The sequence below is a fragment of the Manacus candei genome, unplaced genomic scaffold (assembly GCF_025592945.1).
Source record: "Manacus candei isolate 608988 ecotype Guabito, Panama unplaced genomic scaffold, ASM2559294v1 h1tg000013l, whole genome shotgun sequence".
In the NCBI taxonomy this organism is placed as follows: Eukaryota; Metazoa; Chordata; class Aves; order Passeriformes; family Pipridae; genus Manacus; species Manacus candei.
The window spans coordinates 8,418,103-8,562,281 of record NW_026138061.1 but is presented as its reverse complement, the minus strand read 5'-3'; the positions used below and the strand labels follow the sequence as shown (position 1 = coordinate 8,562,281).

Below are 144,179 nucleotides of genomic sequence, written 5' to 3'. Positions count from 1 at the left end.
CACTTAGGTCCTACCATGAAGTGCTTTGAGGAAAACAGAGAAGTGTGCAAACAGAACAAGTGACATTTAATCTCTACTTCTGTGCTTTTTAACTGAGAAGCTTGACAATATACCGTGATTGGATAATGATTCAGGGAGAACTATTGGAGGGAGAAAGTGCAAAGAAATATGTGAAAATCAAAAAAACACCCAAAGAAACAGCTGAGATCCAACCTAGATATCCATTAGGCTAATTTTAAAAGGAGCTGGGAAGGAAAATTTTAGACTGTTATGAGACAGCCACAAAGGAACAGCTGAGTTTCTGCATCATGAGGAAAACTGATAATACTGAATTAAAGTCATGAGGTGAAAATGTTATTTCTATGTAGATATTGCAACATTTAACAGGAAAAAATTCATACAAAGGCCAGAGAAGGCTTACATTCAGAAAGCATTTTAGATTTGCACAGAATCATGGAAAATCCCAAGTTAAAATGGACCCACAAGGACCATTGAGTCCAACTCCTGGCCCTACACAGGACAACCCCAAATTGCACACGATGCACCTGAGAACATGGTCCAAACACATCCTAAACTCTGACAGGCTTGGTGCTGTGACTGCTTCCCTGGGGAGCCCAACCAACCTCTGGATAAAGAATCTTTTCTTAATACGCAAAATAAACCTCCCCTGATGCAGCTTCATGCCATTCCCTTGGGTCCCGTCACTGGGCACCTGAGAGAAGAGACCAGCACCTGTTACGTACCTGTTATGTACATTTGTACCTGCCCTCAGAACCAGGACCAGGCTGCACTAAAGCAGTTCCAGTGTACAATGCACAGTGCTTAGTGAATGCCAGACACAGCCCTGCCTGATATTCCATCCAAGTCCTAACCACAGGATGTGACTCAAAGCACTAACCATTGTGCTGGATTTCTTTAATTTAACTATATTAGATCCTCTCACATAAGTTCTAATCTTGTCTTCCTATATCTGAATTTGTCATATGTGTTATTGTCCTCTTATCTCTGCAGTTTGGTCTCTTTTAGCTAACCCTTATTCCTCCTTTTCTTCCCTCACTTGCACTCACCACTGACTTTGGAACATGGATTTGAGATAAATGAGGACTGAACAGAGATCAGAATCTATTGTACTCATTAAAGAAACTTTCTGTCTGCTTTACTCTTCAAATAAATAGTGAATAACAAGTCATCTGCCAAGAGATGAAAATCTGGGATAATAGAAGACCCTGTACTGTTGTGAGAACAGTCAGCAAGATGATGAGTCATTGTTTTAGCATTATACCAAGAGACACATAGTTTAATCTTAGTCCTTATGTCACAAATCACAAAAGCTCATGGCTTTCCCCAGGCTGATCCTTAGAATAGAGTAAGAGCCAAATTATATCCTTCTTAAGGAAAGATGTGATAACCTGGCGTAGTAATTAATCCCAAGTTATTCTCCCTTGTGAATGTATCAGGATCCATTCTGATTGTATTTTGGTTTCATGGTCCTAAATAACCCCAATAGCAGATCACTGTAGAAGGAAACCTGGGTGTTTGAGGCTCAGACTTCCTCTCCTTTACACATATCCTGTATGCTTTAGCTGGGAAGGTCTGGGATGACTGTAGGATTCCTGTGCTTTCTTCTCTAGAGCTACCCGAGCATTCCTTAAAAACAGCCCCTTGCTATGTCCCACTCGAGCTTTCTAGCAAAGAGGTATGGAGAGGGGGAGTCAGGAAGAGAGGGAAATAGGTTAAATATTACCAGGCAAATAATTGCTGTAGTCTTCCTGGAGATGACATGGCCTGACTTGAGTCTGAAGGGAGAAGGAGAAAGAAAAATTTGGGGAACATCAGAGCATATCTGGATCTTCTTTTCAAATGCCACCTGCTTTTTGTCATCCATTTAATACCAAAATGTACTGAGAACTGAGTCACCATCTTGATGAAAATACTTTGTTCCCAATAATTTCACTGTGGAATTGTTCATCCAGTTCAGAAGAATTTCTCTCCAAGTCTGAGAAGTATTGCCTTTACAAAGCAAATCCCATGCCAAAGGCATACCATGCCAAACTGCCTCAGAATCTTTTCTCTCCATAGCCTTTGACAGATCTTCTAGTGCTTAAAAAATATTTCCACAAATTTTATTTAGACACATCTCAATTTATAATTTGACATTGATGGAAACATTCTCTTCTAGGCAGATATGTCCAAAGCTCAACTTCAGCCCAGCTGGAACATTTAGTTTTTCCTCACTGAGTTATATGATCTTTTTAATGGAAATGTCATCTCCACCTTAATTATTGCAGTACAAGGAGAAGATGTTATAATATTCATGACAGCAAGTAAAAAAATAACTAGATGGGAATATCTATTTTCTGAGATTATTGATCTCTGTAGTAGAGGCTCTTGGCAACATTCAGTTCTGGAATTTTTTAATAGTGAATTTCAAAGAAAAATAAATGGAGAGGAGAAGTCTTATTTATGCACCTGGTTTTGGTGAACTCAATCAAAGATGACATTGTGTCTTAGTATTGCTCAGAACTGGGTACCTAAACTCTGTAATCTTTTCCTTGTGCCTTGAACACAATTTTTATAAGTTCTTCCTTTTACTCCATTGTATATCCATAGAGAATAAAGATCTACTTTTACCCATTTAAGAGCCTAAATTCTGTCTCTTTTTGTTTGTTATGCCCTGTTTCCCTTAAAGACAATGGTAGAAAATATTATTTATTTTATAGTAATACTTATTTTATAGTAATTTTGCATCCTTTGAACATTACTGATTTTTTCCCTAATGCCTGACATAATTATTTTCCTTCCAGCACTTCAAGTCCCGTGTTTCTAAACCCATCCTTTCTCTTTTCAGATTCTAACATTGTAATTATTCCTCCCTTCAGTCCTATATAGACATAAGAGTACCGGTTCACTTAGTCCCTGCTCGTGGACCATTCTTTCCAAACCTCATGAAAAATCAGCCTGAAGCAGCTAACAAAATTTCCCCTTAATGAAACTGCCCCACAAAATTGCTCTAGAATAAGCTACACAGTCTTAGGAGGATTCAAGCTTTATGAGTGTTTTGTGTTAAATTTATTTTTAATGTGAGCATTTAAATAAATCATTAAAAAGAGGGTAGTGTATGGAAAGGAAAGTGGAAGCTCCATAAAGGTTTTGCACTAATAGAGTCATCCTACCACAGTACAAGAAAATCTGTTCCTACTTTTTGTGCAACCTTATTAATCAGTTATTTGAGTAAGCTGCATCGGGAACAGCATATGGAATCTTTTAGGGAAAAGGTACCACAGAGAAGCATGTTACATTAACTGACATAGAAGATAAACAAATATTAAAATCCAATGGAGATGAAATACTACTTCTCACATATGTATAGTGTATTCTTATTTATCTTCAGTATAAAAGCTCTGAACACAGAAGAGTAAGTTTTGACTGGACGTGGTCTACATGGATAGTTTCCAGTTTACTCCTTCAGTTTTCCTAACTGGTAATTTTTGAGACCTTTTCCATTTCAGGAAAACAACCATGATTCCCTCTGGAGAATCCTTAAGAGTGACTTTAAACTTGTAAACTGTGTGTTGACTTCTCTTAGTCACTTTTCATGACAGCTATTTGAGTAGCCTATCAAACCATCAGGTTACTCAGGTCACATGTTTAAGTCTGGATGCAAACACAGTCTAATGAAAAAGCTCATCAAATCTAGATAGTAGTTCATACGTGGTTGAAAATAAGACATTAATACGAAAATGTTAGTAAGGGCTTTTTTTTTTAATTTTTTTATGCGTGTCACCTAAAATCCGACCTTACACAAGGAAGCAAGAAAGTAAGATATCCTTCCTGTTTTCCTGTTTGTTTTGTGCTTTTAACAACACTTCACTGTGTGTTTGCAGTGTGAAGGCATAACAGGTCACCACTCTTATCACCTAGTGTGTTGAGCAAAAAAGGAAAAAAATTAAACTCTACCCCAGATTTAGCACAGGTACAACACAAAGTGCACCAAGTACATGGTCTGTAAAGACAAAGTAGGCAACACAAGCGATGGTAGAACTGAATACTGGTGAATAATCTCTACCCTGTACTGTCTGATGGCAATTTGATTCCCCCTCTTGTCTGTGCAGGTCTTCCAGTATTGCTGAAGAATAAGAAAATATGATCACAAAAACCTACAGAAGTTGACTACAGATTTTACTGAAACCCTGTCAAAGCCTAAAATACACTAACAGAGTATAGGTCATCTACATAAATATGAATATAAAAGACCACGTACACATTTACACAGGATTCCCAGAGCATCCTACAGCCATGTGCACACCATTGCTATAGCAATGTGTGTATTTAGCAGAGAGAGTAACACAACAGATAAAAAAAGTTCTCATAGAAAAGTATTTCAGTAGTCTCTGTCTCTGCAGCCCCAATTTTTCATGCAATGCACTTAAAGTTGTACAGCTACCTCCGAGTCATCATGTGCTTTTTTGTGTGTATTTAACTGGTGTGACACACAGACACACTCTTTTGTCTGTTCTTATACCCCTTGGACTGGAATATCAGACCTGCATGTTTCTGCTTGAAATGCTGACAAATTGAATCATTATGAGCCACCCTCAGGAATTTCATTGCCTGAGTCCTGACAACTGCTGGTGACATTCTAGCATTAACTCTAGCAAAAGGTGCTTAAATGGCTTTAAACGCCTGGTTCTCCCTCCTTCTCACTTGAAATATAAATGGTCAGCTGAACTTTAGTGTAGGCACAATCAATAGGAAGCAAGCAGAAGGAGGAGGCCATGGCAGAGTGGATGGATACTTCAGGAGAAGCCATGTCAGTATGCCTATCTTTTCCTCACACCACTCAAAGACCAATCTCCCTCATGGATAACAGAGTATTCTCCATCATGAATTAGTGTCTCTGAAAGTGTGGCTCAGCACCTTTCTGCTAATGGTGTGATGGTGTTTGCAGTCATGCTTGTTTAGCCTTTAGAAGTCAGGAGCATGTACGTGCTCTGTAACACTCAGTGTTTCCTGAAAATATTCAGTCGAAGCATCAGGCACTCGCTGCAAATAGAAATCTCCAAAACTGTGGACAGTTTTGAGGAGCTTGGACTGAATAAAAACTCCAGATGAGCCAGTCTTGCTTTTTAGTTGCCAAAGTGGCATATTTCTTGGGTGTACAATTTCTCCTTTTAGGTCTCTATATTTATTTCTACCCTTCCAAATCACTTTCCTACTGTACAAAGATATTAATCTGTGAGAACTATTAACATGAAGATTTTCTCCCATGTTCCAGTATGACTTTCACCGAGCATGAGGCATGTTTGCCATATGTACAGAGGCAAGAAAAAGTACCCTTCAGTAGTTTCTGCAGGGCAAAGGTGTTTCTGCAGGGCAAAGGTGTTTCTGCACTGAAGGCATTAGCCAAAGCAGCTCACCTGTACATTAGGATGCACAAAAATGATGTAGACCAAAATAGAAAATTGACAGCTTTGCTATGTCTAGGATTGCAGATCCTCTTTTCTCATCTTCTACCTGTCCAGGCAGAACATTTTTATTGAAAATTCATTCCTGTTCCTGTGGGAGCAGACTACAGGTACTCTTAGCTTTCCAAATGCTGCTGAAATATGAGTTATCCTTACATTTCTCCCTTCTGTGGCCCCCAGAACATTCTGCAAGACAAAGATAAAATAAGTTAAATAAGACCCATATCCAACCTGAATTTATCTACACATTAATTACAGATTTTCTTTCCTAGTGCCACAGCTGAAAGGAGAATAGAAGCATTCCTTACCTTGCTTTGTGTTTGGATGTGTTTGGACAAATTATACCTGACTCTACTATTCTGCTTTTCCTTGGGAGTTCAGATATGCACTATCAACCCTTTATACAGGGAATGGAAAATATAGGACAGAGGAAAATCAGAGGTATGACCTACAAAAGAAAGAGTTGTACAGCCATCAAAATCATATTCTTAGTAGTAGTTGGTAGAATACAAAGTGTTAGAGGAACAGGGGAAATAATGGCCTCCAGTTTTGCCCCAGCATGGTTATCTAGTGCTTTTTAGTCATGCTGTAGATGTTCTACCATAACTGGCTGGACAAGGAGTGAAATTCACAAAATTGCCAATGAAAATAAAATTTGGTTTCCCTATCCTCTTAAGGTTTTACTCTTCTTCCTCTTCAATGAATTCCTCCTCTAGAAACTAATAATTCTGTTTTCCTAGATAGTATCTCCTGTCTATTTCTTGTATCCCCTGTCAGAAAATTCTTCAAAGTATTCATATTACTCTTGCTCTTTTTAATATCTTTGTGTAGGAAGAAAGTTTATAATTTAATTCTTTCTTTGTGAATCAAGGCATCTTTGGAAAATTATCCAACCCTTCCTAGTGAATCACATTGGTACACTTTTCCCCTGTGATATGTAGGTGACTGTATTAGGAAAAGAATAAATAAGGTCACTCTGAGGGGAGAGACCCCCCAGGACACAATTGGCCCTCCTGGTTGCTGGGGTACTGCTCATTCATATTCAACTTGCCAGGTCCCTTTCCTGGCACTGCTTTCCAGTACCTCATTCCCCAGCCTGTACAAACATCTGGGGTTGCCCATCCCAGGTGCAAAATCTGGCACTTTCCCTTGTTGAACTTCAAATGGTTGGTGATTTCCCAGTACTCTGAGTTGTTGAGGTCTCTCTGCAGGGCCTCCTTCCCTCAGGGGAAGTCAACAGCTCCTCTCAGTTTTGTGTCATCTGCAAACCAGTCCTGTGCCCAAGTCTTTTATGAAGACATTGAAGAGCACAGGGCCCAAGATGGAGCCCTGTGGAACCCCACTAGTGACAGGTCATCAGTCTGATGTGACCCCAGTCACTGCTACCTTCTGTGCTCAACCTGTGAGCCAATTGTTCACCCACCTCATGATGTGTTTATCCAGCTGTGGGCTGGATAGTTTGTCCAGAAGGATCCTGTGAGACATATGGAAACATGGAAAGCTTTACTGAAATCCAAAAAGGTTATGCCAACTGGCTTCCCTTGCTCAGCTAGGCTGGGAAAGAGCTGAGTCTGGGGCAGACACTGGTGCATGGGTGGGGTATATGGGGTGTCTGTGCTTGGGTGATGGGGCTGTGGCAGGACAGAGGCTGGGTCTGCCCAGTGCTGGACACAGCCAGTCCCAGTTTGTCCCAGCTGGCTCCAGTTCTCCACCACAGGGGATAGCTGAGCCCCTCAGCTGAGCTGGGGGTGCAGGGAGGAGCAGCCCAGAGGCTGACATTCTCAGGCTGGACCACAGTGGGGGCTTTGCACCCATGGGCAGGGATGTGAGACACACCAGCTGGGGCAGGTCAGGGCCAGCATGTCCTGGAAGTGCCCTCAGAACCAGGACACATGTCTTCCAATTTAATTTCATTTGGAAGAACCCAACTCATACCCTCTAAGACCTCTGCACAATGCAAACCAAAGGGCACTAAGTGGAAAGAATGAGGAGGTTTGCTTTGAGAGCATACTCTATCTGTAAACATGGTAATGCCTGCACTCCAAGATGTTTGGATATGACCTCATCCATCCATCCAAGTGCAACCACAGCATTTCCTGGCTGGTCTGATCAGAGTTGTGCAGTTTACCACTACCTCATTACTCAAGGCTATATCTATCAAGCATCTCCATGCTCCAGAGGTGTCCAAATCCATTCAAAAAACCGAGCATGTTCCCTTAATCTTACCTTCCATAAAAAAAGTGCAACAACATAGTTCTTCAAAATAAATAAAACAAACCAGTAGTAGCAACAAAATCATCAAATACCAGAACCAACAAAAAAAAACAAACAAACAAAAAAAACCAAACAACCAAACAAAAAAACCCCACAAACACCCAAAACAGGAATATAACACAACACAAAACATTCCACCAAACACCACCCTGAGAGGGAGGATAAGCAAATAAAGAACACATGAAAGCTATTGCTTCTGTTTCCTAGTGCATTTCTGGAAGACAGTCGTGCAACAGGGAGAATGGTCTGAGTGCTGTGGTTCACATGCCTGCTCCCAGCAGAGGAAAAGTGAGATGTTAATAATCCCTACTGATGCATAGGCAGGGGACATGAGCTGACAAACAGTGTGATTCATGATCCTTGTGTTTGAGGGGAATGACAAATGATTGATAATATATTTCCACATTGTTTCTGACAGGTGGCTTGTGGAAGGAAAGATCAATCCCAGCTTCTGAAATGCGAAAAGATCTCAGCACAAGGTAAGAAGGCAGCAGCTAACACATGAATTATACTCTACACAGTTTGAGATTGTCTAAGCAGCAGCTATGCTTCCCTTTGGGCATTTTAGACAGTAAACACTCTATTTTCCAAGGCATTCAGCACCCCCTGCTTTTTCCCAATGCTCCTGTGTGTTCAGGGTATTGAATATCACACCAGAATGGACCTTCAGTAGACCATACATTTTTTAGTAGGGATTTTCAATAATTGACAGGATCAGGCCCTAAATATGCATGGTATTAGGCAAGAAATTTTCAAGTCTCTTTACCGTGCAAAGAGCCTCTGCTTTCTGTGTAGTAGCAGTGTTTCAATATCCCAGCCATATAAAATGCTTGGCTAATTGGACTGGTAGAGGAAAGGGGGATTTTCGTGTTTGATAAATTAATCAGTGAGCACTGCTGTACATTTCCCATTAAAATCCTTAATTAGACATAAAATGCCAAAGAATGGGATCCTTTCTTTAGTTTTTAATTGAAGGGATGACTTTTGATCCTCCATTAGTGAGGAAAGAAGAAAGCCTTTCAAATGGAAGCAGCACCCCGGCTGTTGCTTGGTCTCTGAGAGGTTCAGCACTGCTCTTCCACGAATCCCAGGAGCCTATTGATACTTAGCATAAACATACTAAAAGGATCAAATTGACATTCACACAAACCAGAGTCCACGAAATCACAAAAGCTTTTAATCCAAGCCTCTATGTAAAAGGATACCTTCTAATTACCAGTCTAGACTCATCATCAATGTTTACCTTATAAAAAATGAAGCTATCAATAAAGAAAGTAAAGTTTAAAATGTTGGTAGAGTCCAGATATAAGCTTTATGACCATTTAGTCATTCACTGCATCATTCCTTTCTTGCTCAGTTTTTCAACACTTCCAGAGCCTTTGTAACCAATAAAGACAAATCTCTGAGGCTTCATTGGTTACAGATTTTACACACACACACACACACACACACACACACACACAAAGGCAACCAGGGCAAGAACCAGGGTAATCAAGGATATCCTGCAAGAATTCTCTATAGGTCTTTACTCCTGCCTTGTACTGTTCAGACGGAGCTAACACTTGGCTGGACCCTTAGGCAATGTTATAGGGCAGCTGCAAGTCAAGGTGAAATGCCACTTCTATTCTTTCATTAACCCTCCCGGGCCTGTCATTAAATATGGCAGGCTTAGCATTTTTCACTTCAGATGGAAAAGTGTTGCCAATCCCAGGAGGCAGAATTTTTTCGATGCCTAAATTGATGAACAAGACAAGGTCAGCAATTTTCAGTTTATTGACAGAACTCTATTTATCTTTAGAAGTATTGAAATGGTATTTCAGGTGCCCTGGAGCAGAACTGGGGCCAAACCAAAAAGGAAAAGTTTATGAGAACCACTGCCACTATACTGCCTGAAGTACTGTGAGTACTTTTGTTTAAGTTGCTAAAGCAGGATGAGATATTTTCTGATTAAATAACATTTTCATAAGAAAAGAACTTTAATAAATGTGACAGCTCACAATAGATAGAGACAAACACAGAGAAGCAGAATAATAGAGAAAGAGCAGAAACTGCAGCCAACCACCCATTTAAAGTTAAATATAGGTTCTGAAGCAAAAAATGTGTGTGGATTTTGTTTGAGGTTTGTTCGTTTGCTTAGGAATGATTATCACTAACAGGCTGACTAGCTGATCTAGATTTCCCTGAGAGAAACAGAACTGACCATTTGAAATCTGTCCATCATTGTAGCAATTCACTCATGACAGTTACTGAAAGGCATAGCTGAGCTCTACTTTTGTTTGTAAAGCTAAATAACCTCAGTTTATTCACAATGAAGAATAATAATAAGTAATCCCATATTACTACAGGAGCAGTTCATAGGAACTGGATTTTCTCCTTTAACCTTGCTGGAAGGGGTTTTCACTGAAAAGCCCTGCCTTCAGGGAGACAAATAGTGTCTTTTTTAAATTATTTTTTTCAAACAAAGGCAAATTGTCTAAAAGTAGGCCAAAAAAGAAATGAAGAGAAGGTAGTAAATGTTGCTAATAAAGACTAGAAAGTCTAATTAAAATCCGGAGCCTACTGAATTTAGTTCAACTCACTAAATCAATGGTAGACAGCTCTGACCTGAAGAGGGAATCTGCAGCCAAGGTGTTGTGACTGCATCTCTGCCGCTTAGGGTGCTCGGTGAACAAACACTCAACCTTTGTTAAAACTGCTAATGAAACTGTTACCTGCTTAGGTTTTACTGCAAGTGAACTAATTTCTGCTAGTTCAAATGAGTGAAGAACACAGCTTTGTCCCCGAGGAAGATGGATTTTAAGGACTCAACACCTTTTGCTTTACACAAACTATATATATATATATATTGGGCCAAAACAAGCTGAAATCCCGCAGTATCACTAAGCCATCTTCCTTGGCTGAGGCTTCATTTTTTGGAGAGGTTGTACTGCAGGCACCCCACCTTTCCTAACAGAAATGGTCTGGTTACTAAGCCCTTGAAGCAGGCAGCATCTCTGCATTCTGATTAAGTCTTGACATTAGGATGTCTGGAAAAGAAAATTCTCCTGGGTGCCAGCAAAGAAAGCAACACCAAAAGTGTGTGGAAAAGTGGTTGGGTTTCAATCTGTCAAGGTTGAAGCATTCTTCCAGGGCTGCATCTCTGCTTCTCTCGGTGATCAGCTACCTTAACTGGGGCTTGAAATGAGTGTGGCAGCAGGCCTGCATCTTCAACAAGTATTCTTAAAGGTGCTGAGGACATTTAGAGAGAAGGATATCTACCCTGAAGGGTCTGATGAACTTCTGTGGAATCTAAGCTGCTAAGAACCAGCAATTTAGACTTGCATAGAGGCAGGAATTTCTTTTTAAAAATGTAGACACTAACAGGCATTAAGCACTCAGGGAGCCAGAGAACCTGATGGGATTGCACTTTTCCCCAGTTTGCCCTTCAAAGACCCCAGATGGTGCTGAGTAGATGTGTATGCACGGAAAGTGCCAGTTGGCAATTAATCTCAGAGACACTTCTGAGTAGGAAAACAATAGTTTCGTCTTAGAAGACCAAGGATATAAATGATGCAAACTTAATTTCTGGATAATCTTTCCAAGTAAAATTCTTATGGTTCATCAAGACTAGATCTGTGATTTTTAGAAAGTGGTCAAGGGATCAGTACCTGATTTATATGGTTTGAGCAGGGAGTAAGTAGGATTCTGTTGATGACATCCAAGTTTCCTAATGAGAGTTTTCTTTATGTCCATGATTCAGGTCAAGCTCAACAAAATTCTCATTCCATTTAGCCTAAAGTATATCTGTGGGCTTAGCAAGTCCATGTTTTTTTCATCATATCTTTCACACATGTATTTACCAGTCTACTCTCATCTGGCTTCAAATTTAACTTGGCACTGCAACTGTTAGCCACCAAGTGACGTTCTCATAGACACCAGGAAATATGATCAGCCTCCCTCCTACTTCCTTAGTCACCTCTTCCTGATGTGTCAGCCTTCAGTCCCCATTCCGACTAGCTGTGCCCTTGGCAGGGAATGCAGAAGGTTGCTACAGTGGCACCTTTGGGCACAACTTCTATGCACAAGGATAGCAGATGAAAGACACAGTATCTCTCAGTTTTATTGATGTAGTCAAACCATCAGCCCCCAAGTCAGCCACAGACCCTCATCTTCCACCTCCACACAGTCACTGTCACCTTCACCACAGCTTCCAGATGTCTCACCCGCCTCACCTCTTCAGGCATGTTGGAGTGGCTCCATGCTGTTCTATACAAATTGCTTATGGGATGCAAATCAATGCATTAAATAACTAACATGAAATGACACATACGGAGATGTGCATAACTTGGCAGCTATAAATCTGGAACTGTTCCACTGACGTCACTGCAGACAGGCTCCAGCATGGAAGGTGTTGAAATCTGGCCCTGTGATATTTTCAGTCAGCTTCTAAACACAAACTCAGGGATTAATGATTCCACAGGTGTAATTATTATTAGTGCCTTGTGGTTGTTGTTATTCTTCAGGTTTGTGCAACTAAACATACACCCAAAGTGAGTTGCAGAACATACTTAATTTCAACTAGGCTGACATTGAAGAACACCTGTGGTTTATCACATCTTCAGGCAGTTGAAAACTGATCCACTTTGTTCCTAATGGCATAATAGTTTGTCTTTTAAAATAGCCAGGGCAGATAATGCAGGATTTATGCCAAAAAAAGTCTTCAGAGGCAGATGTACACCCTAAAGTGTTTCAAATCAATATAGAATGGGGAATGAGTATAGATCAGTTCAGTGTTACATGCCATGTATTTTTGATCTGGGACTGGGTGCCTGGGAGCATATGTACTGTCTTGTGTTACCACCCCCTGACAAGGATCTGCTGTTATTGTGTGCAGGGAAAGCAGAACATGGTAAAGGTTAATGCTGCACATGGCAGAACCACAGCACTGAGCAGGGCCCTGGGTGCTGACTGCTCCAAGAGCTGTATAGTCATTTACACATTTGCAAATGTCGTTTTCACATGGCAGAATTTCCACCCACTTTTACCTGAATGTAAATGACTTCAGGAGATGCCAGGCATTAAGTGTTCTCACAACTGCCCCCAGCATCCCACTGCTCAAAAGTGATGCTTCAAGACACTCCTAGAAAATCCTGTAAGACTTTCAAAATAAATCCGTTTGTGTTTCTGAGCCTTCTTGGTCACTAGTGGGGTTTGGTTCAGATTTACCAGGATACTGAGCTACAAGACATGTGAAACAATGACAAGAAGATACAGCAAAGCCTGATAACGAGAGACTTTGGAAGAGTCAAGCTCTGCTCCTGCTGTCTATTTGATCTGTTCAACTTACCTTAAATTCTGTTGCAAACTGCATGTGTAAAAAGCTACAGGATGTTTGTATGATATGAAGAATGTTCCAGATTCCCTATTAGTCAACTGAATTAGCATCAGAGATTATGTATATAAATGTAGAAGCAATCTAAACTGTGGAAATGTCAGTGTCTATTTGTACATACAATTTGACATTTGTCAAATGTGTATAACATTTGTATCGGTATTTCCTTTCTTTTGGTTGTTTGGTGGTTTTTTTTGGTTGGTTGTTGGTTCTTGTTTTTGTTGGGTTTTTCTTCTTTTTTGTTGACATTATAATCATTATATCTGTATGTTTCTGTTACTTCAACAAACTTCTACTTCAACTGACAAAATTAGAAACTCTTATTATAGCCATTACTTTGGGAATGTTTTTTAGTTTGTTTAGGTTTTTCTTTTCTAATCTTAACAGTCTCCCTGCAGACCTGAACTGACATCAATTTACCAGTGTCTTGACATCTTAAAGTTGTTTCTTATAAAATTTGCATTGGTGTCATTTTGTTTCAAGCTGATATTGTGACAATGTCTCCCTGGATTTATGCTGACAATTTATTTTTATTTTGACATAATGTCATCCCTATAGCCCTTCACTAGCTTCTATCGTTAAGTCTGTGGATTTAAATGAAAAGTGGTTTCTTTCTGTGAACTACAGTAACTAACTAAACTTTCTCAGTAGCTACTTTTCTGACCTCAATATCTAGCTATTGATTGCACTTAGTTTTTTATAGAAATGTCAAAAGTTCCTGCCTAGTGCTTTAGGCAGCTCTTCCATATGTACCAAATAAGGAAATTAAACCAAAGCTCCCCCTGAAACTAAAAAACAATTGCCTCTAAAAAGGGGTGATTGCATGTTTATAACAGAAGCATCAAACAAACAACTGAGCACTGATGGTGACATGACCTGGAGAGCCTCTGATCCCCTTTATCTGAAGTCGTAGGGGCATCTTTTTGGGACTGAACATTCAGGATGTTTCCAGGCATTTCCTTGGAAAACATAAAATCCTCAATATCTGTATATTATGCTGTTGCTACTTCATTTAAATACCAAAAATGACATTAGGTAAGCTCTGGTAGGGGCTAGGGTGAAGGCAGGTTTCAGAAAAGTTCCTGTGTGACAGGTGTAGGTTTGAACCTGGTTTATTTTTTTCAACTCTTTCATTTTTAAATTCAAAGCGGTAAGTAGAATAGTGAGCAATGTCACAAATGCCTTGTGACCCTTCTGGAAGTAGATTCATTGTGTAGCATAGTTATAATTCCCAAGGGCATATTTGTAAATTATAAAGCAAATTCCTGCCAGTGATTTTTGAGTATTCCTAGGATTATCCATGATCCTGGGAGAGTGACTTGTGTATGTAATTTTGCAAAAGCTGTTATTCATCAGAATACATGTATGGCTTAATGAGATCTTTGCAGTAACATAATTTCTTTGTTCTGGTATAAATGGTTCAGCTCCCATACAATATCATACCTGGTAAATCGCAGTATGGGTGCAGAGAAAGGGAGTCTTCAGCAGCAAAATTTGCTCATTTTTATTGAATCAGACCATCAATACTGAGTGACAGTTATGATGACTTGCCTTCAGTGAAGTCTCACCAGCAGTGCCGAGGCAGAAGCCATACCACTCATGGTTTAACCAAAATGAAGAACTCAGAACTGAAATTTCTGTGTATGTGGGATGTTATTTTTTTCTACCCTACTTCACAAAGAACATTGAAATTCGATTTTTTTAATGGGGCAGTCATGCATCATTTGAAAAGACTTCCAGCTCATGTTCCAAAAGCACCCAGGTCTCCCAGAGGTCCTGTGTGATACCTGTCAGCCTCATTTAGATGTTTAGATATCACAGCAGGAGATCTCTTACCTCCAGGCAATGAGATCAAGACCTACCCATAAGAAGATCAAGACAAAATACATTTTAACACAGTGGAAATAAAGAGAGATCTGAGAAGTGGGTGTGAGAAGCTGGTTGAAAAAGTTTATTCAGAAACTCTTCAAACCAAAAATTATGACTTCAAATAAATTTAACTGACACTTTGAAATTTAGACAGGAATTACTTTTAACTTTACCTCCAAAATTCAAAGGAGAACCTAGGGCTTGAAACTACACAGGCAGAAACTGAACACAAGACTTGTACTAGATGTGGATAAAATATTAGATCTCTATATGAGCAATGTCAATTCCCATAGAGGATTCAGACAAGGAAAAAGCATACTGTATAAACCTACCAGTGAAGTTTCATATAAATCCTTAACTGTTTATTAGGTATTCTCTTTGCACCCTTTCAATATTGTTATATGCTGCTGCTGTTATTAGAATTAACTCAGTATATTTCTGTTACCTGTATAAACACCCAGTCTGCCTTTGACTTCAGTAGTTTCATATCTAATTAAATGTTGTCTATCAGATTGGAATGTCTCTGTCAGTAATTCTTGTTGGAAAGAGAAAGACCACCACTGGAAATAACACTCTCTGCATTAACATGGCAATGAGAACTCTTATTAATCTTGCATTTTAACTATTCCAAGCACTTCTTATCTGATCTTAAAGCTGGTCTTACTAAGAATTAACTTATGATTTTTGGTGCCTGTCATTGTATGCCTGTTTTTCACATATGTCATTCACTCATGAATGATTCTAGCTCTAAACACAGTTTGGGAACTTCAACATAATGTGCAGGGTGTCCAAAAATATCTGACCCTTTTTGAAAATTTAGCTTTATTCAGCCGATGTTGAGCTTTCTGTCTGTGGACTGTGCACATTAAAACTAATGTGATTGCAAAGGAAGCTCTGTAATACTCTGCATCTTGCTAAAACCTGTATCTGCAACAGAAATGCTAAGAAATTTCTGCTAGCAAAACCAGGGATTAAAAAGATTGCAAAGTGACTCAAAAGGTATGACTACCTGAAACTTGTTTTTTCACAGCACTGATCAATTTTCACATTCAACCTCACCCTACCAAGGCAGTTCTGTGGGTTCAGAACTGGTTAACATGGGGCCACAGAATGTTAATACTCCCAGTTCTGAGGTTCATATCTGTGTGGATAGATACAGGTGAGGGCTGGTCTTGTTATACTTCCCACAGAAGTTTATCCAGGATTAGGGTTTATTATCCCCAACATATTACAGCTGTAGAGATTGCAGTTAACTATTAATCAACTGCTCTGAACTGGGAGTCTCTCTTGCTGGGATAAAAGAGCTGACACTGGGTTTGCATTTCCTCTCAGTAGAGGATAAAGTCTCTTTATAGAAATTCCATGGTGTCCTGTGAAGTGAGACACTTGGAGTTTCTGCTGATCCCCACGTTTGGACAAGTTTGACTACAGATTTCTGCTTCACTGGGCGTGAAGGATCAGTCAGCTATTAAACCAAGGGCTGTAATACCACTGGCTGTGGAGACCTGCTTGATGACTGTGGTTTATAATGCTTGGATAAGAACTGAAGTGTTGCTGTTCTTTCCAGCATGAAGAATCAAGACTTGTACAAATACAAGCATGTGTATACACACTGTGTTTCTGATGGTCATGTGATAGGAAAAAATCAACTGTGAAAGAAAATGAGATAGGGTGAGTTTATTTGGATGTGCCGGCAGCGCTGTGAAGAATATATTGAAATCTTACATTTTAATTTCAATATGCCACAGTAACAAAGGAAAGTTCATGAGGACCCTTTGAAGACCTAATATTATTTAAAAGTCAATCACATATTTCAACAATTATTTATTACATTTTTAGTGTGCATTTGGTGGTTTCAGCCTGTTTTTCTTTCATTGATGTCTGAGTACAATCAGCATCTAAGTCTCAAGGATCTGCATATTGTAGTCCACAAGTTTTAACTTTGTTAAATTCCTTTTTAAAATGTGAGCAAACATTCCAGATGATGTGGAGGAAGAAGGGGAGTGTAATCCAATTCTACACAAAATATCACTTCAGCTTCTCCTTATCCCATTACTTAAAAACTCTGCATCAATTAAGTGTTAAGAAAATATAAATGTCTTGGTCAAGAAGAACAAAATCAACAGTAATTAATTGCTTCAACATTTCTCACAGCCATTCCCCCTCCATAGGAAATTAATTTTCATTCATGCTACAGAAAAGATACAAAGATGGAAGGGGAGAAAATTAATTTGATTGATGATATTCTGTAGTTTAATCCCAACTTTAATATCTTTTGTGCAGTGACTGGGAATGATATCTGGATTCAAAACTAATTCTGTGAAATTTGAGGCTTTGCAGAATTGATATTGTTCTGGGAATGAAGATGTTGCAATCTTCCATTTGCAAAAGCCAGTAAAAGCAGAGAATCAAATAGAACTTAAAATTCCTGTTCCTCTCTCTGAAATACACAGCTGTCATCATCTCCCACTCCCCTTTTGTAATGATCAGACAGACTTGCCAAGATAATCACATCTACAATTGTCTGTGTTTTGATGGATGAGCCCTCAAAAAAAAAAAAAATTGAAATATACCTGAAGGCAAAGAAGTGAATGACTGTGTCTTTGTGTAGAACTTGCACTGGACCCTAGATTAGGGGAAATTCTGACCAGAAGAGAACTTCAGAGCTATCTGAAATATTTTTCTACCCAGAGAGGGAATCAGGAAAGCGATACGTTTGGGTTCCTGCCTGCATCCCAGTCCAAAGGTGTTTCCTTAGGAAGTGCATTCTCGTACTGCTGAGTAGTACTTGGAGGCAGCCCAGTGATGGCCTGATTGACAGTCACTGGGGCTTGGACCCTGAGAGTGACAGAATTCATCTACAACAACACCATGCTGGCACACTGCTCTCTGCCGACGTGAGGTTGGGGCAGCCCAAATCCCAGAGGAGAAATGTGCTTTCAGTTTCAATGTCTAATAATTTTAAATATCCCACCACTGAGATCACCAGAAGTTTCATACTGTGAATTTGATGCAAACTGATGAGGCTTTCTTTTCCTGACTCTGAAGAGAGCCTAAACTCCGACTGGAGTCTGATTTCAATTCCATTTATTATAAAGGCTACTATTTGAAGGGTAACTCTAAAGGGACTTCTCTTGTATTTGCTGAAGAGATTGGTATGTCTGCTTCTGACATCCTGATTTAAAAAATCATCCTTGGACCCAGTGTATCTATTTCTGTGTTCCTTTTATGGAACATTATGGAGAATAATTGTTTAGTGAAAAGCATTCTCATTTACATTATTGTATGTTATTCGACCTTCCTCAAGAGCACTGGGACACCTCCAAGCACACCACTCAGCTTTGAATATTGGCACTTGTGAGCCTGTTCTTACACCCTGGTAAGATGATTAATGTACCTTGGAAATTACCTAATGGCTTGATACACTTTCTATGCAGCCTCTTGTAGGAGAAAAGCAGGATAATGTGAGATGCAATTTATGGGTATGAAATAGAGAAGTTGAAATAGAGAAACTCATTTAGAAGTATTTACAGGATATCTGTAGTGCTGGAGATCTACAAAGCAAAATTTAAAAGCATGTGTGAAATAGAGTGCTATTGGAAGACATCCCAAACAGATGAAGACACCTGGCTGACAAGGACATTCCCTCTTTAGAGACTGGTTGAAGGAACATGGAGAGATTTATCTAGTCAAAATAATGATATGGAATTTTGTCTTTTGTTAGAAGATGTTAAGTACTGGATGTATAAGACACTGAAATGTCTTAGATTAAGTTGATTGACCACCTGTAAGGAACTCATGGGTCAAATGTTTGGATCTTTAATTCCTGCTTTTTGGACACTGGACTCATTTGTAGAAAGGAAGGATGTTAACTGGCCCACACTGATTAACAGTGTGAGAGAATGGCTAGAAAGCTGTTAATACAGCCGGAGAGTGTTTGTCTGTATTTCATTTTTATGCTGAGGTTCACAATCTCAATGTTATTCTTTATTGACATTTATTAATTTGGGTGGTTCTAATTCTTTATGTTTATAATGGTAATATTAAAACATCTGTTCTAAGTAATGGCATATTTCTGTGATTCATTTTTTAATATTAGGACTTGACAGATACTGCTTATCTGCACATTCTGGATGCCCTTGATGTAACTTCAAAGTACAGCTTAAGTGCAACAGTACAGTAAAACATACTCCAACAAGCAATTTCAATCTCAAACTTCTCAGGTGCTCAAAAATTTCCCCACTGTTGTAATTACAATTTCTGTCCTCATTTTCAAAAGCCTAATAGACCAATGAACTTTTGTTAAGTGTCCTAAATCATCACTCGTTTGCCTGAAGGTGTTAATGATGGGTCTTATTTTTTTCACACATAAATTAGACCATTATTTCTAGAATTCCCTTATTGGTTTCAGCTCTGGCAATATACAATGATTGTCACTGAAAATTTGTCATTAATAGTAGAATTTCCAACTCTCTCTCCGTTGTCACAAAAATAACATCTTGCAGGAGTGCTCATATCGCTGTCAGTTTATCAAAGAACAACTTCCAGTTGAAAAGTCATGAGAAGTTATTAACCCATATTATACACAAAAGTTAAAAGTAATGTGTTGTCTGGAAGGCAAAATACATTACAGTCCAACAGTGTCGTCAAGAAGGGGTATGAAAATCCATCCCCAAAAATAGTGCAGTGTACAGGTTTATTCAACTGATCTCTAAGTATCGTCAGTATCTTTTATTATTGCCGTTATTATTATAGCACATTGGGTATTTTTTCTTCCATTTGACAAAAAAAAATGTAATAATCAGTTTCTTTTTATTGGCTTGAGAGTATCTGGGGGAGACACAGAGGATCTTTTATAATGAAAAACTACTAAGAGGTGCAGCCACTTTTGGCAAGGTTAAATTATGAAAGCAATTCTACCAAACAAAATTCATGAGTCACAAACATGCTGCTACTAGGGGGGGGAAAAGAAAAGAAAAAAGAAAATGAAAAAAAAAAAAAGATAAAAGAGTGTACAGATTTAGAGATTCAACTGCTTGCTGCAGTCAGACTTCAAAACTTGCGAGTTAACTACTTCTCTGCCATGGTTCACACATAGCCTGGAACTGCAATCACTCCCTTGAGATTGGAGAGAGACTATTTATGTAGTGACAGGACAAGGAGGAATGGCTTGAAACTCAAAGGGGGTATGTTTACATTAGACAGTAGGAAGAAATTCTTCACATTGAGGGTGATGAGGCACTGGCACAGGTTGCCCAGAGAAGTTGTGGAAATGTTGAAGGCCAGACTGGATGGGGCTTTGAGCAACCCAGTCTAGAGAAAAGTCTCCCTGCCCATGGCAGTGGAGTTGGAACTAGATGATGCAAAGGTCCCTTCCAAACCCAAACATTCCTTGATTCTATGATTCCATGAGATGTTTTGGTAAGGGAAAGGGGATGCTGAAATTATTGCATCCTTTTTAGGGAGGAAGGAGGTTAACTGGGGAGAAAATAGGTTTTATTTTTAAATTAGATGCCGATATCAAGTTGGTCTAGAAATCGTGAAGGTGTTAAAAAGACAAAGCTCTGACCTCTGCTACGTGTTCTAGTGTTTTTATGGATTTCAGCAACCTTCCTTCACTGCAGTGAGTCAATCTCTGTGTACAAAACACTAATTTGTGTCAACGGATAATGTTAGTGGTTCAAAGAGTCACTGAACTCAGCTGAGAAATTTGCACTGTGCAACTGAAATGGAGTTTTTTGATTTGCATCTGACTTTCATGTGTTCTGCACGATGTGTTCAAATGTACTCTTTTTTCCTCTCTCTGTCCAACCAGGTCACAATACCACGAAATCAATGTTCTGGGTTTCTCAGTTACAAAAGCAGGTCTCTGGGTCCTACTAGCTAAAAAAAATCAGGAAATAATACCATTATTTTTTGGCTGAGGGTTTGTTCCTGACTGTAGTTAGAGAAAACCAGAGACAGCTATTTTCTGCTTCACAATATGCAAATATGCTGTGTTATAGTGAACATAACAGAAAGAAATTACTCATCAAGAATTTCCTCAGCAAGCATGTAATTAGAAATGGATTCCAAATCAAAACACAGCCAGAAACTGCAGAAATCCACATCTAGAAGTAAACAGCTTACAACTGCTTTAGGAAAAATATTCTGTGCTACAGGAATTTAAAGGAATGAGTAAAAATGGTGAGAAACAGAGAGCACTGTACTTGTGGTTATATGGACTGTAGCTAAGCTGATCTTATGACGCTCAAAGAATCTGTTTATGTTTAAAGGTAAGTGTTTGAAAGAAATAGAATTGATCTTCACTGATATCCTCTGTGAAGCTCTGACCTCTGCTTTCATCAGCAAGCCTTTCTGGCAGGCAACTGAGAGTCAAAAGAAAGTCTTGCTGTGAAATCTACCAATTTCACTGTGACCCTAATTCATCCTGTCTTATGTTGGGAGTTTAACTACAGCACCTTTACAAGGAGTGCAGTCCCACTGCACTCCCTAAAGGATCTACAGAAAGTTATAGAGTAAGGCCAGGCATCTGGCCTTCTGCTCCCAAAACACAAAAGACTCCTCTGTTTGACTATGAAGGTGCACAAACGTAAACAAGTTCCAAAATTGGATCAAACCAGGGTGAAGTCTCTAACCAGGAGAGTGTGGTTTAATTTTGGGTCAGAATGAAGATTCTGGTGAGTATTTAACACTATATAGAAGCATTTACTATTGATATATATCCTCTTCCCCTATTCTCTTCCCTGATCATGATGTCCATTAAAAACGTGGGTAGACTCCAATGGCTGCAAAGAAGTGTTTGTTCTCCAACTAAACCTTTAAAGTCTATAACTAACCCAAACTGCATCTTCAGCTTATTGAATTGAACTCTGTGGAAGGATCCTGCTCTGTAGAACAGTTCACACACACTTGCAAAGGCTTTTCAGACAATCTGAAGCCATCCATCACTGTACTTCATTAAGCTCCACCCCCTGATTTACTGAGAAGCTTCTGACATCTTACAAAAATCTTTCCCATCTCAGATTTGTAGTCTCACATGTCTCCTTCCTGATTTGTGCAAGAAAATGATAAGCAACTAATGTCACTCCAAACATATGCCTCAGCCTGAGGGATATAATTTCCCATCTTCTATCAAAAATATTGCGATCCACTTAACACTGAAGTAACTTATCCTGGATTTATTGGCTGTAGTACAGTGTCAAGTACTGTGTTAAATCCACTACTTGCTAGAATACCCATGGGGAGCTCACAGAAAGGCCAACTTTAAGCCTTTCTAAGTGGTAAAAGTAGAAGTTGTAATGCAGACATAGCTTTGTCTGGATGCAGGTAAGGGCATGGAATTGTATAAACCATGTTAATGATACTGGATAATGAAAATCTTCTGTCAACAGATTAAAGATTTTATTGGAGACCTCCCAAATCCTTTTGCAACATCTGCTAATGTCAGGCATAAAATACTGCTCCTCACCTGAGAAACATAGTCAGAATCCAGAATAATGCATCAAAACAACTTGACATCTTTCCACTCAGTTGAGACAGAAACTGCAGCTCCATTTCTATGCTGCACAGTTTCAGTTTACCACCAGTACCAATCCTTTGTTTAGCTGTAAACAGCAGCCGGGTGAAATGATCAAGTAGGAATGACTTTAGATTCAGAAATATGGAAAGGACAAACTGTTCTCATTGTTCACTCTCTATGAACTTACCACCATTAGCCAATTTCTACATGATGGACATTTGCAATGTGCCTCTTTCATTCCTTTCTCAGGAGGAAAAGGTGGTAGTGGAGCGCTGCTTTTTTGGGGTTTCTAGTTTTCTTGCTCTACCATGATGTCAGACATACCACGGTACCTTGAATATTCTTACAGTTGGAAAAGAAGGTTTATGAGTTGTGGGATGGGATCTGTCTGGAACAGATTACATGACCTTTTCAATCATGTCCTAAGCAGCTGATCTTGAGGCAAATGGCATTAAGGTTTGAAGCCTGAAACCTCCACCAGCAGTGATGGGGCAGAGGAGTGCCATATAGACCCTGATTCCTGCCCTCTCATCTTGACTGAGGTCTCCTCAGGGCTGTTCTTGTAGGTACATAGATTGTTTTTTCACTGTCTCTTGTGGAGATCTTAAAAAGGTGGGAGTCTTTTGTCTCTTACTTCAATTCTGTTTTAAGGATCTTCCTGTCCCACCACAAGGGCAATAGACCACCAACAGGAAATATGGGATCTAGGCTCCTGCTTTACTTTTCTCCTTTGAAAATCTTAGCTTGGGTTCTACTTTCCTATGTATTTTTTATTGCAGTTATCTTGCTACCATTTTTCTTCCTTCTCATCCCAAGCAGCTGTCTCTCTGGAATCATTTATCCTGCAGGCAGCTGTCTTGTTGGGAGCACAAATCCTGCTAGAATCTCTCAATAGCTAAACAAAAGCCTTTTTGATTCTACATTTGCTTTTTTGTTGTCGTTGCCTTTAAATATTGCAGCTTTTGCTGTCCATCCCTCATCTGCTCCTGCTTTCCAAGGAGCCCTAACACCCACCTGCAATTACACAGAACACATTAACATGGGTCAGAAGTCACCTAATTCACAGGGCTAATTTTTCATAGGCTATTACAGCCCTGAGTCAAGTTTCCAAGGTTTGCCATGGAATCTCCATTGTTAAGCAGATAGATCCAGAAGGACATTAGACATAAATTTTTAAGGATGAATTTAAGAAGGAAATTAAATGTTATTGGATTTGACATCTACGAAATGCCTACCAGGTATGTTGAGGACCTGGGGAAGAAGCAAAGTTCCAAGTAAATTTTGCAGATGAGAGATGAAATCTTTGCTATGTTCTGCCTTTAGCTGCTGATTTACTTCCCCTTAGAAAACAGGAATTTGGGTTATCCAAAAGCTCTGTTGGTCAGGTGATAAAGCTTTGACACTTGTGCATAGGAGCTTTGTACAACTCAGAACTAGAGTCTCCAGAGGTTCCTTTTAGGTTGATTTTCAATAATAATATGCTTACTTTATTAAATTGTCAGGGAAAGTTAGAGAAAATTAGTAAGGTAAGATTGATATCCTTTTAATAATAAAATAATCTTAGAAAAAAATTCTTTTCCTTTTCCCTATTTTTCTTTTTCTTCTCTTTCTTTTTCTTTTTTCCTTAGGCTACTTGAGTTGGCATGAATAACAGTATTTGGAAAGGAAGTAAAAGAGAATATCCTGTATATATCTATATATATATCTATACACACCACTGCAGTTTTAGTGGTCCTCCAGGTGTTAACATTCTCCCCCATTCTGTTCAGCACAGTGCTGTTTATTACTCACATTGCACATGGACTGGCATTTTCTTCACTGAGGATTTGTCCAATGCATGGGGCTGAGGCTAAGTTTACATCTTTTCCAATTTTAAGAGGACCATTAACTTTGGATAATGTAAGATTTAAATTTAAGAGAAATTCTAGGGAAATCATAATTAGGTGCAGAGACATTACATGAGTTTAATGACTGAGATTTAATTTCAGTTTTCAGGATTATTAATTGAGAGCCCTTATTTGGCTTATCTTTTTTTTTTCTTAATTGATGGGAAATTTATTTTAAAGCCATAAAGGCAGAGATTCTTTTCAATCCCTAAGTGTTTGTGAGCTATGTACTAATGTTCTCTACCTTGTTTTCAAAACTCTGTTCTTTGAGCTCTTTCTGATAACATGATAATGCCTGCATGTATTTTTATACAGAAAGAACAATCTTCACCTCAGTTTAGATATTCTATAGGAAATTAAGTTACTCAGGATTTATAACTAAGCATTTCAAAAATGCTGATAGATTAGAAAGATAGTCTGACACAAAACCATACAGAAAGAAGAAAATTAAGAAATAGCATCATTCTGCTTGTGTCTGAAAAAAAGGGCTTGCTGAGATGTTCTGCTGTGGTATTTTATGGATTATTCTAAGTTACATGATCTCAACAAATGAAGTTCATTTCATTTGACTGTAGCCACGTACACGTGATGTGCCTATCCTAAAGCAATCATCTTCACTCTCAAGGGAAGAGTGACATCTCCAAGTAAGGGAAGTTGATCCTTTTCAATGCAAATTGCATTTCATATCTCGACGGTAGAGGAATGTTTCTATGTGCCAAACCTGCACACTAACTGGGTGCTAAGGTGTGATATCCAGTGGGTTGGTGCATCCATATAGGAATTCAGCTGTTGGTTTCCTTGTTTGGCACCATACAAGGAAATCCAGCCTTCTTCTTCTTAAAGTTTTGAATCTGGGTGCAGTTAAAATGTGAGAGCTGGTGCATTAATTTGGTTTTTATTCTCCTGAAGCACTACTCTAATCAAACATGAATGTTGACTAGTAACCAAGAATAAAGCATAGAAGACAGTACCAATGCCTAAAGACTTAAACCTCATAAGAAACTATTTTAGTAAGTAGAGATTGTTTTGCCCTTATTTTTTGGAGCTGGATCACGCCTACAATGTGATTTGCTCTCTCTAGTCTCATTTCTTTATACCACAGCAGTGAAATGCCTACTTTTCCATTTGCTCTTGCTTTCCAAAAAACACCACCAAATCAGCCCTGAGAGCCCACAGCAAAAGCAATTCTTTGGCCCAAAAAATCCAGAAATAACACAGAGCCTTCTGGTTCTGAAACAGAGAGGCTGTGACTGAACAGAGAAAAACTTAACTGCACAATAACAGCATTTTTTTTCTCAGTACAGGTGAAGAGGCAATGTTGCCTCTTGGTAGAAAAAGCATCAGGGAACAAAAAGTTCTTAAGGTAATTTATGGCCAAAAAATGTCAATGGAATTATACCATAATAAATACTATTTTTAGAACTGAGCTGGTATCCCATTAGTATTCAGGATCTATCAAAACTGGAAAAGAGGAAAGTAAGAAAAATAGTGTGGTTTTAAATCAATAAAATATGGTGCAGAAAAATAAATTCTGTTTTTAAATAATGAATTGAATGATTTACAGGATTAGTGGGAGGAAATACATTTTGCATCTAAATGACCAGTTCCACTGTGAAAAGACAAGCTGGCCTGCAGTGGATGAGTGTTTATATCCATAGCCTCTCTGGTCAACAACTGAACCAATGTGAGTAAAAAATTTTAAACAAACAAATTAATAAACTCCCTGAGGCTGTTTCAAAGGAAAAAATGATAATTTGATTAAATGTTCGTGAAAGTGTCACCTATGGTAGCTCAGACTCAAATTATTTTGAGTTTCCAGATTCAGATGACACATAGCTGCTTGACTGTGTCCTTGACTCATGTATTCTGTGTCACAGGTCCCCTTTCTTCTTTATAAGTTGTGATTCCTGAATGAACCAGAAATACACCAATGTGACATTTCAGAGTCAAAATATTTTCAAGTTTTCATCAAATGCTCAAAATATGCCAGGGGAAAATCTGATAATTATTATTTAAAATACATTCATTATCTTTCCTTGAGTGAAAGAGCTTTTTTTCAGGCAGTTGAGGAGTGTCAATCTGGATGTCAGACACAAAGCAGATTATAGGACCTGAATTTCCTTGTAGAGTTGACTGTTCCAGCGTTCACATGGTCACAAAGTGCAAAAATAAACTTTGATGCATTGCAAGTGGTATTTGAATAAATGAAGGGATTCAGAGTCATGGTGATGAACTTTCTGCCTCAAAAGCAACACAGGAAATAAACAGATGTCTGCTACTGTCTTTTGACGTGGGACACTGGCAAACAGTGGGTCTAACACATCATGCCTTCTATTCTTTATTGAGTTTCCAAGGTTAAGAGAGCAAATGATAAACATCCTTTCCATAATTACCTTTTAAACAGGGAGTTTTCTGAGTATTTCCTATAAAAATCAGCTTTCTGATAATCTGCTGTGTGTTGATACAAAACCCTTAGTTTTCTGTGAGGTTCTCTTTTACAGACACAAGCCTCAGTCGTTTATCATCACAGTTATTTTTAAAGCACCTTGGACTGAGACCTGGTATCTAGTTTGCAGAGGAAAGTCCTCCCTTTTAGTCACTACTGACCTCAATCTTTTGTCTGCTTTATTTCTTTCTTTAGAAAGTACAAATAGTTTCTAAGTTTAACTAGATTATTCTCTTTATCTGCTCCTCTTTTTGGCTTCTGTGGTTATTTAAATGATTAGTCTTTCCTCTTAATTAAGAACAGTCCGTAATGGTGGTATTAATACTAGATAGGAGTTCCAATGATGGATCACTGCATCATTTTAGTTTGTCTTGAAATATGGCTGGAAATATGTTCATAGGTAGAAATAGGAGCCCTGCCCAGCAAGGTTTCCAGTTGGGTTATAAGATAAGAAACAGATGGATTTGCAAAGGAGAACACAAGGAAACAATTGCAGTTAAAATTGCAAATGTCTCTTTTAAAATTCTCTTTAAATATCAGTTAGATAATCTGTATTTTTTTTGTTATATTTATCACCATTTTTGTCTACCATTGGTGAAAGATATTAGATTCCATCAGGCAGATCATCAGCCGATGTAAACTAGCTGATGTAAACTAACTCCATGGATATATTCCTACTGCAGTTTGGTCACAACAACCCCCTGCAGTGCTACAGGTTGGGACAGAGTGGTTGGAAAAGTGACTGGTGGAGAAGGACCTGGGAGTGCTGGTCAGCAGTGACTGAACATGAGCCAGTGTGTGCCCAGGTGGGCAAGAAGGGCAATGGTACCCTGGGGTGTATCAGAAACAGTGTGACCAGCAGGACCAGGGCAGACATTGTCCCCCTGTATCCAAGGGGGGCACTGGTGAGGCCACACCTCAAATCCTTTGTCTGGTTTTTGGCCCCTCAGTTCAAAAAGGACATTGAGGTGCTGGAGTGTGTCCAGAGAGATGGTGAAGGCTCTGGAGCACAAGTCTGGTTAGGAGCAGCTGAGGGAGCTGGGATGTTTAGCCTGGAGAAAAGGCAGCTCAGGGGGACATGTTTAAAAGACATGTATATGTGGTGTGTAGGGACGTGGTTTCACATCTTTTGGTGGACTTGGCTTTGGACAGTTGGATTTGATGATCTTAAAGGTATTTTACAACAAAATTATTCTATGGATATATGACTTTACATTGATGAAATTTACTAGTTTACTCACTGAGGATCCAAGCCTTTTCTTTGTGTTTAGATTTTGTGATATCATAGATTACCAGAGTCTGTGAATTTTATCTTTTCCAGTTATCATGTACAATCAGTGAAAAAAAAATCGAGTTATTCCAGGAAATGTATGAATTGTTAACACAGAGTCTAAGATGTAGCCACATGCTCAGACTTCTACAGCAGCAGTTTGCTAGCACTGTTCACCTCTTAGTTATTGTGCCCTCCAAGACATAGCAACTGAATAGGTTTGGTTCCTATTCTTCTTTAGAGCAAAGTAAAACAGATCCATTCTCCTTTTTCCGGAGGAGTCTTAAACTGGAACAACTGCAGTTGATTTCCACAAGTCTGGTTCAGTTTACACTTAAATTAATTTGGAGAGTTCAAGCAACCATTTCTATGTGTTAGTTGTAAGGATGTGAAAAAATCTGAGAGTCATCAACTCCAGAAACTATTAGAACTCTAGATGTTCCAAGGAGAAAAAAAAAGTGATTATGCACTTAGGAAAGGTATAGTAGTTATGTTTGCACAGTAAACAATACACATAAAAAGTACAACACCTAAGGGTCATGTAAATGCAAATGTGAAGATGTAACCAATTTTCCAGTAGTGCAAGGAGGCAATGAACCTGGAAAAGTGCAGCAGACCAGTGTACCTTGCCCTGTCAATAAAGAACTTCATAACCATTTGCACTGAATGAAGCCCTGGTGGGTCACAGTGAAAATTTTCATGGAGAAGTCTTTGTTTAAAAAGATTTCCAGTGGAATCCAGCTAATACTGCTAACATTCCATGTTCTAATGAAAGTTAGGCAAGCTATTGAAACCAAAACCTGAACTCTGAACTCTTTTTCTTTGAAAAGTTCAGAGATTCAGACTGGGAGCTGTCAATCTCTTTTGTCATATCATCAAATTAACATCCCTTCATCACATGTACAGTTTATCTGTCTCCTGGGATCAGTTTGTTTGTTTCCTGTTTGGTTTATGAAATTCACAGTAGGTTTTTTTTGTTTTGGGTTGGGTTTTTTTTGGTGGAGTGTATTTGTTGTCTCTTAGCATCACTTGCAGCTCTCAAGTTTTGGGCAACAGGTGTTTTCCTTCAGTTATTGATAATTATATGATGATTTCATTTTAGGTCATCACAAATATATTTGCAATTATACAGATCCTAAACATAGCATTTCATAACATATCAGCATTGGAGTTTCCTTTCTTGTTTAGTAGACTGTTTGAATGAATCTTGAGGCCTGAGTCAGTTGCCTGTTCAGAGATGTCAAGTTTTATTTGCAACGCCCACAGACAGCTGAGACATCTTCACGGGGCTGGCAGCTGTGGCACAGAACCTGTGGGATGGCAGTGCTGGCCTGGAAATGGAGCAGAATTGCACATGAAATGGCCACCCAAGAATCCTGGACATAGTTATCCTGCCCTTACCAGGTGAGATTCATTTTAGGAATCCTACTTATAAGTGTTTACAAATTGATGTTTACCTCTGCTTTTGGTGCCTAAGACTCCATTGTAGTTGGTTGAGATTTAAGAGTCACGCTTCAGTTGCTTGAATGTCATCTCCAATGGGACAGGACAATTAGTTCACCCTGCTTTTCCTCCAACTGCCCCTCCCAAGAGTCATATACTCGTAGAAGTTCCATGTCATATGTTCTTAGATAGCCCTTAGTACCTTTGAGTGTCTCAGGTGCCATCAGATACCTATCTGTAGGCATCCACTTGCATGGCTCACCTGGTCAGCATAGTCAGTGGAGCCTAGAGAGCAATTCAGCTGCTCAGCCAATCTACTTCAGAGTGAGCTAATATGATCTCCCCTTCTGCTTATATTGGGTAGTGGCAATATTCAGACACTCTCAGGTAAGGATGTAGGTGTTTGTGGTAGTACAGGTATGTGGGGCTGGTAAATACAACATAGGATCCAGGGCATGGGTTGTTCTGGACTGGCAGCCAGAGACCAGGCAAGACATCCCATTGCATCTCAGCTGGCAATAGGTATCTTTGTTTGGGTGACTGAGCAGGGCCTGTAGATCACCATCAGTTACAGGAGAACCCAGTGAACATTAAGTAGACCTCTAATGCAGTCGTCTTAAATTGGGTCCCAATCCCAACCACTCTGTTTGGAAAAAAGATTAATATTGGAAACATTATACAAGGTATGTTAGGTAAAAGACAATATGCAAGGTTCCTTGCTCTTGCCTAATGTATTCCTCTTCTGATAACAGCCATAACTTTCCTATTCCATAAGACCAGCTGTGGTGGGCTGACCCAACCCAGCAGCCAAATACTGACCCTGCCTTTCCCTCACTCGCCTCTTGGAAGGGATGGGGGGGTGGAGGAAATATAGTCTCGAGGTTTATTTTAAGCAATTGTATTTTAATATAACAGACTTTTTCACAAAAATTTAGACTTCAGTCCCACACCAGTACTGCCAGATGCCAATTAGTTATTGGATTGTCTAAGTATATTGTGATGTGACAAACATCCTGTCTGGATGATAAAACCACAATAAACTTGGACATAACTAAAATAAGACTTAACTAGAAGCTGTAATGAGCTCAAAAACTGGAGGTTTTTACCACATCAACAACTTCCATAAAGCTTGTGGGAAAAGCATATTTAACTGGGAATTTACAAATTATAGTCATCTTTGTCCATTGTATACTGACAAACTTGCCACTTAGTTAAATCAGACAAACTATTTCTTCTTTGAACATTAGAGGGGCAGTTTAAATTTCCTTGTTAATGCAAAGCAGACTACTGGTTCGAATGTTACTGAATGACCAAGTATCGTATGACACTTTAAAAACTGGAGAAATTAAAATTGAATTACCCAGCACATTCTCTGGAGTTGAGCTTTTCTGGCAAAAGATTCCTGTTAATATTTCACTTCTAACCTGTCTTCTATGCCAAGGGTACTAAAAAGATAAGACCAAAAGAAAAAGAAAAAAAAGTGGAAAAAAAGAACAGAAAATGGGTTTATATTGGATTTGGGTAATTGACAGTGATCACTATCAAATCACAGCTTAAATAATGCATTGTTCAGCAGCATAGACACTGTACTGAGGTGTTCAGAGCATTTATGTACACAGAGTAAAATCCCCTGCCTCTCTCTCCGTCTCTCTCTCTCTATGGAATACTGATGCATACACTGAAATTATTATTAAAGACAAAACCAACAGCAATGATGAACACTTCAGTGGAGCAAAAATGATGAAACAAAGATGGCTCACAGAGACTGACTGGATACTGTGTGTCTGTCTAATTTTGAGAGGATGTTCCATCCAAGTTTAAGGTAGCAATGTAAATCCAAAGCATGTGTGTGAAGGTACCTGCTGGGTTCATACCTGCTTTCAGGGCAGCTCCTGAAAGGAAAACTTCATCTTACAACATCCTGTGATATTGACCATTGACCTATTCATGGGAGGGAGGTGGGGCACTCTGATAAGAGAAAGAACATCTAACTTTATCTAGATACACATACTCCTTTATCATTGCTAAACTGCCTGTCTTTGTAGCAGTCTTAGCACAGTTCTAAGCCCTGATTCAGTCTTCCAATAACCTCCAGCTCCAACAGTGCACTGCTGGCACGGGCCATGGCAGGAGAGGAATTTGTTCACTGACTGTGCAAGATGGGCAGATGTTGGGTGAGAGATGGAGAAGTGACTTGCCAGAGTCAAACAAACACAGGGTTCCACGCAGTGCCCTGCCAACTTTCCCTGCAGGATCCTGCCTGCTAAGCTCATTAAATTTCACAGTAGAATTTGGTATCTAAATTGAATAGGCTTAGTACATTAATTTACTATGAAAACTCTATTAAATGTAGGAATGGTAGCGCCAAATTTTATTAATTGTGACATGAATGTATAGGAACAATAGCAATTTAGTAACTTGCAAAGGAGTGAGCCAAAAAAAAATCTCTCAATTAAGGTAAACAGAGCCAAGAAGAGCATTATAAACTAGATCTTTTCTGTCTCCTGCATTAATCACAAATAATGAAGGAACTCTGCATCCATGGGGAACTGGCAGTCACATATGAGTGATATTTGATATAAATGCAATGCAACAGCCATAATAATACTACTGCTACTACTCTGGATAACAGTGACATGTAGCCCTTATATCTAAAATGCAGTCCCCACGTCAGCAAATGCAGCTCTACCAGTGTCAAAGGACTGTGGATTGCATGGATGTGCCCATTTCATTTCAATATGCTGGAAAAAACCATATTTTTCCTCATGGAAACTAATAGATATTAATGTGACTAAAAGAGCAGTGCTGGTTTTTAGCCTGTTTTGTATCCTGGTACTTTCTCCTTCTTTTTACAGAAATAAAGACAGAAAGAAAAAAAAGTTTAAGATGTTTGGCTTATCTCCAACACATACTGACAATCCAGCCATGCAATTATTTATGCCCAAATGGTTTTCAACCTGAACAGGCTCACAGTGCCCACCTGTATGAGTGAAATGCCAATATCAAAGGAAAGAAATGCTCTCAAACACCTGTTTATTTTGTAAAGCAGTGTCAATATGCTCCTTGCTAAGGGTTCATCTTGTAGTGAAGATGTGGGTACATAATTTAACAGTGTATACAAATTTTTATTCAAAACTGACATTTGAAGGGGAATAAAATAAAATAAAATTTATAAGAACATAACCTGACAATAAGTTGACATTTAAATTAATTGACTTTTTTTCAAGCTTCAACTGTAAAAGTTGTATGATAATCATTTGTCTTATACTATCTCTTTCCTTCCGATTTTACTTGTGAAAAGGCAGAAATGGACTATTTAATTTGCCAACTTTTAAGGTATTCAGAAGTAGTTTACACACTGGAGGTGTCTATTAAAAAAGTCTATTACATTTTTGCAAAGAATGTGTTCTGATAAGACTGCAGGATGCAGCACTCATGTGAAAGCAAGTGAAGAAGGTGTCTGAGAGAGATAGCAGAGTCTAAACAAACTTTGATTACCAGTGAAAACCTAAACATTGGTAAGGGTACAATTAAATTCCAACTAGCAAATTTTTCAAATTGATAATAATAAGAAAGGGAAAGTTAATTTCTTCAAATTAGTAGCACATAAGTGACATTCTGAGTAGTTACAAATGAGAGTGAACTTTACCCACGAGTCCTAATGATAATTACCCAATATTTATAATCTGGGCAATCTAGTATATGTAAATATTCTTGTTAATTTTTAGTTTCACAGTTAAGGCTGTTGTTTTCACATAATAATGTGACTGTGAGGATGTGACTACTTTTTATATATAAACAAAGTACATTATAGCACTGGAAAAGCAAAGCCAAATAGAGGATAGGATGAATGTCTTCTTTATGTACTCATGCAGCATCCAAAGAAATACTCACAGGTGAATATTCTACTCTGGGTTGCAGATGGGCCAAGACCCTATTTCAGTGGGATTGAATGAGACAAGACAATGTGAAATGTTTCTGAAGACATCTCAGATTGACAGAATTCCCCTATTTATGTCAGGGCAGATTTCAAGGAGAAGGATCTCCAAATTCACACTGAGACAGAAAGGATTGCAATGTAATGTCTACTCTGCCTACTACTTCTCCTCTGAAACTGTGGTGAGGGGAGGTTGTTGGAAGTGAGCTACACACATGTTGTTCAGTCAAAGACTGTTGAAAGATGAAGAACTACAGGTGAGTGGCTGTGAACTCATCTGGAGTGATGGACTCCAGGTCAGTGCTGGTCACTGCTTCACAGAAACAGTCCCATGGACGCCATGTGTGGACAGAAATTGCTGTAATAAGGAAGGAATATGTCAAGTGATAAAACTGTAAAGGACTGGAATCGTTTATTTTGGCAAGGAGACAAGGGAGACACAGAAAATATTTTGGGAGCCAACAGGAGAATTGAAATTGGAGGAAATAATGTTACTGGAAAAAAGGAAATACATTCCTAATTGAACTATGAAACTCCTTGCCATAGAACACTATGGAAGCAAGAGTATATATGGGTTCACGAAGCACAACGATATTTCAATGGTCATCAGAATAACTACACTGTTAATTGTTAAATTGATGAAATTTTTATGCTGAACTATTTAATCTGTAATGGATTATTGTTAGCAAATATTTGTCTTTCAATATGTCTGACATCTCCCGTTATTTTTGACGGAAGTGATGGAAGATCATTGGTAAACATATATGTTTTCAGTAAAGACTTTGGAATTATCTTTCAAGTTTCTCACAGAAATGAAACTACACTCCCTAAGGGAAAGATGGTGGACATTATGATTGAGACAGTGGGTGTTTAAAATTGTTCCTGCTGAGCTCAGTACAGGATTAAAATTTTACTAGGTTGGGAGAGGTATAAGAACACATTTTGCTGAATAGAGAGCCAATATGATAAACTGAGACACTTTCCAATTATCCTGAGGTGAATAAAAGCTACAGCTCCTTCCTAAACCACATTTGAAAGCTGAACTGAATGTTTCTTGATGATCAAGGCATTTTTTAAATGTAGGAGAAGGGAAGTTTTAATTTTTTCGCTTTCTCAGTGTGTTTAAGGATAGATGACAGTATGGAAATACAGGAACAATCACTGGCAACCAAAAATTTAATTAGCTTTCAGAAAGGTTAGTGTTTTATTTTTTATTTCTCACTCACTACTGAAAAAGAACTAATTAAAAAAAAGGTCATGTGACTGTGTTCAAAGCATTTTGAATCTTGGCAAAGTCAAACACAAGGAAGAAATATATTTCATAGACACAGTGAGGGTAATGTGTCCTGAAGGGTTAGCACAGTTACTCCTTCAGTAAGTAGGGTCAAATTATGTGCAAGACAGGGACATTTAGCATAAAAACAGTATTAATAATTCATGTGGCGAACCAAGTAGCGGAATGATAAGATATAGTGATGGGGGGGAAAATCCCAACAAAACCTCACCACTAGATAGAGACAATGGCAAAAAATCTCGTATAAAACAAAAGAACAATAGGACAGAGAAGTGAAAATACTGATTAATATTGATTAAGACTTTTCTTACAAATGTCCACACAGGTTCAGTCTCATGACAGCAATTCTGGTTTCTGTTATTTTCTTGCTGGTTATCTCAAGCCAAAGTGACTCAGTGCAGAAGCTCGCACCAGACAGCTACAAACTGTTCATCTTCACTGCACCATAATATGGAGAAACAAAGCACTCTGGATAAATGAATGCATTAGTTCTATGCTGGGAAGAGAATGGACAGGGGGCTTCAGGTCTAAAAAAGAAAGATTTTCCTGTCCTGACCTTCAACTGCATAGATTTTATTTATGAAACTTTCTCAAAAGCCTGAAGTGTCCCATCAAATATAAGTTTTGCAAGAGCTGAGTGAGCTAAGTAATCCTATGCCTGCCTGGGATCCAGAAATATCTTTTCTCAGCTTACAATCCCAAAGAAATATCAGGAATACTTACTGTATTCCTGAAACCAGAGTTCCCATAAAATGAAGTTTCTTCAAGCTGACATTTTCTGGAGCATATATAGCAGAACTACAGATTATAGCCTCTAAACAACACAGGTAAGAAGAGCAAATTAATGGGAAGGAGGCTACTAACAGCAGTTGGAAGGTGAGAGCACACACTTAGGATGACTAGCTTGAGATAAACTCTTTTTCCTGCTCCTCAAGTTTAAATATAAATATTCTTTCTCACTCAACTGATTAGTGCTTTAAGATAAGGGCAGAGATGAAGGGAAAGCAGAGATGCAGATCCAGCTCAGAGGCAATATTTTGTGCCCTCATGTGTCTTTTCTCCTGTTTCTCTGAGAACAGCAATAACTTCCTGCAGTGCCAATTCCAGAGATACAATATTGTGTGACCTGCTGAGTATCCGTTTCATTAGAGGTCTCTCATAGGGTCATAGAATTTTTTGGGTTGGAAGGCACCTTTAAAGGTCATCAAGTCAATCCGTCTGCAATGAACAGGGACATCTTCAACTACATCAGATTGTTTCGTACAACTTGACTTTGAATGTTTCCAAAGATCAGGCAACTACCACCTTTCTGGGCAACCTGGTCCAGTGTTTTAACACCCTCTTAAGGAAAGGATCTCTTCCTTATGTCTAGTCTGGATGTGCCCTTTTTTAGTTTCAAAACAATACACCTTGTCCTATCACAACAGGCCCTACTATTATATTCCCATCTTTCTTAGAAGCCCACTTGAAGGATTGAAAGGCTACAATAAGGTCTCCTCAGAGCCTTCTCTTCTCCAGGCTGAATAACCCTGGCTGCCTCAGCCTGTCTTCACAGGACAGGTGGTCCAACCCTCTGGTCATTTTTACGTCCCTGCTCTGGACCCACTCCACCAGGTCTATGTGCTGAGGACCCCAGAGCTGAACACAATATTCCAGGTGGATTCTCACCAGAGCAGAGTAGAGGGGCAGAATCATCTTGACCTGCTGCTCACACTGCTTTTCATCTACAAACACCCCCAAGTCCTTCTCCTTATTGTTTCTGTCAATCCATTCCTCCCCCAGTTTATATTTATACTAGCACCTTGCACCTCGCCTCATTGAACATCAAGACATTCTCATGAACCAACTTCTTGAGCTTGTCCAGGTCCCTCTGAATGGCATCCTGTCCTTTAGGAGTGTCAACAGCACCACTCAGCTTGGTGTCACCTGCAAATTTTCTGAGAGTGCATCTGACCCCTCTGTCTATGTCACTAAGGAAGAAATTAATTAGCACTGGTCCCAGTACAGACTCCTGAGGGATACCACTCATCACTTGTCTCCATCCAGACACTTTGACATCAACCGCTACACTCTGGATGTGACCATCCACCCCATTCCTCATTCACTAAACAGTCCACCCATCAAATCCATCTCTTGCCAATTTAGAGAGAAGGATGTTGTGGGGGTCCCTGTGTCAAAGGCTTTACAGATAGATGACATCCGTAGCCCTTCCGTTGTCCACTGATGTAGCCGTTCCATCACAGAAGGCCCCTGGATTGGTCAGGCAGGACTTGCCCTTGGGAGATCCATGCTGACAGTCCCAAATCACCACTCTGCTCTCCATGTGGCCTAGCACAGCTTCTAGGGGGATCTGTTCCATGATCTTCCCAGGCACAGAAGTGAAGCTGACAGGCTAGTAGTTCCCAGAGCTCTCCTTTCTACCCTTTTTAAAAATGGGTGAAATGTTTCCATTTTTCCAGCCATCAGGGACTTCACCTGAGTGCTGTGACTTTTCAAATATCACAAAGAGTGGCTTGGCAACTACATCAGCCAACTCCCTCAGGACTCTGGGATGTTACCTTGTCAGGTCCCACAAGTCTCAGCTTGCTGCCTCCCTGTTTTAGCTGAGCAAAAGCTTTGGGACCTTTCTTTATGAGGCTGGAGAACCCTGCGAAGAAAGGAGAATCCTTGAGCTACATTCCTGCTTCATAAAATATTTACAACCACACACTAATGCAGAGTGGAGGGATCTCTGGAGGTCTTCTAGTCAACACCCCTGTCATAGCAAGACTGGCTTTAAAGTTACCTCCAGCTGTCTGTTAGGTCAGGTCCTTGTCCAGCTGAGATATGACAGTCTTCAGGGATAGAGAGTTCTCTGTGGTTAACCTGTGAAGACTGTGTCTGTGTGAATAATCATCCCTTGTAACTAACTGGAATTTGTCCTGTGGCAACTGTGACCATTACCTCTTTTTCCTTGCTGTGCATCTCTCAGAAAAGCTTTATTCTGTCTTTCTTATAGAAACTCTGAGGAACACAGCAAATAGGTCTCCCCTTAGCCTTTTCTTTTCCAGGCTAAAGAAACACTGTTTTCTAAGACACTCTTTGTTCATCATGGGATGCAGTATCACAGCCATACCTTTGAGCATGAAAATCCAGTAAATTTAATACTTGCCAAAGAGTGAACCCATCCAGTGCATATATCCTCATTATGACTGCAAGGATAGTAAGGAAACTGTGTTAGGAGCTTTCCTAAAACCAATGTAAATTATTCAACACCACCCTTCCCATGGTCACAGAGACTGCTATTTCAACGTGGAAAACAATCAGTTTGGTCAAGCACAATTTACCCTGATTTATTACACATGATTTATCCAGACTCTGTGTTCCCAATTACCTTGTCCCTCATGTGCCTCGAAATGGTTTCTATGTATAATACCTTTTTATCAAGAAGCTCTGGAAAGTAGCTAGTAAGGTAGCCTCTGGGATGCAGCTCTCAGCTATATGCTCCAGCAACAAGATTTCACACTCTTCACCACAGCAGGGATAAGAATAACAGAATGGTTTGTGTTGGAAGGGACCTTAAAGGATAACCTAGTTCCAATCCCACTTCCATCGGCATTTTGGGTTGGTAGGCACCAATCCTCCACCCACCGAGGATTTCATACACAGTGGAATACTTTCCAAAAAGGGGCAAGCTGCATGACAACCTGCAGTTTGACTTATAGTTTTTCAAGGAGTTCTGTACTCCACAATTCAGGAACCACAAGGAATAAAGGTATAATTTATGACACATCCTTGCCTGGATCATTGATTTTTGTAAATACTGGCTTTGAATCTTGAACTCATTGTGCACTGGCATTGACATTAGGGCTTCAAGTCCTCTAATATGTGTAGGTATTGTAGGACCTAAATTTGTCACTTCAATCCTTAACTTTAACATCATTTGTGTACCGCAATGATACTTCAGTAGAGCACTGTGTGCTTCAGTGCTTATATAGTAGACAGAATTGAAGGTGGTATAAACATTTATTTTAATGAAGACAGGAGTAGTTTCAAGCTGGCGTCATGAAGATGTGACATAAGTGTGCCTAAGTAAATTTGCGCCTTGAGTCAGACCCTCAGAATTCCCACATATTGTCAGGACACAAAATACATCTCAAAAGCAGTAAACAGAGACAGGAAAGATTTTAAAAATAGCAAACAGGAAATTCAAAGAAAGTAGCAAGTCTTAGATATCACATACATTTGGGTTAGCAAGGTGCCTCAATACAGAAAGATGAACCTTTAGGTATTAAAATTTATCTAAGAGGAGTTAAGGACAAATTCTGTGTCTTGAAGACTTACCAAGCTCCTGGATTTGTTTTTGAAGTTCCCATATTTTGCTCTTGCTCTGGACTTAAATCTTCATAGTTACAGATTGTTGCCTCTGCAGAGCACAAGACTGTGCATTTTAGAAATCCTCTTGTTTGTAAGCATATTCAGAGTATGTAAGACCGATAAAACAATGCTATATGTACTTTCTAGCAAGTGTGAATGCCTGGACAGTAATCAGAGGGGAGATGAGTAGAGGCAGATGCTTCTTGTTTTCAGTGATCTGGGCTTATTTGGGTTAAAGCTGAACAAAAAGAAGAAACATTTTGTCCTTTCCCTCTTCTGCACTCTGAGTGATAAAACTTGAGCTGTGCTGCCAAAATAATCACAGCTTAAAAAGCTGCTTTAAGGGATGGGGATTATCTCAATTATCACAGTGCTTCCGAAAGGTATGAGCACAGAGGACATCAATCTGATAAGACAAAAATCCTTGTATGTTGTGTTCCCATATCTATAAATTCTATAATACACCCAGAGGCACCAAATCGAGTCACACAGTACCTTCCTCATGCAACTAAGAGATCAGGATAACTCGGTGTCCTGAGATCATGGAATTGTGACACCTAAGACCAGACTGTAAATTACTTGCTACCCCTTGTTAGAGGTAAAAAGCTCTGTTGCAGCTCCATAAAAGCAAAAGGGACACCTTGCCCTGTCTGAGTTCCAGAAATTTTTCTGGTGGTGGGTAGGATGTAGACAGCATACAAAGCCATCCTTTTTGCATGACAACAGCCACTAAATGGTGTGCTCTACAGTATTCACCAGTTTCCAGATTCAGGAATGGACTGTCAACAAGATGGATCTCACAGAGAGCTCAGTTGTACCTGAGAATCCTGCATGTCTCTGATTGAGGCTGGAGCTGCTCTTCAATGTGCAGTGGAAAGATGCACACACAGCTGATATCCTGCCAGCAAAGGGCACTGTTTCCAAGCTGGGGGACGTCTGCTTAATTGTATTATGTGTGCATGTCTTTCAGACCACATAAGAGCACATGGGTCACTATCTTCTCTGTTCAGGTACATACAGTATCTTCACAATACTCTCTTGTTTCTTCTGACTTCTGCTCCATATGATTACTTGCACCCACTAAAAATCACATTATGTAAACACTCTGAAATTCACATTCGTGGATGAAGTCTCAGTGTGGTTTTTAGAGCTTGGAGGACCAGTGACTGCATGTGACTACTGTATTTTTACCTTTCATGGGCTCCATGCTGGTAACACATGAGAGGTTTGACCATTACACCAAGTCCCTGAGCAGGCAGAGAGGGGAAGAACAGTATATCAGGCTCACTCTACTCAACATGAAGTTGGATCTTGCATTTTTTCTGTTGTTATTCTTATCCAATTAAATAACTGTAATAATGGGAAATGACATAATTGGTTGATTTGGTTTCTGGAAACATAACACATGTGTCTTTTGACCCAAACAGACTCACAGAGCCAGCAGACAGCGGAAATGGCAGCAAGAGACAGAATGCTGTATTAGACTGGAGTCAGGAAAAGAGTTGTTAAAAAGATAAAAGGGAAACAAACTTCCTCTATGACTTCAAAATATACATGTTGGAATTATTCTGATATCATTGGCAAGTCCTTTGTGTTCATGTTCCTCAATTATACAAGACTGTGAAATTAAATATTAGAATAATTTACTAATCCTGCATCTGTTTAGCACTCAGGTTGTCTCTGGGTCAATGCTGTAATCCTATTCTCAGGTATAACTGCTCTAATTGTGCTGTGTATTCTGAGTAACAGGATGTTACCTTAGCCATTAAAAAATTAGCTGATTTGGAAAACAAACAGACAACAAAATGAGCTGAAGATTGCAAATTATAAAGCTGGGAAACCTGACGAAGAGGACTGTCTTTTCAAAGATCAAATACAGCTATTTGCAGCAAAATTGCAGGAAGTAAGTAGGTTTTACTCTCTTTTGTGTGGTGATTCTGAGCAAGCATCCATGCTTGAGTAGGGCATCAACCAAGTGCATTTGCTAACCTTCCAGTTGCTGTCAAACTGGTTACTAAGCAAAGGGACAGTGTGGGAGCAACTGCTTAAAGCACCAACATTGTTCCCTTTGCCACTTTCTCAGCCAACACCTTTCTCTCTCTCCCTTTGTGAGGAAAGGGACAGGCGGAGAGAGGAGGAAAAAGAAAGAAACAAAGTATATGTCATTAAAAATATAATGAGGTGAAGCAAAGGGCACTTGGAAGTTGGGATCTGGCAGGCTCTTGAAGCAGCAGAAAGCATTATTGATAGGTGATATCAATAATAAATGTGGATAGGAGGTAAAACTGCAATGAGGATGAGAGTGCAGGTTTGCACTTAAAGAGGGATGGAACATGCTTGGGCTAATGAGACAGTGGCTGCTGCACTAAGGGCAGGGGGTTACCTGCTCTGACTTCTCTTTGGGCCTTGCAAATGGAGGAAGGAAGTGGGAAGATTATGGGATCTTCCTTTCTCATGCTGTTGCTGAAGAAATCTCTCCTCTGTGTGGTGCTAAGGTCAAGTTATTCATTTAGCGCCAGGTCTTTTAGAGAAAAAGCAATGCTAAAATCTCCAAGAGCAGAACATGGAAAAGCAAATTGTAGAGATGCAGTCACAGCACTGGCCCAATAGGGGCGTGCTGCAGTTCACATTCAGGAGAGGAGTGTAGAGTGGTTCTTGGTTAGGTCCAAAACACACAATGATAACCAGAAGGCAACACCTGGATGTTTCCTTCAAGCCAGGCAACCAAACTACCTCTCTTTTGTGCTCTCTTCCATGTTTGTGCTAAGTACATTCTAGCACATCTCAAATTACTGCTCATGCAAAGGTACAAGAAACTTATTCTTAGTACTGTCCAACCAAGATTCACAGCGACTAACAAGAAATTGTTTCTAGTCAGCTAAGAGCTAGTCTTTCTGCTATTGACTTTTGCAGAGCTGAGGAACCAGGGCCTGTACTAACCTCCACACATCATCTCAGTGCAACTCAACAAGTATCACACATATTTTAGGAATATCCCTGGAATCCCTGAATGTTCCAAAGATACAAAATGTCTTTGGAAATCTCAATGGGATTTTCTCTAAGGATTTCGGAACCTCCTGTCAGAATGGGAAGATAATGAGTAGATTGCTGTTCTTGTCTTGGGTTTTTGTTTTTAAAGAGCAATAGGAAAATGAAATTATCTATTGGCTGATGCCTTCTTCAGAACTTCCCAGAAAGCAATATTAAAAAACACAATATTGATTTTTTTGGGAGAAATCATTCTGACTCTTAAATGAGTCACTTCTATTTAACTAACCTTTTCCTGTTCGTTTCCAAGGAACGCTGACCCTTCTCCACTCACCTGGTTAGTGCTGAAGATGGGAATTCTTAAGCATAGACTAAGTGCACCCATGAGTCTAAGACTATCTTTGACAATTAAGAGTGAGTTCTCCTCAGTATAAGTGCAGGGTATATCAAGAAAGCAGGATTTGAAAAAATAATCAGTCTTTGTAAGGATTGAAACAGTTAGAAGTGATAGAAATATGTAAAGAAATGGGCTTCCACCAGCTATTGTAAGCAAATATTCTTCTTCAAGTAAATATTCTAAAATCAGAGATTTTAAACAGGTGTTTAATTTAAGACATATTCACTAATATTTCTGTCTTCCTTGTTTTCTTTAGCCTTAGACTCAGGTGGGAAAAGTTTGATATAAACCCTCAGTGAATGATACTTTTTTCCGTTAACATGGTATTTGCAACTGGATATCCTTTAGGGGAATTTTCTAAGGTGTAATTTCCATGAACCTAGGGAGAAATGGAATTATTTCTTACCTCAAACTAAACTGAATTTATCTGTTACTAAAATCTCAGTTGTTTCTTAGAGTTGCCTCCAGGTCTTGCAGTACTGTCTCCTACTTGTGAGGGCTCATTTTCACCCTTGAGAGCTTCAGATAAGTTACCCCAGAGAAAAAATAGGTTATATATGTTTTGAACAATGTTTTAGAGCCTGCTACCTTGAATAAAGGGCAGTAAAAACCTGCAATATCGTTTAGTCTGGGAACCAGAGAGTGCAGTGTTGTGCCTTTTAGATATCATTAAGTGCACATTATGTACTGTCCGTCCCCCAAGATCATCCTCCACAGTCCAAGTCCCTGCAGTGCCCAGGAGCATTTCTTGACACTCACTGTACCACTTGCCTCACTTAATATCATCCCATTACTCTTAGTTATGGCCCCTTGATTCACTCTTTTAAATCCTCACATTTTGGCTGCATAAACCTGCCATACATTTACAGGCGGATTCATGTTGTGTTATCCAACACACAAAAAGCACAGCACACACTTTGCAGTGGACTGTGCCCTCACTTCAGATTGTGAAAAGAAGCAAAGAATAAACCTTAACAGATTTTTTTTGACCACATGTGGGTACACTGGGCTGAGCTCTGGGTGCAGTTCCTCTGATCCTGACATACGTATATGACGGAAGTTCAAAAGGTATGTAAAAGTCCACACTGCAGATACTTAAACCAAGGTGAGACAGGACAAGGAGGGAGCTTCAGTTTAGCTGAAAGAGGGAAGGTTTAGATTAGATATTAGGAAGAAATTCCTTACTGTGAGGGTGGTGAGACACTGGAACAGGTTGCCCAGAGACGCTGTGGCTGCCCCATCCCTGGAAGTGTTCAAGGCCAGGTTGGATGGATCTCTGAGCAACCTGGTGTAGTAAAAGGTGTTCCTGCTCACAGTGGGGAAATTGGAACTAGATGATGTTTAAGGTTCCCTCCAACCCAAACCTTTGTATGATTTTATGATTCTATGAGATATATTTCACTTCAGGTCATTGCAACAAACTATCCCACAAAATGCCTCAGGGGTTGGATTCTCTCCAGCACTGAGTAAAGCAGAGCACAGGGAAAAGGTCAACGTTCCTCACACCTCCTCATGGATCATAACAACCCCATGCAGCAGTACAGGCTGGGCACAGAGTGGCTGGAGAGCAGCCAGGCAGAAAGGGACCTGGGAGTTTGGATGACAGGAAGCTGAACATGAGCCAGCAGTGTGCCCAGGTGGCCAAGAAGGCCAATGGCATCCTGGCCTGAATCAGGAACAGTGTGGCCAGCAGGTCCAGGGAAGTGATTCTTCCCCTGTACTCAGTGCTGGTGAGGCCACACCTGGAGTACTGTGTCCAGTTCTGGGCCTCTCAGTTCAGGAAGGATATTGAGGTCCTGGAGCAGGTCCAGAGGAGGGCAACGAGGCTGGTGAAGGGACTCAAGCACAAGTCCTATGAGGAGAGGCTGAGGGAGCTGGGGTTGTTCAGCCTGGAGAAGAGGAGGCTCAGGGGAGACCTCATCACTCTCTACAACTATCTGCAAGGAGGTTGTAGCCAGGTGGGGGTTGGTCTCTTCTCCCAGGCAACCAACAGTAAGACAAGAGGGCATGGTCTTAAGCTCTACCAGGAGAGGTTTAGGTTGGATATTAGGAAGAAATTCTTTGCAGAGAGAGTAATCAGACATTGGAATGAGCTGCCCAGGGAAGTGGTGGATTCTCCGTCCCTGGAGGTGTTTAAGATGAGACTGGATGTGGCACTTAGTGCCATGGTCTGGTAACCTCAGCAGTGTTCGATCAAGGGTTGGACTTCATGATCTCGGAGGTCCCTTCCAACCCAGCTGATTCTATGATTCTACGATTGTCACCACTGCACAGCCTGGATTGTCACCATAATTGCAATTATGCAATTATTCATTGCATAATTGTGTCATCATTCTGCAAGGTGTTAAATATTCTAATTCCAGCCTGAAAGTGTCCACTCATTACTTCTCCTGTGGACACTGAGTATCCCCTTGACCACAGTGTCTAAGGAATAATATGAACAATTTGCCTGGTCTACTTTTGAGACATTCTTCTTTATAAAGCCTCAACTGCAGGTTTGATGAGCATTAAGTGGTGCTTTCACATATAATAATTGTTGCTGTGGAATTTAAGTGCAGAAAAAATCTCCAGAGCAGTTAATTAGGGGTGAGATAAGAAAGGGTTTATTTTGCCAAGGCTAAGATGTTACAAGACACGCGCCCCTGTGCCCGAGAGGTTACATTTTTATAACACCATCCATCCAATCCCAGATGTGTCCACCCTGTGGCCTTTACTCTGGTCCACCCCGGGTCCACCCCGTGAGAATTGAGTCGGGGGGCTTTTGGGACCCCCTGTTCATCCCATCTTCCTCTCCCTCGGAGCACAAAGGGTACATAGTTACCCAATTTTTGACTGTGTTCTGTGGTTTAGGCCCTGATATGCTGTTCTGCCAACAATCTAGGCCTTGCCTTGACAAAAGACTAAACATTTCTACTGGTTTCAGGAGTAGGATTGATATAGGGAGCGTAGAATGGGGTAAGAGGGTTAAGGAACGTGTAAACAAGGGTGCTAGAGAGAAAGGGAAAGGGACAAGGGACAAAGGAGGGAGGACTGCTACCTTCAAAATCCACTTATAAAACTTATAAGGCTTACCAGTATTAGAAAAATAAAAAAAACATTAGGGGCTTAAGGTATGTGTATGTGTATAGACCTGGGTTTAGGATTTCTTTAATCTTAATTTGATATAATAATTAATAAAGAAATCAATATATCAGTCTTAATTTGATGTAACAATTAGTAAAAAAAGGAGGAAAGTTAAGCACCTATGTTTCATCTCTTGCAGTAGGGAGTTAACTACTCAGACCTGTATTCTACTTTTGTTAGCCATATGGGGAAAAAAACCTGTTTTTTCTTGACACTGTTTGAGTCATGTTTTTTTACCCCTAGCTGAGCTTTTTTTGTGACTGTTATCTATATCTTCAAGTGTAAGCATGTGTTATTGTGGACAGCCAGAACCAAATGTTTTAGTATTGCTGCAGTGTGCTTGTCATTCCTCTCTGACTTCAGCCTATGTATAGATTACAGCATTTGCTACCATAATGCAATTTTAAAAATAACTTTTTTTTTTTTTGCTGAAGGTCAAAAGGGCAAAAGGTCATTCTATGGCAATTACTTTTCCTGTGGTTTAAAAAGAAAAATTTTCCCCCCTAATATTTCATTTTTTCACTTCCTGACAATTGTGCTTTGCCAAAGTTGCCTCAGATATCATCAAGAACTGTGTGTTGCTCTGTTCATCTGACCTATGGGAGAAAAGTACTTCATCAGAGAAAACAACCTGCCTTTCTGTAAAAAAACATTTTCCTCAATGGGAAAAAAAAAGGTGATACTGAAGCGAGGAGGTATTTTCAAGAACATATTGGATTTTTTTTCTACAATCAAGAACGTATTATTTTAGAAGTGTAAAGTTATAGCTGTCAGTTTCCTGGCTGGCAAATGTCATATTAATCCTGACTTCAAGGGGACAGTGTGACAGTGATTCCACCCTTGATAAACCATTTAGTGTCTGTTCAGTCTAGTAAGGAATCTTCAGACTCTCATTGCACTGTGATGTGGCTTTAGCTAATAAATCAGTCAGAGAATCCTTTTCCTCTCTGCCCTCCCTTTACCACATTAATATTGATTATTTGGAGGTAAGGAGTCCCAAGGAGTGGAAGCGGATACGCCTCATTGCCTTGAACAATTCTTTTCCCTCTATTGGGACAGTACAAGGTAAATTAATAGTGTGCTTGCAGACACTAGATAATGTTAATGTACTCGCTATTGATAGAGTGAAATAACACGAGTAACTTCAGCTTTGCTTAAAACAAAACATTAATTTTCCAAGGCCACTAGGATTTATGCAGCTGGTCGCTGTAACACATACAATCTTTGCTTTTAAATATGCAACATTTGTGTTTTTAAACATGAGGCAAGATTTTATTGCCACATGAAATACAAAAAGGGATTTTAATTTATTGCTTATGCTCTCAGGCTCTTGTCTGCCTTTAATCTAAGTCCCTGCTCGATTTTGTGGGTAAGAAGATGCCTTTTCTACTGTGAAATAATGCAGAACAGCTTTATCCCTTGTGATCCTCTGGCTACGTAAAAATGCATAGGAAATCTGTAAGTGTGAAAGCTGTGCTTTTGTGTATGTTTCAAAAAAAACCACTTTGGGTCAACTGCTCTGGTTTCACTGGGATAGAATTAATTTTCCTCTTAGTACCTGGTGCAGTGTTGTGTTTTGGATTTAGTATGAGAATAATGCTGATAACACATTGATGTTTTGGTTGTTGCTAAGTAGTGGTCAGTCTAAATCAAGGACTTTGCAGTGTCTCACGCTCTACCAGCAAGCAGGCGCTCACAAAGCCCAGAGGGAGCATGGCCAGAACAGATGACCCAAACTGGCCAGGGGGATATTCCACACCACAGAACGTCATTCCCAGTATACAAACTGGAGAGAGTTGTCTGTGAGGGGCCAATTGCTGGTGGTGCACAGGCTGGGCATTCGTCAGTGGGTGGTGAGCAATTGCTTCTCTTGGGGTTTATTCCTCTCTCTTTCTCATTATGACTAATATTATTACTTTATTTCAATTATTAAACTGTTCTTATCTCAATCCTTGAATTTCTTTTTTCTTTTTTTTTTTTTTTTTCACAATTCTTCTCACAATCCCACTGGGGGGAAGGGGGGAGTGAGTGAGAGGCTGCATGCTACTTGGTTGCCAGCTGGGTTTAAAACATAACACCATGTAAAAAGAAAAAGGCAGTGATGGAAACTCCACTTTCACGCCTATCAATTTTGATGTTCTGGAAAAATATAGCAGCCGTGTTGGATTAAATAATGGGTATTTTACAACAGCCTGGACCTCTGCTAGCTGGTAGCACAGATGGTATTTGAGCCACAAGGCTTTTTTGACCTTGAGGCAGATTTGAAGCTGCTGCAATCCATAGCGTGGACCCTTCCCACAGTCCTACTGCCTTTGGTGCATGAGGAGCATCTGCCTTGATGGGAATCTTGGAGGAACTTGCTGGTGTAGAGTGCAGGTGAATCTAATGACAGGTTGGTGATGGCTGCACATCTGCAATTCAGCCTAGCAAGGATCACCACACAGCAGCCTCTGGGAGGCAGTGAAGGCAGTGTCACGCAGGGCTGAAATGTCACCCCTTCTGGCCCCACCAACTTGCTTGCATGACTCATCTGAACTTAAGGTCAGAGCTCAACCATCTGTAACTCTGACATAGTAATAAACTATGGGTAGAACTTGAATTCCAGCAAATTTGGTCCTGTTTTTCTCCTTGCACTCTGATCCCAATTTCCACAAATGTGTTTTTAGCTCATAAATATTCACGGAATAGCTCATGTAAACAAATTTTGTCTACATGTTATTCATGCACTGTTTGCTTTGATTCTGTAAGTTCCTGTATATGTTACTTATGGTGGGTGAATGGTCATAAAAGTCACATACTGTTACTTCTGGTACCTGTCTGGGTGACTGAACTTTCTAGACAGGAATATAACAAATGACAAACTGTGGATAATGAATAGCAAGTAATAAATAACAAACTATACAGAGTGAATATTTGGAGGAATAATTATTTGTGCTGAAAATTATGAAACTTTTAGGATTTGGCAGCATTCTTTCTCCCAGATAAACCGATATTCATTTGAAAGCTCATAAATGATAGATTATCTCATCTCACAAATAATGACAGTTCAAACCTCAATTAAACAAGCTTCAAAAACCCCTAGGAGATAGGCATTAATAATAGCTTTATATTACTAAAACTGATACATGAATATTTTCCCGAATAAGTTTGGCATTTGAGGGGTATTTCAATACCATTGAAAGAAAAGAACTACTGCAAATAAGTGAAAAACACCATTATTATATTTGCCATATTCCAACATGCTAGAAAATTAGACGAAGGATACTCAAGATACCAGCTCTGGTAGACTGATTAAGGAAAACAACATTGTTTACTTGTGGCAGGTCAGCCCAGAGCCTCTTCCAGAATCAATGAATTCTACAGTTACTTGACATCCTGCCAGCCCACAGAGCAAATGCCAAAAATTCCTTCTCATCATGTGTGAGTTAAGTCATGTACTTAAATGACTAAGTATAGGCACAAAACTCAGGTAACCTGCATGAATCCAGCTTGTCAGGAGAGAACAAAACCTGGTTTCTGTTGTAATAGTTACATATTTATGAATGGATCTTACAGAATTCATTGTTTGCTATTTATGCTAAGGTAGCACCAGTCTCCAGGGTCATGCAAATGGCCAAGGCACCTTTCTGTCTCTTTGATGGGCCAGTTACAGCTGCATAGTGCTGGTAGCTCGAGTCCTAACCACGGTCACTTTTTTCTGATTCCACATGGACCTCAGATGTCCGTAGGAGGAACCCCACAACACAAGTGGGGGATGCACAACATGATGTTTTATCTGAGAGGACTTGTGTTCAAAGCATAAGGTTTATAGGAGCTCAGTTTTTATCATATTCTACATCTGTAGGGTTTGAAGTGATGAAGGAAATGAAAATAAATGAAATTAAATGAAAGCTTCCTGCAATTCTTCCAGTAGGTTATGCTGGGACTTCTTGGATACCAAGAAGTATGATATACTCTTACAATACACTTTTTCCTGGAAGGTAGTAGGGAATTTCATTACCCAACAGTTCCCCAGTTTGTGCGCAAGGGTCCTATAAAGCACCACAATGCTCCAAGGTGGCTTTGGACATTCTGTACTCAAACTGAGAAAAAAATCGTGTCTTATTAAAAGAAAAACAAAAAAAAAAAAAAAGAAAGCAAACCTCCAAAGCCTCTCATCTTCTAAATTCATGATTGAGTGCACAAATGAAAGTATGAGCTGCTTTTTTATGAGAGAACATGAGAACACAAGCACTTAGTGGGCAGAAGGCAGTGAAAAATATCAAGGCTGAGGCTCTTCATGCCAGTGTTAATCTGAACTAAACCAATGTTTATGCTGATAGGAACAGGATCTGAATTAGGCATGTTTTCTCTACAGCTTTCCATCTTTTTCACCCTGCTAATCAAAGTTCTGTTCTCTGTGCTACCGCATTACCAATTGTCTCCCAAAACCCAAGGAACAGTTTCTGCAGCCCAAAAGACAAGGATATAACCCTTGGATTAGCAAAATGACTTCTTAAACTAGATCAAAAAAATCCTGCTGGCCTCCCAGGGCTAACAGCAGCTCCCTTTTGGATGCACTGTCAACTCTCATGAGCTGGCTCTCCCTTTTCCCTCTTTCCCCAATAGGTAAGAACACTTAACAGACTTCAAAGCTCCCAGATTTCTTCCTTTCTTTCTTTTTGTAGGTAATGCTCCACACTCTCAAAGTAGGAAAAAAGCTTTTATTAAGCAAACACAGCCCTTCTTAAAATCTCAAGGCCTCAGTGTTCCTACCCTCTTGAACCTTTCATAATCTTAAGAGCTTGTTTTTTTCACTTTTCTTTTACAGATGGAGTTTTTGAAAACTTACCTTTTTTTTTTCCCTCCTGCCTGGAGACATTTTTCTTCCCAGAATGTTTAAATTCCCTAGTACAGCTGGGTAAAGGAGCCGATGCATGTTTGCAACTTAATCATTATATTGTCATGCTTCTTCTCCAGTCCAGCATGTACTGGGGAAAAAAGGTTTAGAAATGACAGAAAAATCTGTGACATGGTACATGGGAAGAAAGTACCTTGTGTTGGATACCAGAAAAGAAACTACTGGGTTTAAACAGAAACCTTGGGCCACAAAAGCTGGGGAAAAAAACTGCATTTGAGGACCAGACAAAATTTCACCTGTTTGGAATGTTCTGCCAAAATCCAGAGAGACTATGCTGTGATGTTATCAAGCCTCTGCATAAAATCCATTGTTGTTCTCTCCCTCCCTGTGTATCCTGTGTATTCTGTAAACACTGAATATCTCTCCCCCACATAAATCCCCAAAAATGTAATCCTAAGATAAGTGGCTTTCCCCATGATGTAAGTGCTAAACCCAAAAGATGTAACTTGGGTTTTTCCCTTACCTCATCCTTATAAAACCCCCTGTTTGTAATAGCTTGCCCCCCCTATGAATATGTAGACCCCAGGCCCTTAAAATATCAGCTTGTATGTCCAATAAACCATTCCATTTTTTGCCTCCACCTGGGATTGTCTTAGCATTATTGACCTGCTATAGCCTTGTGTTTCCAGGGCCACACTGGGAGTTAGACCCTACTGAGGCCTAGTCCTTTTTCTGGCATTGATTTCTGGGCTGACCTTTGGCCAGTTGTTAAATCATGATTTTCAAAAGTGCTGAACAACTGCCAGTAGGTAACATTTTTTAATTTATTTTTTTTTTTTTGTAACTGAGGTCAGTAAGAGCTTTGCAGCTTTAAGCCAGGATTTGATCTCCTCACTTCAGTCTCAGCTGCGGGGGTTTCAAAAATCATACAGCTAGGAAAGGCAGACTAGGCTGGGGGAAAGGTTAAGTCAAAAGCAAGTTGGAAGCAGCTTAAACTGTGTTTATTTACTTCAAGATATGATTCTAGCCCAATGTTGTCAGGCAGATTAGTGACTGATCCGATGAAATAATGAATTACTTGTCAGTAAAAGCTGCGCTGTGTAGTGAATGATTGATTATAAATGAAATACAGCTGCTTAGTATCTGACGTGGGTCATGTTAACAGGGGAGATTAGAAAATTATCAGGTGATGTCACACCACAAAATGAGGCCGTAGGAAGTGGCATACACTACTGCGTCTTTCATAGGATGTCTTACATGGTTTGCCAGTGTGGATACAGTACCATCTATTAGGGAATGGATTCCATTTTGAAGTTTGAAATCCAAGAAATGTAAAGTATCTGGAGTGTTCCATGGGCAGGAAGAGATTACTGAAATCTAATTGAAAATAATAATTCATTTAAAAGCTGGATTTCGCATTTTCACATTTTTCTATATTTAGATACTCTTTATCTACATTTACTTTCTCTTACATGTATGATGCTGTGAAATGACCTTCAAGACAAAATAATATAAACCACAGCAGGCTCAAATCTTGTAAAATAGTATCATGCACTAAGTGCCAAAATAATGCTTAATTCAGTCAAATGTGAATATTTATGTTTATCTGTAAGCTTCTTTGACATTAAAATAACTGCATATCCTGAAAGCAAAGAATAAAAGAAACTGCATTTCCAATGAAGGCTGAATGGAACTGAGCTACAAGCAATGAGAGGGGACTTAATAATTGACTTAAATACAAGGAACAATGCTGAAAACTGGGTATAACAAAAAGACTGGCCAAAACAGTAACTGGGCTGTTTGTAATAAACTTACAAAAATATGTACTTCCTGCTACACACCAAAGATAAGGAACTTTGGAGTATCAGGAAGCAAATCTCAGTTGGCATAAATTGTCATAGCTCCAGTAACATCAGAGTTGCTAAAATGATTATACCAGAAAAGAATTAGACCCTACCTGCTTGCCTAATGTTTCATTTCAGAGACATCAGACAGAGCCTTCACAAACTGCAGAAATGAGAACACTTCCTTCATCCACATTTAAATGCATCTTCTTTGCCTATCCCCAGTTATAAATAGAACTGGTTGACATTTTTCATTCACATTGCTTGTCAATAAAAAAAATGGCCTTTCATTTTTTTCCCCCAAACATTCTAGCCTTCTTGATGTTTTGATTTGTTTGGGCTTTATTTCACCATGCTCTTTCAAATAAAAATAAAAATAACCTCTCCTCAACACAGACTTTTCTGGTTTCATCTCTGCAAAGTGAAAAGCTTTTTGTTTTTCAAAAATGTTTAGTTTTTTCATCATCACAAGATGATGTAAGGCATTTTCATATGCTTCCCTAATCAGACAGATCACAAATGCAATTCCAAAAGGGATTGAACATTTAGATAACTAACTAGGCCTAGGCTAATTTAATCATTAGCAATTGATGGTTTAAACTTGTAGTTTCTGTTGGGGATGTTAGCTCATATCAGATACCAGGAGAAAACTCAACTATGTGATGTGATTCTGGTTGAGGTGAAGTTGTCTTCCTTGGTGCCTGGAGGCTTGGCAGTCCCAGATATAAAACAGCAGAGAGATTATGGATCTGACCCTGAACAGCATTTTAGATCAATTCTTTCTAAGATTTCTATTTTTTAAAAAGCTAAGCTGCCTTATCTTCCTACCAGCTCTAATTACAACTATCAGTTGTGTTCAGAGCAGAATCTCTTCTATATACTGTTTTCTTCTAAAAACAGCTTTACCAGTTCTGACTCCTCTTTCGAAGTTTACATTTCCTGTTTTGGTAGCTGATTTTTGTCTTCCTCTTTGAGCTGCTCTTCACAATTTCATTGCCAGAAGAATCACATCTTTTCCTTGATGTTTCTCTAAGTTGGAGTCTCTGCTGATATGTCTTTATAATTATTTCTTGACCCCATAATATGGGAAATTTAACAGGGAGTCACCCGGGAGAGGCTCTCAACACAGCTCTTATGGGATGCGGAGGTGGGACAACAATATAAATTAAATTTTATTGAGTGAAGGAGGAGTGTGTGCATACACCACTTGAAGATGCTGGAGGCAGGGGCATTCTCCATCACCCCATTCTTCCTCACCACCTCCTAAGCAAACACATTGTCTCAAATTTATAGATTAGCAAGGTTGGGAGTACCAGAAAAACCTCCACGTTTGTGAAGTTTTGTAGTTTTCTCAGGTTCAGCCTAGATCATTCTCAGGATTTGCCTTTCCATTAACAAGAAACTCTGCCAGGAGAGGTTTAGGTTGGATATTAGGAAGAAATTCCTTCCAGAGCAGGTAATCAGACATTGGAATGGGCTGCCCAGGGAAGTGGTGGATTCTCTGTCCCTGGAGGTGTTTAAGATGAGACTGGATGTGGCACTCAGTGCCATGGTCTAGTAACCACAGTGGTAGTGGACCAAGGGTTAGTCTTGATGATCTCAGAGGTCCTTTTCAACCCAGCTGATTCTATGGTTCTATGATTAAGAAGATGTTTGGGATGAGTTTTCTCTCAATGCATCCAGATCAGATTTTGCATTTTCCTGAATATCATTTAATGGTTTCTCTTTCCATGTTCCTTTTTCATCAAGCTCTTTGCATTACTGTCATGTCCTCTCTGTCATCCATGTTTCCTCCCCTTTTAACACCACCTACAGATTTTATTATGGTGCTCTTACTCCCAGTTTCTGGCTAAATACAGTGGGAATGAATTCCATTTGCTTCACAGCTGTAAAGGACAGTTTACCTAAACTCACACCTTTGATCTTCGTCCTTCTTTATAATTCTCAGCAAGAATTCCAAAGGACATGTGTCCAGCAACCTCAGAGGAAGCTTCTGCTTGAGTTGTTCAGAAAGCATTGCACTATTTTCACAAAATAAGGCATTCACAGCTGGCTCTTTAGTTCCATTGAGAGGAAAGGGTCGGGAATGGATACACGTAGGAAGAGAGACTGTGGCAGGAGGCATTTATGGGGTTTCTAAGCTAGCTCAGCTTCTCTTCTAAACCTTCTGTTTGACAATCAGTACCAGTCCATTCAGTACTCTTTCTTTACCTTCAAAAACCAGTGTCTACTGCTACTGGCAGTGAAACATGGGAGAAAAAAATAATTATTTTCTAAAAGTGGGATGAGTTGGTTTGCCATAGCTGTGAGAAATGTCCCTATAAAGGAAACAGTTCACAGAATATTGTAACCTTGCTTAATTCTGCTTATTCCACGTGAAAGGACAATGTTTGCACTTTTCCTGCACAATGTATGTGAGAATATATGTAAGTCATATCCCAGAGGTCATAATTTTCTACTCAAAGATACTTCAAATACTTCAGATGTAACCTGAAATCATAAAATACCTATTTCAGCCATCAGGAGACTTCTCCCCTCCTGGTGGGTTGAAAGATCCAGATGCCTTCCCATGTCACTCAGTGGCATAGCTGGAAAGAGACATCTCTGTGGTGGTACCAGCAGTCACAAGCATTTACACATCTGTACAAGCAGGTGTGGGGTTAAGTCCCAGTATAGATATTATGTGAGGAAAGTGATAGACCAAGACATATTTGTTTCCTAACTCCATAATTAGACTCCCAAATGAGTGACTGCTGATTGCTTAGCACTTTTTAAAGCCTTAAGGCTGCAACTTTTGCAAAATTAATGAAAGTGGTTTCAGGGGAACTTTACAGCTTGCACAGACTCTGAAACATTGTAGTCCTCAGGAATTTTGTTCCCTCTAACCAAAAGCAAAGATCTGGATCCACAGAAAGATAAAATGTAAAAATAATTCAGAGAAGTTACAGAATCTTTAAATTTTAAGCCAGTATATAGGGCTCACAGAAAGAGTGGCTGACAAAATGTAAACCCAGATTTTAACATCTAGATATCCAGAATATGACTTTGGTCAATGATTTTCTCATTTTTATTTATTTAGTCATAAGTTTTTCATGGATATTGATCTGGAAAGCCTTAAATGGGTATCTTTATATCTCAAGACAGATAGAGCAGAGTAGGAGACCTACGTAGTTTCAGTTCTGGTTTTCTTTCTTCTGTCATGTCAAAAATAAAAGCCTTGACATGTATCTGGGTTTAATGACAATATATTAGAGAACTGAGACCTCTAATGAGATGAACCCTCCTTTTTTTTTTTTAATTTCCCAGTATAGAGAAAGCAAAAATTACGAGGAATCTGAATAAAGAAGGAAAAATAAAAATTTTACTAAAAAAGGAAAGAAAAAAAAGGCAGAAAATATTACCTTTTATCTCCTGTCTCCAGAGTTCTCGGGGTGCTCCTCCACAGGGACCCACCTTTCCGGTGGGTCTCGCAACCCCCAGGGACAATCTTCCCCCAGTTCAGCTTGGACAGGGGTGGTCCCTGTGCTCTGAAATTACGTGGTGTTATGAAATATTCACCACTGAAAAATCCTCCCCATTTAACTTAAACCACAACAGCATGTTTTGGTTTGGCATTCATTTATTTATTGTTTGACAGCTCCTGAAGTTTAGACCAATATTAACACAGGAACTGCCAGACTGGATCAATCCAACAATCTCTCTAATTCAGTTCTGTCTCCAGGAAAGGCCAATGCTGGATTAGGAAGGTACAAAAAGACCTATAAGCAGGCAGGTATAGAATAAATTGGTTTCTTTTAAAATATATATTATAATAAGAAGGATATCAGTGATATCTAGCCAAGAGTTCATATATTCAGTAGAGTTATTCCCTGCCTTATTTTTGTCACCAGTGTTCCTGGAAATTAGGAGAAGGAATGCAAACAAGAATGCCCAGTGCAAGTGCCTCTGACCTTTGGAAATAATTGGATGTGGATCCAAATCTGGCAGCTCTATCATGTACTAAATTCTCTTAAAATCATCCTATCCGTCAGCAAGACAGGGAAAGAGAAACATGGAAGAAAAGGTCACTTTAGCAGGAAGCAGCTGGCATGATTCCACAAGTTTCATATTATTTAGTGGGACCAGTTTCTGCTTTTCAAATTCCGAATCCATGCCAAAACCTGATGGCATAAACATGCACGGAATTTCAGACTTTGATATATACTGTATCAGGGTGACATTTCAGAAATTATATGCAAGGAGTTACACTCACATGACTGTAAATAATAGTGGTCCAATTCCCCAGAGATGGCACTAAACTCTTACTACATCCTCTACAAACACTGCCATGAGGCACTGCAGATTGGCTCTACACTGTACACACACATAAACCACCTTGCTTTAGTGGAAAGGCTGAAGCATTTATAAGAGGAAAGGATTATAATGATGCAGTTTAAACACTGTTAACTAAACATGAATTAACAGGGAGAGAATCAGCATAGTAAGAGGTTAGGGACAATGGTGCTTCTACCATTAAAGAAAAATCCATTTTATGTTTCCATAGCTGTTTTCTTCTTGAGCTCTTAAGGAAAAGGGATTTCCCAAAGCACTATAGATCACTTGCATAACCCAAAATATTCCTTCCATTTTTGAGCAGGTCCATGAACCACTAAATAATGAGCTACAAATCTTCTGGAAGAAATCCATGGATAGTAGTGTGGAGACAGCTCAGTAGACTTTACAGCTGTATTACTGTTGGGGTGCAGTACTTGAAGGCCTTCTGGGGGTGCAGAATACCCATTGAAATGGGAATCTTGCACGCACAGAGCTAAGACTTCCTTCAGCCAGCTTGAACTCTGAACTGCCAAGGTGTGGGAGGAGAAACAGAAAAGCAGATCAGGAGAGCATAAGAGAGACAGCAGATCTTCAAGGGACTTGCTGGTATATCCCATTGACTGCATTACTTCCCATCATCAAAGACATTTATTATGCCTTTTTCCACCAATCCATTGACAGGAAAGTCCTGAGTACGGAGAAGCTATCTGTGTGTGGGAACTGGTTCTGTCCTCACCTCGGCCAGTTAGGATAGGTGAGAAACCTCCCAGATCTAACCCCCCATTAGGAAATTTGATCTGAAGCTTGAGATGTTCATCTGAACACCTCTGATTTTCCAGATGAGTTGTAGCCAAACTCAACTCTATTCAAGTATCCTTTGCAAAACAACTTGATTTTGTCTTCCTGACCTGGCATTATATGGATAGAATCACAGAATTATTTAGGTTGGAAAAGACTTCTAATGTCATTGAGTACAACTCTTAACCCAGCACCACCATGTCCACACTAAACCATGTCCCCTACTGTCAATGATCAATCGATCCAAAACCTTAGACATCTCTCAACATGGATCTCCACAAAACCCAGCTGTTTCACCAGTCTCAAACAACTGCTTCAGTGATAACAGTCCCATCTCTGCAGACAGAGAAAAAACACCTCCAAAAGAAATCTACAAATGCAATTTTTCAACAGTGGTACTCACACCACTTTCCTACACAGATTTTAACCCAACATCTCTAAAGAAACAAAGACAAACTCTACAGAATTTTGTCTGCCACACACCCTTATGAACACCATGAATTCTCCCTACCAGCACTTTCATGTTTAGATGAAACATCTTCTTTTTTTTCTTTTTTAAAAAAAAAAAATCTCCTTTTGCACTAGGTCATGAGAATGGAGTAGTGTGCATTCTCAAGGAAATTTCTCAGGATCAGGCTATAGATTTAAGAGTTTTTTTGTTCTGTGGTGTTTTTTTCCCTTTTCCACAAATTATTTGGAGATAAATCAGTCTCAGGAAATACTGCTGTGTCTGAAGACACTTTATAAGCAGAAAGAAAAATTCATCAGTCTCATAATTTGCTGTGAATCATTCACTCAACTCTACTCCTGACAACTTGGAGTTCATCCAAAGGGTCCGTGCTCCATATTGTGTTCAGAAGCGAATATTCTCTAAATAAATGTTTTTGCATGTTAATGACTTATTTACCTTCAGTAACCAGCCACACGTGTCTGTAGAAATCACACCAAGTTTAAGATTCAGCTGCCTAACAGCTTTAATACAACATCGTACATCATATTTTCAGATGCAGCAATCTGTCTCGTCCTGATTCTGGGACTGCTAAAAACATCCTTATTAAGACTAGAAATCACAGAGCAGCTGTACTTATCTGTCACACAAAGGCTGGACTGGAGCTGCTTACGCTCCTCACTCATGGCACCGCCAATGCTCAGCAACAATTCCTAGGTAGAACTGAGAGAAATCACCATTATTTTAGTTTAAAACATGTATTTTTTACTCTGAGGAGGTAGTTCTTCAAAACTTGTGGATGAGCAGAAATAAGTGCTGCTTTGTTATTTGATAACTGAAAAAGCCTCTCTTGCAAGGCCCAGGTGAACCAAAATCATCAGGGAGTCTTAGTTTTAAAGGAATGGGGTCTAAAGGAATGGGGAAATGCTTTCCTGAAAGGAAGATGATCAGCATCTCTGGGAATATACTCCAAAGGAAGGGGAAAGGTGGTGGTGGAGAAACACTGAGAAGATTAAGAACTTCTTCAACAAATCTCAGTTAGTGTATGGTCCTTGAGGAGAGCATCCCAATGCTATGTAGAGTCCCTCGTCTTTTAGGGACAGCAAGCACTCTGAGAAGACTCCTCTCAGGTTCCTCTGTGTTGGGTGTGTGTTGCTTCAGAGAGCAGTTCTGATCACGTTTTAAAACTGATCTCCATTCCCTGCATGTTTTTCTTGAGAGGTGGTTTGATATGAGACATTTCTGAGGAACTCAGAACTATTTATGCTTCAGAAAATATTTTGTTCCCCACAAAATAGACTTATTAAATGAAGCCCAAATGCAAAATCACTCTAACACATTTAGACCAATGATTTGAAACCATCTCTCCATCTCTAACAATCTGACTTTAGGCAAACCAGAAAAACATCCTTTCTTTGCTCCTCTCAGTGAAGCAACTTCATTTTCAATGCTTTACAGAGAAAGTGTCCCATCCTGTGCTGTAGTAATTAGATATTCACTAGCAAAGAACTGTGAATAAGGCTCAGTTCACCTTATTGTAATCATCTAATTGAGTTATCCTGGTGTCTGTAGCAGAAAATTAACCCTATAGGGAAGGTCTAAACAGAAATAAAGGGTTTGGCTGTCTCTGTGTGCAGTTAATAGATCCACAGATTGCTCCATCTAAGTGAAATATACACCATAAAATACGGGAAAGAAAATCTGCAGCCTTCTTTCCAAAGACAATAATTAATATAAAGAACGGATTAAAAAAGGCTCAACCTCTTTCAGTCATAAACATGGAATTACTTCCCCTTTGGATTACTCTTCGCTCATGTTGATTTCTGTGATGGAAATTTTTAGAGATAATTTTCCCATACGTTGGTAGCACTCTCCTTTCCTTAGGCAATACACCTTATGGATAAAAAAAAAAAAAAGTTATACTCTTTCTTTTCATTACAGTACAAATATTTTATAAACAGAAGCAATTCAAACATATATATATATATATATATAATATATGTATCACCTCTATACAGCCTAGATGAGCTCATTTACAGCTATACAATGAAATGGCTTTCAAGGCTCTGGGTTATTCCCTGAAAGAGAATGAAATGTATAATTAGGGTTAATTTCTCATAAAACCTTTCTGGAATAATTTTATGTGCAAGATAATAGGTTACTTTCCAAAAAGAATAATAATAAAAAAAGGTGAGGCAGCAATGGAGATGGAGATTCATGTGTCCTACAAGACTTTTTCTAGGTCACTGTGAGAGGACAGGACATTGGAAAGGCAAAAGAAACACATTCAGATTTCTTCAGGAATTCCCAGATGTGTCCTCCCAGCACAGAATGCCTCATTATATTCTTGCAGCACTATATGCATGTGTGGAGTATATCAAGGTATTCATACCATTTCTGGGAACTACTGAACAGCCTCTCACATCACATTGTTCATTCCCCTAGACAACAGCTCTGGTCTTACTCTCTGCTAATGCCCTGAATAGTCTGCTAAACACCTGCTACAGCATATGATTAAATTGTACTGTGTTAGCATTAAATCTGCAGTGCCAGGAGGGCATTGCAGATGTTTCTTTTAAATTTATCTGTAAGGAGAAATATGACACATACAATACAACCAACACCTGAACTGTACTCTTTCAAGCCCTGGTATAGGCACCTTCTCTAAATTTTTCAGTGTCCTGCTTTCAGTAACATCTAGAGGCCACATCCAGAACATAAACAAGGGTAATGGTTTTCCTTAATCTGAAGCATCATTAATAATTTTAGTCATTATTAAAAATTTCCCATCCCTTGAGGTGTCAAGGCCAGGCTGGATAGGAGTCTGAGTAACCTGGTCTAGTGGAATGTGTCCCTGTCTGTGGTAGAGGGATGGAACTAGATGGTTTTGAAGGTCCCTTTCAACCCTAACTGTTCTATGACTCCATGATTTTCCAGAGTATTTCTTATTCAAAATAGATTTTTTTTTTATTTTATTTTGGTTTTGAACTCTAGTTATTCCTTTATTGATAACATCCTGATAACCTCTACTGGTAATTTTATGCTTTAAATGAATATTTAGCTTTAGTAAAATTTTATTCCATCCACAGTCTTCTGATTATATGATGCCCAAGTCATGATTAATTCTGTGAGCAACTGTGTTGACTCTCCTTATCACAGTTTATAAAAGGGAATATGTAGGAAGAAAAATACTATTATTATGCAGCTGGACAGATCATTCCTCATTTGCTTTTAGTAGGATATCTATTATATGTAGTTTAATTTGATCCCAAAAGTTAAACCCTAATTGAAAACTCCAAGTGCTAATATGGATTTTGTAATCACAGCTCAAAGCTGTGTAAGTTTTTCAACTTTACCCTTCTGGTATGAAATCTGGGCTTTGCTGAAGTCAAGGCCAGGACTCCCTCTGAGTTTGTCAGAAACATGGCGTCAATCCCACAGAACAGTGCAGCAGGAGACAAACTGAAGTTGCCTGAACTTCTTTTTTCTCCTCCATGAACAATATCACCTCACACCCAGGTAAGGTTTTCATTACCAGGTGCTTAGAACAGTCTGGAGGGGAGGTAAGTGAATCCCCTGCATCTATTTACTTCACTGTAGGTCTTCAAGCTGAATCATTTGAATCCTTTCCACAACATATTTGTTGCTTCCTTGAGAAAAAAGCCTTCTCCCACAACTCTGGGAAAGTATTAAAACACACCTGAGTGTAGTGTACCAGGAAGAGTCACCATTTATGTCCTCCCAGCAATATAATTGGATTAAGCATCAGGAGGGACACCATAATTTTAGCAGGATTGTCAAGTATGATTACTCAAACACAAACTTTTCTTTTTCAGGTGTCCAAATGCAGGTGTCGAAGATATTTCCAAAGTGTTGAGAGCCCTTGAGAGGTGTGGAGTGGAATTTGTTTAGCTAAATGTGAGTATTTATAGAGTTAGACTTTTACCCCTAAGCAAGTCACTCTGGGATGTCTTTGCAGTCAGCCAGGAGTTAGTCAGTAGAGTTAATGTGGTTCGTGGCATGATTCATCTCACCCTAAAGGAGAGAGCTGCATTTGGCCAGATGAATCATACACTAATCTCCATGCACTATACTGATCAGGTCACCACTGACTCTAATAAAAGCCTAGGCAAGTGGCAGACACCTAATGTTAAGTCAGATGAATCATCTAACTAGCAGGCTTCCAACCTAACCTTGCCAGGGCTGTTATCCAAGATCCTCTTAATGCTCCACGAGGAACATCAAGGGATCTGAGTCCATCAGAAGAGATGAAGGTACATCCACATTGATCCAGCAGAAGTGGGAGGTAAAAGACATAATGGAGTTGTGTCTTTGGCTAGGTGCAGGAAATGTGGAGGATTGTGGAGTAACTTTGCTGACTTTCTGTGGGTTTATGTCTGGATACTAAGCCAGCTGCTGCCTGATCTCTGCAGTAATTAAAAGGAAAGATCCTGTACACTGGTTTTAGGTGATCGTCAGCGGGATCAGTGACTCACCCTTCACCTCTGTGAAGCACTTTTTCATTCTATGAAGAAGCACTAGATTTGTTTTGCAGACTGTTCTTCAGAGAGATTCTATGGTCAGGAGGTGCAATGGCAAGAGGTTAGTGTTATGATTAAAGTTAGCATCACAGCACCCACTCTGCTGAGAACACACATCAAAATGATGTATTGATAGTAAAATTTAAATATTTGATTCTGCAAAAGTCAAAAGGTCAGCAATTTCCTCCTGGGTTTTCTTCTAAAAGAGAATTCCTGAAAAGGAATCCAAGAAACCTGATCTGCAAAGCATTTCAAGTCACAGTGCATTCTGACAGAAAAGGTTTTCATCAAGCTTTTTGTGATCTCTTTTGATGTTTGCATACTTGTATATCTCTCTTCTTAATACATAAGCTTGTTAAATTATTATAAGTTAAAGTTAATGTTATTGTTAAGGACAACCAGATCTCCCTCAGGTAGGCTGGCAGCACGCAAAGCCAGCTTTATTCCAGCCTATTTATGTAACAGTTTCATTTTGATTTATTATTGTCTGTGGCATTTAAGCAGGACATGTTCCAAACAGGTCTGTGAGTGTGGACTTACTGTACTTAGAGAGAGCAGGTGGAGCAAGGAAACAGTGAAACTTGTCAGCAGCTAAGATAATTCAAGAGGGAGATCTGCAGTTTCTGATTACTCCCTTCATACAAGTAACCCAGTCTCTGAGATTAATGGTTACAAATACTTTTATGGATATCGGACCTCTAAGAAGAGACCTCACTAGGAGATAGAAGTGCTGGGACAACAGATAAGTTCTGCAAAGGGTGAAACATAATACTGGAGAAGACATGGAAGGATCAGAGAGGCTAAATTTTTTTCAGCTTAGAAACAGTGCTTCGGGATTTGTGAAAAAAAACGAAGAAAAAATCCTGAATAATTTCCACTGAAAATGTAATTTTAAGTACCACGTACCAAAAATTCCCTCTGAAGTGTAAGGGTTTCCAAAGGATTCCACTGGATCAGTATAAGCTTAACAGTTCATTTTCCTAGTTCTTTCATACCTGCTGCATATCTACATGGTGAACTCATATCATGAGCTCACATCGAGAGTGAGAGATGAATATTGAGATCTGAGCCAGTGCACTAGGACAGAACGAATAACAATCAGATAAGAACCTCAGAATGAGGTTCCATCATTCTGCCGGTTTTCCACATTACAATCCCTGGCACAGCTGCCCCGCACAACAGACAGGCACAACTCCTGCTTGTACAAAGTTTACAGCTGCTCCCATTGCAGAAAGTAGCAGAGCTCACATCATCCCAGCTGCAGTGGCTCAAGCCATTGACGCTTTACTGGCACTTTGAAGTGGTGCAACCAATGGTGGCCAGCTGCTAATACAGGGCAAAGCTCTAGCATGAACAGCACCTTCTTTTTAAAACAATGAGAAAAAAAAAGTGATTTAAAAATAGAGAAAATAAAGCTACATTGATGAAAGAACAGTCACTAAGTCAGCAGTATGCCCTCTCCAGTCATGAGTCTGCATTTTGTTTGTGCAGGTGAAACTCCTTCTTCTAAAATCAGGACTCATCACTTAACTCCTTCCAGTCTTAGATCTATTTTTCCTCAAATACTTGTTGGACATCAGCAGGCAAGCTTGGAATGGAGCATTCAGATAATATTTTGCTTGGAGTAAAAGTAAAAAAATCAGAATGCATAAACCAAATTTATACTAAAAATTTATGCATGCTTAGTAGCTACACTCTCTCAGTGAGGCACCTGGGCATTGAAAGGGCTACTCTACAATGTCTAAACCCCCTCACCCTCTAACCCTCCAGGTAAGTGTAGCTGTATGGAAGCTGCTTATTGGTAATGCTTGCTTGCCTGTCCTAATTTCTGAGCTGTGATGAGGAATGATTTGGAACAGTGCTGGTTGACTAAAATAATACCAGGAACAATTCCAACACTCTAACAAGGTAGGCAATTGAGTTTCAGTGCCAAAGGACAGTTCCTGGTTCCGTTTAATTTGCTAGCATAGACATGGCCCCAGGTTCTCAATTCTTGATTCATAGAGGGTTGTGTGTCACAGTGTGCCTTGGCTGGTGGAAGCTGGATGCTGCTATTAAATTATCACCATAAAAATATGCAATCAGTGTAAGAAAAGTGTGCATACTTCAGTCTCTGAGACACAGTCTGAAAGTCTTGTCTGTCAACCAACTCTTCCCTAAACTGAAAGGGTAGCTCAGATTATGGGTCTTTGTCACTCCTTGGTCACTTTTTCAGGTCACAGTTGTGAGGTTTGTTTCTGCAGGCATAAGAGAGGAAATACTTGCCACTCAGAAGTGATCACAAATCCTGGCTAACTGGGGAAATCCCAGTTGACTGGAGGTCTGCAAATGTGACACCCCTCTACAAGAAGGGCTGGAAGGAGGTTCTGGGAAACTACAGACCTATCGGCCTGACCATGGTGTCTGGTAAGGTTATGGAGCAGATCTTCCTGAGTGTGATCACAAGGTACATACAGGATGGACAAGGGATCAGACCCAGCCAGCATGGGTTTAGGAAAGGCAAGTCCCACTTGGTAACCTGCTTAAGTGGATGAAGAAAAGGCTGTGGATGTTGTCTACTTAGACTTCAGTAAAGCCTTTTACACTGTGTCCCACAACATTCTCTTGGAGAAATGGCTTTCCCATGGCTCCAAAGGGTGCACTTTTCACTGGGTTAAAAACTGGCTGAATGGCTGGACCCAGAGAGTGGTGGTGAATGGACTGAAATCTGGTCGACAGCCAGTCACTACTGAGCCCCAGGGCTCAGTATTGGTTCCAATCCTATTTAATACCATAGTTTATGATCTGGATGAGGGGATCAAGGGCACCTTCAGCAAGTTCGCAGATGACATCAGGATGGGCAGGAGTGTTCCATGCTGGAGGGTAGGAAGGCTCTGCAGAGGGATCTGGACATGATGGATCAATGGGTGGAGGCCAATGGTATGAAGTTCAACAAGGTCATGTGCTGGGTCTTGCACTCGAATCACAACAGCCCCATGCAACAGTACAGGCTGGGGAAGGAGTGGCTGGAAAGCTGTCCAGCAGAAGAGGATCTGTGGGTGCTGATTGACAGCAGCTGAACATGAGTCAGCATGTACCCAGGTGGGCAAAAAGCCAGTGGCAACCTGGACTGTATCGGAAATGATTCTGTGATTTCCCTCTGGTAGCCTTCAACATCAGAAGGTTCACAATATAATTGTGTGTTGAATTTGAAGCTCATTTGACCTCATTCCATACTTACAAATGATCAGACATTTTAGTGATTCTATCATTTAAGAGATTTCTTCCTATACAATCTGTAGTCACCTCTGCAAAATCAAATTTTCACCCAAGCATGATCTTCTAGAAACTGCTTGACACATCATTTCTGTTTGTAAATTGTAAATACAATTCTATGGGTGGAACTACTCAGATAAGTAAGCTCTGAAATTGGTAATAAGTGTTTGCAGTTTCACACTTAAATCTTTGTAAGACTGGATATGTCATTCACACTAGAACAGCCATCTACATCTCCGGGGGCTGAGTGAGATAAATGCTTAGCAGTTTATAGTTGGTTTTGTTTTTTTCCAGAAACCTTCAATTTACTATTTCTCCTGGGAAGAAAACAGCATTTTCAAAGGCACAAAGAATGTGCAGACGCCTATATCTCATTGACATCTTTTAAAGTCACAATTTAAGTAGGACGATTTACTTAATAGCCATATTTTACTTGATTCTTTATCAATAGGCTTCATTAAGTCCTTAAAAAATATCTTCTCTTAGAATTAATTCTGACAAAAAAAAAAAAAAGGGCCAGGGCCTTTCAGTCACTACCTCTCAAAACATCACAGTTGCATTAATGTAAGCTCCACTGTTTTCAGCCGTTACTACAGAACACTGAAATTTATTTTTGTGAGGTTGCTAGGCAGTTAAACCACCTTGAAAGAAATGAACTATCTTTGTGAAAGCATGTACAACAAAGTTATTGATGGAATACTAAATAAAAAAAGAATACGTGAGAGCTAAATCCGGAGATATTTACTGGCGCACTGCTATTATATTCCAGCAACACTGACATTTCAGTCTGCAGTTTTCAACAGCCACTGCGATATAATTTAAGCCCCAAAATCAAAACTGTCAGGGCTTTTGTACCCAAGAGATGGGGAAAAAGTTGATTTTAAAACAGCATTTTTCTTTCCTCCAACTTTCTAAGTCTCACAAGTGGATTGCAAGTTGTACATACACTTCCTCCGGGAAAAAAGACTTTCTCACCGCCTTTGATACAAAACTGTAGAACCACGAGAATGATTTATGTATAGAGGGACCTTTAAAATTCATAGAATGGATTGGGTTGGAAGGGAACTTCAAGATCATCCGGTTCCAACCCCCAAATTCATCTGCTCCATCTGCTCCAAACTCCTGTGGAAAGCACGGCCAACCTTGAAGATCTGTCCTGGAAAACAGAAGCACCAGAAGTCCAGCATTGTCTTGAATCAGAAGTGTTATAAATCACATGAACATTGTCCACTTACAAATCTCTTAGATCCCACGGGGTTTTTTCTCCTTTTGACATACTGACTTTTTATACTTTCTGAATGTGCAGAGAATATGGGAATGTTCATTCTGGGAAAAGCAATCAAGAAAAGGTATTAAGAAAAGGTATTAGCATCTTTTCTGTACCCCAGCCTCAAATCTATATGCATTTACTATAAGACACATGATAAAAAAAAAAAAAAGAAAATCCCCTTTCCCCAATGAGTCAATGAGTTCTCACAGTTCTTTTTCAGAACTTGAGCTAAGGGACCGTGATTCACATATAATATAATATAATATTTGAAAATAAATCTACTAAAACTTGGCTAGAAGGCTCACAGAGGACTATTTTGAATACAACAGGAATGTTTTATGCAACAAGTGTTTAAAAAATGGAATATATAGAAAATCTAATGTTTAGGATTTTTGTGACTTTTCAAATGAAAATTCTTCATTGAAAGCTAGACATTGAAAAGACCAATACCAACGTTTTAAGTTAAATAGAACTTCAGTTTCTAAGTGATAATGTCCATTAACAAGATTCCTTTAAAAAACAAGACACAAGGTGTGGGTCTAAAATGCAATCTTTGGGAATTTTGGCTGTTAATCTATCCTCAGGTCATGGTTTTATATTTTTGGATTCTCAGCTAGTTTAATGTTCCACTGAAGTCAGTGGAAAAAAGCACAGTGATGATTCCTTGGAGGTAGTTATCACTTTAGCATTTGTTATTTAAAGAAAATTTAAAAACCAAAAAAGTGAGGGAAGAAGCTATTTATTTGTTTGTTTGTTTTTTAGTAAGCCCAGGAGTTTAAAGTATAAATCTTTTATAGGACAAACATCCTTCCTGCAAGAGGCTGGTTAAAATGAACAAAAAATTGGCAACAGTTTGGGCTCAAAGTGCTGCATATACTTTTTCTGGATACAGCTGAGCAGATAAACTGAGGTCCTGGGGAAATGAATAGGAGCTGGCATATAAGTACCTGTAAGAATCCACACCACGACCTGTGATAAAGCATCTGGTTTATCATCTGCAGCCGAACCAGTAGAATCAAGTAGCTAATAGTTCAAAGTGATACAAAATGTGGCTGTAAATTCAACAGAGCTGGAGACCATGTAAGGACACAATAATAACAGCAAATTGATTCACCTAAACCTTTGCTTTGCATTTGCTGTAAGGCAAGCTTTCCAGTAAACTACTCCAGCTCTCTTCTGTGTTAATAATAACTACCTCACTGCTGTTGAATGAGCCACACTTACAGACACAGGCAAAAGAAATATATATATAACAAGAGAAAAGAAAAAGAAGAGAAATCCTGCAGACATGGAGGGATGTATTCCTTGTTGGAGCTCCCATTTGTTCCAGCTTTATGAAGATATAGAATTTGGGTCAATTGAATACAGCAGATCCATGTAGTGCCTTAATACTATTGTTTTTCTCTTTTACAGCCTGATGAGATAAAAGTGATTGAAAAACTACTCTATTAAAACCAAGTAAATGTATTTCCCCCTGACTTTACTTTCTACCTCTAAAATGACTCTGACTGGTTTCGGTCTCACAGGATAATTAACTGTGCAGATTTTATAAAGCTCTTTGCACTGTATGCTGCCATTACTGAAGTTAATGACAAAAGGCTCCTTTTCCACAGTCCTTTCCATAAGCATAGTGTCTCATTCATTTAGAGGGCAGCACCAGAGGACCTCTCACCTCATGGTCCTGTGCACAACGAAGCAGCCTGAGCCATGATGCCCCACACACCTCAGGGTGGAAAAGCAGCAGTGGTGCTTGTGGCATGTGGCAGACAGACCTCTGGGAAGAGCTCCAGATCACAGGAGGCCTGTCACAAGGTCTCTTCCCAAAGGCAACCAGCACAAGGACCCTCAACACCAGCTGTCTGCCAGAGTTCTAGGAGTGTTCGGATGATGCTCTCAGATAGATGGTGTGATTTTGGGAGTTGTCCTCTGCAGAAACAGGAGTTGGACTTGATGATCTTTGAGGATCCCTTCTAACTCAAGATATTCTATGATTCTGTGTCCTATTGAACTCAGGATATTCTATGATTGCATCAGACCCCCTGCACATACACACACACCTTCCCATGACCATGCACACAATGGTCTTTCTAGCACTTGCCATTTCATAATTCAAGATTCCATCAATCTTCTGCAGGGATTTACAAAGAGAAAGACTGCAAATATTTTTACTTTCATGGTACTCCTTAGCCACTTACCCTGTATAGAACAGCCCACTCCTACAGTCATGGTGCAATTAGGATTTTATCTGAGCAGATGAGTTCCCTGCTCCAGCTCTGACTGGTCATTTCCGAGCCCTTCCTGCAGCACTCTGTTCCTCCGTGAGCTGGAAAAGGGGCAGTCGCAATCTACCTTCTAATGATGATTAAAGTCTCAGCATTTCTGAGGTTTTACAGATTTCACGAATTTATTGATTCATGTAAAAATAAAACCAAAAAAGCTGAACTGTAAGCTTCACATTTTGTGAGATTTTTCCTCTAGTAACAAAACCATTTACCTGCATATGAAAGGAGTACATTCTTTTCTCCAGAAATAGCCTTCTTTGGGTCTCAAAACCCCTTAAATGATTTAGATGGAAAATGGAAACAAAAATAAAGATGCAGTAATCTCAAACTTTGCTGCAAAATCTTGCCCTAAGGTAAAATTGATCCACTCTGCTGTCACAGAAGCCACAGGAGGTCAGATACTAATTCCCTGGGTTTGAGGAAGATCGTGATTGCTGTGACAACATTCTCAACATGCTTGGTTTTGTCTTTATATAGGTTATTATTTCTCTTAGTGTCATACACTGCAATCTTTTTTGTAAACAGGGCACCTACATCATGCAGAATCTTCTCCCTTGGGGATAACACCACCAGACTTCATCATTTGCATTCTCTGGTCTGTCACTGCAGTCATTGTAGTATCAAAAGGCAAAGCAAGGGAGGATGCGAGGGAGGAGACCTTTTCTGTGTCTCTGCCAGCTAGAATAAAATGGGAGCCATATCTCTCTAGTTCCTGGGTGATAACACAGGTGCTTGTAGATCTCCATCTTTCCCCTTTCTGCTGCAGAGGGCACTGGCTTCACAGTTGTAAATCAGGGGAGCTTCAGTGCTTGACTCCTTCTATCCCCCTGCCATACCTTTTCTGTAATTCAGATCAATCATTTCAAGTGTCCATAGAGTCAGTTTACTGCTCCAGACACTGCCAAAGCAAATGAGTCACGGGCAAAATTAAGGACATTTGGTCACAGCTTTGTATGCTGAGCATGACACCATATGGTCTGGGATGACCTTTGGGTCATTTGGGGTCAGCTGTCCCAGCTGTGTCCCCTCCCAGTCCCTTGTTCCCCCCCAGCCTCCTCACTGGTGGGGTGGGGTGAGGAGTAGAAGAGGTCTTGGCTCTATGTGAGCACTGCTCAGCAGCAGTGAAAACAGCCCTGTGTTATCAGCACAGTTTTGGTCACACATCTAAAATACACCCCATACCAGATGCTATAAAGAAAATTAAGTCTGTCCCATCCAAAACCAGTATGCCTAACCTTATATTTTTGCAACTCATTATTTTAAATAGACATACACTTAAAATAACAGCACCATGCCTGGGATGGAGGAGCAACGCAGGAACCTTCTTCAGCACCTGGAAGGGACTCTGTGACCCTTTCATTCATGGCCCACATCTGGTGACAAAATCAGCATTGACAGAGAAATAGGTATTTTGTGTGTCCACAGATGTCAATCAAGCCTCAATAGCAATTAGATTTATTTTTTTCCTCTTCCCATCACACCTGGAGACTGAGAAAAGGTGAGGAAAATAGTCGGCTTTGTCACAATTCACCAGTCAACCAATGCTCCATACCATTTATTAATGTTAATCTGGCATGCCCATCCCTAGAAGTGAATTTCTGAAAATTCATATATCCTAGCAGTGCTTCCTCCAGATTCCTCAGCTAAGCTGCTGAAGACAGTGGGAGAAACACATACCATAAATTAAATTACAGTGAACACTAGGCTAGGATTTTGGGAGTTTGCTCAGGTCTGTTGGAATATTTATGAAGCTCAGAGATGTTCAATAATGCTCAGGGTTTATATATATTACCACTGAGTCTGACATTCTGGATTCGAGCATAAGCATGGGATGTGTCTTCCCACAGCCAAAGAGATAATGACTCCAACTGGAAACATGAAATCAGCTCACAGGTCCAGATGCTCAGCTGCAGCAAAGTAAGGTCTCTTAATAACAAAGTTATGCTATTCTGTATTTCAGGACTTTAATGTTTGTTAGTATAACATGGTAACAGCAAGTGTCTCTGGGCAGCTGGCGTAAACTGTAGTAGTTTTGACCTTCATAGGATCTGTCTTATGGTGTAGTTTTTTCTCAGACTCGTTGTATAAATGCACTGCAACTGAACAGAGGTAAGCAGGAGTTTATCCTGCTTCCCATTTTGCCAATGATATAACCTTTCTCTCATACACTGAGCAATTGATACAGCTAGAATTAGCACTAGAAGCACAAAATACTGTTTCTTTTCTAGTTCCAGGAAGAGTTTGCAAAGCCAGCATCTAAAAAAAAAAAAAAGAAATTAAAAAGCAACAACGAAAAAAACACCCCAGATTTTAACTTGTAAACTGAGCACATCTTGTATGTAATTAGGGAGTGCAAATAAATTAACTTTATAACCTAAGGGTGACATTCTTAAAGATTATAAATCTTCTGCCTGAGATCTGTTGGAAAGATGAAGACTATCCCAGGAGAAGAGATGAACCTTTTCCTCCTCCTTACATGGAAATATTTAAAAACAGACAAATCACACAGGAACACACTATCTTGTCTTGGAAAAAGGTTGACCAGGAAGATAACAGTTCTATTCTCTTACTTTTCTGCTCAAATGTCTCAGAAGATTATGAATCCATAAAGGTATGTTTTTATGCAGTTATGAAATTAATGTTACATACTGGCTTCCTGAATATCATCCACTTGCTTACCTTTATTTCTATATAATAGGAAATTACAAGCCCTGAGCAAGTCATTACTCTCTGATGATTATAAATTAGCTGACGTCAGGCCACAGAGAAAGGTAGCACTCTCTGGCAGACCGTAAGGTGTTTTAGTCAACAAACGTATCATAATGTTCTGATCTGCAGCTGGACATTTCTGCTAGCTTAGGAGTCAGGTGTTTCATCTTTCCAAAAAGGAAATGTTCGCTTAGGGAAAAAAAAAAAAGAGGACACCTCTTCCTACACTTAGCAAAGCCATACTATTTGCTAGAGGCTGTCAGTGCAATCAGTTTTTTTTTCTCTTCTGCTGACTGCCATAAAAATACTTTCTAATGCAGGAAATATTAAGATAACCCATTTTAAGTATAATGGACCATGGGTTAAATCAAATACTGAGTGTTGCACCATATAAATTCCTGTCTCCTCCCAGAAAACAAGTAAGGAACTGCCAACATTTCCCTGAAGCCCTGCAGGGAATGCAAGGCAGTAGCAGCAGCAACATCTCCAAAGCAGAAGGCATTATATTCATCCTCACCTCCTTTTTATGACTTCTTTTCACTGCTGCTTCTCAATGGTTCTACATCTTCCATCTTGAACACATCCAAAACAGCCCTTTCCATACAAAATCCTCCCTCCAGAGCTTGGAAGCAACCAAAGAAAGAAAACCTGAGTCTGAAGCAGCCCTAAAGATTTAATGTAGCCCTTCTCCATCTATTCATATTTTATTAATCTCAGCTAATCAATGTGTTTCTGTGTCTCGTGGGCCAGGCTGCAGCAGCTGGCACAGCCTGGGCTGTGTGTGGGAGGGGTTGCTGAGGCTCTGAGCTGGGCTTAGGCAGGCTCAGCTGTCAGATCCAGCACATCAAAGGCCCTTCTGCCAGACCTTCCAAAGAACCATTGGTGAACAAGCACAGAGGAAAGAGGGGAAACAGATTATCTCTTGGCGTTACCTTTTATAGGGGTTTTAAGGAGAAATTACTGCCCTTCCTTGAGGGAAACATGGAAATGCTTGAAACCCACCCCTCATTGCAAAGAAGGTGTTGAGTGAGACTGTGAGCACTGTCTTTTCAGAAGCAAACCTTGAGAACCCCTCCATGGCCTAGGAGATGTGAAGTAGGCTGGATACACCTCCTCTCTCCTAATTCTTCCAGACAGAGTGGAGGAGAGACTAAATTTACTGTGTGGTCGCTTTGAAAGCGTGGGACACTGAGGTGCCCCTAAGATGTCAGAAGTTGACTGTGTGGTGTACTGTGGGCAGATACATGGAAAACATGAGTCAGTTCCCTGCTCTTTGGGAAGCACAGTAATTAAAAGGAATTGTAAAGAAGCAATATTCAATATTCCTGTATCATTAGACTTAGCAAAAATGCAATGTAATTTCTGCAGCACAATCTCAGCTGCAGATGTTGCCACCATTTTAATAATCATCCATCAGTAGTGAGAGGGCTTGACTGAAATTAATTGGTTTTATCCATCAAGTTTTAAGTAGACCACTGCCAAGGCATGAAAGCAATTGTCAAATCCAGCAGAAACTTTCCCTGAGCAAAAGGCATAACTGATAGACCAGAGAAACACTGTAAAAAATTAAATGGGTCTTTTTCCCCCTCTTTTCTACAGCAGGTTTGAAGAACAAGTCTGCATGAAGAAAGGTCTCAGTGAGCTTCAGCTCAAGAACAGGGCATCCAACTTAAGAACTGCAAAGCTGGTACATCTCATCCATGTTTAGGTCACATTACGTATTTATGAATATCTGTGTGATGCCAACAGAAGCAGCCAGAACACTCCATGGACGGTGAGGAGCTTTTACCACATTTGTTGTGTTGGTTCTTCTAAATTTCTCACAGTAATTCCTCTTCAGAGAGGAGTGTTAAAGACTACCTGGAACAGAGGTGGGGTTGCAAATTCCTGTTTTTTAGATTTTTTCTGCCATTCTCAAGTCTCTCTTGCTAGGAGCTTATCAGGTCACTACCATAATGTTGGAGGGCAGAATACAAGGGATTTGAAGTACCTTCTACTTTCAGAGATGAGGGTGCCCTAAAGCAAGATTCTCCATCCTTTCTTACCCTCTTATCTCTTGAGTTGTCTAACTGATCCAAACAACCCCTGTCCCTGGAGACAGAGTAGGTTGCTCTTGTTAAGAAAGGGGTAGTATTTTAACATGTCTGCTGAGGGAGAGGTTCCCACCAGCTCTTAATTACTTCCAGGCCTGGCCTTCTCCAATGTGGTATTCCAGCTCATCAGGTCCGCATTTTCAAGAATTCATGGAATCATGCTCTAGGTGGGAGCAGTGAAATGAGTAAAAACCAGTAAATGAGACGTGGGACTGTAGTACCATTCAAATGGGAAAGAAAATGAACTCAAGAACAACAAGAGTCCGCTGCTCACTACAGCTCTCCACTGGATCTGAAATTTTAGCTGTGTCATTTCAAGAAGGAAGGCACTTCTTGATCACCTCTTCTTAGAGTTATAATGGTAACACCACCAACCCATACCAGCTTCATACAGCTTACTCATCCTAAACCTATTGCAGCAAGACCTGGAGCTCAGTTGAAGCTTCTTAATACTGCAGTAATTCAGCTAATTAATGCTAATTTTAGTCAGTTGTTACTGTGTATCCTAGAGAATGGAGTGACTATTCATTAGTCTTGTTGTGTACTTTGAAAACAGATACAAATTAAAACTCTTTTAAAATGCAAAATGTTATTTGCCTACGTGCTGCTTTCATTGAGCAAACAGAAGTTAAGGGCAAGGATGAAAGCAACTGCTACACACAGATTGCATAAGAATGAGATCTGGTATCCAGCTGCTGCAGTGCCAGCCTCACCAGCCGACCTGGCTGGAGCCCCTCTCGTGTCAGGGTGGCCTTGATCAACAGTGTGGAAGATACAGTCTGAACAATGCAGTACATGGTGTTACATTATAGAGTTCAGGTCTTGATCTAAGATTTTGATATGGTGGTGCAGATCCCAGGGCACATGGATTCCTGCATACCATAGAGATTTAATACAGTACTGTCTGTGATTTCATTACTCCAGCTCCTGGCTCTAGGAAAGATGAGAAGAAGCAGTAGCTTCTGCATGGGAGGGATGTTACTTCAATTCCAGGAAAAAAAGAGTGGTGACCTTAGTGTTGCTGGATTGGATTGCACTTCAATTCCTAGAAGTAAGAAGGAGTTGACAGCTGTGTCCCCTGGTGTGTGGCATAGTGAGTATACACTTCCAATTACTTCTGAAATCAAAGCCCTACAGTCCCACAGAATGGTACTAAACCAGGTTTGATTCAAAGCACAGACAAAACAGGTGACTGCACTAAGGTATTCTGCTCTCACCATCAGTGCTCAGGTTACAAAAAGATGCTGCCAAATACCTGAAACAGCAAGAACAAACAAGATTTTCCACAAAGTCCCAGCCTGCTCCTCTTCTCCTCTTTTTTTCCCCAGAGAGCACACCTGATTGCAGGCAACAGCAAAGCCAAGCAAGGAAGATAAATGAGCTGTAGAATCACTGGCATACAGCTCAGAAGTGGGTGGAAGTTTGGAAGTGTGTTTGATGAGCTTCTGAGTACAGCAAGACCTATAGAAAAGAAGGCAGAAGCAGCTACTGAGGTGGGGAAATGGGGGCTTGAAGTGACAGGCTTATGTAAGAGTTACAGTGGGGATGATCTTGATGAGGAACAGAACAAAACCTGGAAATGCTGATGGCCTCTACCTGTATAAGAGTGTAAAGGAGTCACAAAGGGCAATAAAGTAGTAGCATGAGATCTGAGTTCTGTCCTGAAAATACTCTCTCTTTAAGGTTGTTGGCACAGGAACTGAGAGGGATTGTTTTCCCTACTGCCCTTCCTTAAAGGAGCAAGCAGCATCGCTCAGAGATTCCGGAAGCAATGGTATCAGGAACAAAAGGCTGTACCACCCAGGGAAGATACAAGACATCTTTGCATCTTATAAATTAACTCTGATCAATTCATATAGCTGAAAAAAGTTCCCCAGCAAGTGCATATGCCACAGGGAGGTAGTTCCAGTGATGCCTGATGATTTCTTCACGGTATATAATGCCATAGTCTTCCAGAGCCTGACAAAACAGGTTCTGTCCCTAGAGTCAAAGTTGCAGCAGGTCTCATTTTTGATATCTCCAGTGATTTTAGAAGAGGAAGGAAATCTATCAAAACAGTTCTTCCTACCAATGTGAAGCACTGAGTAGCAATATGAAGCCTTTTGGAATTGGCAGGGCAACTTGAGAACAAATCTGTGTTTCTGTGCTCCAGAGGTGAGTGGGTTGTAGAGAATCCCCTTCTGGATAATATCATTGATGTGATGGGTCTAACTGACTTGTATGTGACTTGTGCTCTTTAATGACATTCAGTAGTGGGTTGTGTGTACCACTTTAAGCTCAAGCTCAGCTCAAGACCTCTGAATTTTGCAGCTTCAGAAGCTGGATCTGGTCCTTCCAGAAAGGTAAGCAACAATATAAAATTCTGTTTTGAATGGATCTTGTTTTCCAGATTCAACATGAAATAACTGCACAAACAATATATCAGCAGGCATCTGTTAAACATGTCAGAACCACAGCCTTCCCATCTGCTGGGTGGGAACTTGAGGCAGACTCACTGCCATTTGATCCCCTTACCACAGCCCGAAGGCTTTGTGTTTTCCAGTGTACCTGTTATCTGGATATACAGCCCTTCCAAAATCTTTGGAAAAGACCAACAGAGGAGGTGCCTCGCAGCCTCCAAGTCTCTCTTGTAGAACACATTTCTCTTCCCAAAACAGTAAGGTGGTGTGACCCATATTAACAGGGAACACATCACAGGACCTTTTCTTTTTCTGTTTAGGTAGGGACAACTACCCTGTGTGAGAGAAGAAAGAGGCATCATCTGTGATATGAATCTGACCCATAAAGTTAGCTCAGTATTGCACCCAAGATAACCATCGTTGCTAAGCTTTTGCCACCAACACAACTCACAGCCTCCATCCCTGAGTGAGCTTCAGCCCAAGCTGTTTGAAAGACTGCCAGAACTAGTTCCCACCTGCCTGTGTGTGAACATGGCACAGTGAAACCTTCCCACACAGGGTCCACCTGAAGTTTGGGGAAAAGAAGGCTGTAGCTGGGAGCAGACTTCCCCATATTTGGGCTCATTTATGACAAAGTGAAATCTGGAAAGATGCCACAGATAAAATAATGACATTTCATGTTTAAAAGAATTTTCTGAACTATAGAAAAGCTGTAAATAAAATTGCTTACTTTTTATCTAATCCCACTAGAGATTATCTTGTTTCATCACAGTGATTTAATTTTTTGAGGAGTTTTTTGGAGGAAGATGGTAGAGGAAGAGATAAAGCAACTGTCTTTTATCTGTTCAGTAATCTTGGTCAGAACAGGCCAGTTAGAATTTTCAGAAAGAGTGAGAGATATTCATCCCGTTCACATAATCTACTCTCAGATATGGCAAGTGTGAAATTTAAAAGGAACAAAAATATCACACAGCTATTTTAAACAATATTCACCAATCCAAGATAAAACCCTTCAGTCCTGCTTAAAAGTCAGAGTCAGGACCACATTGTTAACACCATTGTATAGCAGAAAAGTCTCATTCCAACATGATTCTTTTTAACATCCTGTTTTCATTTCTTCCCTGCTTCATATACGTGCGGTGTCTGCTTGTTTATAATGTCAGCAAGATAGAGCTCCTCAGGGAAAAGAATGGGGAAAATGCACCAAATCTGGCACATCAAATCTTTCACACACATATGCGTCTATTTAGTGCTGTGAGGCAGGAATTTTCTCATGTGTTGAGGACCACGAGTTCCTTGAGCTGCCTCAATACTTTGAGAGAGAGGAGACTTGGAAGCCATTCTCTGATCATTTTCTCCTCACCTCTATTCTTTTGTCACAGCTTCTATCTTTGTTTGGTGATCATAAACCTTCTCCAAGTTCATTGTGTCAGCCTCAAAAGAAAACCATTTCACCCACTAATCAGAAAAGCAGAGAAGTCAGTGGGACATATTTTGAGGGCAAAACCTCTTACTGAGCAGCTGCCCAAAGGAACAGAATCACACAGGTCTTACTTATTATGGTGATTGTTAAGTGTGTGAAAATGCAGTAGTAGGGCAGCAAAACTGATTTTCCAGTGAGCACCAGTCTTGTTTCTTATTGTGGATTTTACAGGGGAAAATGTATTTAAAAGTCTCTCATTGAAGAAGAAATTGTTTCTCTTTGTGCAACTGAGTGCCCTGGTGCATCTCAGGAGAAGGGAGAACATGTACAAGGCCTGTGAAACTGATGTAAAAATGGCATGTATAGAAACACTTTTTACTTATATCAACTTTGTGAGCCATTTAGTTTCACCATAAACCCTTTTTCACTGCCTTAATGGCAACTATCTAAGTAGTACTAATGCTGCAATTTTCTAGGACATAGAGTAACAAAACACATGATTAAAATTAAGCTCAGACACTGACCTCAGTGCCAGCTAACTCCCTCTGGACTTATGGGGAGCCAAGGCTCTGGGTGAGGCTTATACCCCCTGCTCTCGCTAGAGATCAGAGAGATTTCACCTACTAATAAGGGTTCCTCTCCAGAAGCTCATGAAGAAAAGGAGATCGAGCTAAACAAATGCATCTTTTCTTGTCCTCCTTTCACTCATTATTATCCTTCTGTAGGGAGCCTGGCACCTCCCCTAGACTGCTGCCTTCCCAACCATCAACTTATCCTGGCACTTTCTGTGTCACCACCATGGCAGGAATGCCTTGCTCTTCTGAGGCAGAGTACTGGGATAGGGGTCATTCAATTACCAGCTGTCCTGATTTAAAATAAGGAAATTATAGGAAGTCCCATTGGTCTCCCTGTGCTTTTTCCCTCCCTGTGTGCCTATCACAATTAGGCCTGCATCTACCATTTCCTTCTTCTGATTTGAAGTGGAAAAAGTGGAGGTTTCTACTGGAAAGAACTTCCAGGCATTCACTGGACACACTCCTGAAGAGAGGCAGAGCAGTCCCTGAAATATCAGAGAAGAGTATTTAAGCTCTATTTATGGCTCACCAAGACCTGTTATATAAATCAGATGTGAAAGCAAAGGGCCTTTGTATTCCCAGCACATTTTCCTGACCTAGACATGAAGAGAAGAAGCCTTGGAAGGATCATCCTTATGAATATGAACTGCTGGATTTTCACCAGCAAAGTTTCTCCTAGTCTCAACTGTGGTGCATCAATTCCTTTCAACTCACTTCTGCTCCCTAAATATGTCAAAGAGAGGCAGGCACGAACACAACCGGACAACACCACTTGATTAAGGCCCCTGATGATCAACAGGAACTTCACAAATATATCTGGCATTTGTAATGTCTCTTTATTCACTGCTAAACTTCAAGAAGCTTCTTCGTTTCTGCTGCAGTGCTTCTGTGTCCCTTCCCTTGCCATCCCTGTCTCTGTAGTAAGCATGCACCTACCAATTTACCTAATAGTGCCTGGAATTGCTCTTCACAAAAGGAGGCTGCCTTTTCCCTTTGCTTAGAGCCTGCTTTAATCAGAGACTTCAGCGTGAAAGCCAACACGCAGCTCACAGATGCACTGGGAAACTCATTCAGTGCTTTGAACATCCATTGTGGCTCAGGGCTACAGTCAAGCACCCTTAATGAAAAGCTGTTTGTGCAATCTATTTCCTGCTGATCACCAAGAACACCTCCTTGAAAAATAAACACACTAAAATAAAAATCCCAGGAAACTTTCAAGTTTCTAGACTCTTCCAACTTAGAAAACTACAAAATCCACCTCAAAGCAGACAGAAAACTCAAATAAATGACGACTGAGAAGTGTCTCTGTTAAGATATAAACTGTTTGTGTTGGGTAGTTTGTTCATTTTTCCATTGCAGAATAGTTTCCAAGGATGATAAAAGAAAAAATGTCTTTCCATTTTCCTTTCTCCTCTCATGCCTTTCAACAACCCATATCACAATGCTCTAACTCCAAACAGGACCAACACTGAGTTCCTCAGGTCTGTCCCTCTTCCTAAAACAAATAGTTTCATGCATACGGACATTTGACAAATTTTTCTGCTTAGCCAACAGGAAAGGATACAATATACACTCATCCAAGTGTACTCAGTTCGAGTTGCATTGAAAGGGAAGCATTATCATATGTGCAGTGACAAGCAGATTTCCCTCAGTCCTTTACAAGCCTTGCAATTTGCCTGGGGTGCCAGTGCTGGAACAGCTTTCTGTCACGGCATCCTCAGGAAAATATAGCATTGTGATGTATAGGGAACATGGACTTTGGCAAGCAGGTCATGTTAAAAAATGGAGCCTGCAACGCCCTCTCACTGGTCACACCTTGGTCTCTATTAACTCTCAGGTTTTACAAGAATACACCCTTTCGACTTCAAGTCCCTCTAATTTACCAGAGACTTTCTGAAAGCATGAGAGGAAGCTCTTCCAATGAAACAACTTCAAAACTTGAGTCACAAGTCTCAAAATACAAGGAAAAGTGGCTTCCTGAAGCTGAAAATGAGGGCTGTGAAACATAAAGTTCATAAACTTTTGTTCCAAGGTCTCCACTGTGAAATATTGCCTGGAGACTGGAAAAACTCATCTAAGCCTATAAATATCTCATCTTACTGCCAGTACTAAGGATATACAGAAAAAGACAAATGCTCCTGGGTACTTTAGACAATAGTCCTGAACCAGAAAAAGCTGGTCAAAATGAGCAATGATAACTTTAACAACTGAGCAACCTGCTCCTGTCTTCCCAGCCCAGGTTTGTAGCTAGGGAGACTGGTCTGTCAGATGCACAATCGGTTTCAAATTCTTCGCTTAAATGATGCAAAAATTTTACCTGCAGAGAAAAGGAGGGAGAAAGGACAGTCTTTGAGAATACTACTGCCACTACAAAGCATGTGAGTCAACCTGCTATACTTTGTGAGCTATCTGTGGGGAGCCTGGCCATCGAGACCTGGACTGCATGGAATAGGATTGCTGCTGCACTGTCTTTTCATCCAGCTGTGTGTCCATAGCTGTGACAGGACTGAGCATATTTCACTCCTCACTGCCTTACCAATGGCTTTGTCTTCAGTATCTGCTTTTCTTGCTGTCTGGTTTTTTTTCAAATTTTTTTGGATCTCACTCTTAGTTTACACTGTCTCAGAAATGTATATCTTACTACTTGAACAGCTGGGAGAAGAGTTTGGGGCTTTTTTGTTTAGATTTGCTGTTGTTTTTATTTATAATTTTGCACTCCTTAGGCTTTGGCTATTTAAAATTCTGCTGTAGACTCCCTTTAGCCTTCCTTGTTGCCAACAAAAGAGAGAACTTGAATGTCAACCAGAAACACCACTGACACTGTGTGGCTTGCTTGACTCCTTGCATGATTTAGTTTGAAGGGAGGAAGGGAACAGTTGGACTGCAATTATCTCTGGCAAGTTTTGTGTTTTGCTATCTTCAACTCCTGAAATGTAACTTCTGAGAGAAGTAATTTAGCTGAAAGCTTTGCATCTGTAGAGCTCATTCGCTCCAAACACAAATCCCAGTATTTAATAGATTGGGTGGGGGTCGATCTGCAGAGAACTAATTGAAGGAGCTGCAAATATAGACATTCAACCCTGATTAATTAGAAGAGCAAAAAAGAACACTCTAATTCTATTTCCAAATCAAACCAGTTGTACCACAATTATCTCAAGTACCTCAGAGACATCTGAGTTCAGAGTTAGTCCCTTCCTCCCTTTCCTCAGGGAGGAACGAATAGCCTTGTGCAGAAGGAGAATCAAAAAGCCTTGGGCTCTTTGTTTGCCAAGTTATTTGTCTCCCCCAGTAACATAGTATTTTAAAAGGACATAGTTTGTATTTTGGACCATTTTTCAAAGGTGCTTATCATTCTTGTTCACTAGTGTTCAGCTCATGGGGAGCTCCAATTCCCCTGGAAATCTATCAACTCATTTAAATAGTTAAAAATGAGGGGTTCTGCAAATCTAATTTTTATAGGCTTTGTTTTGAAGATGGGATACTTCAGAAGTCCATATAAGGAGTTTTGCCTTCCTCAGCTTTCCAAATGATCTGGGTAATAGGATGTATGAGATCTCCAGAGCTAGAAAATCTGGTTTTCCTCTGTAACTAGAAAGAGTATCCTTTCCTGGACATCTCTTTTGTCCCTTGAGCAACTCCCATGTCTACTTCATTTCTCCAGTTGGAAGATTTTGCTACCAGCCTTAAGGTTTCTGACATATGGTAAAACAATGACTCTGTGGCCTCTTTCTGACTGCACTTTCTACATTTTCTCATTCTAGGTTCATCTGCATCTGCCTTTCCAGCAGACATCAGCTCTTCTAACAAGGCTACAAATAGTATACAAAAGCTCTGGAAAAGAAGAAAAGAGCTTTCCCAATCTGAATCTGCAACAGGAGTTTCAGGCCAAAGCTAAGAAAATGGACTATTGTTTTCTAGGTAGCTCTGTGAGCCAGTCTTCAGCAACCACAACTGGTCAGGGCCTCTTATTTTCTATCTCAATTGAAAGACAGCTGTTCCATTTTCTAAATGGGAAGATAGTTCACCTTGAACCTGGCTTCAGCTGCTACAGCTTTTTACCATTAAATATAATTCAAAATAGATTATCAGCATGGGGAGAAGACAGAAAGTGTTTGAACAAAACAAACAATTTTCTACATAGAAGGGAACAACTCTCATCCTGGAGACACTGCTGTGCTATTGTCTGAAACACAGTTTTCACCTGAAATTGGACAAACCATTTGAGAAGTAATTCAAGTTCCTCTAAAGGGAGAATGCACTGCACATAGACAGAGGTGGAGAGATTCAGCACCCACAAGTAAGTTAACTGTGTGCAATGAGTGGGAGGTATCTCCTTTTAATAGGTTCTGATTGAAGTGTTCTGTCCCAACAGCTCATTTGCAAACAGCCCAGGTGTTCTACCTCTTTAACTCACCATCATCAAGCTTCACTATGTTAATTCTGGTCCAGTGGCATCAATACCAGCTTGTCCCTTTTGTCTTGCAGCTTATTTTGAGTCATGATCTAAGTCAAGGAAATGTCTTCCAGGAAGATCTCCAAGAAAGGATCTGTCTCTGAACACAACACCACCAAAAAATTAGGACTCCCACATTCAGAGTGTTATGGCTGATATGTCAGTGACTCTCTATGCAGATCATTGCATGGCCACTGTTTTAGTACAGGCTGCTTATCAAACTAAAGGCTGAGTGGGGGAATGCATCACTCCACTTGGGTATTTTTGCAAGACATAGATACACACAGAGCTTTCCACACTCCAGCAGTAAAGGAAATAAAGGGGACTGGAAGCCTCAAGATGATCCTTGTGAACAAGTTTGACCAGTATTTGATGCCTCCAATGCCCCTTACACAACTGCCTTCTTCCCCACACAAGGATGGCTGAACACTCCGCTCCACCCAGTGCAGTCACAGGCTGGTGCAGGCTGTGTGCTGACACACTGTAGATAACATGCAGAGATGAAGCAGAAACCCTTCCCTGCCAGCTGCAGACTGTGAAGTGCCACTCCTTGACATTCCCTTTCTGAGTTAGTTTGGGAAAGTATACAGATTTGTCCATCAAGTGCCACAGGAGTGAAGGATATAACCCAAGATTCTTGTGTAAACACAAAGAGTACATAAAGTAAAACAGGATTCCTATTTTGATTTACCTCAGTATCTCCAAACAATGGAAGTTAAAATCTGAGTTTCATTTTTGTGGATGCATGAGATCAAAACTTTTGTGGTTCATGTAATGCTGACATAAAACACTATTTTTTAAAAACTCAGAGTACAGTATATACAGACTGATAGATGAACTTCTACAGCATTACTTGTGATATGCTCCTAAACAAATTTCCAGGGTTGTTTTGCCCTCTGAATATCAATCAAGCCAGGAGGAGAAAAAGAAAAGAGGATGGATGAGGGAGCAATTGGAGTAACGAGCCTTTCTACTGTAATCTTAATAACAGATGAGATTACATCTGCTCCTTTGCTGGATCCTAAGCAGGCATAGAGTCAAGTATAAACACTGGGTTTGTGCACATGAATAGGGCAGAAAGAAGCATGTGAAAGACAAATTTTAGCAGTTAGCTTTGGATCTGTCTTAAATTTCAGAAATGCATTAAATATAAACTTACTGAATTGCTTTCAGCCCAGCCCTGGCTACAGTTCAATATGCTTTCCACTAACTGCTTAGTTGTAAAGATTTTTTCCAAATCACCTTAGTCATTTTTAATTTGAGACAAGGTATCTTTAGTGAAGTTAATTATAAAATAACAAGCAGTCTTTCTGTGGCTTAGGAAAGGGTTTATTTTGCTTTAGGTTAAGTCAGCACAGAACAGGTTCAAACTATATTGAAATAAGACATTATTAAATCAGAATAGACACCTACACTGGGGTTCATACAGACATAATTAAAAAGATCTGCACACGGATACAGTCTCGTGTGGTCCAAAAATCCATGTTGGATTGATCTAACAACAGCAGCATAGAATGATACAGCCTGAAATATGGTGAGGCATAATGCTTATTAAAGGGCTACTTAAAGCAGTGGGTCTGTTTTCCTGGGAGGAAATAATTATTTTAAATTATTTTTTAACAGTGTGTTTTTTAAAAATTGCCCCTTATCTCCAAAACTGTTATGAACACAAAAGCCGGGTGAAGCAAAACAGCACCTGACCACCCCTCATGGATTAGAGCCAGGTGACAGGCAGCCCAGACACACAGAGGGGCAGCACAGTGCTGTGGAAGTGGTGGTGTCCACCACCATCATTCAACCAGACATAGAGTGTTGTGAAAACGCTTTCCTTTCTTTCCCCATCCCACCTCCCATGGCTTAGTTATATTGAATTATATTGTATTTTGTCTCCCAGACACCTGGACAAGAATTAGTGCTGCCTCATTGCACCTACATGCTTAGCCAAGCCATCTCAGTATTTTCAAGGTCACCTCTTCCAGTCTTCCAAGGTGTTGATCCTTCGGTTTGCCTTTAGAGAAAGAGGGGAGACAAACTTCCAAAATGGAGATAAGGGACAGAAACAGAAAAATCAAAACACAAGTAATTTCTACATCATACAAAAGATGGAGGTCAGTTAACCTTAGCTGAAATGCACTGCCACTGTTCACACACAAAAAAATCCCCGATACACCCTTATATTTGGTGGTGGTGGATTGCCTGGGCTGTTTTTCCTTTATCCACAATGCAAACAAGGACACCTGCTAGAGAGTTTGTCTTCCCAAAGGCAGTGACTTCATAATTTTACTCTGAGTAAGCGACTGCTGTCTCATCCCATTCATTTGTGCAACCACCTCTATCCTCCCAGCAATAATCAGCTGCAACTTACCTACTGGTAGGTAAGAAAAGAACTTGGATTTGTGCATTGAGTAGAAATTGATTTTCTTTTTTGTGTTTCTTTCCCCTACCCCATCCTGTGCAGACAAAACTGCACTCTGGTTCACCTACCAACTGCCCTTCATGGTTGGAGTACCAGATCACAAGATTAGCCCAGCTGTTCTTACTATCTTCTGCTTTCAACCTTGCAAAAAAACACAGAAGCTGCATCATCTTGAGCTGGTCATTGAGAGGGGTTGGAAATCATTTGCCATGAGGTCTTTACAACATCTGACAATTGTTAACTCCTTGGATGTCTAGTGTTTACTACTGTGGGGACTTGACCTTAGCCAGTGGTCCAGTCGCTCACTCACTTCCTTCCCCTCCAGCAAGACCCAGGGGAGAGAATCTGAAGAATGAAAGCTAAAAATTCAAAGGCTGAGAATCAGACAGCTTGATAAGTGAAACAAAGCTGTGCTCAAGCGAAGCAAAAGAAGTGATGCATTCATTACTTCCCATCGAGTGGCAGATGTCCAAACACTTACTACAACACAGGGCTTCATCACATGCGATGGTTACTTGGGAAGACAAATGTCATAACCACGAATGTTCCCCTCTTCCTTCTTATTTTCTACAGCTTTTATAGATGATCATGATGCCATGTGGTTTGGCATATCTTTTTGGTCAGTTGGGGTCAGGTGTCCCCTCCCAGCTCCTTGCGTACTCCCAGCCTCCTCACTGGTGGGGTGGGTGGAGGAATAGAAAAGCCCTTGACTCTGTGTAAGTCCTGATCAGCAACAGTGAAAATATACCTGTGTTATCAACACTGTTTTGTTCATAAATCAAAACATGGGATTCCATCACAACCAGACCCAGTACAACAACCATGTTTCTATTTTTTTCCTTTCTGCATTTTTGCTTTCTGCCTTTTTTTGGCTCAAAATTTGTCTTTGAGCTGTTTTGGATAAGGTCTCCCTTTATCAGATATTTACCTACAGGCAAAGCACACAGTACAAAGAGTTGATAATGGTAGAAAATTATAAAAAAGTAGTTAGAAGAGTGATGAGTTACTCTCTTTTTATTATTTATTTATTTCATTGTATTTTAATTTGAGTGCATGCAGAAGTGTCTGTTAAGATGGGGAACAGTGTTGTGTTAGGTGATATAGAAATGCTTACTAAGAAAAAGTCTATGCCTCAATGCAATTTTAATCTAAGTACACAACAGGAGAAAGGTGAACACAGCAAGTCACCCTGCAAAAACCCTACAGTCCCAGATCATTGTCTTACTCAGTGATCCATGCTTTGAGCCAGGAGCTAACATCCAATAGATGCCAGCTTTTACACTTCTTTTCCAAAAAGGTCTTTGTTGTCTGGAGATGGTGTTTGGAAGCTCTTCCTAAAGAAGTCAACAATGGAGAACTCTGCTTGAGAGGCATTTAAATTTCAGGCGCTTCCCCTCAGTGAAAAATAAGATGGTATGTTTGAAAGAATCTTTGAGGAGTTCTATTTATAACCAGCCTTGCCAGCTAAATGAAGACCTATTTACAAACATTTTCAAGAAGTCCCGTGCACTCTACTAGCAGATAAGACATTCTGTCTCTTTCTTCCCATGGAGCTGTAATTCGTTTTTTTTCCCCTGAAGCAGGAAAAAAACCACAAAACTTTACACTTGAGAAAAAGTTGGTTGTATAGTTTAATCAGTGACAGAAGCGTAACACCTTGACTGAGTTTCTCTGTGGGTTCCGATTTTAACTGCAGATTTACCTGAGAAGCCTCCAAGCCAGCAAAATGCTTAAAACCACATTTGGAGCTTTAATCTTGTGAACAGTCTTGTCTAAGCCTTAGAGTCATCATCCTGCACTTCTGAAGATAATTAGGGCTTTATTTTGCTGAGGGAAATTGAGAATGCTTTAACAACGTGATGTAGGGATGCTGCCTGGGACATGGGAGTTAGATGTGTTTCTTCTTCTTGACTCTATGACCTCGGGCAACTCACTTCGTTTCTTGACTTTGCATGTCTGAAAACAGAACCAGTAGGTCCTTCCTTCCTTCTCTGGAAAGAGACTTTCTAGAGGAAAAATGGTGTGTCAATCTCCATAGCCACTCAGGCAGGAGCTTCTGCTATAAAACCACCTGTAGTAACTACCAGTACCTGTAATGTAGAATTTAGACCATTAGTACCTGAGCAGAGGCCATCAGTTCCTTCTGTGTAAGTTCTCTAAAAGCTGTCAAAGTGACCTACTGCAGAGCAAAACTCTCCACTACTGCCAGTTTCCTGTCCCCTGCCACCACCCAGGTTCCACTCTGGCTGCTATATTTCTGGGGTTTATTTACCAACTAGTCAAGAAATAGGACTGTGCTTGTGGGCAATTTCAAAGTAGAGGAAATAATACCAAGGAGAGACACAATAACCACTTGCAGATAGAGAAAAGAATGTTGCACCAGAGGACAGGAAGCAATTATTACCATTAGTCAGCAATGATAGAGAAAGAAGTAATTAAACTTCAGCTGCATCAGGTAAATTTTTAGTGAGAATATTAAGAAAATATCTGAAAAAAAGACATAGCTGTGCTGCCAAGGAAAGTGGTGGTGTAACTGCAGCATGCAAAGTCACATCTCATGAATGTCTTTCTCTAAAGAGGCTGAGAACAAACTATTCCTAAATGAGCATTCTTGGGGGCTGAGAGGGGAAAACATTTCTATTCATGGGAGCACCTAAACATGCTTAAATCCCATTCACATAATCTGAAAAGCCAAAGGATTCAAGTAGAGCTGAAGCTATTGAAGGGCACTGGATGACAAGGGAGCAAATGTGAACCCCCCTCAGGCACCAACATTTCTCCCAGTACAGGAGGACTGGTGAGTGTCTGCTACAATGAGCCTTCACTTCAAATGGGTGACTGTAGAACCAGAGAACCTGTTTCTATTTCTACTCAGATTGTCAACATACAGTTGAGATTTTTATATTCTCATAACAACTGGGAGGTTACAGTGCAGAGGGAACAGAGCCCCCGTCCCAGAGCAATGTAAGGACAGGAGGGAGGGAGGGAGTTCCTTATGGCTGTGACAGCAGAGAGGACCTGATCACAAGAGCAATAGGGGACAGGCTTTAGCCTCGCAGGAGAAATTGCCCTTGAGGGTTACTCCAAGCAGAAAACAAGTTTAGGTATTCTGAATTCTCTCCAGAAGGGCCTCTATCCCCAGGAAAAATGCATGAAAGAGAAGGGCAAGTCCTCTTCCCCTCCTCCCTGTCCTCATCCTACCTGAAGCCCAGGTAAGGCTAAGTCACAGCTTTTCTTTCTGTCCTGAGCTCCCTTCTCAGTTCTGGTATGAGACAGAACACAGAGAGAAATTACAAGGAACTAGAATTAATGTTTAAAGCAAAATCAGAACGGAGAGACAGAGCACAGTTTTTACTGGTTTTACTAATGGCACAGTTTTTAGTGCTTTACCACCTCCATATTTCATTCATTTTGCTAATCCATGGCTCACTGGCAGGCAGAATCTTGAAGGAGCCATTTAAATTTGTTTGATGGCCCCCAAGGCAAGTCAATTTTCAGTCTGACTGGCTTTACTCCCAGTGGAGAGCCCTGCCATGCCATTACATGGCACAGCAGGAGTAAGAGTGGGGAGGTAATCATATTACAGTACCCTTCCATTTAGCCATAATCTGTAAGGATCTCATGAAAGCATCAACCATTATTATGACTCCTGATGTCCCTCAGGCAAAGTCTTTGTGGGGAAAATAAGAAGAAAAAAAAAATGTCCACCTGTCAAAAGGAGACAGGCACTTTCATTCAGAAGAAAGGGAGGTGAAAAGTAAAAGTGACACAATATTATTTAAACATCCTATTACTAAAATTACAGTTCATCTATATAAAGCTGAGCCATAGGACCTTAGTCTGTCAGCTAGATCAATGTACCTGCCATGGTCACAGAGATGCAACGAGCTGAGGAAGCATTTGGGAGACAGAATTTGCTATAAAGGCTTCCAGCTTCAGTCCATCATGCCTGGTGTCCTTCCCATGGCACTAAATAGCTGGGGAGGGCGAGAATGGTTCTTCCTCAGCCCATTGCTGCTACATTCACATCCATAGGCTTGAGGAAACTTTAGCATAACCACAGTTGGTTTGGGGCCAGCAGCTTTATCCAGAATTGTATTTAAAATCCGGCTCTGGTGTCTGACTCTCTGACCTCTTGCAGCCAATGCAAGTCTGATTGCACGCTGTGTATGGAAATAGTTGGCATCGATAGCTGCAAATCTGCACAGCTATTAATTAAATTGGTCAGCTCCAAGATGGAGAGTAGATGGACCAGACAGGGTATTTGGAGAATTGCTCCTATTTCCACACCTGCTTTGGACATTTGGTAAATCAAGCCAGATTTTTGGCCTCTGTTTCTCTGTTTGTAAATGAAAACTCCTGCCCATGTGTGTAAATGGACTAGAAAATGTAAATGAATACAAATGGGATCACGGATACAACATGTTATTGTACCACGAGGCAAGGGAAAACAGTCCATTTCCATGGGCTTTTTCTCCCCTTTTCCATCAGCAATATTTTGTGAACTGACTCAAAAAGTATCAAAGAGTGAGGTAGGACTAAGGAATTTCAATTTGAGATGGTGTTAAACAGAGGGAAACAAGCAGGATCCAAAGAAAGAGCACATGGAGTGCATCCATGAAGATGACTGTTTTCCAGAGATGAGATGCAGGACAGGGAGAAGCAAGAATGACATAGTGGCATGGCTGAAATTGTTATACATTGGCATTCAGCCTGTAAGACACATTGCCAAGAATGGCTGTATTTCTTAGGAGGGCATGGATCCAGGAGATGATGTGTAGTAACAGTGAAGCTGCTGACAGCAGGCCAGGGCATCTGAATTGTGTTGGGACTCTTGATTCTCAGGGTAGGATGCACATGGAAAACAACAGCATGAAATCAAGGTATACCAGAGGGATGATGCTGGAGATGCTGAGGTACAGCTGTGATGGCTGATCTTAGTGCCCTGGGGTCAAGAAAAGCTCAGTCAAGAGACTGAGTTTGACAGGGCAATACTCCCTCAGTACCATATCCAGTGACCTGGTTTCTGCAACAGATGTCTCTGGCAAGAATATGACCAAGGAAGGAAAGGCTTAGATAACTGGGAGAATTTGGAAGAGCTGGAGTGCAGAACAGTCCCAGAAGGGAAAGGTTAAGCTTCCAAAACAGACTGGGGAAAGTCACACAAGGTTCTCCTCCTAAACTGCAGATTTGGTTTCTGCAGTGGACTCAGGAGTGGGGCAGAAGAACAAAAGGTAGAGGAGAAGGTGATAGTCCCTCTAAGGAAGGCAGAGATAAGAATCCATGAACAAAGGATGGATTGGGGTGAGACAAAGACCAGAGGAGGGAGGAGATGCTTGAAATAAAATGTTTGATCTACTTGAAGGGATATGGGGGAGGCCTGCAGTGCCCACCTTCAGAACTGTGTGGACTTTGTTTGCCTGCTACGAACAGGCCGTGATGCACCTGACCTACCCAGGGGACTGAGAAACAGGACATCCCATGAAAAGTTCAGACATGCAGTCCAAGAGGAAAAAAACAAAGAATCTGAATGGATTCAATTCAGTTCTGGTAGCTCACTGAGAAGGGGGGGTCACAGACCATGCAGGATTTTTCTGTTTACAAAAAAAAAACATATATAACCAGAGATTTGTGGAGAGAAGGGGCATCGGAAGTTTCACTCCTCCTGCTGTATTTTAATGTGGCACTCAATGGCTTGTAATGGAAAAGATCTATTATTTCTCCAGTAACAATAAAGTAAGGTTAAAACAAACTGAAACATAAATTTTGCAAACAAACAACCCCATATAAACACAACTGTTCAATGAACTCATAGGACTGGCTGCTAGCTGAGGACTGCCCCCTAATGTTGTCATCTTATGTAAATGTCCTTTACAATGTCTTTTATTAATGAAACACCATTTCCCTGTAGGACAATGGAGAAAAAAATTGTTGGTTTAGAGATTAGGCTAAACTTAACTTAAATGTACTCTGATGCTAGGAGATGTTTTTGGCTTGTTTTCCTACGGAGTCAGTCATTTGCTGCATCATCAAATAGCTGATGTTTACTAAGGCTTTCAGAAACCTTGGGTTTGGGGGAAAAGCCTGTTGTGGTTAGACAAAGTTGCTTGGAAGACAGAGATGGGAAATAGCTCATAATTATTTTTTTCTGAACAAAATCAGCCTGAATGTGCCGCATCTGGAACAAATAGATACTGCTCACAGGAATCCAAAATTTTTGGTGCTTCTCAGAGCCTCTGGGAAATCAAAATCCAAAATGGAATGGATCTCTTCTGTGTTTCTAGTGCTTTTAATCTCATAGAAAAATGGGACTCTCCCTTCCTCCAAGGCTTTTTGTATTACCCCATACATAAAATTCACCTTTCATACTATTTCAGAGTGTAGATGGTTTGTATAGACATCCAGGCACATGCTTTCCTACATGGATCCTAGAAATGCAGCATCACAGCAAACAACTCATAAAGTTAAAAGTTGGCTTTTGCCTCAATGGATAAAATTTATATCCATTTCAGTCTCTTGTTTTAGGATTAACTGGTGTTAATCCTAAAACTCCTTGCCTCCATGGCGCCTAGTGGCAGTAAATCCACCCAGCAAGGAACTCTGGTGTGCTGAGCCCAGTGTAGAGCTTTAAAACAACAGAAAGGTGGATTTCTCATCACTATCCACAACATTCATTGCTTTCCAGGCTTCTTCAAGCCCTTCTTCATTTTTCCCCTGGTGGCACCAGCCTTTATCTTTTATCCTGGTGCTACTAGTGATTCTCACCCAAGCCTTCTCTGTTCCTCTTGACAGCAAAGTCCCCACCTGGCAACACATCCCATCATGGTCCATGCAGGATATGGTGGGCACAGGGAGTTGAGCTTTGAGGTCAAACTATGGAGCAGCTGCCTTGCAAGAAGGCACTGAGTGATGGCACTTGCTCATGACTCGGGCTCTTGTTTTCCCTGTGGCAGCTGGCTCTGACTCACCTTTCCTGAGTCACTCTTCCTGACACTGTCATACCTACCTGACAGTATTAAATCCCCCATTGTCACTTTACCAAAGGCTTCCACTGTCATTTGCCCGGGACAGAGCAATTTTCTTTGGGGGGCTATTTTTCATTCTTCCTCCTCTTATTGCTGCCTGACAGGAAATCATCTCCTGTTGTTCTGCTCCAAAATGTCACCTGTATGTGGAACAGCAGTCCCAATTTCCCTCCCTTCTTCCCACACCCTGTTGTTTTACCTGACTTTGAAACGGCAGACCAGCAGACAGTATAGAATCTAGGTACTAGAACTGATGAGAATCTGACATTACCGTGCCTACATGCTATTTCTAACAGGTGTCTTTTTTAAATTCAACATTTTTAAATTATATTTAGATATAAATACAATATATATATTATTGAATATATATATGCGCTGAATATTGGCATCTGATCTGAGAAGAGAAAGAAAAAGTTTCTAGGCAGATCCCCACATTTTGAATTAATAAGTATAAAAAAAGGAGAAAGAAAGACTGAGGTGATAACTAGGTATATAGGAATGATATTTTTTATTTAAGTCCTCTGCCTGTTACAGCTTAAAGACAAGTGCCTTTATGCAGATGTGAGGTCTGCTGCTGTTTCCGAACGGATAAGGCTACGTGTTCTAAATTGCTGCAGGAAACAGAAGCACAAATAGCACTGTCTCCTGTATCTGGACAGATTCCCTTTTTATTGTCACCTGCCTGACAGCCAGGCTGTTGCTGCTTACTAAAACCTGTCTGTAACTGAAATCCCCAGGGTAATAAGCTCCCTGTGAAACAGGTTCCTAAGTGGAAAAATCTGCACATCTCCAGATTAAATCAATAACAATTAAGAATTCTTTGAAATCTAATTGGAAAAGCAGCTATTTTGATCAGAACCATGATGTTATCTGGAAATTGTATTTTGTTTATCTACAGCAGAAGAAGGTTTTCTTCTTTGTGGGATTGGTTTGCCAGCTTCAGACACATCCTTTGATCTCTGAGATGATACAGTGAACTGAAACATGGGGGCAATCAGAGGGATTATCACGGGATGGGGAAATCATTTGATCTATTTTTAAAAGTATTTTTTTATGAATAACTTTGGGGGCTGGTTATCATTAAGAAAGGGAGAGACGGCTCTCCCGTCTTTAGCAGTGTTATATTTCTCTGAAGATGATTGATTCATGTAGTTAATAATACTTAGCATTTATATAGTGCTTCCTAACTTCAAAGCACTCTACAAATACTGCTCACTAATACCGCACACAAAACTTCTGCGGTATTACTTTCCGGGAGGGATGAGGCTATTTGATGTCACTCATATTCCTGTGGACGGTCTTCTGTTCAGGGCCCTCTTTAGTTGACTCGGGTTAACTGGGACAGAAAATCCCAGTGAGATAAGGAGAAGGACTAAAGTCCTAGTCAAGAATGCAGTGAGACTCTTTCAAGCACATGATCTGAAAACTCTCCTGCTCATCTTTAGAAGTTCTTCTGCACCTTGTAAGGACTATCTTACTAAGTTAACTGAGTTTCTAGTGTCTATTGTAAGGAAAGAACTGTTGTTTGAAGACCTCTAGCAATAGCAATGCTCACCAAAAAAAAGAAAGCACAGAACATAAGAACACAAGCACAGCAGACATACTGTGCTTTGTGTGAGAATATCTAATGTTTAAAACAAAGCATAATCCAAGCTTTAGAAAGAACTTGAAACTCTAATGCTTAATGAGGCCCTTTTTTCCCCCTTGAACCTAGTTTTCTTATGGTACATGTTCATGCCAACAAATAGCAGATGGTGATGGCAGATACATACTAAAACAGCTAAAACTGTGTTCCTTGCAGGAGTATCTATCATGCTGATCGGGCTGAACAGGCTGTACTGGCAGCAATGTCTGGTCTATGCCAGGAAGGAAATATCAAAACCTTTCTAGAGATCTCCCTGGATGCTATTTCAAGGGGGTCACTCTACAAACAAAGGTAGATTTGCTGTAGTGGCTCCCAGGAGCTGCTCAGGGTGGGAATGCTGCTGTGTTAGCCATGTGTCGGCTCCGAGGGAGGGAGTGGCTTGGAGCAAGGAGTGGCAGGATCAGGGATGGAAAGGAGGCACCCCGGGTGCATGGTGCTCCCCTGCTCTAGCAGGTCTCCTTCCTCATTGCAGGAGTTGAAAGCAGCTTTCAACCCTGACAGCTGCAGAGCCAGTCAGACCCAGTGCTTCTACCTGGGTTTACTTTTGCTCCTTTCCAGAGAAATTTCCTAAAAGATTTCTGAGTCTTCAGGTCTTTGGCTTCTGTCTGGCTCATTGCAGGCAGCTGCGACAAAATTTCTTGCAGTACAGAAATTTGTTTACCAGGAACTGGCATAAGACCCATTTTGGAAAGGGCACTAAGTCTGTCATGGGTAAGAAAGAATTAAGGGAATCTTACATGTCCAAAGAGCTCATCAAGGATCATGGATGCCCTGGCCTCCAGGAGGTCATACCATCTGTGCTATCATACTAAAGAGGGACCTTTGAGCGGTTTTCAGACACTAATAATTATCATCCCATTCCCCCAAAACTTCAAGTGGCACAGACCTTATCCTTTCCGATCATTTTCCTTCTCCAAATACTTTGTCACAAGATTACAGGGAAGGATTATCCTACAGGAAGAGCAGGTGGCCTGAAAGTCACAAGTCCTGAGCTCTGAACCGATCTGTCGCTGGTTTGTGGTGTGATCTCAGGCCAGTGTTGGGGCACGCTGGACACCACATCTCCCACTGGCTCTGGAGGAAGCATTGTCTGTTTGGTGCGTTGGAACCAAAACCCCTGACCGTCTGGACTCTGATGTCTGCAATGAAAAGATGAGATTTCTCACACCCACCTCCACGGGCTGTTGTGCCACTTTGCTGACATTCATATGGCACTGTCAGATGTACACACTGTGAAAGAATCTACAGTAACCACACTATGTTCCTCCCAGTGCTGGTGTAGCACAAAGCCTTGGCTTTGAGGAATTGCCCAGATTTTTCTCTACAATCCTCCAGGCACCTCAGCAAGCTGATCTCTTATATTTCTCCAGGCACGCTGGCTGGTGATTTGCATCGCCTTTTTGTGATACTCACTTTCCCCTATTCATGTTGCTGACTGATGAGCTGATTTGAAGTTACCTCTTTCTTGTAGGTTCAACCTCTTGTTCAGTTGCTTTGCACTCTTATCTGATTGCTGAAGTGGAAACTGGGCTTTGCTCTTAGGCAGAAGCAAAGCCACAAAGCAGACCAAACTCTGGCATGCATGTCCAAGCTTTGAAAAATGCAAGTGTGTTGGGCTCTAGTAGAAGAGAAAGCAGACCCTGTGTCTGCAGGGAGCTCAGCCAGATCCAGCATTTTTCATAGATGCCCCATGTCTTCATCAGTATGCAGATCCATCTGCGCTGCTGAGATATCTGCATAGTACAGGCAAGGAGTGGGGGAATACATTTATAAATAGGATCACTTCATCTTTCCCTTTCCTGCTGTCCCCACTCTCCTATATTCCCTGCTGATGGAGGTACTTCACTGCTGAGAGCTGCCAGTTTCACCCCACCTTCATCCCTGCTCTCATGTCACCAAACACTTTCTTTTTTGCATTGTAGATGAAGAAGCAGGGGATGAGATGAAGGGGTGGATGGGGAAGGAAGGATAGAATCCAGTGGCTGTTAGGACTCTTAAAGTAACTTTTATGATTCAATTAACAATAACAGGTACTAGAACTGGTGAGAATCTGACATTACTGTGCCTACATGCTATTTGTAACAGGTGTCTTTTTTTAAATTCAGCAGCTAAACAATAGCATCTTCTTAGAAAGGGTGCACACTACCAACCTACCTGCGTAGCACAGCAGCCTGCACCAAAATACTTCAGAACACCAAGTACAGCTCACTCTTCCTGCTCACTGTGCTAGAAGGTTGTTAAATGTTGTATGGTCACAGAGAAATTAAACACTGCTCCTACTCATGCTTACTCACATGAGAAGTTGTTGAAGCTGGAGTCACACTGAATGCAGCACTCATGTTAGTACATCACAGTAACAGTTGCTTAGAAGAAAAACAGCAAGAAAGTGTATGAGACATGGCTCTTTTGCAATTGGGTTGAAGTTTTTCTCCTGGCATCTCACTGTGGTTCTCTGGAAGTCAGAATTATTCCAGAATCCCAATTTTCTTTTCCTGTGCCCCAACAGATGAAAAACCTCTAGTGAAATTGTCCCATGCACACATTCCTGGCTCTACTGTGGTTTGCCTGCATGACCTATGTGTGTGTTTTATTCTTTCCCCAAGCTCACACTACCCTTTGATGAGCTGATTTGTTCTCATTTGTCTGATTGCAGATGTAGAAATTTTGCTTTTCCCTCTGGCAGCAGAGAACCCACCCCAGACTCCCTGGGAGAGACCAGCATCCTTCAGAAAGTTTAAAAAGTCATGTTTTCCACCCTAAAATTTGTCTTTTCTTATTAAGAAAGTGATAGAGGAGGTTTTGGAAATTCCATCATCTGGCACTGAGGATGTAAATGTTCACAGATAATGTAGCAATGTTTTCAAAATGTTACTTTTGAAAAAAAAAGATGAAAAAGATACTGAAGTAATTTACCCTCTAGACAGATAACTCACAGACTTATCAGAAGCCAAAAACCATAGCAAACACTTAGAGCAGTTCTACTATTTCCCTTGGAAAATAGATGCCCTTGCAACTGTTAAGAGATGCCTCTTGAAACACATGATTCAAAGTGTGTATACATCAACCATCACAGACATGAAAGCAAGGGAGAAAAGCAAGTGTTACACAGACACAGACGTGGAGAAACTCCATGGATTGGTAGCACAGTGCTAAGCAAAGTGACAACTCAGTGGAAGATCTGTCCCTGATTCATGTCGTACTTCAATGGGAAAAACCCACTTCAGAAGGGTTTTGAGAACAGCATTGTGTAAGATGAGACTTCCTTCTTTGGAAGACAGTCCATCTTCCAGGACACTCACAAATGTCTAGTGGAACAGAACTTTTTTTCCCAACCACAATCTCCCAAAATGCCCGTGAAGAAACTGTTCACACTGCCAAACAGCTGCTAACCTCAGCAAGGAGTCTGGGACAGCAGGATGAGCCTGCATTAGATAGGGATAAAGTGTATTCCCAAAGTGATTCCCCCAGCAGAGAGGGACACAGATTGTCCCTCACAGACAATCTAACCCAAATGTAATGCTGCAGAACAATGTTTTCTAACCAGCAAGGCACTTCTTATTTAGACAAAGCTCAGTTGAAATGCTGACCTCAAGATGGCCTTGCAACACATTCCAGGATTTAGAATGCCCAAAGCTGTTCTGGATGGAGTTACATGGGGAAGCCAAATGTGTAGTCTGGTTTCCAGCCCAGGAAAGAGAGAGCAGACCCATAATATGTGATAAGGGAGAAGCAAATGCACACATGAAGGGGCAATAAGATGGGAGGGAAAAAAAATCTGAGAGAAGAGGATGGGACAGGCAAGCAATCAAGCAATCACTAGAATAGGAGATAATGGCAAAGATGCAATACTGAAGGTCTCAGAGGAGAAACTAACAAAAGAGAACCCCCTGGTTTGCTGTCCTATTGCACTATTTGGTAATGCTTTGCATTAAAAAGTGTTTGTGGGCATATGAAGTACCAGAAAATAAAGGCTTCAGGTGTTCAGATATTCAAACTTGGACCTCTGCAGTGCAGAATTACAGTGGTTTTCCCAGTTGGCAATTAGCTGTGGAACAGCAACTCATTCCATCAGTGCATTTGGTATGCTGGGGGTTCTGCCCATGCACTTTCTCAAGCATCAAACTCCAGCACAAACATGAGACATACCCTGACTCTATTCCTGTGAAGCAAAGCAGCAAAGATACAAAGATGCAGTTGATAACAGGCTGTCAGGTCTAAGCAGAAATTAAGGACTTGCTGACACACTGCTTTAAGTCTACCAGTACATTTTCTGGTTGGTAGCCAGATCTCACAACTTTGTAGTTGTCACTGTAAGATAGACCCTACAGATCAATCACCTTGCTTGGTAATGTCATGTCAGATTGGGATGACAGTGGATTTCATCAGAACCTGGCGTGGGTGCTTTTTTCACTTACTTCACATATGGAAAATCTCATGTATTTTTGCCAGAATTTCATGGGCATGAACTGCAGAAAGGATGAGGAGGAGTAGAAGGGGAGAGGTGTGACAGCAGTGTCAGCCTGCCCCATATCTGACATTTGAAAAAAAAGGATTTTCGTTTTTTCATTTCTCATTCTATGCTTTGACTTGACCAAAAGAAGTAAAGAAAATGATTTAAAAAAAAAGTGTTGTTTTTTTTTTTTAATTGCAGTATATTAAAAAAGGAAAGTCTAAACTAAGATATTTTGTTCTCAAGAAGTATTTAATTTCTTGCAGAACTTTTCGTTCATTGAGGTTATCAATATGTTTGTGGGTTTCATTCTGACTTGGAACAAACCTGGATTTCAAAACCATATTCCTTCCTGTAATAGAATTCTCATGGTCCCTTCTGCAGTGCCAAACCAATGTGGGTTTGGGAGGATCACACTGCCAAGAGCACAGTCGCTGACTCCACTTTTATGTCTTGGTCTCACTTTCTGCGTCAGAATGTTAATTTTGATACTTGTGTAATCCATAAATATTTCATGGTCTGAACTAAGGATTTGTGTGTACAGATGTGACATTTCTCTCATGCCAAAAAAAAACCAGGTAAGACAGAGGGTGTCAGAACTAAGGGTAACTTGGCAATCCTGAGGTAAGCAGGGAAAGAAAGCAGAGGCGCATTAAACTCCAGGAAAGTGAATGAGCAGAGTTTAAGGCCCAAGTAATGGGAGAAGCAAGCAGGCAGTCAAGAGGAATAACCTTGGCCGATGAACAACAGGATGTGTGATGTCCTTTCATGTGGAACAAAAGGCAAACATGAGACTTTACCCGTGTTCTTTCTGCCTGAAAAACATTGCTGATTGCACACAGCAGAGGTGAAGTTAGAAGTCAAACACAAGCCCTCAGTCTTCTCTTTTACAACCACAATCAGACAACAGACAGAAGAGGGCAAAAAATGCAAATGTAGAGTCTTGCTAGAGGGAATCTAAATACAAAAAAGGGACTACAGGCACTTAGCCACTTTCATGTCCTCTTGGGTGTTTGGAAAGGAATTGCCAGAGGGAGAAATTAAAGTCTGTGAATTACTGAGTCTGTGTGTTGATGCAGAGTACCCCAGTACCTCCTCCCTTTCTTCTGTTTTTTTTTGGTTTTTTTTTTAATTTTTGGAAGGGGAGGCATTGTTTGAAGTCAAACCCTGAGAAAAACTGGATATAAGCAAATCAAGAGATTGTAGGCGATAAATGGTTAGGAGAAACTCTCCAGAAAAGTGATAGGCTACAACACTGCAAGTCTTTCAGAGCCCTTCTTGACTGGTGGGAAGCAGTCAGCTGCCCATAGAGACACTCACAACACAATAGTACACTAGCTAGAATAACCAACAGGCCAAACTGGGTGTAGGAGGGATCTTGGTTCCAATTTTCACCTCCCTGTTTACATCACTGGATTGAGATCTATCTCTAAACTCAGTTTCCAGCTGGTGTCATTACTTGGTTACTCTGCACTGCTCTCTAATTCTGATTTTGCTCAGAAACTTTATCTGAGGATCTGCTCCATTCAAGCATCTAAGTTCGGGGGGGGGTGAGGGGGGGGAAAGGCATTTCTGTTGAATTTTAATTTCTAAATGGAAAGCTAAAAATAATTCCCAACTATCTGTAATCAGAGCACAAGTATAAATCACACATGATTCACAGCACCAGCATCCAGTGGGAGTTTCCTGGGAGGGATTGCTTCCCCAGGGCCCAGGTTTCAATGAGACACTGATGTGTTGGCTTCTCTCCCACTTCTGTAGAGTATGAGTAAGATTCCAGCCCCAAGACTACAAATTCTCTTGGGATGCTGACATCTGCAATCAAACTGAATTGTTTAAAATGGTTCCATTAGTCCCCATAGGAGTTCATTTGTTCTGATCTAAGGGGAGGTGAGATACCTTTCCCTGTTTTGTCTAATATAAGAAAATAATAATAAATTAATAATAATAATAGTAATAATAATAAAACTTTCGCTTCTCTTTCTCCTTAAATCCGCTACATGCTTTGAGCTGTTATGGACTTGAGAATTCTCTGCTAACACAGGCCTAGGAACATCTTTGTATCTGTACAGTTATCCAGAGATTTCTTTCCCTCCACATTTCACTATGTGTCTGGGGTATTGTTCTACTTTCTCAGTTACCAATGACTAATTTAAATCGTCCCAATTTTCAGTTCCCTCCTGGTAGCCTCCTGCACTGCTCCCAGAGGAATTGCCCAAGACACTTCTCCTCCTTTCCTTCTCCCACTCTGTCTCCCCACTCCATATCTAATAATTTATGTAAATGAATTCATCAGTATCAAAATTATGTTGGAGGGAGAAGGGAAGTCTGACTGATCATGCAAAATATATGGACAGCTCTGGGAAAACACTGTTTTTCTTTAAATCTCTATACCCTGCAATGCACATCCTGAAAACTGCCTTAATCAAGACTGTTCACATCAGCCAGTAATACTTAAGTAATCTTAAGGTAATGATTTTCAGGTGAACTGCATTTTCCAGGCAGTAATCATAAGTCAATTCCCACAGCTCAAGCCTAGCAAACCATTTCTAATCCTTAAACCTAAAATGATCTCCGCTTGTAAAAGCCACTCATTTAAATGGACACATTCCTTAAAATGACATCTTCCACAAGTGCCTCACGTGTTCGATGTAGTAGTATGAAAACAAAGATTGTTTGCTGGTGAATCTTTGGCATTTGCCAACCTTAAAGCTGTGTAATTGCCAGAAAAGGGTTTTGCTGAGGGACCTGGGAGGCCACAATCCCTTTTCCCCACTGGCATCACTGTTATGACTAAGAATTTGTTCATTCAATTACACAGAGGTTCATCTATTTCACTGTCTCCTCTGACACTTTTAAGTTGTTCTGTATTCAGATTTTATGCTGTAGATACATCAGACTTGATGAATGCAGACAGGAATTTTATTTCATTATCTTAAACCATTCAAATTGCACATGCACAATAAATATTGACAGGGAGGTGAAATGAACACTTCACTGTATCTCACAGCAGGAGTTACAAATGACAGAAGAGAGTGTATAAGGTAGGTGGGACAAGATAACAGAGAGCCTTGTGTCTTTGACTGGTGCGCTAAGTGGAGACTGATACTGCTAAACCCCCTAAGAAACATGCCCTATATATAAGCCATCCTCTCCCTAGATCCATCTCCTAGATCCTCTGGGGGGTGGAGGTATCTTTTATGTTTCTGCATTCATTAGCAATACCAAGAGACCAGTAAGTAATTGCATAAATTCTCTTGATCATAAACTGGTACTGTTTAGCTTTAATTGGTACTGGAAAATAAAAATAGGATTATAAGATAATTCACCCTAGAAAAGACCTCAGTAGCTCTGTAACCCAACTTCCTACTCAAAGCAGGGTCAGCCATGGAATCAGGGTTGGTTCTTTGGGGCTTTATTCAGTTAAGCCTTAAAAACTCCAAGGATGGAGAGTGCACAACCTCTCTGGACAACTTCTGCTTCCAGAAGCTCACCTAGTCTTGCATCTGGTACAGCTGCAGAAATTCTTTTTTCTTTGCAGCCCCCAGAAAGTACAAAAGTAGTCACATAACCTTTCCTAGTGGAGGACCTCAAGCAAGTTGCAGTCTACAAACTGGTGTTGTCTTCCACTGCTGTGTCTCCGAAAGCTGAGCTACTACAAACCCCGGGCAGCCCACACTCCCTGATGTGTGCAGGACCTGCCCTACAGGTCCTGCTGTAACATTGCAGACACACTCGGCTCAGTCTTGCTGCCTGTTTCATAGTCAGGAGAACTGACGTGTAGAGAAGTTTGTGATGTGTATCTTGGCAGAGTAAAGTCACTAAAAAAAGATGGGAATTTCCTTTCGTTGCCCTCAGTGCCATTCTCTACATTGCCTCTCTGGTCATCTAAGCATAGTTCAGCCCTAGTCTGCTCCTAACAGAGGGGACATAAGCCATATGGGATCCACAGTCAATTCCTTAGCTGCCACTTGCTTGTATTGCCTTATCTTTCCTACTGTGGCTATTAAAATTCGCAGTAAATTCATACGTCTTGTTCCTGATTTTGATGTTGTTCCTTACAAGGCCATCATTCCCTGCTCTTCAAAGCTTTTCTTCACTGTGTTGTAGGCTGGTGCGAATCAGACTAACTCCAAGAAGCTGCCAGGGGAAGCATCAGGGTTTGCATTTTTATGTGCAGTTCTGAAATCTGGCAATTAAGATGCCAATAGACAAAGTCCTGCCTCTGGCAGCCCCCTCTGCCCTTCACAGCAAGACATCTGAACTGCTCATCCATTAGGTTCCTCATCACTGCAGCCATCAGCATTACATTTTCTGGAAACTCACTGCCAACTCTGCTTTCCTTAAAATTCTGCCCTGTAGTCCTGGCACTCTTTGAAAAGTAGTTTAGGTATTGGTGAGTGGGATGAGGGTAAAGTAGGGCAGAGTAGGGAGGGAGGAAGGGGGCAGCAAAGTGGCAGTGATAACCTCATCAGCTTTTCAAGAAAAGTTGCCTCCACTCATCGCTCAGGGTCCCTAATCCCAGAGGAGCACCAAAGAAACTGCAGAATTTCTTCACCAGAAATAACCCTTCCTTTGCAGCACTACTGCCTGTGTCCATATAACACAGGTCTGCATAGGAAGAATATCCCTTGTCTATGAGGAATTTCAATAATAAAATTTATTTCAAATTGGCACAAAGTAAAGCAGATATTCTCGCTGAAAGCAGATTTTCTTTTCCCTCCAAAATAGGTTGCTTTGGGGTGATTCAAAAACTCCACTTGAGCCAGAAAAGCAAAATCTTGTTTTCAACATCTTTACTGGGTGCCATGAATTATTTTAATTTACTTCTTCTTTCGTAAATATTTCCTTTCAGAAATTTTTATTTAAAAAAGGGAGAAAAATGTGCCCTGATATGATTGGCATTTTATAAGTTTTCTCCAAAATGAAATCCTCATTAGCTCATCTAATTTCTATAAATATTTTATTTTCTCTTAATGGAATCATATATTTCAAAGGAACATGATTCTACCCCATGTCTTCTGATTTTCACTGCTCTGATTTAAAGATGCTTGTTGTAGGCTATTATAAGAAGAAGTTTGAGGGGTTTTGCTGTAGCATTTTCATGGAGTACTTAATGCCAGAAGCAGGTAACTACAATGGGTAATGTCTTACTGACAGCATTTGCCACTCCAGCCTCCTCATTGTATTATTTGCATAATAGAGGGGATAGGAGCTGCTTTGATTTCAGACAGGTATCCAGACTCTGCTTGAAGTAGGATGGCTTAATTTTGTGTGAAATCTTAGAGCCTTATTTCCCACACAGAGCCACGCACGGCTCTGGCCACGCTGCTGTCGCCAGCACCGGCGGGGACTCTGTGAATCACACAGGCCCCCACAGCGAGCAGAGAACGAATTCCCCCCGAGCTGCCTCTTTGAAGTGCTGCTCGAGCGCAGCCTTCACAGGCCACAAGCGGGCTGACATTTTGTGCAGCTCCTGGATGGCGAGCGGGCTCGAAATAACAGCAAAGGAAGATCTTTGACCCTGGCTGATATTGCATATAACTAGATATTCTTCTGAAAAATGCGGCTTTTACTGGCACAATTTAGAAGAAGAAGAGGGAAGACAGAAACTTTTAATAAAGAAAAGCACAGATATTTGTTCAATACATGTTTCGCCACCTAAAACCGCATGTGAAAGAACATTGCTTGTTTGGCTGAGCTCTAGTCCTGAACCTCTTTGCTATGACATTTTAAATCACTACCAGATTATCTTCGCTATTTAAAGAAAAGTTAAAATCCACTTGTTTTATCTCAGGGTAATTAGTTTGAGGGCTGTGAAGTTGAACTCAGTATGTTCATCTTGAAAAACTAGTGTCTTCTTCCAAATTTTCTCTTCTGTATGTGGAAGCTGTTACTGTTTGTAGCCAAAAATTACTTGCTCTCCACCCCCATTTCACCACTGTTATATTTTTCCTCTTCAACCACAACTAGCTGAAATAACTCTAATCACCTATTTTTACAGTTTGAGTTAGGGAGTGTTCACAGGACTCATTTTGCTGGCAGAGCTGAAGTGCTTGCAGAAAGGGAAAAAGAAGAGACATACAAATTCAGAGCAAAACAGCAGCTGAACACGATAATATCATCAGCTGGCAGAGGTGGCTGCACACTGAGCATATGTCTATGGCCTAAATTGACTGTTTTGTTTGGGGATTTTTTTGTTTGTTTGTTAGTTGGAGTTTTGTTTTTTTATACTGCAGGATCACTCCTAACTGATAATACAATTGAGAAAGAAACCTCAGAAAAAGAACCCTAAGTCCTACATTTCTTTTCATTCCCTACTGGGTTTCTGGAAGAAGTAGTTTGTGGCAAACAAGGAAGACAAACCTGGAACCTCTGCTGCATCCTGCCTCTTATTTAAGAAGATTTGTGATTCTACATCTAAACCCAACGACTTGCCATGTGGCCCTTGTAAGTTGCATAAGCTAAACTTTTCACAGTTTAATGTCTAAAACTAATCCTTTAATCCATATTTTGGTTTCTGTAATTAACTCATCTTAAATATTATCTGCAGGTGCTCAGACATACTGAAAAATTGATAAGGTATATACTTATTCTTACATAAGGTACCCAAATTTGAATTTTTTTGGCCATAATGACTGCTCCTTGGTGTTAATGAAGACTTTCATACATTAAAGGGTTCTTCTGATGAAGAAATTTTAAATTGTACTTCTCTGTAACTGCTGAACATTATGCTTCAAGCACCAAAAGAAACCCAAAGTGACAAGATGCAAATTTTGGTGATTTTTTTTTTCCTACTCCATGACAGGCATTTTTAGTCAATCTTTTTTTGAAATGTTTAGGGGAATGTCTCTCCTTCTGTTAACTCTGTATGGGGCTAGGTGACACTAGTGTTTAACAGAGACTTGCTGAAGGTCGTGGTATTGGAGGTTGGGGCACAAGACTTCTCAAATGGCTGAACAACAAGTTTGTTCTAATAGTTAAGGTGAACGAATTTAACTCTTTTTTCTCTGCCTCATGGATTACAGCTACAGAGAAAACATTTTCTTAGAAACCTAAGCTTTTCAACAAGCCCCGATTAGTTCAGAAGAAGTCGCAATAGATTCCCATCTGTCCAAGCTACTAATGGTACAAATGCCCTGGCCTCCTTTCAAGATGCCTTCATCTCCCTCTTCCCAAGGTTACTGGATTGTTGAGTAAAGGTATTGTGATTTCTTTTCTCAGATCTCTGCTTAAAGTTTCTTCCTTCCATTTCTATCACAGAGGCACCATCCTGACAAACTCTGTGAGATGATGTAAGATGAATAATAAGGGTCTTGGTTACTAATTTTCTGTGGACTGATGCACAGGAATTGTTAGGAGGGTGGATTTTGGGGCAGGAAGGGCGAGGTAAAATCTCAGAGGCTGCACTCCCGAGCTCTGCCCTTTATCTCTTTTCCCAGGGTTGAGCCAGAGGACTGGCAGCTGAAGGACTGGCATGTCACAGGCTTTTGTTTCTGGAACACAATTTCCCCAAGTGGCTGATAACAGGCTGAATCTATTCTGTGGAGAATGTCTTTAGAGCCTGCCCTGATACATTTATTATAAACAAAAGCCCAAGAACTTTAAATTTTGTCTCTAACAAAATGGTATTCTGGCTATTCAGATAAAACAGGTTTGGCTTGGGGTTTTTTAGATGCAGAGCTGCCTTTGCTGCAGAAATTCTCACATATTAAGGAAAGATCAATACCACAGCTAATGGCCTAAGGTATCAGAAAGCCTCACTGGAGGAAATGAGAATGTTGTCTGGAAACCAGATGATGATAATCCTCAGGATAAATGGATTTAGAGATTTCCGAAGCCGTTTTAGTAAACAGAGGGCAGACTAAGGCAGTTATTTCAACAAGTTCCTTTACAAAAGAGAAAGAGATTGCCATTTTCCTGTTTGATTTTAGTCTTGACATTGATGAGTCTCAACGAATACTTATTAACCTCTTAGATGCAGAACCGACCTTTTATAAAGCACCCTCTTCTTCTTTACAAAGAAATCTTAACACCAGTCATTTTGTCTTACAAACGTTGTCCTTGCACATGCTGTTTGACAAAAGCTGGCAGAGAGCCACTGGTTTCCCTGGAGTTGAGCAGGGGCAGGTGGAAAACTTGTAAAGGACTCAAGGCAGAGCTCAGAGAAGTACCAGAAAGCAGAGATCCCTTGATTCTACTCTTGGGTCCATGGCTGTGAATCAGAAGACATCCAGGGTAGAGCAGTGTTCAGTGTGGCCAGCAAGATTGTCCAAACAGCCCTGGGGCCTAAGGCCAAAGGTCCACCCAACCCACATGACCTCCATTTATCTTCTCTCTTACCACCTCTCCAAACACCTCTTTCCAAGACAATGTTTGACAACCTGGGTCATCTCTTCCCCCGTGGAAGCTGTTTCATAATTTAGCTCACATATGTTATAGTTTTAAGTTGTACTACTTCCTCTGTGAGGCTAAAAGAGCATCCAAGATCTGGGAGCTTGTGGTACTTCTTCTGCAGCTGCTTAGAAACACTCTCTGTATTGCTCCCTGTTCTTCCTTGTATCTCTTTGACTGTTGTAGAGGGCTGAGCTTATATGTTCCATTTTCTCCCTCTTTGAATAGAAGCATATAATCTGGTTTACAGGCTTTTAGTGGATATTGGTGCACCAAGTAAACTCCCCAAACTGCATTCAGAACCAGACCAACAAAAAGGTGAAACACAGAAATTTAAACCACCATAAGTGTCAAAGGAGTTTACCTGCAGTCAGAGTGGGGTCAGCTATGCCCATTCAACTGATTTGAAGTAACTCACTGAGTCATTGCAGCACAAACACATTTGAGGGGTTCCATTTAAAAAAATGGAAGGTCTGGTTTTGCCTGGAGTTGACTTACCCCTCTACTGTAGCAAGCCTTTGACTCATTTCAGTTTCAGATACAGTCCATGGGAGTTTGGAACTAGATGATCTTTACGGTCCCTTCCAACTCAAGCCATTCTATGATTCTATGACTTGATAGACATGCTTCAGCACTGCAATTTTCCACGTGTACCACATCCTGTTGCCCACACAGTTACTGGGGCAGTAATAACCCAACTCTCTCCGTCCCACAGGACCTCACTTTCATCAGCCACCTTCTCTCTCAAACAATTAAAGTGATAATGTTAAACTGAGAGCACTTACACCTTGCCCTACTTAGCTTCTCATCCATTTTCTCTGAGAGTTGCAGAAAGGCCTACGTGCATCGAAGCTCATCTGCTTTTTTCCAGGTGTCTCTATTGGTCTAATAAATGGTATTACTTCTCTACGGCAACTTTTCTTTTTGCACATCCTTAAAATTTTGTGGTTGTAAGAATACTATCACTACAATGTGTTATTATGGCTATTGTATTTCTGACTGAGCTGTAAAGTCGAGGATCTTACAGTCATTAAAAATCCCCCAGTACTCCTCACAAAGAATAGGTATGTTAGTACAGGTTCCCTGGTCCAGTGAGCACAATCTTTACATAATGTTTCAGCTGAATTGTGGCTCTCTTTACTTTCAGTTGTAACTGTGGGTTGTTAAACATCTGCCATGATTCCCCCCGCTCCCCCAAGAGATCAAACTGCACATGAATTATAGATATAATACAAGCAGTCTTACACATGTGTTACCCAAAGCCTTTTACATTGGTCAGAATCACATGGTTATTGTCCTGTCAGATCTTTGGAATAAAAATCCGTGGACTCTGTGACACAATCCCACTGTATTGATTGCTATAAAAGAGACAGAGAATCTTTGACTTGAGATAAAAAGATATCAGATATCTGTGATTAACTATGAGCAAAACTTGAGTGTTGCAGAAAGAGCTTTTGATTGATTCTATAAATGTGCCTCTCTGTCTGCAGATTTATACACTGATGTGCATATGGAAAGTGTTTTGTTGTACAGGTCATACATAGGTGTGTTTGTCCATATCTGTGTGATGAATATGTGGCAGGGCTGTAGAAGTCCCACACACACCAGGGGTTTGCCTGCTGGGCCTGGGGGCCAGCTCAGTGCCTGGATATCTCGGGCTGTGGCTCATCCTGGATCCCCTCACTGGGCCTGATTCTGATCCCCCACCCATGGGCTGGCATCCCAGCCTGGATGTGGTTCATTCTCATCTATGAGACAGAGACAGAAGAAGTAAAAGGGAACAGGGTAGAGGAAATGAGAGGGGAAAAAAGGGGGGAAAGAGAGAAAGAACTACAGAATTGTGCAGGGTAAATATCTTCTTACAACTACACTTTAGGGTAGACTCCTCCAAAAGAAAAAACAAGGAGATGACAGTTAGGACTGAAGCTTGGACTCTGTCCAAATGCTCAATTGACTTTGTCATTCCTGTCCTATTTTGACCTTTCCATTTTTCAAGGGTAATTAAACACACCAGCTTCAGATTGGATCTTGCTTCCACTAGTGATTCACCTCCACTGACAAGGTAAAGAGCTACAAAGAAGATGTCCAAACCGGCTCCCAAAAAATCCATGTCCATATTGGTCTTATTTTATGTGAATATAATGCCACCAAGTAATTAGCAATAAAAATACTGTGCAAGAACTGTGTATGCCATTAGGATTGAGTAATTTGGTCTTTAACCCATCTAGCAGCTACTGCAAGATGTACTAAGTGACTGAAACCCATATATCTCATTATAATAAATATTTTATAGATGTCATCTCAGCCCAAATCACCTTCCATGACATTGTTTTCAAAGCCACTGGCAGGTGACGGTGATTTTGGTGACTGGTCACTGGAAAGGAAATCTCCTGTTGCCACTTTAAAATGAACCCATATTGATGACAATCAAGTGTTTTCATTTGATCTGTGTCAAACATCAACAGGGCAATAAACTGGTGACCCTTCTTCAATTTCTGTCAGTCAGAGGACGAAAGACCACTTCTTCCCCACTTTGGGTGCCTCTTCACCACTTCTCACCCTCAGGTTGATGCCTACTTGTGAGGAAACTCTCACAGTGGACATCCTGCTATATTTGTTTTGTGGAGAGGCAGAAGACTTTGCTATTTAAGGCTTTAAATCTGGAATTTTCATAAGTGCTGAAATTCACACCTTCACATTTCTTCCTAGATCCCTGCTATATAAGGTGAGCAAAGGTAACCACACTGCTGATATTTGCAGTAGTCCTTCATCTCACTCCTTTCAGGACTGTTCCCATGTACATAAGTACTCTTCATCTCTGACGTCTGAAGGCAGCTCCTCATCCGTTCTTATGTGGCTGTGAGTGACAAAACATCAAAGAAAGCTTCCTAACTGTGAAATTTATTAGACAGGAGAGCAGAGTCCTCTGGGGGAAGTGTTGGAACAAAACCCCGTCAGAGGAGATTTCAGAGGGGATAAAACATTGTGGGCAGAGGTATAGTGTTACAGTCCTGCAGTGACAGGAATTGAGTGGGCACTTAAAACTACTTTTCATTCTCAAAAATAAGGCAGGAAATGGGAAGACCCTTCCCAGCTCATCAGGTGGGATGCCATCATGCTATATGACTTTTTACATTAATTAATTGTATGCTCTATCTTTAAATCACTTGGGATTGTCTCCATCCACTCCAAGGAGGGGGGATACCTGAGTGATTAAAGCATCTGGGTCATTCATTCAAGTACCTGAGCAGACATGAGTAGAAGGTCATGCTTGATCCTTTTATAAATGGGTCACAACTATTCAGGCAGAAGAGTCAAAGGCAACCTGAAGTGATTCTAGCCAAGCCATCTCCATTTGTGCAAATTTAATATGCCAGATGCAACTGATCTCCTAGGAAAAATTGAGGATGTTTTCTTCAAACTGAATAGATTTGTTTGTACAATTATAGCCCAGTCAAAGCCAATCCATGACTAGTAGACTACCCCAGAGTCTCACTTTCCTCATGGCTAAATCCTTTCTTCTACTTTTCAACTTAAATTTATTCATTCTCAATATTCTTTTGTTCTTTGGACAAAATTTTTCTTTAACTGAAACTGTTCTTGCTCTTCACTGGTGCCCAGTGCGGATTTATAGATCGCAGTCATGTTCCCTCATCCTTAATTGTGTTAAAATTAACAAGCCAAGTTGTCTTGGTGTAAGAGAGGCACTTCCATTTCCCAGATCGCTGTTAGGGAGAAAGCAATGAACAAGAAATGATTGCTCATTGTCTTCTTGAAAATAAGAATTAGTGACATTAGAGGAAATAACAAGGATCCATTTCTAAAGAAGCAAAAGCTGATGGGTTTCCCACATCTTGTGACTGAAGAAACCCCTGCTGCTGCAGACATGCTGAAAGCAAACTGTAAGCAAAGTGAGTAGAAGAAGGTATGGGAGGAAATCCTGCAGAGGAAACAGTTGTTGGAAGATAGTGAAAGCAAAGATAATGTTTCCTGCTCAGGAAGCCTTTAAATTGAAATTTGCTGAAGACTGACAGGTTTGGGGGAACTATTACTCACGTTTATATTATCTTACACTCTTTGTTAAGCTCTTACTCTTGGTCACCATCGGAAACAGGCTATTGCACTGCATATGCCTTTAGTCTGATTTTTTATGGCTTTTCTTTTCATAACTAATAGTTTTCCACTTAATCTCACCCAGTTTGAGTGAATGATTCTTGCAGAAGAATAACTAGCATGGCAGTCAGTATTCCAGAGGAGTTTTCAGAGGGTCTAGTACAGGGCTATTAAATCGTCACTCTTCCCCAACGAAAATATCTTCCCAGACACAGTACAGGTTTATGTTTTGGCTCATGGCTTTCCTGTGATCAGTCACTATGTTCACCTCTTTCTCCTGCCAAGTCATGTCCCCAGCCATTGCAGAACTCATTATTGGCCAAAAACATGTGAGTTTGCATGTTGAACTGTTGAATTTCATCCCATTGATGCTTCTCCAGCACTTATGACCCTTTCAATTTCCTTATATGATATTTCAACCCACTCTGAACTGATCATACCTGCCACTCTCTGCAATCAGAGGACAGTAGTTAACTTGTATGACCCTCTGGAAGTATCCTCGTGATGGTAACTGTGTGGATGGAGTGTCACCATTATTCACACCCCCTTCCACCCTGCTCAGAATCAACACAGGTAAACAACAAAACTGTGTTTCATTGGAAAATTTAATTAGCCAAAAGCCTATGATGGTAATATTCAGGTTTCCTTGAAGAATATAGTGGAAGTAATTGCTCTGATCTGGGAAGTCCTGGTCCTTTTCCTAAAAATAAAACTGGTATTTGTAACCTAGGCTTCCTAAGTCAGATGGAAATTCTATTTTTGTCTGGGGGTTTTTTCCTCTATATTTTTGTTTGAAATTTTACACTTTACTAATTTTGTCTTAACAAAGGTCAATCGTTGGAACCTCAGATTTTCATAGAACAGAAAACTCATTTCACACTTGATTTTACTACGTCCTAAACAAGCTGAAGTAAGATTTTTTTGTAACTGTACATATAAAGATGCCTCATAAAAAGCAAAGCAACTGTGGTTTATTTTATAGCATTTGCATCATTTTTAAAGCACCCTCTACTCACCCTTCCAGCTGATTTCCAATCTCGTATTTTTTAATCTATTACCCTAATAAATGTCTAATTTAACCCATATTTTCCCTTTGTGTCCTTCAAAACTATCATTAACCACATGTCTGAATTATTTTTGTTCAAAAGAATTCATCAGAAAATGACAAGTCAAGCCTAATTAGTCAGTCTTTGCTACCTCAAAGGCCTTTGGCTATTGTTAAGTAATATCGCCCGTCACACGTTAGATAGACCGGCAGGCTGAAAAAAAAAAACAAAAAAATACTTGTTATAACCACAATGATAAACAAAATCTGCTCTAAAGCTACTCTAATTGGCTTTGGAGTTTAACACAACCCTTGGACTGACCTCTTTCTGGGCAAACATAAAAGCCAGAGCAATTATGAAAGTATCGGCCCAGGCTTAAATCCACATACAGATTTCCAGCTGAACATTAAATAACATTTGGTCTTTGAAAAATTGGGCACTACAGTCTTCAATCAGTTCCTGTCTCTCATCAGCTTTACAGCAGCGGGGAAGTAAAGGACAAGAACTGGCTGGACACACGATGTCAGACAGCTGGATTGCTGACCTGTGCTTGCAAGGGCTGCTGCCCTGTTAGCCAGGGTATCAGCATTAAGACTTTAAAACCCGTTATCACTCACAGGAGATCAAAGACTTTTCTTTTATTCCCACAGAGCTTTTTCTTGCAGTGTACTTTGCCTGCCATTTAAATATTTTCACTCTGGACTTATTGCTTATTTTATCTGATGTGCAGATGAGAGGTTTTGGGGTTTTTTTGGCAATATGAGTTTCTAAGCATGTTAAAGCAGCCGCAAAATGTTGTGCTGTGTGTTATCCCAGCAAAAGTAAAATGTGTGATATTTCAGCTGTGGTAGGGTTGCTATTAATGAGATCATACATTTTAAAAGATTAGTATTAATTTTAATCCTCATGCAACCCTTTGAGGAAGCTTTGCTAAGCTGAAAAGCACCATCTCTTTCTTCAATTAGACATCTTAAATATTCGTTCTCTTTTGAAATCAATTTAATAATTAGATATGCTAAAGAACCAAACTGAGAGTTCCAGTTTCCCATAACCATTTGCCATTAGTAGCTGTTCCTTACAGATATTGATGGGCATGGATGAGGGATTTGAGATTAGGTGAACATGTATCATAGTTTCTTCTCTACTTCCCACCACAGCTCATTCATTCTATAGCCTTGGAAGAGACTCTGAGATACTACTTTTTACTTTCTGTATCTTAGACAGGCTCAAACAGCTCACTCAAATATGAGAAGCTCTCCTAGCAAGAGTCTTGTTAAAGGCAAAGATTACAAGCTCCCCCAAGTTAGTTCCCTTTTACATTGATCAGTGAGAGTTTTTGAACCAGCACAGCATTGCCTCCATTTCCTAAGCTTTTAGTTGACACCTCCTTCCTGGAAATGAGTTCATTCATCCAGGCAAAAATTGCTGAAGACCCAGATGGATGGGCACATGAATGTGTCTGTCCAGCAGCCATGGATGGTAGGAAGTCTCAGCTTCTCTGTGCAATACTTGTCTATGAACAGTCTTTGTCAAAGATGCAATCACCCCTCTTCATCTGGTGACATTGTGCAACCGAGACCTCAGGAAGGGCTCTGAGAGAGAAAATTCTGCTCTGCTAAATCCCATGCTTCTGCAAGTGACCTGCCTTCAAATATATAAATTTCTGCTGCTGAGGTCTGTTCTGTATACAATTTTGGAATGAAAATGGCTCAGTCTGTTGAGAGTTTCCCATACTGTGTCTGGGTGTCGACTAGTTGGAGAGGAGACTTGAGAGCCTTGGGACAGGAATCCCGTACTACACAGAGAAGAACACATAATCTTTGCCTCTCTGATAAAACTGCTGGAGATTTTTATAACAATTGATACTTTTCTAAAACAAACAAACAAAAAAAAAGGAAGGAATATACTTTTGAGCTTTCTTGTAGGTGAGATAGAGAAAAAAAGGGTTCCTTAGAAATGCCCCACTATGTTCAATCACATTTAAGGACAGGAATCAGCAAGTTTCCTCACTTGCACACAAACATGCATAGGCAGTTCCTGTTGAACAGACTTTGTAAACCTAGGCAAAATAAAAACCTTGAATTCAGGAGAACAACTATTTCCATTAATCACTGTAATAAAAAAACCCACAAATTTGGCAATGCAGTTTCGCTCAAATTCCTCCTCAATGCCCAGTGTCACTGCCACCTCCAGCATTACTCAGTCGCTATTATTTTACTACTTATTGCAGTCTCTCTTAAACAGGCATCTCCTTATTGCATCACAAAGGAAATTAATGAATCAAACTATCAATGCTCTTGGAACAGATCTTTTAAATGAAACGTTAGCTGAGAGGGTAAGGGTGCACTTCTTTGGCCTAGAAGTTAACCTCCAGTTTGGAAAAATATAAAAACTGAATATCATAAATAAGCCTTTAACTTGGGTTTAATGGAGGATGTCACTTTGGGCTGCTGCATTCATCTATTAAAGAGAAACTTAAGGAGCTTTGAAATGGGATCAATTCCACTGTCATATAGTTAATAAAAGTGAATAATTGTTTACTTATAAATTATACTCTGTGTGGAATAGACATCAAACAAGACAAGCTCAGCTAGGTGACTGGCTATTGTATTCAAAGACAAATTGGCATTTTAACAAATATTTTAATTGATGCACCTCCCTTGGGGGATGGCTATCCAAAAATGCAATCATGGTCACTTCACATGAAGTAAGTACATTCACATTTGAGGATAAATTCTGAAACCTGCATCCTGACCACTTTCCTTGTAAATCCTGTTACCTAACACATAAAACCAAAATGAGTTACATGAAGTTCAACTCTTTGAAGGACTAAGCACATTTGGTCCCTTCTAATTTAAGCTAGCATTTGCAGCAATCAGTCTTCTGGAAGGAGACTCACTAGCTTTGGAATCACCTTCCTCATCTTTGCCAATCCTTGAAGGATTCTTCTAGTTCAAGAGTAATTTCAAGGATTTAAATAGTAATGCCACTAGAGCTGCTATTATCTCTCTGAGCAGTAATACAGGCAAATACAGCAACTGCAAAAATAGAAAAATAATTCCTACATGCATCTCATGCTTATTAAATCTCATCATGGCATGCTGTGATTAATCTCTTGCAAACAGTTTCTTTAATTCCCATTTAAGGATAAATATCTGTATTTCTTCATAGTAAATAAATAAGGTTTTGCACCACCTCACTTGTGACACAAATTAAAAGTAAACCATGAATTGATAACAGTTACTTTTGTTCCTCTACATATCAGACATTTCAGAAATCCCACACCAGATGAGCTGACCATTCTCACCCTGTGTTTTGTTAGTTGGTTGAATTTACATACAGGTTAGTTTTCAATGTCTTTTGATCACATTTTAAGGACTAGGTCTAAAGGTGTTTCAGGATATACAGGTCTTGATGCCTGGGATGTGGTTTTAAATAAATATCTTCCTTCAAGTAGCCGGTCATTCTCATCTATTACTGCCCTTGAGTAGAAAGCATGAAGCTTGCTTGAGTTCCTACATGCTTCTGTATTTGCAATCTCCTCACATAACGTTTCAAGTAAAATGGGGGAGGAGGGGGATGCAGATACAGAGAGAAACTCATTCCTGCTGGTTTTCACATTCAGTAAAGTGCACTGGTCTGATATAGGGACAATGGTTAATGTTGTTGTCTCTGTCTATGTACTCTTCAAGAAACTGAAATTAAAATTTTCTTTAATCATCCGCTCCTCCCTACTTACCTATTACATGTCATTAATAAATCATAATATTGCACAGTATTGCTCTGGGAGCAAAACTCTTCCCCTAGATCATGCTTTGTTGCAGCCATACTGCCTTTCCAAATGAACGTGCCAGATCTATGGGTTTATCTCTGCTGTGTGTAACTCTTGTTCTGATTGCTTGACCTCAGAGCCCAGAGATGAATGTGGGTGTCTTGACACCCACTTACAATAGGCTCTTCCAAATAAGCTGTTTAAGCCCCTGACAACATGAGTCATTAGACCATCACCAGGATATCAGCTGAGCGGGATGAATGCAACAAAGTGCTTCCACTAGTTACCACCTCAGCTCAGGTCAGGACCATGGGGGAAACCAGAGATGAGACAGTGGAGTGACTGAGCAGTGTGGATGATGATGTACAGGCACCAAGGTGACAGAGAGAAGCATCCTCCCTGCAGTTACCCTGAGAGGTGCAGAACAGCCCTGTGGTCTGAAGGAGGGAGGTCCAAGAGGCTCTGTTGCATTTCCTAGTATGGTTCAGCAGTGGCACAAAACAATGAAGTCACTGTGTCAGTTCCAGCTCAACTGAGGAGAAATTAGAAGGTATTCTGTTGGCTGCATGGTGGCATCTGGTTTCCTTGCCATCTTCAAATTTGTGTTGCTAAATATGGCACTGAGTCTCCTTGGGAAACGCAAAGGGGAAGAAAAGTGAAGCTGCCTTCCGTATTTTTTCCCAACTCCCCTTCCCCTGGAAAAGCCCTCTCTGAGCTGCGGATATGGCATCCTTGGAGTTATCAAAAAATTTGATTAATAAAGGAAAATAACAAAGTATTTTGTCAGGAGTCACACCAGGCATATTTCCTTTAATAACATATATAGACATGCTGCTTGGTAATGTCACAAAAACTGCACAGAAATTGTGCAGTTTGCCCAGGCAGAGGACCAGCCTGTGGCCCTGCTCTGAGCCTTTGCCAGCCCAGGCAAGGTTTTGATCCTGGGTGCTGAATGACTCTGCTGATGTCACTGTAAAAGCAGGAAGGAATTGCAGTTTTAGTGAGCTTTGTGCCTGATATTTGGTAAAGCATCATCCATAGCATTCCACCGCCTATGGAAATGTTTTCTCTGCATCACAATTTCACTTATCTATTATTAATTTCTTTTCCAGAGATAAAACAAAGGTATCATTGCTTGCTGTGAAAAATATGGGCAAGAAATGCATCTCGAGGGTTGTTTTTTACTTCACATTATTTTTATTTCCTTTTAACATCCAGGAGCAACAGTAGCCATGTGAATTCAGCTCCTCTGCTCTCCTATAATCTACCCTTTGATGTTACTAACTGGCAAAAACATATTTCTAATCAAATATAGTCTCCCATCCTTAATCAGCTCAGCTTTAAAATGCAGATCAATGAGATAAGAAAGAGATGATTTAATTAGCCCAACCTCAGCAATGTAACAGCATATTCTCATTTACAGAAATAATGGGGAGCAAGAGGAAAGAAATTCATCATCATGAAAAGACTGGGGAAGGCAGAGGAAAGCAGGATATCTCCTGTGTTAGCAAAGGGTGATTTTCACTCTGGCTAAAGAGCCAGCACATACTTTATGAGCCATTTAAATAACACTTAGGCCTTGCGCTTTGTCCTTTAGCCTAAGGATGAATTTCTTTCACTATGTAGCAATACTTCTGGAAATCATCACTCTTGGGTTTAATTGATGATCCAGAGACAGCTCCCACCACTTGGTGAATAAAGAAGAGGAAATATGGCAGCAGAGGCACAGCAATAATGCACATTTATAGAACTGCTTGGGAAACTCACCCACAGCAGGCCAGGCCAGGCACTCTTAATGGAGAGGCACCGGGCTTTAACAGCACAGGGTGTTCCTCACCCTGCTACTGCCTTACTGCGTGTCCACATTCAGGTCACTTCACTCTTGCATTTTTGGGGGTGTGGGTGTGTTTTGTTCTGCTTTACTTTCTTCCTCTGTCCCATCAGGATTTGGAATTTCCTGTAGGGTAAATCTCTTCCTTCTGCCACAGCACAGGGGACCTTGGCACAACTGGAGCTCTGCAATATTGCTGTACAACTGCTCAAAGAGCAAAACCAGTGCAGGTTCTCAGCTTGTTCTTCCTCCTTTGTGACTTCAAAGCAGCATAAATCTACCTTACCTTCACCAGCCCTGAGTAACCTGACTCCAAATGCTCCTCCATCCCTCTGTAGCATTGGACACACTGGATCAGATTAGCCCAGGCTTGGTCAATGCAAGTGGAGAAATGCTGCCTCCTCCATACAGAGCACTTAGAACACTTCCATGGCCGCAGCAATCTTGTAGAGGCTTCAACAAGAGGAAAATCAGACCTGTAAATGTCCAGCAAAGGTTTTCGGATGGGCTCCAGCACTGGACTTGGGCTCACACACAAACCTTTGGAGTGGTGTGCCTTGATATTCACACTGTTTCAAAGTCAGGCCAAATCCACACAGATAAGGGTATGCCAGCTCCTAATTTGAGTTCCAGGGATGAAGTTTGTCTTCAGTCATGCCCATCCATCATTTTGAATGGAGCTAGCTTGTGACATCCACATTTGGTAGTCTCTGCCTGGGAGATAATTGCTCATCACTGAGGAGAACTCTCAGGGCTGAGATAACCCTCAGGTACTTTCTCCTCAGGGATGGGAGCACCAGAGGCAAAGCAATTAACAGAGCAATTAAGCCACTATCTCTTTTTTTATTCTCCTCATCTTCTCAGACTTGTGCCACTCTCCAGTGCCTTTAAAAACAGCAAGGAGAGGTCCTGCTTTCTAGAGGGATAGTCTTCTCAGGTAAGCAGGGATGAGATTAGGCTCTAACCCCCATTCCTGACCCTGTGCTGCATGTCACGTTGGGGAGTGCTGCCAAACAATGCTCTGTGCTGCTTCTCTTGCTGAGCATCAAAATCTGTGGTGTCAAGGGTGGCCCTCAAGGCTGTAGAAACACATCTTCTTGGGCCTGGGCAAGTGAAAGAGGTGACTACCAGTAACTCAGACTCAAGTGGAGAGATACCAGTCTCCACACACCTCTCCTGCCTGACAAACTGCTTCTGTGGTCATTCCCTGGCATGCTTCACTAGCAGTCAAATGGGTTAGAAAAAGGCTTGCTGTTTGGGCTGACGGAGTTGGGTCCAGAGCCCAAAACTCATCATCAGCCTGGGTTTGTTGGACATGGCTTGGCTACTGAAAACAGAACCAGTGGCCATGTCAGTTCCTGAGAGCCAAGAGACAGCAGTGGTTACTTAGAGCTCTTCTCTTCCCTGTGTTTTTCTCCCCTCCATCAGGATGGTCTTCCAGGTAATAAATCAATCTTTCCATAAGCATTAGACCAGGGTATCCTGACTCTGTGGTTTCCTGAGAAAGCTTTACACAGAAGATATTGATACAAGTTCACACGCACAAAGGTTTATAAGCTGTGTCCATAGATGATGCCATTTATTAACACTAAAAGTCACAGAGTTACAGGATACATCAAGTTGGAAGGGACCTACAGGGATCATGGAGTCCAGTTCCTGGCCCTGCACAGGACCATCCCCTGTGGTCACATCATGTGGCTGAGAGTATCATCCAAATGCTTCTTGAACTCTGATAGGCTTGGTGCTGTGACCACTTCCCAAGTTACTTTGGGGAGAATATAAAAATACAAGAGCGGCGAAGAGAGAGACAGGAGAAAGAGAAAACTCTGCCATAGTCAGGCCCTCCCACCCCTCTGGGCTGCTTATCCCCAGTGTCCCTGCTCCAGTGTGGCCCTTTCCCCAGCTGCAGCCCTTCAGGGATAGCTGTTCCTGCTGGGGCTCTCCACAGCTCCTGCAGGAAATTGGGCTGTGGAGCTCAAGGATCTTCAGTGATGCAAAGGCCCAAGGCCCCTTGGCTCTCTGGAGTTTGGCAATGTCATGGACCTTATAGTGGTTCGCCCCTACCTTGTCCAACAGCTTGGTCCTAAATTATAACAGCTCGAAGGACGTGGGGCCAGGTTGCAAACCCTCACCAGAAGGCACTGCCTTTGTTCCTCCAGAGAGGCACCTGTACTGCCAGAGCTTAGTCAAGTCACCAAATAGCATCTTGGGCACCCAAAGAAAAATCACCTTCTCTTTTCAAAGCCTTGGGATGAAGTTCTCCATCTGTGACTCCTCATCTCTGAGAAATCTGCAGGGTAACACTCGCCCCATCCTTAGCACCTGAAGCCTGCACGTCCCTCCATTTAGAGGGTGCACAATGCTTTTGTTAATTAGAGCCTTAGTTTAATATGAACTGTCAAAGTTCACTTAACTTCAATTAATTGTTTCTCCTGAGCTTAATTTCTTTAGTTAAGTATTGATTAATCATTGCTTAATTATGCTGAAGTCTCACTGGGTGATATTTCAGTCGCATACTGCACTGCTTTCTAAAAATATTCCAAGAGTGATCAGATATCTTTTGTATTGCTATTATTAGGATGACTTTAATATTTATCTTTTCATCCCTTATGTTCCAAAATGTATATTTAATGTGTTGTGTTTAATTCCACTGGATTACAACTATTTTTTCTCTATGATGGTAGATCATGCACCAGAATTTTACTCGGCATGGTGTGAGGAGAAATGCTTAGTGTCTGGCATCCAGTATCCTACGCCAGGAGGAGGAGGAGTTTAGGGAATACAAATGAATGGTCTTTACTGTGGCACAATACTAACATGTTTAAACAACCAAAATAGTGATGGTATGTTTTTTAATTTGTACCTTTTAGGTGACATACAACTTTGACTCAAATACTGTCTGTATTTCCTCAAAACTACAATGTTAGACCTGTGACAAATACAGACTTCAGACCAAGGCATCTCCAGTCTGATAGCTCAATCTGTTCTGAAATATCAGGAAGAGAAAACTATTAAGTCCTCCACCTCTCATTACTGTCGCAACAGCTCTGTAATGTCTGGTTGGATTGCAAGTATCTTTATTTTCACAGATAAGTATAATAACTATTATTTGTTTCTGAGGTCTCTCTTGAATTTCAATATTCACCCAAATTAGAAGTTAAGTTTGATCTATGGTGAAAATTAAACAATTACTTTTTCCCCAGCAATAATTTCCCTGGAGTCTATTTAGGCATCTAATTTTACCTACTCATGGAAGTATTTTTTTATTATTTTTCTAGATGAGAAAGAGTCACTCCCCAGGGAACAGTTCTTGGCTTGCTGTAGTTTTATCACAGTCAAGGGTTAACTTTCTCCCTTAGGTACAGGTTCACTTTTTCAGAGATCTCTAAACCTACTACTAAAGTTTAATTTTGATGATGTGCTATAGGAGTACTAAGCATTATTTACTACTGTCATCCCAGATGCTCGAATGAGCACTGGCAGGAATATGCTATAAAGACAGTCATCAAAATGACATGCTTTTCTACTACATTTCACCTACTTGGTAGTGTAAACATCTGGCACCTTGGGATTGCACATCATTGCTACGTGAAAGAAAAGATAAACTGGTGAAAACACTGATTATGACATAGATCATGGGAAACACTTCTGTTCTCCTATGCTGAATGAAACAATACAGTGAATTTTCCAGAAAGGGATGGATGAATATTAGTCCAGGTTGAAAAAGTACGACAAAGCCATTGCTCAGAACTTGAACAAGTCCTAGTTAAAACATTTCCAGAGTACAATTTGGTTTTTGTTATTAACCTCTTATCACAATTCAGCATTTTTGGATTCTGATGAAAATCAGAAGCCCCACTTCTATAACATAACTTGGTTGCACTATATTTATAGCAATATATAACAAAGAAACTGAAAAGCAAGCCTGTTGTCAGAGCTCTCTTTGAAACTTCATCTAAACACTGTGTCCAGGTCATTCCTGCTGCAGCTGCTGAACAAACACAGGCCTGCCCTGACATTACTGGAAAAGAAGAAACAAAGAATTGGAAAAAGCAAGTCTTACCCTCCCTGCTTTCTGCAAAGGAAACTGAAGCACTGAGGCAAGACAGGTTGAATTTCCCAGTGTGATTTGGGGCCCTATTCATTAAAATGACAAGTCATTGATCTTAGTTACAATCCCCAGGATCCTGCCCCATGGAGCTCAAGCTCTGTTTGTGGAAGTGTATGACACCTGATACACCTTGTGCTATTTCCTAAAGACAAAAATGTTCCCATTTCATCAGCTTTCTTGGTTTCAGCCACATTTTTACTACTCAATATTATTTATTTATACTGTAACCAGGCTTAGCAGACACAGTCATCAACCTCAGCTGTATCAGGGGCTTAAGTAGCACAAAACAAACTTCTAAATCCAGATGTTAAAATGAGATTACTGAGGTGAACAGGCAGTTAATTGGAAGTACGAGTTTATCAGGGCAATCAGCCTGGTCAGAAGGGATCAGAGCTCCTCCAATCCCCTCCTATAGACTAAACCTAGCCTTATTAGGGTTAGGAAAGATGGCTAAATGTAATATGCCTATGAATGTTTCAGACATTGTTGTTCTCTCTACCAAAGGAATACACACAAGGTCTGCAGTACCTCTTCCATCTGTCACATACACATTGCAAAAACCAAGCACAGTACCATGCAACCCTGTACTCAGTTATCTGCTGGAGCTTGCAAGTTTTACCTCCCACTGCATTAATAATGTGATGTCCCCATTAAAATAATAATAAAAAGATAAATAGATAAATTAAAGTGAAGGGAACCATGGCTCATTTCTTTCAACAAATCTCCAAGTGAACAGAATCCCTGGCTCCCCAGACTAGGCTGTCATTACCTCCTTTCTGCTCAGATCTCTGAACCACTTTTTTCACCCTTCCAGCTCATTTGAGAAAAGGGCAGAAGGACAAAAAAAAACCCACAGTTGCCCGAGAACTCATACACAGAGAGTGGCATGTGGGAAGTCTGCTGCTCTGCTATGGATTTCTGGTTTCTTGGGACTTGTGGTCTGCGAGGCTGACTGGATTTCAGATACAACACCTTGTAGAGGAAGTGTTGTGATTTGTTGGAGAAAACCGTTCAGGCATAAGAGCAGAGAAAGAAGTTGTAAAAGTCAAAGAAGGGTCCTTAAGGGACATCAGCACTGCCTGTATCTACGAGTTCGGTGTGTGTTCTCTTTTCTTGGTACTTTTGCTTTGGGTAAAACCATAATAGAAGCTTCTCAGCTTGGGCAGGTAAATGGGCCTGTTAGAATATCTGTCCTAAGATGCCTTTATTATTAATAAAGAATCAAGTAAAAGCTGCAGGTCACCAAAACTTTGACAAACTTCTCACCCTAACAATTTTTCCCATTTTGAATGACACTGTGGAAATGACTGCAGTGCAATTTCCTTCCCTGCTTTTCAACAATATAATTGTTTCATTTGGATTTTGCAGATTGTTGATAACTAAATTAGTGGCTTTTTAACTGTAATTATTTCCCTTTCTGTTTCTCCATCTTTCACTTTACAGGGGCTACAGCTTGGTTTTCAATCCTGCTGTCCTGGTACCAGCAGCATTTTCACATGGGCTGGAGCAGAGTGCTGGTTTATGGGTGTTCTGATACAGCTTGGACGTGCAGGCTGAAAGGAGAAGAAGTGCAGATAAATTCTGAGGGGTCAGAATGTCTCCACCTCAAACATATTAACTCTTCATCCTGAGTAGTCTTATTGATTTCAGTGGAAGAAGTTGTTATTGCAGGGTGTGAACAACATGTCAGAATTTCACCCTAAATATTTCACTTAGCAAAGGAAACCACGATGCAAAAGAAAACAGACTCTGAGTTGCCGCAGGATACAAAATTTGCAGTTACAATAAGAGTTGGGAAGACTTTTGCTTCTTTATGATAGTGCCATCTTATTGAAAGTGTTTAATAAACAGCAGTAGCTCTGTCTGAATTAAATGAAAGACGCTCGTGTACAAACTGAGAGTCTTCTAATCCTTACAGCACCACAAATAATTCAAAGAAGTCTTGAAGTGCCACGATAATGGCACAAGAAGATGGTTATCTCCGTATTATTGGGTTTGTGTACATCAAAGAATGCTCTGTGGGGAAAATAATGTTGCATAAAGAAACCAAATACATTTCTTTCAAAAAAGCAGACAATTAAAATTATCCAGAAGTTAAAGAAAATATGGGCTAAAAATATTTTGCCTTTGAAAGTCTACATTGCCTTTAAAACAATTTTATGGTGGATATTGCGGGCTCTGGATTAACATAAGTGACTGATTGAAAATCTTTATAAGGATGTTAAGATTAAGGGCACAGCTCTTAAGTTCTACAAACACAAAACTGATTTCAAAGGAATCAAATTATGAGAATGGATGTCCATGAAAGAAAACCAATATATTCATAAAGGCCTTTTTCACCCGTCAAGACATAAAGTGACAACTACTGAACTTGTCATCTGATTTTAAAATTGTTTAAATTAAAGATTATGGGGAAAACTGAAAGGGGAAAGAATGAAATTGAAGCCAGCTGTACCCGTGGTGTGATTACATTGCCTCCAGTATAGACAAGGCACTGGTTGGTCAACTTTTGGGTTGTAGTTTTGGATGTACATGAAGTAAAAAGAATGTGGTGCTGAATGAATGACTGGAAAGTGTACAGGGCAAAATCCACCTGATACAGTGCTAGTAAAATTTGGAGGTGGGGGGAAGGGAAAGAAAGCATTTTATATGTCGTTATAGAAGAAATAACAAAACTGGGCATGCTCTAAACCACTGGTAGCACAAAACACTGGGAAGAAGAGCTGCCCCTCAGGGTCTTTTATCTCTCCCAGAATGATTCTGTACCTTTCCTAGGTGTAGAAATTTGAGTTCCTGCTGATTCAGGGCCTCCTGATGCCTTGCACAGTCCCAGAAGCACTCAAGGTGCAGATGCAGTGGGACTGCCTAACTCTCATTTCTCTAATAATCAAACTGCTGGACACAGAATGGGAAAAAATCCCAAATGTTTTGTGCCTGCCTTGTTCTCAGGAACAGAGCTGTGCATTTTCCTTTGTCCCTTACACATATAAAGTCACACCCTCATGTACATACTGGGGTAGAAACATCAGCAATAACGTATGACAGGCTTTACTCCATATAGAGAGACATTGACATATAGTATCCACTTATTTCCTGTCATACCTTTAAATCAAGGCTAAACGAGGTGAAAAGAGAATAGATTTCCAACCCTTGTAAACTCACAGGGCAAGCTGAATGGATAAACTATGATGATTCACCGTCATATATTATCCTGGTATGTTAGAGTTGGCTACATAATAAGTTCATGGCCAACTCAAAATGAGTGCAAAGGTGAATGCTTCCACTGTGATTACTTGGCTAAAAAAAATACATGTTGGTAATGCCTCTTCTGCCCTTTTTCACCATTTAACTGCAGTATTTTAGGGTTAACAATGGGGAAATACTGTGTACTTTTCAGGCAAATCTGACCAGGCATTTTTTTCAGAGATAAATTTCTTAGAAAGAGAGGGAAAATAATATCCATATTGAAAATGACTCCTTAATGTATATGTCCCTGTTGGGTCAGGTTAAAGGATGTACGGGCACACTTGCACATAGATCTGTAGCTCCTGCAATCCTGAGAATCTCAGCTTCTCTCTGTCAAGTTGAAGGGAAAGATTAAGTAGGACATTTTAGTTCACATGCTTGGCTAGAACAAAAAGTTTCAAGAAAATAAACCTGAGTGTGTCTGCTAATGTGTCTGAAGGCATTGCTGAACTGAGACAGCAGCTGAGATTGGGGTCACCTGGCACACTCATTTCTACAGGGTCCTAATTCTATAAGCAGATGTCCCTTAAGAGCCTTTAAGGAGCTAGTCCCCATCGCCCCTAGCAAATGACTGTGTAACAGAAGAAGAGGAAAAAGAGAAGGAGAAAGGATGCAGGAACTGATTCTTTTGACACAGAATTTCTCACCTGCCACTTCTCCCTTCTCTAAGGTTAAGGGAGTCTCTCGCAGCCCATCTTTATGATGAGTATGAGGACCATTTCATTGGAAAAGCATGTCCATCACCCAAAAATAAGCTCATGGCTACAAAGCCTGGACCTCAACCACTGTTTATGTGTGGGTTGAACTACTTATGAGGCTACACTCAAGTCGTATTTTGATGCCCAGCTTTGCTCTTTGGTTTCTGGAGCACACATTGCACTGATCTGGTTGTGGTCCGTTTCTTTTGAGTGTGACTAAGGAACTGAAAGAACTTCCAAATAGACTCAACTAATGTTTTTCACTGTTAATGGATCTTGAAGAACTACCAGATTCATTATAGAAGTTGCTCTTTCATTCCTGGTCTCCCCAGAAAAAAAAAGAAAGATCAGAGCACTTTGGAAGACAATCTGTTTCCATCTTATATCTATGGCTGGTTCACAGATTCAGGAGGATCAGATAAACATCCTGGCTCTTCCATTCTCCACTAATACTAAATTACAATGTGTTGGAAATTTTTGCATGTCATGTTTCAAGCAGCTTACAGTGAGAGAGACTAAAATCATTTCACTTATTTATAACAGTTGCGGTAAATTTTAGGGTAAAGCAGGAGGTTTTACTGGACAGCAGTATGTTGTTTCTTTCCCTCCTCAAGTTAGGGCTATGGAACATGGGGAGCTGATATTAGGTTCTGGCAATTTAACTCTGTTTAGCAAGGTTCTTAATAATCTCTGCATGTATATCACAGAGAACCTTTCACATATTCCTTTAAATAATTCAAAGCTGCTCCAATATTGTATTAAATAATTCAAGAATCAGACAGGCTTTGTGATTAATGATATGTACCTGGAATTTCTGCAAAAACAGCAAGAAGTCAAAGTATGCTCTAGATACAAGTGTCCTGGCACCACATCCCATCTACTCTTTGCCAAGGCAATATTATGTATTGGAAAATTGGAAAAGCACCTGCTACTCAATGGAAAACTGACTCAGGTCAATGGTTAATGTGGCTGCTGAAAGAGTTTGTTCTTTCCGACAGACAAATTTGCCTGAGAACCTCTATTTTTAATCTTCACCAATAGCATTTGTGCCTGATGTGAAAATTAAATGGAGATATAAATATTTCTGCAGGAGGTGAAGGCTTGTCCTCGTATTTTACCAGTCTTAATTTGAGAGCACGGAAATGGTTTGCTTTGTAAAGCAAAGCACATAAGCTTATTTTGTACGTTAACGTAATCCTAAAGGGCTTGGGGGTTGCTGCTCTTCCCAGCTGTGCTTGGGTCTGCAGTCATGAAAAGTACCTGGAGAGTCTGTTGTCCTTCTCCATTTGTTTTTAGAGGAAGATGCAAGTGGAGCACCATTATTAAGGCAAAAAAACTCTAAATACTAGAACTGCTGAATTTTCCCCCTGTTGACACAGCAACAACTTTTCCTTCTTAGTACAGTTGAAATTATTCTGGTTTAGACAGTATTATCAACATTTTTGGCTAGGAAGTGAATAGATTTCTGCAAGCTCAAGGTATTTTTTGGTTAAGGGGTTTCTCTAAGACACAAGGTAAATCAACACTATATTGGGGTAGAAATAAAGCAGACTCTCCTAAATATCCCTTTTTAAAATAAAGGATATGTTAGTGATTAGAATGGAATACCTAGCAAGGAGTTCACAGATATCAGCACTATTGGAAATACTCTGTAGATATCTTTATAGGAGTCTGATATTGGACTGCCAGCCCAGACACTTTACAAACATCAAAAGACCCAGGTAATTTTATTGGATTTGGGATATTTTCAATAGAAAGACTCCACAGGGGATACACTGAGATGTTTCCAGCTTTAATATTTAAACACATTCAAGACTTCCAGAGGAAGAGAGAGGGAAATAAAGAGGGTTGCTGCTGTGGCAACTGCATTTGGCATGCCATGGCCAGTATATTCCCCTATATATGCCTCTCTGCCCCAGCAGGGCTGCAAGGATAAAGTGAGGGACCAGGCTGTATGAAATGCATTTTTACAGATGCTGCACGGGAGATATTGACATTAGATGTACAGGCTGGGGAGGGGGTAATTGGGTTGCTTCTTGGTCTTTTTTGGTTGTTTTTTGTTTTTTTGTTTTTTAAGAAGGTACATCTCAGAAAGAATCTCAGGTATTTAAGGGCAGGGACAAAAGTCAAGGTGTATCAAATGACCAGATATCTAAAACAAATCTCTGTATACACATTTGCATTTAAATAGAAGAAGCCATTGCAAATGGCCTGCACAATTGTTTATTTCAGTGGTTTTGAGGTCCATGCTACAATAAACTTCAGCATCTTTTTGCTTAGGCTGGCTGCAAAATGCTGCTCACTGTTTCTTAATAAAATCAAAGCTTGGAAAGATGACCAATTAGAGTGTCTCTGGGAAAGTCTCAGGGGTGAATTTATTTGATTCCTTAAATAAAAGGGTAAGATTCTAATTTTCCATCCCTGTGGATTAATCAAAAGAGGTCATAGCATTCCTTTTGTGTTTCAGGGCACTGCAGGTGGGAAGGGAAGAGAGAGGATATTGTATATCAGCCATGTTTGGGTTTCAATGGAGAGTCTGCCTTCTGTAAAAAATGAATAATTCAAGCACCCACGCCCCATAACCATTTAAATTACAATCTTTCTGTTATTATAAAGTGATGTCTCAAAGGAATAAATAGAGTTGACAAAAATAGTCTTCATCAGGGTTGACACTGATTACACCAGACTGAACTCCCTCATTCATGGGGCTCGTCCACCTTTAGATGTCATCATGAGATGACACCTGTCTATCCTGCTGTCAGTCTGAACAGAGAATAGATCTCTGTTCCCAGTGGCTTCTTTTCCTAATAAGACCAATCCTAAGTCATAAAGTACAGAATGACAAGTCTTAAAGCAGCAAAAATGGAATGGTTTCTTGTTGCTCACTCACTTGTTACTCATAGTAACAAGGAGAGGGGAAACCACTAAAGAGGGAAGTGAGAGGGAACTTCATGGCAGATAAATTTAAAACAAATAAGATGTTGGATGTTGGTTCTGTAAAAATAATTTCTGCAAAAGACCACGTAGAAGAATGAAGTGACATTTCTTTACTGTGACAATTCTTTACTATGATGGTGAGGCACTGGAATAGGTGTGGTGGGGGGAAACAGTTTTCCCCCTGAAGTTATAAAATGGTAAATCCCCAGGGGGTGGTAACCCTTGGGAGTTTTATCCAATGAGCGCTTTTGCAAAATATAAACATATCACAAGCAGAACGGAAGAGAAGGTAGTGGTAGTTGTTGTTGTTGAAGTAGCCATGTTGTAGAGCCACGAGCAAGGGGCTCGGAGCCCCTTGGGACCTCTGGGCCTCCCCCCAGCCCCTGGCAGGGGGGCTGCAGGGACTTGGAACAGTGTTAAACTGGGCTAAGTACCTGTAGCTAGAAAGCTGGAAGTTTTCTCCACCGTGAGTGAGCAGAGACAGAGCAGCAGCAGGAGCAGTGTCCAGAGACTGTGGCTGAGAGCCAAGAGATAACGGAGAAGCAGCAGAAACAAACGTGCAGCCAAGGAAGACACAGAGTTGTTCAAGGGAGAAAGAGAGCCAGCAGCAGAGAGAGAGAACAAGACTAAGCTCTACAGACAGAGTTTCTGGGGTAAGAACTGAACCAAAAGACCCCAAAGTCCTTGGAGACCCCTCCTAGAAGGGAGGTGTGAAGTGCAGTAGCACTGCAGAGAGGAGCTGAAAAGCTCAGGCATCCTGGAAAGCTGGACTAGGACAGCCAAAGGAATGCAGAGGGAGTGACCTTGTCCCCCCCCTCGCCGCTGCTGCCAAGCTGGCAGCCTGAGATCAGAGCACAGAAGCTCTGGTAGAACTCTTGAGGCAAAGGCCTTCAACTGAAAGCTGCCCGAGATATTCTGACTCAGGGGTGAATCCTCTGAGGAAGGGACTTTCATGGGGGTCTTACGCCCCATGATATGATGTGGTGAAGCGAGTTTTGTCCCTGCTATGCAGTCCACGGAAGAGAAGACCCTCGTTTGAAGATGACGGGCCAAGGGGCTTGGATACCCCTCGTGAGTGCTGGTAGAGATCCAGCCACAGCTGCTGCATGGAAGAGAGAGAGATAGACTGCTACTCTGAAGAGAATGCTGCTCTGAAAGTGGAAAGGATCTTTCCTTCTTCCCTCCTGGCCTTTTATTTGGAGGGGAGAAGAGATTTGATCCATTGTAAATACTTATGTCATGGTAGAGATAGCTAAGATTGTATATAATGTAGCATTTATTTTGTACAGTCATTGTAATATATATTCCCTTTCCCCCATTTTGAGTCTTGTGTAGTGTCTGGAAAAACCATCTTATACTGGGTTGAGATGTGGGAGGGGGTTTGGACTAGGGAATTGGATTTTAGAGCTCTCAAACCATGACAACAGGTTGCCCAGAGAGGTTGTGGACTCTCCAAACCTGGAAGTGTTCAGGGCCATGCTGGATGGGGTTTGAGCAACTTGGTCCAGTGGAAGGTGTCCCTGCCCATGGCAGGGGGTTGGAACTACATGATCTTTAATGTACCTTCCAACCCAAACCATTCCATGATTCTGTGACAGAAAACATTGTCACCTCCAACGCTTTGGATAAATCAGCAGTGGTTAATTCATAGCCAGCTGCCTACCAAGGACAACTGTCTACGTGTTTCTGTGCTTCACAAGACTGGTCTGCTGGCATATGTGGTTTCATTTTTATTGTCGATTGTCCATCTTTCAAGATAACTGGCTCAGTAGACCATAGGTACTTCCATATCAAGTGAAGACAAAGGCCTAACTATCCCTGAAGCGGCTGTCATAAGCAAAAGAATGTCTGAGAAAAAGAATCATCCTGTTGAGAAACCACATCATGGCTGGCCTCTGACATGGTTCATCTGAAACAAAGATGAGAACAGTATTCAGCTTTTCTGAACTAGCCCAAAACGTCTTTCCTTAGTCAGAAAACAATTTATTGTTTCCTGATGGCTTCCAGTTGTTTTATTAAATTTCTACCACTGGGAAAAAAATATTCCAGAGTGTGATTGTTCACTGAAACAGACTTTTTTTCCCTATTTTTGCTGCAGTTCATATTTCATTGCATTACAATAAATTGACATTGTGCCCCCATGCCTCTTTCTGTTAGAGAGTGCCTTGTATATTAACAGTTCATTTGCCACAGAACAGCTTAACTGGCCACCTCTGCCCAACAGCACAAAAGGGAGTGCTCTGTGATACAAACTGACATACCCTCGGGGCAGCATATACATTTATAATTTAATTCCCTGTGGGTTATTTCTTACTATTAGAATGGTTTTCTGTGCTGGTAGGAAATTCTATTTCTGCTCCTGTATGGACAGCTCAGATAAAGTGCCTGCCTGCCTACACTCCTTTTGTCCTTTGCATAGCAAGTCAGGTAGGGCAGCCTCCTGCCACCAAATAGCCTCACTGCCTTGGACAAGAAATGTAAGAAAACAAACACATTTCAGGGCCCCACTTTACAGCTGCTGCCAGACTCACTCCTGGCAGACAGTGTGGTCATGATGCAGTAAAAAAAATATCTAAATATACATGCCTATACATATTCACATATATATTCACATATTGCATCCATCAGCTCACAGGAAACTTCAGACTTATATGGTGTGGCTTTTTGCCATTACCCAGTCCCTTTCCCTGTGTGCCATTTTCACTTTGAAGAGCTGAAGGTGCACTGCAATTCAGGCTCTATTATTTAGGAACTGTATGGGTATAAATGAAAGGAGGGATTCTGAGCTAACTCCAAATCTAAATTAAGTTACATTCACCAAAGAACACATTCAACAGTAGCAGGAGCACAGTCTTCATATTTTGCATGTATTTAAAAAGAACCTTCCCCATTTTGGGTCTAATAACCTGCTAGTCAAGAACTGCAGGAGAGAGCTACAAAGGATTAAAATGGGTTTACATCTCTCCCAGCTCCTCGGGCAGCTGTGCTATGTCATAGCTGCACACATTGCTCAGACAAGATATAGTAGCAGGTAACTCTGCAATCTTTGGGCCACAGCATACCCTGGCATCCAGCAATCCCCTGGTTAGTCTGGGTTTTACAGGAGAAGCTAAATCCTCTAAGCTAAGTCGTTCTAAGGAAAAAAAAAAAGAACTCTTTTAATAAGCAAATAAATTTGACAATAGGATTATCTGAGCTTCTGGGGTTAGCATCATGCCTTTCTCAGAAAGGCACTAAGCATACCTAATTAACAGTGTAAAAGAAACTACACATATTGGCTGGCTACTAAGATTTTCTTTGCACTAGTTGCATTGTCATGACTAAATAAAAAGGACTGATGTCTGGCTTTAAAAAAGGAGGAGGGAGAGGAGGTATGGTGAGAGAAAGGAATTACCCATTGATTTATTCTTTTACTTAACAGCAAAGGGGAATGAGCAATTTAAGGTCAGCAGCATATTGCTCAGCTGGCTTCAGATCCTGCAAAATTACCAGCATTGTGTGTTGCAATAAATTGCATGCTTTTGTCATCCCTGTTTGTTTGAAATACGTGTGAAATGAAGAGGGAAATAGCTAACACCAGCACTAAGGACAGCACTGATCTGCCTAGAAGGTGAACAGAGACAAAACAGTCTGTTTTGTCATTCCTGCTGATATGAAAGCCCCTTTAATGCACAAGCAGTCCCACTGCTGTTGTAACTGCTTCCTTACAGAGGTCCAGCAGCCCTGGTACCAGGGACACACAGCCAGGTTGGTGCGGAGAGATACTGGAAATCCCAGCAAAGCTACTCCTTCCAGTTCTCTCCCTCTGTACCCTACTGACCCACCCCAAAGGGCCCATGCTTGGCTCTGTGTGCTGTCCTTGCACAGATTTGTGCTGCAGGCTACCCAGCCATCATGCTTGCAGAAACATTTGAGCCAAAAGTCCCTAGAGAACTCACCCTGTGGAAAAGGTACAGGTTAAACGTGGAGGTGTGGCTCAGCCAGGGTACGGCATCACACAGTGAGCAGGTTATTGACAGTCCAAGTAACTTTTCAGACTAATGACTCTCTCATCATTCCAGGAAAACAGGTCCTGTTGCTCCAGAAGGTCAAACTGGCCTTTATTTTCTTCTTGGTGATGCAAGTGTTGATTATAGTGCAGTATCCAGGACAGGTAATTCATGTCAAAAGGTGGAGAAAGTGGTTTTGCTTATTGATGTGTTGTCATCGCAACATTCAGCCTTTCTGTTCATAGCTATTCACGTGAGTTACAGCAAACAATGCCTGTGGCTGGCATTAACCTGCTTCCCAGGCAGCTATTACTCAAAATGCACAATGGCCTGCGGGACACCAAGAGATTTGCCACTGCTCTATTGACCAGGCGCAGCCTTTTGCACTGCGTGATGAAGTATCATCGAAACGACATTCAGGGCACACTCCTGGAAAAGCTGGCAGCCCATGGCTTGGACAGGTGCACTCTTGGCTAAGTTAAGAACTGTCTGGATGGCTGACCCCAGAGAGTGTTGGTGCTGCATCCAGTTGGAACCCGGTCATTGGTAGTGTCCCCCAGGGATCAATACTGGGCCAATATCTTTATTGACGATCTGGATGAGGGGATCAAGCCCACTCTTAGTGAATTCCTGGATGACACCAAGCCAGGTGGGAATGATGAGCTGTTGGAGGGTAGGAAGATTCTGCACAGGGATCTGGACAGACTGCGTCGATGGGTCAAGACCAATTGTATGAGTTCCAAAAAGATCAGGTGACGGGTTCTGCACTGTGGTCACACTAATCCCATGCACAGACTGGTGGCAGAGTGGCTGGAAAGCTGCCCAGCAGAGAAGGACGTGGGGGTGCTGGTCAACAGCCACTGAACATGAACCAGCATGTGTGTCATGGTGGGCAAGAAGGCCAAAGGCATCCTGGGCTGTATCAGCAATACTGTGGCCAGCAGGACCAGGGAAGAGATTCTCCCCCAGTACTCAGCACTGGTGAGGTCGCTTCTCAAACCCTGTATTCAGTTTTGGGCTCCTCACTACAAGAAAGACCTTGAGGTGCTGGAGCATGTCTGGAGAAGGGCAAAGGAGCTGGGGAAGGGTCTGGAGCAAAAGTCATATGAGGAGTAGCAGGCAGAGCTGGGAGTGTTTAGCCTGGAGATAAGGAGGCTGAGGGGGGACCTTGTAACTCCCTACAACTGCCTGAAAGGGAGTTGTAGCCAGGTGGGGAGTTGGTCTCTTTTTTACCAAGTAACAAGTGACAGGGCAGAAGAAAATGGCCTCAAGTTGTGCCATGGTTGGTTTAGATTTGATATTAGGAAACATTTCTTCACCATAGGTTGTCAAGCATTGGAGCAGACTGCCCAGGGATATGGTTGAGTCACCATCCCTGGAGGCACTTAAAAGACATGTAGATGTGGCACTTGGAGACATGGTTTAGTGGTGGACCTGGCAGTCCTGGGTTAATGGTTGGACTTGATGATCTTAAGAGTCTTTTCCAACCTGAAAGACTCTACGATTCTGTATATGTTTGTCCTTCCCTTGTATATTCTTTCCTTATGGGCACCAAAACACCTCGCAAAGCAAGTACGACGAAACTCCCCACTCCTTCATTTTAGATTTCACTGGGCAACGAGAGCAAATTACCCTAATGCTACAGTTCAATGAGCTGTGCAGCAGTGTGAGCCACAAGGTATCATATGAGGACTGGAAATTTGCTGTTTATTGCCCGTGATCCTGTCAGCAGTGACTTCAGTCTCATACTTCTCTGAATAGAAGCTTTTTTCCCCCCAGCTCAGCCATGGGAAAGGTAAGAAATATCCTGCATGTCATTTACCCTTGTTTTGAAGAAAATAATTACACCTTTTACTATGTGTCTTTTATCCCTCTGATTATGTGTGCAGAAAAATCTTTTTCTTTGCTTTTATTTTACTAAGCAATACATTGGCTCTGTGGAGGACAGAACAAGACTCATCAATGGAGCTTTCTGTGCTGGTTCTGCAGATGTATTAGGATCTCCACATGCCATCTCGACTCCATACTAGCTGATTCTCTCTATAAGAGTGGTGGAGGTGAGGATCCCCCACCTGGGGTTGCCACACAAGCTTTGGTCATGACTAAAAGCTTTTCCCTAAAAAACACCTTTCCTAGTTACTCTTGGCTTGGTCCTTTTGCACACACACATCTACCCCTTGTTACTGTAGGGACTAGAGGCAATGGTCCCTTGCCACTGTACTGATTACACTTCTGTGTTGCTTCTTGCAGGACAGGCAGGAGAGGATCAGAGCTCAGGAGGAGTCTGTGTGTAATGGGTAGCCCTGTCGTGTGCTGTTTTTATCTTTGGCAGTATCCTTTCATGGCTTGTCTAGACAGAAAAAACAGTGTTCCAAAAGCTCACAAGAGGCAGAAGGAGCAGTCATTGAAACTCTTCAACTGAATTTGATGGGCTGCTGCACCTCTCTACAAGTTCCTGCTCGCATGGGGAGAGCTGGCTGTCTCAGAAGCCACTGTCTCACCAACATATTCAATACTTGGTGCAGCATCAGCCTCTGCAGGAACTTACCCAGAGTTCCTGATTGTCTGGATCTCACTTCTGACCTGGGCAAACTCCAAATTTAGTAGGACCCAAGATCTTCAGCCTTGCACAGAGCAAGGAGCAGTCACTTCATGTGGCATCAAGGTGCTTCCCATCAGGAGCATCTAGAGCCACACTTCCAAGCCCTCCCCTGGCCACATCCAAGCACAGGTTTTAAGAACCCTTTTAACTTGCACAAACAATGTAAATTGACCTGAATATGCCTATGATACTAGACATGCAAATTTATGGAGCTGTGACCCAGCCATCATGTTCCAGAGGAACATTCTCTAAAGAAGTCCTCAGCGTCATCCACAGTTTTGGAGGTCTAGAGGAACCTCTTCTTTCTAGAGCTACACAAAATATTTAGCAGACCCACTCACTCAAAATGCCACTTGTGCAACTGACAGACCTCTGGAAACAGTTTTTAATTTATTGCAACAGCACAATTTTTCAAAGTTTCCAAGATTTTTGTGCATTTTAGAGTGAAAGGACTTTTATTGCCACTTTTATGTGTAAGCTGCCTACATCTCCACATTACTTGGGGTATAAAGCAGATGAGCAAAAGGCCTTTAAACTAGTGTTGTTGCACCTCTGATCTTGATTGATGTTGACACCAATTAGCAGAAAAGGAATCTTCCAGATAAAGGAAAAGAAGATTTTATTAAGCCCTAAATGCCAAGAGTCAGAATTCAATGCAAAATTCATTAGTGCTTATGGCAGGAGTCCTATCAGCTATTGCCAAGGGGTTAAAGGGAAATAAAAATTACATAAATAGGATTTTCAAGACTTTTAAATCCTAGGTTGAACAGTAAACGTGTTGGGGTGATTTCAGCTTGCTATTCTATACCACTACTTGTAAAGGCTGTTCTGAAATACTCACTAGTTTTAATCAGAGGCAGTTTCTACAGAAATCAATTGCATTCCTCTGGATGAAAAGAAAAATAGAGGTAATATTTTTTTCATTCACTTCTAAATCTATTTTTGTAAATACAACATTCTTCAGATAGAGGAAGAGGCCTTCACATAGGATAAATATAAATTTAAAATCTATAAATCTGTAAATATATGCATGGAGATACATATATATATATATATATATGCAGGATCAAAATCTCATTTTAAATTTCTGGCTCCTGTACAAACAGTGACACAAAAATAATGACACTTGCCTTTGCAGACTTCTACCCTTAAACAATTGCTCAGAAAAATAAAAGAGCTTTGCAAGTTTCCTGATGTTGTATCACGAATAAATCTCAGTTTAACAAAGCTCTGAAACAATATTTGAAAGCTTTGTAAAAACAAAGATTAAATATGCTTTTATAAACTAGAAATGAGATTGTGACAGTTCAGAGTCTGGAGAACTCTGAGTGGCTGCTCTGTAAGAGAAGCACCACAGCTGCCTGCTATTCTAATTCACAGCTCTTACAGGAACTACCTTTTGGAGCAGGAACAAATACTTGGGCAAGTTGTGGCAGTTCCTTCCTAAGGCCTGTGTTCACAGTACTCAGAAAGTTTCTTGCATTTTCATGTTCAGTAAATTGTGTTTTGTTTTCTAATACCAAGCTCTTCAGCCTGGTAAGGAAAATCATAGGTCCCAGTTCCCAAATACCAGGCACCTGCCTGCCCAGAAACACACCCGCAGGTTTTCATTCCTCTCTCTTTACAAGGTATCTGCTCCTTCAGTTCAAAGGACTGCACACACACACACACTAATTCCTTACAATTCAATTTAGTCAGCGGTAATTTAATTTCAACATGTCCTAAGACGTGTTCTTCCACTGAAAGAGGATCCTGATGACCATCAGTTTACATCTACTTGTCAGAAGCCCCACGGCAAATGTTGACTCTGAATTTTCCTTCCAATCTCATTTGCTGCATCAAATGTCATCAGAGCTTTTGACAGCAGCAACCTAGACTCAGAGCTAGAAATTTATTGCCATTTCTTGCTTGCTGTGGACATTAGGGGTATGGTTTATACATCTCTCATATTCCAGGGCTAAGGATTGCAGTTCTCTATTTCACTTTACTGGGGCAGTGCTATTCACCTGAAAATACTTAAACCCATATTTATTTTAAAAATTAAAGCATCCTTTTGTTAGATTTGCATCATTTGCTCCTGCCCTGCAACTAACCATTCCCTCTTCTTTACTACATACCTATTGTCCCCTGCTGCTTATGGCAGAGGTTCATTTTGTTGTTGTAGATTTGAGCAACTTGCCACACAGTAAGAGCTTTGTTCTCTGACTGGGGCTAAGCGCTAGTTTTATTTTTTAAAAACCCTTGAAGTTTACTTATTAAAAAAGAAAAAAAAATCAAAAAAACAAACAAAGCCACCAAAAAACTACAAACAACACTGTACTCTGTTATTAAAACACATGTTCTGAAAACTGGTGAGCCTAGAAACTCTGATTAGGAAAAGGAGAATTATTTGAGAAATGGGGATGTGGGATTTCAAGGAATATGTTGTGTAGACTCCCACACTTATCTGATACTACATTGCCTAAGTTTCTCCTCAATCCTTCTCAACCATGTTATGCTCTCACAGTGTTTACATGTTCTGCAAATGAAAACAGATTTCTGCTCATTGATGGCTTTTATCTAAGCTGCTCTGTTTTTTGGATCTTGATCATACTTGCAATATACCGTTTTTTATAATAGCAAACCTTTTTCAGCTAAGCATTTAAATGTGAAGAGAGAGTTCCTGTTCTGAGAGTAAAAACTATCTAGAAAAATCTCAGAGCAAGACCTGTCCGCTTCTCTAAAGGATCTCAGCAACAAAATAATGAGGAATCTCTGTCCAAGACTTAGAGGCTGTGACTGATCTCTGTGTGTATACATAACAATCAAAAAAGCATCTATCCTGAGAAGCACTATGCATTATTTCAACCCCTGCACCTCTAGAAGGATCTCTCCTTCTGTGTTCACAGACTGTGTGGGATTGTTTGAGAAACTAGCAGATTAAAGGTATTTTTGTTCTCTTTCTGTTGCTTCTTGATGAAGAAACTATAGGAAAATACGTGCCATGGAAGTAGAGCTTGTGAATCTGTCTCTCATAACTGTGCTGGAGAACTCCTTGGAGGACCAGAGAGGGGCAAACTGGAAATAATGGGGCATTCACTCAGTCACACAATAGATGGGTTAATAAAATAAGAAAGAATTCTTGTTTAAAAATCTGTTTCAGTCTTATGTATAGATTCTGTTAGTTCTTCCTTTATTACAGCTTTTTGGGATGGAAGTCAGTTTAAAGAAGACAGAAGTTCTCTATCAACCTGCACCTCAGGAAGTCTTCCATCATCCCCATATCACCGTTGGCGAATCAGAGCTCAAATCAATCCAGCAGTTTAATTACCTTGGTAGCCTCATCTCCTTGGATGGTAAGATTGATGGAGAGATAGACAACAGGATAGCAAAGGCATATAGTGCTTTCAGAAAGTTTCATAATAAAAGAGTTTGGTGAAATAAACACTTGAAGAAAAGTACCAAGATCAGTGTTTACAGAGCCATAGTGCTGTCTACTCTCTTATACAGATCTGAATCATGGGTCATCTACCGCCACCACCTGCGACTCCTAGAACGCTTCCATCAACGCTGCCTCCGTACAATCCTAAACATCCACTGGTCAGATTATGTGACCAATACATCTGTTCTAGAACAAGCAGCAGTCACAAGTATTGAGGCCATGTTGCTGAGAACACAGCTGTGTTGGGCAGAGCACGTCTCCAGGATGAAGGACCACCGCCTCCCTAAGATCTTGCTTTATGGTGAACTTGACACCGGCTGCCACAAGAGAGGGGCCCCGAAGAGAAGATACAAGGACTCCCTGAAACAACATCTCAGCCTTGGCCATATTGATCATCATAACTGGTCTACTCTGGCCTCCAATTGGGAGGTCTGGAGACACACCATCTTTAACGCTGCTGCTTCTTTTGAGAAAGCACGCAGGATTACTCTTGAGGAGAAATGACAACGCAGAAAGAATCGTGTCTTGCAGAATATTCCACCTAAGGACTCCTTCTGCTGTGCCTTTTGCAACCGATCTTGTCTATCTTGTATTGGCCCTTTTAGCCATGAGTGCGCTTGTAGCAAATGTGGGTAGAGCCCTTCCCAAATCTTTGTTTGCGAAGCCTGACCATGATGATGACAAACAAAGACAAGACTTCATAGGATTTCAAACTTACATTATATCAACAAGAATATTTTAAAGCAGGGATGCAGAGACAAGGCAAAAGTTATAAATCTGCCCCTTTTCTCACTCTAGAGTTACCTGTAGCAGTCATGTAGTGAATAGAAAATGAAAATTGAGTATTCTTTGTAGATAGTCATATATAACAGGGCCCCAGCAGAAATGCTAACATTGCTATCCCTGTCAGATTCCATGAATCCACAAATCCTTCTAAATACCTAATATCACAGCTAAAGGTGTGCCTGTCAGTTATTTATAAAAGACTTCTTATCAGGACCAGCACTGACAATAATATCTGGATATGCTGAAGGGCCCTCAGCTGTCAAACAAGAAACCATCATCCAGCTGTGCAATGCATGGTGCTAAGTCCACAAGCAAAACATATAGGGATAAACATCTAGATCACCAAGAATGAACCTGACCAAAAAAAAAAGAGAAAAATAGTAAGGTTATCGTTAAGTCTGATCCTGTTGTGACTGCCAGTGGCGAACATCAGGAGTCTGCCTGGAGGTGTTAGCAGCATTTCTGTTACATCAGACAATACGGTGAGTTTTGACTTTGGTCAAAAGTGAGTTGCTGGCAGTAGTCTTAACAGCTACTGATTCAACTGATGCTTCAACAAAAGTCATGATGGGTGGAAGTGGTACAAATATGGACATGTGCATACTTCGGATCTAGGCTGTGATCCAAACTGTCTTCAGCCCTGACTGACAAAAATAAGGTCACTAATCTATATCAGGCCTCTGTCATCAACACCATTGCTAGACTGAGAGATGATAATACAGTAGGTTCCATGAACTTGTATAATGGCTTCAAAAAACCACACAAACTTTTAGTATCTGCATTATCCTGTGACAGGGAGCTCTGCAGTTTATCTGAAAATTGTGCAAATTGTCACATGTAAGAAATACAAATGGGATTTTCTTGACCTGTAAAGTAACTTATTGAGTGAAGATATTTTTTCCAAACTGACAGAAGATGGAAGTCATGCTCCAGAGAACATGTAGACATAATCCATGACAGCGAAAAAGCACCAGCAATTAGTCAGAACCTCTCTATTGACTGACAAAAAGTAGACATATACTATCACTGAAGACCAATCTTTTGAACATCCAAAGTGTGTAAATTAGACCTAAAGTGTAAATTGCACAGTAAGTGACAAGGATTTCAGAACATTGATTATTATTAGTCATCTGAGGAAAGAATTCTTTCAAGAAATATAAAACTGCTGATCTTGATGACATCTGACAACTGAACAGATAAAATACCTTGGTTGAATGACAAATATCTGAATACTCTAACAATTTATTGTGCATTGCTGTCAGTGTGTTAGTGCTTGTATGCCATGGCACTCCAAAAATCAGAGAAGGATGCTCCAGAGCCAAAAAGCAGTGGGTTGTGTCCATACGGCATCATCTTCACAAATGGCATCAGCATCTGATTCTAATTAAATTAGTTATCACCATTTGCTAAATGGTTCCTAATACCAGAGCAAGCTGGACTGTTCCCAGAAAATCCCGGCTGTTTAAGTACTTAACAGCACTGAGCAGTTCCAAGAGAGTCTTGGGAGGGCATGGACAGATACTCTATGCCTGTAGATCCATCAGCAGTTGCTCATGACACTGGAAAGATCTGAAGTATGTAATTATTCGTAATTATTAAATTACACAGATTGATTATCACTCCATAGGGATTGCACACTGAAAAGTTTACATAAATCATGTGAAAAATAGAGCCAATGGTGCAGATTGCAATATTAACTATCAGAAAAGGGTATTTCTACCAATATTTTTAGCATCTGTCAAAATAAACAACCAAGCTATGATCATATAAAATCTAATTTCTCACAGGTGACTAAGTTATTACTGTCCAAAATTAGAAATGTAATTGTAAGGGCTTCATGCAAAATCAAAGTCATGTTGACTCAAGCATATTTCCTGGGTATCTGGTTAGCACATCCAAAGCCAGCTGTATATGAATTCAGATGAAACATATGCAAGTCTCCTTCATCTTTAGACTCAATAAGCTACCAAAGAACTTCACACATCCAAGATTGAGGGTGACTCATCCACAACTAGCACCTGGTCTATCTGCGTATCATACCAAATTGAACACTTTTCCAAAGGTCAGACAGATCAAAATGCAAAGTGAGTGCTTATAAGAGCTCAGTTTCCAGATGGAGATGAGAGGTAGATGAGGAGACTGATGGTAACCAGACAATGCTGAGAATCACTGAATTCACACAGTACCATCACACCTGTATGTGTGCTCTGTGTGGGAATGATCAGGATTTGCAAAGATAGGCTGCAATGGATCAAAATTGCATTGCCTTACTGGATATCTTGGATAAGCCACAATCAGTCTGCCTTTATGGGGTCATCCTATCTGATATTATGAAAGCACGAGCTATTACCAGAGAAGGCATCTTGAATGCTTATGGTGGTGCTGAAAAGTTTTCCAGCTACAGTAGAAATACAGAAGCTATGTCAGCTACACAATTGGCAATGTATAACATAATCATTAGGGCATTTAAAAGTAGCATGGGTTAGAAGAAAATAAGAGAAAATAAAAGAAAATTACCTAGTAACCTGAGAATGAATTGGACAACTTGGAGACCTTCTCGGACACGAGTCGGCTGGAAGAACAAGAACATTCAAAAATGTGGTTATTATTAATAAACAGAAATGTGTGAAGATAGAGCCTGATTGAACAGTACAGCTCATCGTGGTCTGTGGCATCATGAAAGAGTTGTAAAATACTAAAGATTTAGCCAGGGCAACCCATTGGTGAACCTTTTATGTTCACTTTAGGAAAACACATTAGAAAACAAGCAAAGGACGTGCAACAGGAAAAAGAAAGCACAGAGATATCTGTGCAGGCATGGAAGGATAAACAACTCTTTTATTCCCTTTCTGCAAATCAGAACAAGGGAAACAACTGAAAATCCTTTTCCAAACCCTACCAATCCTTGACAGGAAAGAGGAAATAATGCCCTAATTGTCAAAAATGGCAAGGAGGGGACAGAGGGCAGAATGTCACGGTTACAATTTGTTTCCAATTCATTCTTGCTCTCCAAGGTTCCTTCTGCCCTTTAAGAAATCTGTACTTAAAACATAATGGACTAGACAATTTCCAAACCAGGAGCCTGGTATAATTCATTTTAATGCTACTCCAGTTGGCTGGGCGATACAATAGATCATCATATTGTGAGAGAACCCTTTGGTCCAGACTATGCATCAGACTGAACTCCCAGATCTATAGCATATTTATCATGAGACTGTGTCACACAAGGTTATCATGCTGGTATGCAGTATTTCTCCATCTCTCCCTTAATAAATTTGGTTCTTTTAGCCAAAATGGAGCTATTCAACATTAAAAGCAAACAAACAAACAAACAAACAAACAAACAAAAAACTATGCTGACTTTGTCAGTCAGATGCCCAGAGTTAAATGTTTACCATAATACACTCAAGGAAGGTATCAGTAGACATAATGTTCAAGACTAATTTTTTTAGTATGAGTTAATGTTTAGTCTTTGAAAGATGCACTGTACTGTAATTAGTTTCAGCTACACCAGATATCCTTCACTGCTTTTTCTGTTTAGAACTAGCTCCATGAATAAACAGAGGATTTCTTTTTTCTTAAGGTTATTCTCCTCAGCGTAGAAAAAGAAGAAAATTCTGTATGGATTTCAGACATTTTTTTCCCAGATCCAGTGACAAAACACTTAGAACACACCAGAGTTGGGGTCACTGACTGTTCCTCTACTAGGAAACCAAGCCAAAAAGTCCAAGATATCACAGGAGGCTTGCCAAAGACATGCAATCAGAAAAGTATCAAACTAATTCATACTTGGATTTGGAAGAAACTTACTACTTGATGTTTCCACTGCTTTAATGGGAAGTCAGTGCTCTGAACTTCTGGCAAATCAGGTTATCATTTTGCTCTGAACTAAGGTCTCTGAACTCAGCTCTGACCTCTGCTGTGAACTTTGAACTAGGAGGTTTAAGATATAGAAGTGTAATGGAAACAAAGTCCACTTTTGCTCAAAGGTCATTGTCAATAGTGTTTATTTTTTCTGGTCTTGTTTGCTTTGCAGCATAATTGCATTTTTGTCTTTAAGTGACGAGTTTGACCAGAGTAGCATTGATTAAAACAAACCCACAGACTCACTCAATATTTCAATGATTGAGGACTGCTGGAGGAAAAGAAATACTTGTTTTCATTCCACCTTCCACTTAAAGCCAGGAATGAAGCCAGTGGTAACAAAAATCTGCTGTGCAAAGGTTTTTCTATGCTATTTTCACCTGGAAAAAATAGTGAATTCCCCAATAAAACCTGTTCTCATGAATATCCTACCTTGTTCCAATGAGTTTCTGAGGTCTGAAGAGCTGAGTCAAGGTCCCTTCTGGCTAACTGGATCACTGCAAACTCTCTGCTGCCTATTTTCTTCCTCTCTTTAACATTCACAGCACTGCAGCTAAAGCTCCCCATCCATTACTATTCATATTGTGTATCTATTTACTGACAATCCTTTTTCATCATATCTCTAATTCTGTCTTTAAGGCCTTGTGTTGCTACTTCCTACCCACATTTATGCTCTTATCTTTATCTTTTCTCTCTTGTTCTTCATTCACACTCCCTCCTTGAGTTCATTCTTTCTTCTGATCCACCAGGGCTGTATCACCCCCTAGCTCTTGACTGGACTCCCTTGCTTTCTGTCCTCTCGACAGACTTCTTCCTCCATAATCTGCAAGAGCTACAGTATTGGAGTACTTCTGAGGGGCAGTTGTTACTCCAGCATAAGATCCTGCTGAATCGCTAAGAAAGAAGAGGACAATGAGCAGAAATAGTGAAGAAAATGAGGAAAGAGGC

General features: G+C 40.5%; 1 long non-coding RNA gene across 1 annotated transcript; it reads right to left on the bottom strand.

Moving 5' to 3' along the window:
• Positions 1-66,935: 66,935 nt before the first annotated feature.
• LOC127467073 (uncharacterized) lies at positions 66,936-143,250 on the bottom strand. The gene is made up of 3 exons (XR_007902964.1): positions 143,178-143,250; positions 141,885-141,939; positions 66,936-67,007 (listed from the first exon to the last, which is right to left on the bottom strand). It is a non-coding gene; the product is annotated as an uncharacterized LOC127467073 (long non-coding RNA).
• Positions 143,251-144,179: the final 929 nt, after the last annotated feature.